This window comes from Meriones unguiculatus, chromosome 2 (assembly GCF_030254825.1).
Source record: "Meriones unguiculatus strain TT.TT164.6M chromosome 2, Bangor_MerUng_6.1, whole genome shotgun sequence".
Lineage (NCBI taxonomy): Eukaryota > Metazoa > Chordata > Mammalia > Rodentia > Muridae > Meriones > Meriones unguiculatus.
The window spans coordinates 28,334,495-28,456,390 of record NC_083350.1 but is presented as its reverse complement, the minus strand read 5'-3'; the positions used below and the strand labels follow the sequence as shown (position 1 = coordinate 28,456,390).

General features: G+C 49.0%; 2 protein-coding genes, 1 long non-coding RNA gene and 1 pseudogene across 11 annotated transcripts; 2 read left to right on the top strand and 2 right to left on the bottom strand.

Annotated features, from left to right (window-relative positions):
- Positions 1-13,355: 13,355 nt before the first annotated feature.
- Positions 13,356-103,467, bottom strand: Ndst1 (N-deacetylase and N-sulfotransferase 1). Of its 8 annotated transcripts, none has more exons than XM_060377218.1 (15): positions 103,310-103,467; positions 41,709-42,612; positions 36,646-37,140; positions 33,698-33,785; positions 32,368-32,522; positions 31,409-31,594; positions 29,120-29,248; positions 28,321-28,503; positions 27,190-27,286; positions 25,807-25,930; positions 23,798-23,972; positions 20,662-20,832; positions 20,081-20,190; positions 18,948-19,050; positions 13,356-18,303 (listed from the first exon to the last, which is right to left on the bottom strand). In XM_060377218.1, the coding sequence occupies exons 2-15, from the start codon at positions 42,219-42,221 to the stop codon at positions 18,184-18,186; spliced, it is 2,649 nt and encodes an 882-aa protein (XP_060233201.1). In that variant the 5' UTR covers positions 42,222-42,612; positions 103,310-103,467; the 3' UTR covers positions 13,356-18,183. The 8 variants fall into 8 exon arrangements, with proteins under 8 accessions (XP_060233201.1, XP_060233200.1, XP_021489345.1 ...); XM_060377217.1 differs by lacking the exon at positions 103,310-103,467 and adding an exon at positions 76,652-76,789; XM_021633670.2 differs by lacking the exon at positions 103,310-103,467 and adding an exon at positions 76,462-76,630.
- On the top strand, positions 76,724-81,060 carry LOC132652297 (uncharacterized). The gene is made up of 2 exons (XR_009589787.1): positions 76,724-76,862; positions 80,763-81,060. It is a non-coding gene; the product is annotated as an uncharacterized LOC132652297 (long non-coding RNA).
- A 154-nt stretch (positions 103,468-103,621) lies between the features above and the next one.
- Rps14 (ribosomal protein S14) lies at positions 103,622-108,173 on the top strand. Of its 2 annotated transcripts, none has more exons than XM_021633674.2 (5): positions 103,622-103,765; positions 105,554-105,704; positions 106,122-106,283; positions 107,416-107,492; positions 108,056-108,173. In XM_021633674.2, the coding sequence occupies exons 2-5, from the start codon at positions 105,556-105,558 to the stop codon at positions 108,121-108,123; spliced, it is 456 nt and encodes a 151-aa protein (XP_021489349.1). In that variant the 5' UTR covers positions 103,622-103,765; positions 105,554-105,555; the 3' UTR covers positions 108,124-108,173. The 2 variants fall into 2 exon arrangements, with proteins under 2 accessions (XP_021489349.1, XP_021489350.1); XM_021633675.2 differs by having other exon boundaries at positions 103,723-103,848.
- A 529-nt stretch (positions 108,174-108,702) lies between these two features.
- LOC110546685 (small nuclear ribonucleoprotein F-like) lies at positions 108,703-108,942 on the bottom strand (annotated as a pseudogene).
- Between the last annotated feature and the right edge of the window lie 12,954 nt (positions 108,943-121,896).

The window sequence follows — 121,896 nt, the reverse complement described above, 5'->3', positions numbered from 1 at the left end:
GCCGCTTTGAACAGGCCCCAGGCATTGTGCGGTGAGTGAGGAGAGAGGGCCCTGAGAAGATGAGCAGCTTGACTCTTGTCAAACAGCCTGGGAGCAACCCAAGCACAAACAAGGCCAGATCCCTGAGCACCTAGAGCCCATGCATTAACCACTGCACCAAAGTGCCTTTTAAAAAGTCCTGAAGGCGTCATGAGGTCAAGGGCTCCGGGGTGGGGGTGGACCATATGGAGACCTCAGTATACACATACACACCTATTCCTGGGAACCAAAGGCTGCCTACAGTCTGCCTTTTTCAGACAGTTTTTTGGGAGGCCCCTGCAAGGTGCTGGCATTCTAAGCCCAGCAGGAAGTCTCCACCTTCACCTGGAGAGGGCCCCTGTCTCCCACAGCCCAGCCTGAGCCCAGCTTTGGTATGTGTTTGGGGGTAGGGGTTCCTTCCAGTCCCAGCATGCTCTCAGCCTGATAGGCCTGTGGGTCACTGGCCCCTTCCCCCAGCCCTTATAGCCACAGGCCCCAGGCCAGGCCTGGTTTCCGGAGCTGCCGCCAGCAGGGCCAGCCACACCACACATGGTTTTAATCAGTAGCCTGCCTGAATGAATAGTGCCTTGTGCAAGCGCCACAGGGCTCACCTCCATGGCAAGGCAGGCCAGGTAGGCAGCCTCAGAGAGGGTGGAGTTTGGCAAGGAAATCTCAGCTGGGGGGGGGGGAGTGCCTGGGGCAAAGCTACAGGGCAGCACAACAGTTACGGGCCAGGGCCTGTGTTCAGACAGAGGTGAAGTCCCGGCCCTGCCACCCACAGTCTGTGTCTAGGCAGCTCAGGGAACCGCTAAGCCTTAGCCCCACCCTGGCACACAGGACTGGCAGGGCTGTGAGGACATGGCAAGCACTTTGCATGTCCAGCCTAACCTGTTGGGGAAGAGGGGCAGGGAACCCACAAACTTGACTTATTAAGGGCATAGTGTGCCAGGAGCAAGGTCAGAAAGGAGAGTGGTGTTTGTAAGCAGAGGGGGCTCCAGGAACCCCATCCCCGAAGGCTGCCTGCTCACTTCCAAAGGAATTCACTTGAGCCTGGTCAGAAGAGACCTCAGTCAGTGCTAGGACAGCTACCCTCTTCTGCTGCAAGCCAGAGCTTAAATGACAGGAACACTGTGAACACTCCTGAGTGTGGTACTCGTCACCCACGCTGTCCTGATTAGTCTTTTGTCAACTTGACACAAGCTAGTGTGACCTAGGAAGAGGAACTTCAACTAAGAAAACGCCTCCATCAGACTGACCTGTCGGCAAGCCTGTGGGGCATTTTCTTGATTAATGATTGATGTGGGAGGGCCCAGCCCACTGTGGGTGATGCCACCCCTAGGCAGGTGGTCCTGGGTTGTATAAGAAAGCAAACAAAGCAAACCATGGGGATCCAGCCAGTGTGTAATATTCCTCCCGTGTTGCTTCTGCCTGTGTTCCTGCCCCCAGGTTTATGTCTTGAGTTCCTGCCTTGGCATCTCTCTAATGGACTGTGACCTGGGATATGGAAGTGAAGTAAACTGGGATATGAAAGTGAAATTTCCTCCTGGTGTTGCATTTGGTCGTGACATTTATCACTTCAACAGAAAGTAAACTAAGACCCATGTTATGCCTTTGCCTTGGGTTATCATACGTCCTTGACCATTGGCTCTTCTTGCATATGACAAAGCAGAAAAAGGTAAGCAACCTGGTCATAGACTGCAAGATAGCTCCAGACCACCCCTAACCTGTCAGGGAGCATCAAGTCCCCCTCCCACCTCAGGTAGTTTCTTCAGAGAGCTGAGGATGCCTTTTCTGTGGGCCCCCAACGACAGGCTGTTTTCCTTACTGACACCCCCACACAGCCTCATTTCTGTGCACAGGATTCCTTTGGCAAGGCCAAGGGCCAAGATTTGCACCTTTCTTTACCACCTCCTAGCACCCCATAGCCTGGAAGAAAGGAATCCTCGGTCCTTGAGAGGGGAGTGAGGAGATGAGAGGGAAAGGTTCTGGAAGGCTCAAACCTCACTGCCTCACTCCTTCCTTAGTGGGCCAGAGTCAGGAAAGAAAGTACAGGCTCCATGCCCCTCACACCCACAGGCTCGGCAAAGTCCCCAGCTCTTCATTTCCTTCTCTGTATAGCACTATGCTGACTAAGCTGGAGGCCTAGTTCACACCTCCAGCTTGGCTCAGTGGGCCCTACTAGCTCCTCCTCCACCCCTGCTAAATATCCTTTGAGGCCCATCCAAGTACCCCATGTATCATCACCTCTGATGGTCTGACTGGGTGAGGCCCCTCTGTGCTCCACAGGTTTCTCTTTCTGGCAGCAGAGATCAGGGCTCCTGGGAGTTACCCCAAATTCAGAGCCCATCTCTGTAGAAGCAGGAACTGCAGTTCTACCCAGCAGAGAGGAGGTGCCGCCTTCACTGGCCTCTCTGGAAGCTATTCTGACCCAGCAGCAGCCAAGCTGTGGGTGACATGCTTCAGTGTCAGCTTGCTCTTAGGCTCTCAGGGTCTCCAAGCTCAGTGAGAAACCATTTAAAGAATAAAGTGTGTCACTCTCTTCTACGTGGCTTCGGACTTCTCTCTAGTCAGGGTGGCCCTGTAAGAATGGGGTACAAACAGCTCTTCGGGGGCCCCAGAGTTACCCCCAACTTTCCTGGCTCTTGTGATCGGTCAACGAGAGCTATGGAAAAAAAAAAAAGCATCTCTGGAAATAACTGTGGACACGTTCAAGGGCTTGGCCACAAGAATGTTCAGCTTGCCTTTGTTTACAATCCAGAACAATCTAAAGTAACCCCCACAGTCAATGGTTAAAGTGCGGTGCCTCAACAAAACCTAATCCCACAAAGAGGATGTTACATGACACCAAGAGATGGCCGAAATGTAGCTCAGTGAGGGGGGCAGAACATAAAGTTCATGGGAAGAGCTGACTCCAGGCAAGTCTGTAAAAGAGGCAGAGGATAAAGAGCAGGGTGAGAGAGGGCTGCAGACGGACTGGGGGCCACAGGCAGATCTGCCACCTCATGGACCATGGGGGATCTAGCAGACACAAAAGTTGAGGGACCACAAAATGGAGAGAGTGCTGCTACCGGTGTCTGTTGGTGCGTGTACACCAGCCACACTGAAGTGTGGGAAGCACAGACTCACCCAGTTTGCACACCTATGTGAACAGTGCTTGAGTCCCACGTGCTGAGTCCTTTGTATCTCCTTAAGTTTGTGTCCTTGAACTTCGAGAGTTTTCTGCAATGAATGTGTGTCACTTGCATAAAGGGCATGAGTGTCTGTGGGCACGCTGTGTGACTGCCTGTGAACGTGTGCACAGGCTACAGGTTGACAACAGCTGGCTTCCTGTATCATTCTCCACCTTTTGTTTTGTCCTGAGAGTGTCGACTCTTTGGAGACACAGTCTCTCACTGATTTCTACGACTCCCCAGTTCTGCTAGGCTGGTTACGCTAGCAAGCCCCAGGGATACCTCTGTTTTCCCTGGGATCCCAGGTACACACAGCCATGCCCAGCTTTTACGCGGGTGCTGGGCATCCAAACAGGCCTTCACGGTGATAGCGAGCACTTACCCACTGAGCTGTCTCTCCAGCCTCCTTATGCTTTGGACTGAGAATTGATGTAGTTCCTGCACAAGCTCGTCTTACAATGAAATAGGAATAACATAATTTGATGTAGTTGAAAAATGTTTAATACCATGTTGAGATCTTAATGTTCTGATTAAAAGGAAGCTTGCAGAACACAGTAGATGGGGCCAGTGAGAAGGCTCAGCAGGTGAAGAAACTTTACCTGCTGTGCCTGACAGCGTGAGTTTTATCTCTGGGACCTACATGATGGAAGGCAGGAAGCAACTGCTACAAGCTGTCAGCTTTAACTTCCACTTGCACATCACAGCACAATCACTCTCTCATGCAACATAAATAAATGAATAAATGTGTTCTCTTTAAAAGCTTTATTTAGGGGGCTGGAAAGATGGCTCAGTGGTTCAGAGCAGAGGAGCCAAGTTTGGTTCCTAGCACACTTCAGGTAGCTTACAACCACCTGGAACTCCAGCTCCAGGGGATCCAATGTCCTTTTCTGGCCCCGGGCACCAGCACAAATGTGTGCATACATACACTCACAGAAATAAATAGTAACAAATCTTTTTTAAAGATTTATTTTAAAAACACAGTATATGTTCTCCTACAAAAACAACTCTCTGCCGAGGACTGAAAGGTGGGGAGCAGTGGTCATTTCAGGATAGTAGGATCTGGACAGTAACGCTGGCCTAATCATCTGTATGTTCTACATTTTCCACAATGGCTATGTATAACATTGAGGACTGACATGCACATTCTTAAAGAGAAGGATTCGGCTCAAGGTTTTGCTCTGTTCAGAGCACCTCACTTACGTTCAGACTTTTCCTTGCCTCCACTCTCTCCCATCCCCAAGCATATGTTCACACCTGTTTCCAATTTGCGCCATCTTTCTGTCCTTCCCAAATCCTTATAAAAGATCTGAAGTCCCTGTTGGAATCAGACAAGGCAGAAGCCAGGGCTTGCGCCCAATCCACTATTCCTATCCAGGGGGCGCCTACCACCCCCCCCATCACCTCCTGGGGTACTGTTCCAATTACTGGAGACTCAAAGCAGATCCAAAGACAGAACTATAAACACCACAGGCAGAGACCCATAAACATCTGGGTAAGTGACTCCAGCTGTGCAAATGGGCCCTGGCCCTCATTCACACTGGGACAGAAGGAGACTGGCTGGCCATGAGGAATGCCCTCTGCCTCCTCCTTAGACCATGAACTACCTACCTGGAGTCATAGACTTGCAGGGAGAGCTAAACTGGGTGAAATCACACTCAAGAGAGAAGAAGCATGAAGGCTAAAGATTCTCCGCCATCTGAGGTGCAATACCTATGTCCTGGGGTCTCAATTTACCTGTTTATAAAATGAGGAAGAGAAGAAGTAATAGTCCAGCTGGCCATGCGCTCTAGTACATTGTGAATAATTCGTAAGTCAATGCCTTAGGCGTAAATGCTCACAATTTGTCTATGCTCTACTAGTTATATATGAGACCTCAGTAACAAACACATGCTATAATAAATATTTTTTGAGACAGCATCTCACGTAGGTTGATCTTCCTGCCTCCACCTTCCAAGTACTGCAACTGCAAGCACGCAGCGTCACACCCTGGCTTACTCTTATTATTTTTCTATGTTGCTCTAAGAAGCATCTCTGGGTATCTGCAATGGGAGGATATACAGAGACAAGCCATGGGGTCTGAGGTGAGGCGTCTGGCACAGTGGGCATTTGGAAACCTCTGTTCTATGGATGGCTTGTCGGGTAGAAGGGTACCTATGATTCCTACCCAAGTCCAATCATCTGACCACAGTCAATGCCAGGCAACAGTCAATGCCAGGTAGTTAGATACCACCCCATGTCTGGGGCCTGAAGGAGCTGGAAGCCCTTGGGAAGTTCATTGGGTAGCCAGGGTTTCAGGACGCCCCCCACACACACACATCTCAACCTTCTGAGTTCAGTGAGGAGAATCTGGAAGCTTCTCTGTGCAGCCCAAGAGTGGGTACAAGGGCACTCTGAGCATGGCCAGCTAGGGACCCAGGCAGTGTTCAAAGACGCAGTGTTCGCCCAGAAGCACAAGGCCCTGCATTCCATCCTTGGCAGTGAAATCGAACAGGATCAACAACAGCAAAAACCCACACAGAAGCCTTCCCAGAAAAGGTGCCCTGAAGGATAGAAAGGATTCATTCAGTAACAGGCCAGAAACTGAACTGTCCAAGCAGGACGGTTCTCTGGCCCTGTATATGTCAGGAGCCCTCCCTACTGCCCACATCAAAGACCTGAGCTCCAGCAGCGGCACCCATCCTAAGCCCTCCGCTGGCATGCCTGTAGACACCTCCCCGCCTTGCTGTCTGGCCATGTGACCTCCCCAATTCATCTGAATCCTACAGGGCAGGTGTAGGCAGGACCAAGAGGAACATTCCAATCTTGCCTCCAAGATCAAAACCTCCTTTTCCAGATGGGCCTGAGGCCAGGCCATTCTTGACCCAGGTCACACCTCGACAGCTCACTTCCAACTGCTATTTCTACCCATGCTCTTCGTTATGCTCTATGAGAATATCAGAACAGCAGAGCCAGGCGCTCGCTGGGCAGCCAAAGTGAACGATCTGAGTTCAATCCCAGAGGGCCAAATGATGGAAGAACTGATATCTCCTGTAAGTTTTCACTGACCTCACAAGGTCTGTGGCATTCATGCATGAGCACACATGCACACAAGTCAGTGTAAAAATTATTTTTGTATTATTTTGGCTTTTCAAAACAAGGTTCCTCTGTATAGCCCTGGCTGTCCTGGAATTCGAATGTGCCGCTGCCGCCACCACCCACCTAAAAAAAGTTATTTTCAAGAATGAAATTTTGAGCTGGGTAGTGGGGGCACACACCTTTAATCCCAGCACTTGGGGAGGCAGGAAGATCTCTGAGTTTGAGCCTGGTCTACAGAGCAAGTTCTAGGACAGCCAGGGCTACACAGAGAAGCCTTGAAAAAAAAAAAAGAAAAAAAAAAACAAAGACCAAAAAACGAAACAAATAACCAAAAAAAGAATTAATGTTTGAGCATTAATAACTGGGGAAATGCAAATCAAAACTACAATAAGAGCCCATTTCATGTCCATTGGGATATCTGTAGTTCACAAAAAGGGAAAATATTTTTGTTTGTTTGTTTTTGAGACAGGGTCTGTGTAGCCTTGGCTGTCCTGGACTCACTTTGTAGACCTGGCTAGCCTTGAACTCACAGAAATCCACCTGCCTCTGTCTCCCAGAGTACTGGGATTACAGACGTTCGCCACTGCGCCCAACAGGAAAGTAATTTTTAACGGCTCTTTTTTATGTCTTATGCACATTGGTATTTTGCTCGCATGTATGTCTGTGTGAGGGTGTTGGACCCCCTGGAACTGGAGTTACAGACAGTTTGCATGTGATTGCTGGGTATTGAACCAGGGTCTTCCGGAAGAGCTGCCAGTGCTCTGAATCTCTGAGCCATCCCTCCAGCCCTGGAAACTAATTTCTGATAAGGATGCAGAGGAGTTAGAATCCTTTTGCCGACACATGGCACAAGTGGTGGAGTGCTGTGGGGAGAGTGTGCCGCTCCTTGAAGAGTAAGCGTGGAATTATCTTTTCCCAGCCATCCCCTCCAATGCTAACACGTAAAGGGGTTTCAGACACAGGCTTGTACTCAAATCTGCACAGCACTGTATTCAGTAACCAATTATAAAAACCACACAAATGCCCACTGGCTGGTGAGTGGATCTGCAACGTGCCGCACAACTGAGTATCTTTCAACCAGTAAGAAACGAAGCTTTAAACATGATGGTGCAATCCCAGCCGTTGGGAGGCAGAGGCAGGTGGATCTCTGTGAATTGGAGGCCAGCCTGGTACACAGCAAGCTCCAAGCCAGCCATGGTACACCAGTGAGACCCTACAAAAACAGAAAGAAACCATGCGACAATGGAGGAGGTGGCAGGGTACCGCTTTAGGCCTGGTGAGATGGTTCTGTTCGTGAAGGTGCTTGCTGACAAGCCTGAAAATCTGAGATTGACCCCGGGGTCCGACATGGTGGAATGAGAGAACTGATTCCCTCAAACTGTCCTCTTGTCGCCACACATGCTCCAGGCTTTTCATGTGTGCGCATATATTATGCAAATGAATGTAATATAACATTTTTAGATGAAGTTTTAGCTATGCATGGTAATCCAGGCCTGTGATCCCTGCACTCAATAAGGTTCAGGCTGAAGCCAGCATGAATTATGTAGCATGACCCTGTCTTTAAAAATAAACAAAATAAAACTTTTTTTTTTAAATGCATTAAAAGAGGCCAGCAAGATGGCTGAGCTGATAAAGGTGCTTGCTGACAAGCCAGATGAGCCATGTTTGATCTCTGGAACCTACGGATGGAAAGAGAGAACCAACTCCAGAAAGTTCTTCTTTGACCTCCATGATAGTCATCTATGTGTGCATGCCACACACACCACACACTAAAATAAATAAAAATATTAAAGTTTTATTTTAAAGATAAGGCCTCATTCTGTAGCCTCCTCTAGCTGAGAACTCTCTGCGTAGACCACAAACTCATAGAGATCTCCTGCCTCTGCCTTACAAGTGCTGGGATTCATGTGTGCCATCACGCCTGGTAAAACAAAACAAAACAAAACACTTTATTTTAAAAGCTATATGAAAATAAGGTTTTGATAGATGCTACAAAAAGAAAATGAACTTTACATCATGCTGGGTGCCTGCAAGACACCCTGCAAGCTCATTGGATAAACGTTCTCACTATGCAAGCCTGATGACCTGAGTTTGATCCCTGGAACCTAAGGAGGAAGAGAGGCAATCTCACAAAGTTGTACTTTGATCCCCACATACATTCTGTGGCATGTGTGTGCTGCCCTTACATACATCATGCACACACAAAGCAGTAAGTCTTAAAAAAAAAAAAAAAAAAGCTAAGTGAAAGAAACCAGGCACAAAGGCCACATCAAAGGGAAGTGCGAGTGCCAGCAATTCACAGACACAGAAAGTGCTAGTCATGGTGCGGTACACTCCTTTCTCAGTTCTCCGGAGGCTCAAGCAGAAGAATCCCGAGTTCAAAGCCTACCTGGGCTATACGGACAGACCCTGTCTCCAGAAGAAAGGAAGAAAAGAAGGGGGAGTGAAGGAATAGTTTTAGTGTTGGGAGGAGGAGTGACATGAGTTGGGTGCTGGGCAAGCCCTCTAATTACTGAGCCGCATTCCCAGCCTCACTAGTCTGTTTGGCCTTACCCTTAAAGTGATTCTGACCCGACAATGCCAATAGTGTTCCCTCATCTTCCAGCCTCTTGCTGGAAGGGTTTGAGGGGGGGAGAGGATTGGTGTTGATGCTCCCTCGGATGTTGGGGAGAATTCCCAGTGATGTCACCTTAGCACTCAGCTTTTTTTTTTTTTTTTTTTTGCTGGGAGGTTTTAAGAGGTTTTGATCAGCTGGGTTTGTGTGTGGCCTGGGCATGCAGCTCAGTTGGTAAGATTCTCATGCAGCATGAAGCCCTGGGTTCGACCCTCGGCACCGAAAAATCCAAATGTGATAGGGCACACACCTGTAATCCCTGAACTTTGAAAGGTGGAGGCAGGGAGACCCGAGGGACAAGGCCATTGTCAGCTGGACGGCTCAAGGACAGTCTGGAACCATGAGACTGGTTAAAAGGAAAAACAAAACAGTCACTTCTCTGCCTTTTGGCTAAGACCAAGTTTTGTCTGAGTGGCTGGTCAGCTGGCCAGCTGGTTGGCTGATCTGGGGAGAGAGGAAGGTCCTGCTATCTTGCCTCTGTTTCCGAGGTGTGTACCAGCATGCCAGGCTCTTGCTGGGAGGGTTTGATCTCAGATTCTTTTTCCCAGAATCTGTGACCCACTGCTTCTGAGCATCTCAAGGAATCGGTCCCTTTCACCTAAGCTCTCCAGGGTGTTGGTGTGAGGCTGTCCCTGCCATCTCCCAAGCTCCTTTTCTGTTTCTGTGCTGGTCAGCAGCTGTATCTGTATTTTAAGAATCATTCTCACTGTCCCAGATCACCAAACCCTTCAATATCAAGGGTCCTGGGAAAAGCAGTCAAATGTGGTGTTTCCATGCAGGATGGACCCTCAGGACCAAAGCAGCAGTGAGCGCTTCAGGCTCACAAGCCTCACACCTTCCAGAAGGCCTTTTCGGCTTCGGTTACCCAAGTCACATTTTATAATGGGGAACAAAGTCATCTGCCCCAACCCACATGGCCAATATCTGCCTAGACCTGAGATCAGATCTACCCTGTGCTGACGGCTGTGCAAGCACCTTACCTGTCACAGGATGGGTAAGCATCCCCTAAATGAAGCAAAGACTGGGGAAGGCAGGCTCCATCTTCTCCATGCACCCACACCACAAGGGCCCTTCCACCTACCCCCGTGAAAGGCAGTAGCCTGCCCTGCCCTGGTGCCCAGGGGCCTCGTGGGAAGAGAATGGAAAATAACATGAAGAGACCAAACCAGTAGGGGATGTCTGTTTACATAACTGTTCACAAATGTAATATAAATCTGGAAAGATCAACAAAGCCAGTAGTGGTGGCTTCCTCTGAAGCAATGGTCTGGGATGAACATTAGGACACCCTGTTATACTTTTCTTGGTTTTATTTTGGGCTCCTGAATGTATGTACCTCTAAGGACCCAAGGTGGCCCATCCCAGCACTGCCTGGACTCCTTCCCTAGGAGGAACCGAGCCAAGTACAGACAGCTTTCCCTTGCTGTCTCAAATTACATTGCACATTTCTTTTCTGAAAGCCAGGGCTGTTTCCCAGCCTCAGCCTCAGGAGGCTGGGCCACAGAGGGGACTCTGGACTCCAGTTAGCCACCCTGGCAGTTATCTGGACCTCAGATTTTGGACATGCAATACAATGGTGAGAAACATCCACCTCAGGGCCTTGTTCCAAATACTGAGAGGGCAGCTCCCAGGAGCAGAGTTCCTGACCAACACGCGGGAGGCACCTTGGATTATTGTCCTCCGTGTTTAGCGTCCTGCTGGCCTTAGTGTAAGGTTGCCCATCACAGTATTAACTACAAGCCCAGTCTGGCGAGGAGCACGCAACAGCCTTCAAGAAACTGGGCTAAGAGTGCCCCCTGGTGGGCACATCCCAGACTGTACTTTATACATGGCAAAATTCAGCTTGCTTTCTTCCCTGTTATACCAAAACACTAAGTATTTCAGTGTGTGCTTACTGTGTAGGCCAGGCTGGCCTCAAACTCACGGCAATCCTCTTGCCTCAGCTCCAGGTGCATGTGTGACAGGCGTGAGTCACCACTCCCTGTTTCAGTGTGCACTTTTAACAATGACCAACTCCTAAATACCAGTATAGTAGCCAAACCCAGAGAGCTTAACTTTTGAGTTAACTATTCGCTAAACTGCATAGTCCAGATTCACAAATTGTCCTTCATAGATAATTTATTTAGTGGCCCAGGTTTGTTTCCGGGGTTATCTGTGGCATTTGAGTGCCAGGTCAGTATCTTTCAGCCCCTAGCCATTACTTAGCCTTGCCATTGTTGGGGTGTCAGATAGTCTTGGCAAAATGCCTCACTGAGGACACATCTCTCAGTTCCAAAATGCCTCACTGAGGACACATCTCTCAGTTCCTTTCAGATGGTGATTTCACAGGTGGGAAGCTAAGTCCTCAGGGGCCACAGGATGCCAGTCTTTCCAATGTTGGAGATTACAACTCTAATGCTCCTTTGAGAGGGGAACTTGCTGCGGTCTGTCAGGCTCTTAGCCTAGGGGTCTTGGCTGGTTAGTGTTCAGGACGAATGACAGAGTCCCTCCACCAGCACCAGGGGCTTCTCAGAACCCTTCCTAGGAGGAGCCTGAGGGCTAGGTGGAGGGCAGCACTGGGCCCCAGTGCACAATCCCAAATCAAGCTGTCTTGGGTCCCCTTTTTTGCTTCTTCTATGGTTTTAATTCTCCAAGGGATCTCTCAGCAGAGGCTAAAGCTCCCTTACAAAACATTCCTCTTCAACGTTTCCCAGTGAAAACATATTCTAACACCCCGGTTGCCCAAATGGCCACACTGTACGAATAAGTTACAAAGAAACTGTCCAATACTCGGTGTCTGAGGCAATGAGTGTGCTTGTGTATGGAGACCAGACACAATATCCGGTGTTGTTCTTCAGCTGCTAGCCACCCTCTCTTTGGGGGAGGGGTGAATCTCTCATTAGCCTGGTGGTCAAGTAGGCTAGAATGGCTGGTCAGCAAGCCCGAGGGATCCACCTGTCTGCTCCCATCAGCGGAACTGCAAGCACGTGCCATCCTGACCAGATCTTCTTTTAAGCCATAGGTTCTGAGGATCCAACTCAGGTCCCAGGACTTGACTGTCTTCATGCGGTTCTTCTAGCAAGGACTGTTCCAGGAACAGCACTTGGCTCTTATGAAACATGCTACCTGTGCTTAGCTTCTTGTCAGCTTGACACAAGCTAGAGTCATCTGAGGAGAGGAAACCTCTTTTTCTGAGAGAGACTGGATATTTTAAAGAGATTGAACTTTTAAAGTCTCTGGGACTTTTAAGTGTTAGAAAATCTGATGCTGAGATATTATTAACATGACATCTTAGGGATAAGAAAGGAACAGTTATGGTTTAATAGTGATGTATTTGTGTTCAATGGGTATTTGAGTTTTCAATGGGTCATTTGTGCTAGTTAGTTCCCTTGTCAATTTGACATGAGTGAAGATGAGTCAACTGAGAAAGTGGAACCTCAAATGAGAAAATGTCCCGATCACACTGGCCTGCAGGCAAGCCTGTGGGACACTTTCTTGATGCTTAAATGTGGAAGGGCCTAGCCTGCTCTAGGTCCTGTCACTAGCCCAGTGGTCCTGGGGGATATAAGCAGACTGAGCAAGACAGGAAGGCGCACTTCTCTGTCATCTCTGCTTCATTCCTGCCTCCAGATTCCTGCTTTAAGCTCCCAAGCTGCTTCCTTCAGTGAGGAACCATAAGGTGTGCGCTGGCACAGATCATTTCCTCGCAGGTTGCTTTTGGTCACGGTGTTTACTGAAGCAAAAGAAACCACACTAGAAAACTACCCTAAGGCTTTTCCAAGGAACTGTGTCCTCCAGGGACACTTGGTTAATGGGTGGGTGCTCCACAATCAGGGACAGAGGGTCTGAGCTGTTGGCACTGTTGCAACTCTTGAGAACTCGGCAAACAGTTGGGCTAGGTTTTTCTATTTCAAGGAATCTTAGAAATCCAGAAATGAGAATAAATAGGTAGACAGACAGACAGATATACATACATGGATGGATGGATGGATGGATGGATGGAAGGATGGACGAACGAACGGGATATGAGCCAAGCTGCTCAGCATCACCTTCATGCCAAGCAGAGCACACCTGCCCATAGCTGCCTTCCTGTTCATGACTCAGGAAGCCTCAGTGTCTTCACAGACCCAAGCATCGCACCTGCACCATTCCTCCTGCGCCTGCTCCTGGCAGCACTACCTCCAGCTGTTCTGCTCAGTGATGTCTCATGATCTGCTACATCTGATGCTGGCCAACCCGAGAGGCTTCAACAGGTGGGGAGCTTGGTGTGCCACCTGGAACCTGGGCTCCCTTCTCCCCACAGGTGTGAATGAACACCTGTCCTCCTCTTTTCAAGGTAAGGAGGGGGGGGAGTGCTCTGGCATTCATGTAGAGCCCAGGGGAAATGGTCTGTCAAGACCAGATCAGGATGCAAGTTGGGCAAATTTGGGCCATGATGCAAAATTCCCAATCTCCATCTTCCCTTGCAGGCAAAGGTCAGACACACAAACAGGACCAATATGTACAAACAGAATCCCATTTTATTAGCAGTTAGTTCAAGATTGTACATTAATGGAGGAAAGTTCCCACGTTTAACACAACCCAAAACGGCTGGTTCAAGAGCCCTCTTCAGGTGAGCTGGGTAGCATGCCCTCTGCGACCCCTCCCCACCCCTGCACAGAGGGAGACCTCTGCCTGCTTCCCACACGTGCCCCCCCACCCACTCAGTTGGCCCTCTTCTCTCCCCAGGAAATAACATGAATTTCATGCACAAATTACAAAAAGAGCCCTCTTGTCCATAAGAAAAGCTAGCTCAGTCATAGAAAACCCTTTCCTCTTGTAGCTTCCTCCAGGCCAGGGAGAGAAGAGGGAGAGGTGAACTTCTTAAATGAAACACTGCAGACATCTCCCCTGGCCTTCACGCTGGTCCTCAGCAGAGCCGACACACAGTCATTGCCCAGCCTGCTCAGAGCCAGCAAGGACATCAAACCCACGGCCAGACAACCTCGACCCGAGCACTGCGTGGAAGGCATGGGGGTGAGGAGTGGGGGGCCAGACTCCTAACCTCAGAGCACAGCTGCTTCTTGCATGGACATGTGAAAACCCCTGGTACAGCCTCTGTCTCCTCATTTTATGCAGGGGGAAGCTGAGGCCTTGGGAGGAAGACTGTCACATGGCCACCCAGGGTACCCAGTGCCCTTCTCACACTATGGCCTAGAGGGGGCATTATTCCATCTAGGTTTTTTCTGTCATAGCTTGAGGTCTTACCTCTGCTCCAGTGCACGCTGACCACCTAGTAAGTGAAGACCCCAGAACCACAGAACAGAAACAGGGAAACCAAAACAAAGATGGAGAAGGAGAGAGGTGGAGAAAGATGGATGCTGCTGGGCATGGGGCAGCCCAGGTCCTCCAAGCTGTATAAACTCATTCTGACAATTCAGTGCCCAGCCTGACCTCCCTGGGGCAGCCCAGCAGGCCACCCCACCCCAGAGTGCCCTTGGCCCCTACCCAGTGTGATAATCTTCTTCAGGGAGCCCCTTCCCTTCCTCCAAGCTGGTCTGGCCCTTGGTGCAGGTGGTAGTGGAAGGAGACACACCTTAGGCAGGAGGGAAATGCCACATCAGCACACAAAAAAAAAAACAAAAAACAAAAAACAAAATTACCCTTGAAAGCACATGGACTAGAGGACTAGGAAGAAACAGCCAGATCTGGAATGTGGGGCTTCTATATGACAACACACCCTCAAGCCCTAAAAATAACATAACTTGGGGGATGGGAGTGGTGGCACAAAACCTTTTATCCCAGAACTTGGGAGGCAGAGGCAGGTAGATCTCTGAGTTCAAAGCCAGCCTGGTTCACATAGTAATTTCCAGGACAGCCAGAACTACAAGGTGAGACCATGTCTCAGAAAACAAACAAAATGCCATTTTTGGACTGGGCCTGGTAAGTGCACACATTTAGTCTCAGCTCTTGAGAGTCAAGTGGATCTCTATGAGTTCCAGGGCTAGCCTAGTCTACATAGCAAATTCCAGGCTAGCCAGGGCTATATAATGAGACCTTGTCTCAAACAAACAAAAAGAAAACCTTTTTTTAAAAAAATCAGATGGGCAGAGGGAAAACATTTTAGCGTTCAAAAAAATTTTTTAATAAAATACAATGTTCTTGCCTTGACTGGATCCAATACTAAAACCAGGTATAATGGGAAGGAGGACTTTGGGTACAGAGTAGACAGCAGCTATTAATGGGAACAGACTACTGTTTCGGCCTTGGCACTGGCTGGTCTGGCAGAAGGCCCTACCTCTTAGGGCAACACTAGGGATAAACAGTCTCATGATACCTGCAACTTACTTTTAAGACACACATATAAACATGTAGAGAGAGAGAGAAAACAGACCAGCAAATGCCAACCCTCTTCAGTCTGGATGAAGGCTGGCAGGCAGTCACAACCCAAAGGTGAGATGGTTCTGAACTTGCTCTTCCCACTACATACCTGTGGGGCTCTAGGGTGAGACAAGGCCAGCAGCTTCCCTCCGCTGGAAATGAGCAGACTCAGAAGCACCCACTGCTCATATGTCAGGATTTGAAATGGACAATTTTAACTTCATGTTCACTCTCCATGCTCTCGGAGGCCTGCCCCATAGAAAGCTCTGGAACCTGGAATGACTGGGGCAGCTGCAGGTGATCTGCACCCATAAGGCAAAGGCTGTTGGTAGAGACTGCAGAAGGAACAGGGGAGTGGCCTGAACAACTGTCGTGATTTCCCTCAAACTTGTTTGTGTTTTCTAAATGCTTCCTTCCAGTCAATCAATGGACATCCTAGTTGAGAGATCCTAAGACGAACTTATTCTATTTCCTAAGACCCAGTATCTGCATGCTGTGACACTCTCTGGGTCCAGAAGTGAGAGGGACATGGCACGAACCTCTTCCAGGCTTGGAACAGATGGCAGGTGCAGTCCCCAGGCTCTTAGAAGGAAACAGACCAGAGAGTATCTCCCCTGCTCTTCCAGGGGCTCAGACTTGCCTGCTTCCACTTGAGGCCAGAGGCAGAGACCATCGGAGCGGCATGTTGTACAAGGGCCACCCCAACTGCCCTAACTCAGCTCTCACATGGTCTCATGCAGAATACAGGAGCTATCCTCACAGACAGGTAGGAAGTGAGGCTGAGGGTACACACTCTGACCCAACTCTCAGTCTGGTTCCAGCTTCTGCCAGGGCATTTGAGCGTACCACACAGATACCATGTAATGACCAGGGTCCACAGGCTCCAAGCCCAATGAGAAACATGATGTGACGTGGCTCTCTGCACACCAAAACCATGTATGCAGGTGCCCTGAGCATCTTACACTCTCCACCACAGTGGAGAACTCCAGGAGAGACTAGGTCAGAGTGAAGACGGCCCCGGCTGCCAGGATGAATGGACTCTGGAAGCAAGAAAACACGGCAGGAAGGGGAAGGCTCAAAGGCACCTGGCTGGGAAAGAGTGGTTTGTCCCCATGTCCTGGAATGACCACAGCTGTGTGACTGAGGGAAAGACAGGAACCTGGAACACAGTAGGGTTGCAGGGGTGGGCTCAGAGGCAGTGTGGTCCTGGAAGAGCAGTGGGCTCAGAATCAGGGACCTGAATTTAGCTCTTGGCACTGCTTTCCAACAGCTCTGTGACACTGACCAAGGCCACCTCCCATTCCCGGACCTACTTTGTGCCCATCTTGGGACCCTTCCAAGCCTGGGATGCCAGAATGTCCTGAATGATTGGTGGACACTGAATTGGCAGTTGGGGGAAAGTGGGGGCAGGGCTTAGGAAAGGAAACCCAACCTCAGTCACTTCACATTGTTAAAAGGGGGACAGGAACAGAACCCAAACAGAAAACAGCCAGAGACCCTGTGTCTGCAGGGACTGGAGACAATTCTGTGGGTCCCTGTGGGCATCCAAGGCAGCCCCCAACCTAGCACCATGTGACGGGGAGGCCAGCTCAGGGCTCCAGGCCTCCTCCCCAGGCCAGCTTTTTCCTGGGGCCCAAACACCGCAGTCTTTGTAAAGCCAGACTTCTTGGGGAGAGCTGGTCTTCCTTTTCATCTTACCATCCCTGCTCCCTCTGTAGGAGAAGGAGGATGAACTCTTCAAGCCATCTCCCTGAGGCCTAGACTCTTACAGACACACTCACTTTCCCTTCCACCTAATTCTCTAGCATTAAGATATGACATCCTTTGAGGCTAGGGCTTGCCATCATTGTGTATGACTGAATTAAAAACAAACCCAACCAAAAAAAATATAATATATATATATACACATTATATATATATATATGTATATATAAAACACAGTGCGACCCCAGCACCCAGGGTATAAACTCTGGCACCAAGAAAAAAAAAACACATAATATTAAAATACTTTAGCTTCTTAGTATTTGGGAGGTTAAGGGGGTCTCTGGGGACCCTCGGCCACAGGTTGCTGGGCAAAGCAGTGGACAGCACTGCTCGCTGACTCTGTCTTGTCCACTGGGCCGAGGCAGTGGCTGTGAAACAATATATGTACATGGGAGCATGGACACTGGCAGACTCCTGACTCGCCTCAGCCTTTACCACAGGAAACACCACATGTCACAGCCAGGTGAACAGGACAGGGCCGAGGCCCATGTCTCCGGGCCCAGTGGCATGGCAGTGACCCAGGTCCTACAAGAGACCATGAGCTCTAGGTGGATAGGGACCAGAGAGTCTTTCCCCTAAAGGGGAGATGAGATGTGATGATAAGAACCCAAATACGGAGGTCACATGTCCTCTCAAGACGGCCACCCTCACATCCAATCCAATGAGTGCATCTGGGTGCCCAGATAAACCCTGGCAGTGCCTGGCTCAAAACCCTCAAGGACATGCCCAGTCTTTCTACCTAGTTGGGCGAAAGGCCCAGCTGCGCTCTTCTCCCTTACTGTCTGGAGGACAAGGAAATATGACAGCTAATACTGAGGGGGCACCCTGCTGGAGCAGGGGACTGTGTGACAAAGGAAAGGGCAGGAGTGGTAGAACACAGTGAGGGACAGGAGAGAGTCTCCAGGACTCCTCCTACCAGGAAATGACCTTCCACCAACAGGAAGTGGTCTCCCAGGCAGGGAGGCTGCGAACGAACGGAATGGACCTCCAGTACCAGAGAGGTCCCACAGGCCACACATCCAGTGGTAGATGCTGAGGCGCTTGCAGACCTGCCTGGGCTTCTGGCCCCAATGGGCCTTAGCAGAGTATTGCTCATTGCTTTTGGCTGGCCGGGCCCAGCACCCTTCTCGGCAGGTCAGTCTGGCTCAGTGTGAGGCAGGACATCCCTGCTAACACAAGCGTTCTGTCTGGCTGTGGTGGCCGAGGCTACCTGGTGTTCTGGAGGTCCTCCCGCAGCCAGGTGGGCAGTGTCTGGCCCATCTTATACAGCAGCTTAGAGAGCTCGATGTTGTGGTCCCGATAATAATCCTTTAGGAAGGCTCGGGACTGCAATGGCAAGAAAGCTCAGATCAGGGTTGACACGCCAACATATGACCCCCTCCAGAACACCGCACTCTGTCTTATCCCAATTCTCTCCTAAAAAGAAGCCTCCAGAGAAAATGCTCATGTAGGAGGAGCATCATAACACAACACCCAGGGTCAAACCCATGAGAAAGAAGAGAGCATTCATCAAAACTAAAGGCCAAAAGGAAAAAGATGCAATCTATGACCTTATGACCTTCCCTGAATGAACTTTCTTACGATGTTCTCCGCTACAAGGGTAGCCTATCTCTCCCTTCCACAGGATTAAGTCCTGGGGCATGGTCCCTAACTCTACCCCTTTAGTCTATACCCACACCCCGTGCTCAGAATGCCCAGGGCATGTGTGAGCACCCCTGCCTTGGACTCTGCTTTCTCGAGCGTGGGGGCCAGGCACACACAGCGCCACCCTTGCTAGAAGGTAAAGAACATTTGCTTGACTAAAGCAATGAAGACCACCAGGACCCAACCCCTATTTCCTTCTCTAGAGAGTGACTACTGTGCAAGAGGTCCCAACACCACTGCCATACTCGAGGGTGAAGAGAAAAGGCTTCCCCGAGAGGGACCCCACCTACTTAGCCCACTGGCATGGGACCACAGTCCCCACTTACATCCAGGTCCATCTCTGGATATTTCCGTCCTTTGCTTTTGCCCAGACACTTGGTTTTTCCTCCTTCAAGCAGTTGGCACCAAAATCCTTTCTTTGGGTCAAACCTGAAGAGGTTGGAAGCCTGTAGGTGAATGGTCTGGCCTTCCTCCTCAGGGCCATGTCCTTGTCCTAGTAGCAGGGGCTCAAGTGTTGCCTTGGGCACACTGCCTTTCTCCCAGAAAAGGCACCTTGATGTTCTAAGTTGCTCTGCTCCACGCTGAGCAGCTCTAGTTCTTCCTCTAATCCCTGTGGATCCTCTCCAGTCCCACATAATCCTGGGAGACTTCTTCTGAGGAATCCCTAACTTTATGTAGAATAGGGTTTTTTGTTTTGTTTTGTGTTGAACCCAAGCTTTCTTTAACCGCCAGATTTCAAGACGGTAGCAGACACACAGAAAACATGTGCTACATGGCCAAACATGGAGCCCAGAGTACCACACATACTTTCTCATTCACTAAAGCAATCTCAGGAAGCAGGACTTATCCTCCTTACCCCCACCTCCGGAAAGACAAGTACAGGCTCTAAAACCCAGAGGACTTGTCAAAAGTCACAGAACTCAGTGATGAAGAAAACAAAACAAGATGGTCCTATCTGGTCCTAAACAAATATCAGTGCCAAAGCAGCCTACACTTAGGGGTGCTGTAGTTTCCTTCTGTTCTGTCTCCAATATCCTTGATAGTGATAAGGAAATACTCCCATGACGGTAACTTTATTCCCTTCTCTTGGGACCCCCAGGATGGAACACGCCACCTGTATGTGACACAGCACCAGAAGGCAGCCTCCCCAGACCCAGGCCAACACTGTGGGAGCTACCCCACTTAGATAAGTCCAGCCTGCACTTGAAGAGAATGCTCTGAGGTGGGCTGAGCAGAGATTTATCACTCCAATTTCCTAAGGCCAAAGCTTTCCTGATATAACTTAAGCCGTCTTTACACTTACTTTTCTGCTAAAGAGTCATCATCAGGGAAGAAGTGCATGTTTTCTTACTAACTTAGATCAAAGCTAGGTCTCTCCCAGCCATTCAAGCCTTTGTTTCCTTGACCCAGATTCTGGGCCAGGGAAATTGCCTCATGCAAAGGCCAAGGCAACACTTACGCCAAGGTTTTGTGGTAATCAACAGTGCTGGTCACCCCAAGAAATTTCTGCACCGTGTCCATCACTTTGGCAGGTTCTGTACGAAGCAATTTGCCATCTAAGACCAGGATCTGGAAAAAAGGAAAGGGAAAAGGCTATCTGGATTTGCTTTCATCCGAGGGGCAAACCATCCATGTCCACTGCAGCAATAATAGCCTGGCTGCACACACAGGGCCCTGAGCATCCAAAGTTCATCCCTACTCATCATCCTCTACCAAGGATACCCCCAGTTCAACTCCTTGCTCACTGGCAGCTCTCCATCTTACTCTGTCCCATCTATCAGCAAAGCTGTCCCTGCTCCTCACACCCTGACAGTGCCCTATTGCAGCCTCCCGCAGAGCCTGCAGCCCACACTGTTCTCTGCTCCAGTCTTCAAGGCTTCTCTAAAAGATGTCTGTAATGTAACCCTGCCAACCCTCCATTCAGGCTTCCCCTCCACCACCTCACCCTGGCTCCTCCTCCTTCCTAGTCCACCACGGAGCTTTCCAGGTCCCTTTAAACTAAAGCCACTCCTTTCTACAAGAAGCAGGGCAGGTAACTACCTGGTTGGCGTGAAAGGCGCTGAGCCAGCGATCAATATGAGTGGCATACCAGCCAGGGACGAGGCAACGGTTCTGGAGGGCACGCAGCTTTGAGGATGCATCGGGGCCAGCTGTGATCACCTCATGGAAGGTGTACTTTAGGGCCACCGGGTCATCATGGGCTCGCTGGTGCTGCAAGCAAGAAAAGAGGATGGAGACATCACAGGTTAGCAGAAGCTAGCACGAGGCCTAGGCTGATATCCTGGTTCTGCCTCTCATTGCTTGAGCCTCAGAAAGTCATCAACCCCAGAGCCCCAAGTTCCACATCTTTGCATGGTAGATGTCCTACATCAGCTTCCCAAATGCTCTTCATTGACATAGTCTCTGAGACTCTTGCCACTCCAGGGACCAGCTAACCAGCAAATACCAACATCAAAGTTCCTTTCTTTACAGTGACTCATTTCTTTTTTGAGACAGTCTCATATAGTCCAGGCTGGCCTAAAATTCATTGTGTATAGCTGAGGATGGCCCTGTGAACTTCTGACTCTCCTCTCTTCATTCTACATGCTAAGATTCCAGGCATGTGTCACCACGTCTAGTTTTGTGCAGTGCAGAGATCAAACCCAGAGCCTAGTACATGCTGGGCAAGCATTCTACCAACTAAGCTGTACCCCCAGCCCTCATTTTTCCTTCTTACAATTTACTAAAACCCAAATAACAAGAAAATCTCTATAAATCTGAAAACTAGAATCAGTTGCTACATATAAAAAACATCTCTCGATAAATAAAATAAGCTGGGTGTGGTGGCACAATCCCAGCACTCTGAGAGGCAGAGGCAGGCAGATTGCTTTGAGTTTGAGGCCAGCCTGGTTTAACAAAACAAGTACAGGAAAGCCAAGGCTACACAGAGAAAACCCTATCTCAAAAACAAAACAAAACAAAACAAAAAAGATAAATAAAAATGCAACCGTAATCTCAAATGCTAGCTGGATGGAAATACCTATTCCAAGCCCAGCATTCAAAGCCCCCATCCTTGCCGAAACAGAGTGCTACCTATTAGAAAGGACATGAAAGTCTCTTCCACCTAAAGCAGCACTGTCCTTGACAGACACTGGATGGACTGACAGAATTCATAGAAGGAGAAAAGCCAGACTGACCTGCCTGTAATGCCATAAGCCATCAATCAATCAGCAGATCTCAGAGGTCAGAGGCCAGGGACTTGCCCATGCTAACTGACCCTGCGCATCACTGAAGATCATACACACCCGAGGACAGGGAGGCTGGATGGTAATGTACATAAATGTCTACAACAACCTCTGCTCCTCCTGACTCTGTGAAGACAGACCTTTCCTTTCCTCTCTTCCCAGCACCTTCACATATCCTCCTAGAATGGAGCAGCCTCTTTATCCTTATGGCACTCATTCCCCTAATCATGGACAGGAAAGAGAATAGGCCTTAGGTTTAGAAGACCTGCATTCAAAACACCACCTGTGATGGTGAATCTTAGGTGTCAACTTGACATAATCTATAATCAACTTAACAGCTAAGCCACAAGGAATACCCAGGGGCTCTTCTTGATCTGGTTACCTGACCTGGGAAGACCCACCCTAAATGTGAGCCTGATCCCCCAGTAGCAGCCTAAATAAAAAGAGGTGAAAGGACAAAGCTTGGCTCTGGCATATCTGTCTTCTCTCTCACTGCTAAGGTCATCTACTGCTAATATTGCTGCATTCCTTCCCATATATCAGAACTCAACTTCTTCCAGCTTCAGAGGTGCAGGCCTGCAGTGACTGACTCGGGATTGCTGTTCTCAGCCACCGCAGCGTGAGACAGTCGCCACTAGACTATTCAGACTCTATCATGTAAGCCAATCCAATAAGCCCACTTCATATTTATTTCACTCTATAGGTTCAGTTTCTTTAGAAACTCTACACACTACCACATGAAACCTATGTAGAGAAGATTACACACACACACACACACACACACACACACACACACACACACCACCCTTGTTTACTTTCCAGAAGCCTGCTGTGGAGTTTGAGGGAGGCAGCAGGGTACAAGATAGGACTGACTGGACCCATGAGAGCACCCTCCATCCCTGCTTTGCTGGAACAGGTGTATATACAGAGGAAAGAGAAGCTGCCTGCTGCATTCTGGCTTTCCCATAAAGACAAAGCCCACAGGAAAAGCAAGACAAGGTATAAACCAGCACCCTAGAGAACAAGAAAAAGAGGGCTCCCCACCATCACTGGCTCAGAGTGAGAGTTCTGAGGGACCAGGAGAAAAGAGGAACCCTGTAAACAACACAGGATTCAGCCAGGCCCCAGGAAGCTGCCACTACAGCATTAGAGGAGGTTCAGAAGGTGGCAGAGCCACTGCAAGGGGCTAGAAGGGAAGAAGCTTCCCAAGCCAGGACAGTGTGTACCTCCCTGGTAGCCACAGGCTGAAGCCCAAGTATCACAGTATGAAGGTCAGACCCAGCCTGACGGCTTGATGCGGGTGGCCAGGAAAGTAGCCACGGGCACCAAGGCCACTCAATCACAGTGCTTGGCAGTGTGGAATACTCCCAAGAAAGAGCAAGAAGACAGGGGAGGAAAACCCCCTCTTAGCCTCCTGCCAGGGTGAGAAACATTCCCATGAGCCCAGTGGAGTACACACAGAAGTCAAGCCAGGCACAGAGACTCGGGAAGCTCTGGAGCACATATGCAATGACAACGAGGAGGCCTCGGCCTGAAGCTCAGATTGCAGCCAGGTAAGAGCTGTCTTCTTAGACCCCCAAGAGAGGGCTTCATCCTGACCTTCGCCCCCCCCCCCCCAGCTACCCATCATGGTAAGAAACCATAGCAAGCATAAACCAGATGGCTGTTTTTAGAATCTAGGCTGCCTCTCAGTCTACTCAGCCTCTGCTCTTATAGCTCTCAGGGTTCACAGCATGATCCACGTGAAGCCTGAAGTGGACAGGTAGGTGGTGGCTGACACTCAACCTCCATGCTGCCTGTCACCATCACCAGGCCAGAAGCACCACAGAAGCAAGACTATGCTCACCCATCACACACCAGGCCATGTGCCCAGAGCCAAACAGTGGAGCTATTCAGTGTTGCTTGGATAAGAACCCACACCCTACTTGGGGACTCAGCCCCAGCCCACTTACCTGGTACCAGGAGTAAGCTCGGTCTGCTGGATTGATGAGGATGGTGAGGATCTTGGCCTTGGGCAACAGGGCAGCTGCCCGCCGTGGTGCCACTTCCGAATCAAAGTAGTTGGCACTTTTCTCAAAGTAGAAGTCAGAGGTGGTGTTGGAGGGAATAGGGAAGAACTCCATGTACCTGCAGGAAGCCCAGAGGCAGGGTTCAAGGCCAAATCTCATAGCCAGGGGCCCAGGAAGGCAGTGTGACAGGTTGAGGGTTGCTGGAAGTGGAACTTCCTCAAGACTCAAGCAAGGCACACTGCCCCAGCGAGAAAGGACTTGCCTCTCATGGGGACTTGGGGAGGAACTCTAATTGGCAGTCTCCTATTCCAAATTCATTTATTTTCAGTAGGTGTCATGGAGTCAAAAATCTGGAGATTCTTAATAGTGTGATGTGGGTTGTGGGACCTGGAGAGGGGACTCTGCAGCTCCACAGATGACCTGTTGGCCCTGACTTCTCTGTTGCTCAGAGTGACTCCCACCCAGGAAGAACAAGTCCAGAAAGGGGGATGTCCTCTGCCACTTCGGGGCTTAGGACAGTCACCTCTGCCACTCATACCCCTCTCTCTAGACTACTGTGGATGAGCACAACTTTCCATCTAATGTCTTCCCTCCCACCCAAACAGTACAGAACCTCTAGGACATACCAAAAAGGAAACAAACTACACCCTAATTAAAAAGTACATATTTCAGGCTAGAGAAATGGCTCAGAGGTTAAGAGCACTGGCTGCCCCTCCAGAGGTCCTGAGTTCAATTCCCAGCAACCACATGGTGGCTCATAACCATCTACAATGAGATATGGTGCCCTCTTCTTGTGGGCAGACATATATGCAGACAGAACATTATAAATAATAAATAAATAATAAATCTTCTTTTAAAAGTACATTTCTTCAGTGATCCCAAGGACCTTTAAGCAGAATACCCTAGGACCTGTCAGACTTTCATGCCCCACTCCAGAACCACCTATAAAACCAAGGTCTTGAGAATGGAGCCAAGAAGTCAGCCTCCTTCATTTCAGACAAACTTTCTCCATCTATAATATCCTGACCCAAGAAAGCTCAGAAAACAGAAGACTTGCTTCTTAAGCTTACAGTATCCGGCAACAACACCCAGCTCCTTAACCTTCCTGGCAGAAGTATCCCCATGGCTGCCCACTATCCACATGTGCGTGTGCGGCTGGACACCCTGCAGCCCAGGCAGATTGGGGGTGTATTGCTACAAGGACAGCTTACCCACATTTCCTTTCTAAAATCCTAAACACCCTGGCTTGCGCTAATAAATCTGGCCACAAGGGGCTTTAGGTAAAAACTATAGACTGAAAGATGGATTAACATGGACATATGATATATGGCAAATGAAAAAAAAAACACAATGTGAGAAAAATAGCAAAAGGCAAGCACAGAGGCTCATAAGCTCTGCACCTAGGAAACCCATTAATCAGCAATGCATAATGACAGAACATGTGCACCTAAGGCTTATAAAAGCAAGGACAGGGAAAAACACAACCAGAAAAATTGGGAGTAACACCGGCCCATGCTAACCTCCTATATGGCGCCCTCTTGGGAAAGTTCTGTTGGGAAATGGGATTCTACTGACCCCAGAGAATCCTAGCAGCCCACCTAGCAGCACCCTGCAGGTGGCAGCCAGAACACCTGGGTGTTTACCCTGCTGTCACCAGCTGACTTGTCACATGGGTGTAACCCTCACTCCTTGAGGACTCTATGGTAGTCAGGGAGGGGTGGACCCTGGCCCAGCTAGCTCTGACCCTGGGCAAAGGGCTTCCTTATCCAGTGTCCTGTTTGCCAAAACACTGTTGCACCATGACTCAACGGTCACTGCGCCTTGTCCCTGTTTACAGAAATTTCAGCTGCGTGTGAGCAAGCCCCAGCTGCTTCCTGCTGTGGCCACACTGGCGGCTCCAGCTGGCTCCATGATGGCCTTTCCTGCCCTGCTGGAGACAAAAGGCCACTTACCAGTCGATGCCTTTGTGATAGTTGTGGCCATTAAAAAACTGGATCTCCTCAAAGGTCTCGGAGCTGGGGTAGTTGCTGCTGAGGTCCGGGTGCATGCCCAGGAACAGGTAGAGGGCCGTAGTGCCTATGAGAGGTGGGGAGGCAGCTGAGACCTCAGCCCAGGATCCCAGCAACGAAACAAGAGTACATTTGGGGCCTGTCTTCTCTATTCACTGGAAGAGCCTGGGGAAATCCCTTCCCTTCTGGAGTCTGATTTCCCTCACAAGTATAATAAAGGGTGCACCAAGTGTAGCCTGTAAGGTCTACACACACTTATGTCCTATTACCCTCCCAGACACCATTACTCTCTCACAGTATTCTTCACTACTAAACAAGGACTTGACCTCAGAGTCTTTCTTGACACTGCACTCCAAGCCCAGTTAACTGCTGTCTCCTCAGAGTCTCAGAACTAGGTGCTTCCTGATGGTTGTTTCTAGCCCTGGGCCTCTATACACATGAGAACTTGAACATCCCAGGGCTGAGGAAGCGCCAGCCTCCACAGGTCCGTTCATGGGAAGCTCTTGTTCTCTTTACTTTAGTGCTGTTTTGTTTGTTTGCATTGCTTTTCAACAGCGTCCCGTTACATTAACTCGGCCTACTTGAAACTCAGGATCTTCCTCAGCTTTCAAAGTGCTGGGATTTACAAGCATGCAGCACCATGCCTGGCCAACATAAAACTCTCCAGAAGCCAGGAAGCCCAGGTCCACTATTTCTTCCTGCCAGTGCCTCCTATCTCATCCCCTTCCTTCTCTTTGAGAGATGTTTTGCTCATTTTCTGAGTGCTCTGGGTAACCAGTATGTCCAGAGAGAAACTGTGAATCTGGTGACGGTCAGGGTACACTTCAGGGCCACAGAGGTCAGATCTCAAGACCTGAAACTACTGCTTCCCAACTATGTTGCAGACAGCCCCTAGCTTCTCTGAACCTCTGCTCTTGTCCTAGAAAGAGGAATAGCTATCTGTCCTTACAGAACTGAGTGGATGGCAAATGTTTAGCCTTCTCTCTGACAGACATGACTAACTGATCACAGTCCTCTTTGCACTGACCCAGTTTTGCCTGGCACCGCTCATATTTGCAGAGTAGGTGAGCTATGCATCCTTCCTGGCTCCTAAGAGGGCACAAAGGGTGTTCTCTGAGGTTGCAATTCAAAATAAAAAAAGCACGTCCCCCTCTGCTTGACACTCCCACAATGACAGGCAATTCATATTTGTCCCCATGGAGCTCCTATTTCTGGTAAGAGGAGACAGAATATTTAAGACTGAAACCTGAGCAAGATGGTACCCAGAATTATGTGGCTGAGATAATAGGCAGTGGGGGGAGTTGGGTCAAGGGTCAAGAGACCTGCCTGTTTTCTGGGGCCCAATGATGAGAAGCTTTGGAAAGCGGTCACATGTCTTCTCTTTGGACCAGATGTCTTTGTGGCGTTTATCCTCACAGGGATCCTAAAACAGCAACAGAAAGGATGTGAGGGAGGCCTAAGGTCCATGAATGAACTCCCTGCATATGTGGGTATGTCTTGTTATTTGTTTGTTGTTTTTAAACCTGGATCTCATTATATAACCCTGGCTGGCCTAGAAGTCACTATGTAAACCAGACTAGACTCAAACTCACAGGGATGCACCTGACTCTACCTCCCAGGTACTGGGATTAGAGGTGTGCGTGACCACGCCCATATGTTATATGGCTCTCACCTACCCTGAGCTCTTGCCACGTCCTTACCTCCAGACACCCCTCTGTGACAGGAACCATTTCTGGTTAATGTTATAACTCTATCGAGCCTGGCAAATGACCAGCTATGTGCTCGTCACTAACAGGAACTTGTTGACTTGAACTGAACAAGCCATGCCTGAACCCAGGGTTCAGGAAATTTTCCCTCTGGAGTGAGATAAACCTCTTGGGAAATGTTTAGCAAACATGGCAGGCTTACAGCACTCTCTGGTCTCTGCTGCACTGACAGAAAAGTGCCACAAACAGACACACAAGAAGCATGACTGCGAGCCAACAAAGCTTTCCTTACAAAGAGAGACCACAAGCCAGACTTGGCCCAGGCGTAAGTGTGTAGGTCCCTGGCCTGAGTCTAGCTTCTGCTTGCAGTTTTCAGTAGTCCTGGTATGATCTGTCCAAGGACTGCTCCAAACTTGCCCTCAGCCCCTTTACCAGTAGCTCAGAGCCTGCTACAGCTGAAGGAAACGGCATGGGGGGCCACTAGGCAGGGCAGACATTCTCTACACTCAGCCTACACTAGTCTCACCCAGAGTTCTTTGAGGTTCTTTGGCAAGGCTGTGAATGAGTGTTCATGCACACAGAGGTTTGAGGGTACAGGTTGGGGCATATACAGTATGTATATACATTGCACCTATGCATGCCCACACTGCTGAGGGAACAGGAAGCGTGATGGCTGGGCCTTGAGCCCATGCCTGGAGCATATGCCGGAGAACAGAAGGCAAGTGGCAAGGTGCCTTGCTGCTCTGCCTACCTGCCAAAGCGGGTCCTTCTCCTCAGAGAAGATCTGGAAGTACTTCTGGGCCAGCTGCACAGGGGGCAGAGTCTGCAGCCTCAGGTTGGTCCAAGAGTGAAGGAAGCGCACCAGGTGCTTGAAGGTGTACAGCCCCAGGCGGTCGTTTCCATAGTTGGATAAGTGCGTCATGAAGATGCTTATCTGCTCCAGGGAAGTGAGAGGGAGGTGGGGCTGGGTCAGCTTCCAAGCCACCCTTACCCCCACCTGTTACTGGCCACTGATACCCAGGGCAAGGTACACTGGGGCTATCAACAAACTGTGTGAGCTTGGGCTGGGTTCAGCCAAGGAAAACCCAGGTCTAACTGACTGCTAACATTATAAGCCTAGGGTAGGAAGCTGGCCTGAGGCAGGAGTTGTTTGCATTGTTTTATAAATCAGGACAGGGGTGTACACAGAATCTGAGGAGAACGCGAGTCACAAGGCTGAGGACAGCACACATGTTGCTTATGTCATATTGTCAGAGTAAGAATAGTTGGTGCCACCTTACGAATCAGAAAAGAGAGTCCCAGAAAGGTTCAAGTGAAATAAATGTGTATGGTATACAAGTGTGTGTGTGTGTTTGTGTGTGTTTGTGTGTGCACTTTTGTCTGGGTCCTATAGCAGAGGAAGTCAGTGCCACAGCTGGACAGTGGATCTCCTGGTTTCCAGGCCCCCCTGTGTCAGCCTGTCTACTCTTCCCTGGCTGGGAAGCCTGCTAGCTTATAGACAGGCTGTCAGTACCCCTTCTCAAACCAGCCCTGGGCTGCAGAGCACTCACAGGATTGAGGAGCACAGTGAGGAAGAGCTCGCCCCCATTGATGATCTTGTCCAGTTCACTGGAGCCTCCGGGGTACTCATTGTAGAAGATGGTATGTGTGAAGAGGCCACAGGTCTGCCGAGGGAGGACCTGAGAGGGAGCAAGAGAGGGGCCATGTTATCTCCGTGGTCAAGAAAGTTAGGCTGCTTCCTCAGGAGAAAGGCTGGGGCCTCCTTGGAAGATGCTCTCCTATGAGGCCACATAGCCTCCACTCCCAGAAGTCCTTCTTCCCAAGGGCTCCCCAGCCTACAGTGCTCCCCAGGGGAACCACTGCCCTTGCCTTATACTTGTTGCCATCCTCTACACAAACTAAACAGGCCCAAAAGTAGCATGGGGGTTTCTAGAAACTTGAACCATTTGCAGTGAGGGTCTTTGACCCTCTAACACAGCACTGCAGGCGATGTCAGTACTAGTAGGGCCTCAGCTGCTCACACTAGTAGTCATGAACTGATGCTAACTGCATGTTGTCTGTCTTCCTTCTGGAAACTTAAGAACAGGAAATGAACATGTCCCAAAACTACCTCATGCCCAGAGTTAACATGAATGTCATTGCCATCTTAAAATAAAAATAAAAAAAACAATAGAGGGGGTGGAGGCAGCAAGAAGCCTCATCAAGTAAGGGCGCTGGTCGCCAAGTGACTGACAATGGCCTCAGTTCAATCACCCTGGTGGAGGGAGAGGTTAACTCCTATAAACTGTCCTCTGACCTACACACACACACACACACACATACACACACACTGAGGCATATGTGGATAGACACACATACACATGAACAGAATAAAAAATAAATGTAAAATTTTTTATTTTATTTTTTAAGGTTTATTTATTTATTATTTATACAGTGTTCTGCCTGCATGTGTGCCTGCAGGCCAGAAGAGGACACCAGATCTCACAATAGATGGTTGTGAGCCACCATGCGGTTGCTGAACTCAGGACCTTTGAAAGATCAGCCAGTGTTCTTAACTTCTAAGCCATCTCTCCAGCCCGTGAAAAAAATTTTAATAAAACAACAACAACCAAAGAGTCCCAGGTACTAAAGAGGCAGATAGGTAAGGAAATGGGTAGGTGAATGGGTGGGAAGATGGAAAAATGCAAACCCTGCCTTCCTACACCTCAGCTGACAACAATGCATCCTTCTAGCACATCAAGCCACGAAGTCAAGTCACCCTTGACCTATCTCTCCTTTTCTCCTATACACTACATCCAACTCACCTCTACCTTCAAAGTCCAACATGAGATCATGTTGCAACCTTGCACTGTGACCAAGGTGCCACCACTTCTTGTGTGGAGACCTGATGTTGACTCCCTGCTGGTCTGCCTGCTTCCACTTCTGCACCCTACACACTGCCCCACACGACAGGCAGAATGAATCTAATATGATCTAATATGGATTAGATCATATTAGATTCAAAACCTTTCCATTTGTGCTCAAAGCTGAAGCCCATCACTGGCCAGCCTTCCATCACCTCTCTGACATCCACTACCATCTGCCCTACTTGGTCCTCAGACAAACCCTGCCCTGGGGCCTTTGCACTCACTGCTTTCTCAGCCTCAAATGCTTTCCCTCTTGCATACAGCTGCATAGCTCATCCTAGGAACATTATTACTGACACATTCCTTCCCTGCTTGGCTCTCTCCAGGGTAATCTCACCATCTTTCAACCGTATGCTTTACATACTCTGCCTGTCTCTGCCCACAGAATTGTCAGGTTCACAAGGTCAGAGAGTTGTCTGGGTTTTTCACTTCTCCTATCCCCTAGAGAAGGGACAGACACATAGAGCTTCAGGAAGAGTGTTCAAACATGCAAATGAGTGTGATAGAGCCCTGTCTCATATCCTCATCAAACCCCCCTTTCAGTTACACTCTCCATGGGCTGGAAGGATGGCTCAGTGCTGAAGAGCATTTACTGCTCTTCCAGAGGACCTGCACTTGATCCCCAGCCCCACACCGACCTCACAACCACCTGTAACTCCAGTGCTGGGGAATCTGATACCTCTGACTGATGCAGGTACCTACACTCTTACACTTAAGACACACACACAAAACAATTTTTTAAAAAGCACGCAAGCTTTCCCGATCCTGTCACAGAAGCTAAGGGCTGGCAATCTGCCCTCCCTATGATGGTGCCTCGGAGGCGCAACAGCAGCAGACACCGGCCCCCAACCCCTAAGCCGGCCAACTGCAGCCATGCTGCTAGTGCGCAGCCCCATGACGGCAATGCCCACCGTGCCCCTCCCAGCCACTTGCCATGATGCCATTGTGGATGAAGCCGCGGCGGTAGCGGGCGGGCTTCAGATGGGGGTACTCCTCTGTGCTGGTCACACGGATGCTCCACACCTGCTTCCATGCCTCGTACAGCTGCACATGCACGGGATACACACCAGAGTGGTGGGGCGCCACTGCATACCCCATGTCTGTGGGAATGCCGTGCTCCTGGGGAGAGGATGACCCAGGCAGGATGAGAATGGGAGTCTTTCCCTTTGGACCTTGTTTCTTTTTTTTCAGAACACAAGAAAAAAAACATAGGCTAGGATGACAGGGCACGTGGTCTAAGACCCTAGTTTCGGATGGAAAAACCGGGGCTGGACACAGAAATGGGGAGGGAGGCCCTTAGAATCTCAAAGTGAGTGACTAGCAGAAATGAGCCTAGAACTCCTGACTCAAATGCCTGACACGGAGCTCAGAGGACTCATGCTCCTGCTATCTCCTGCCTCTGCTTGGCTAGTATATCCAAGCTAATCTTCTGAGTATCTATTTCCTTAAGTACCTCTGCTAGCTCTCCAGAGGTTCTACCATGCCTGAAGGTGGGAGTTTAGGCCCAGGAAATTAACTGCCCTCAGCATGAATCCTAAGATGACCTCCTGAGCCTCATTTTCTTTTTTTTTGGGGGGGGGGGTTGTTTTGTTTTGAGACAGAGTCTCATGTAGACCAGGTTGGCTGACCACAACTTATCCTCCTGCCTCTGCCTCCCAAATGCTGGGAGTCCAGGCATGTACCACCAGGCCCCGTGAACTTCAGTTTCTTGTCTATAAGGGGGGACTGCCCTCTTGAGGTGTCCAGGAGACCATGCCTATCAAGGCAGCTCACTCCAGGCCCTGGCACAGAAACAGACCTATCAAACTGAACCACAGTAGCACTGCAAGGCCACTGAATCCCAGCCCAGCCCCTGGTCCCCCCGGTTCTGTCCCATGGGGAATCTTACTCACGACAGCGAACTTCTTGTTCAGGGCCATCTGCTCAGCCAGCACTGACTGGTTGTGGAAGAGGTGGGGCTGCATGTGGCTCCACATGTGGGGGAACCACCAGAACTCCTTCACATAGGAAAGCAGCAGGTCGTCCCCAGCATCCTCGGCGTCGGTACCTATGGTGGTGGCACAGAGTGGTCAGCGCAGCCACCTGGCCACGCAGCCCCCAACCTGGCCCCTGACTGCAGAAACATTCACGGGCCACCTAGGAGCTGCGTGGAAGAGTCAACTAAGCTTTGGCACAGGGAGACACAAGTCTGGTCTAGACTGCCCTTGCCTCAGTAAGTGGCCACATCAACTCCTCTGTGGGCTCTTGTGTTTGAGGTCAACAACCCCAAGCATTTCTTCTACCTCCATATGCCTACTCTCATCCTACTCCGATGATCCAAACTGTGCCATGAACCCTTTTACCCGCTAACCTGAACACGTTCTGGTTGGGTACAGGATGCTTAAACCTCTGCTCCAGAGATACAACCACAATCACCTCTGATCTGCTAGGGTCTAAGAACTCACAACACAGAGATCACCAGTAGCGCTCTCAGGTACCTGGGGCCATCTGGCACATTTTCAACCTCAACCTATTGCTGACCATAGTGGTCCTGCCTAGATGGGCAGAGGCTATCCTCACAGAGGACTGTAGACCATCAGTTCAGGTTCCCTTTCATTTGCCCTGCATGTTAGGAACTTGGAAGAACCCCCAACCTCGGTCCTGCTACTACAAACAAAACAAAGAATATGGTGGCCATGCTGGGGTGGGATGGTCATTTGTGCTTTCAATTACTATGCTATGTGCTTCTATAACATTCTTAAAACTTAACTCATTTCTGGCCACCAAAATAGCTCACCAGTGCCTTTCCAGCAATAAAATGGCCAAGCCTGACAACCCGAGTTGTCAGTGGAAGAAGAAAACCAACCCCAAGTTGTCCTCTGACCTCCATACATGTTGTGACATATGAACACAAACATTTGTATACACACAGTAAATAAGAATGTAATAAAAGCATCTTAATTCAACTATATATTTTATAAGTGGAAATCATTTTGAAAGGAAACGGTGAGGAGATAGAAGGAAGAAGATACTTAACTTAGGACTGCACAGGCTGCTAGGCCATATGGTAACCTTGTTGCTGTTGTTATTGCCCCCAAATGGCCTCTCCTGGGATGTCCCTGTGAACCATGAACTCTGAAATAATGCACTCCCCACCCAATGATCTGGTGCTCTTGTCACAACAATCAGAAGGAGCAGTTTGAGAGAAGCCCAAGGGTTGAGTAGGGGCAGTCCACCACGTACCTGTGTGGAAGAATTTCCCTGAGTAGCCCAGGTTGAAGGTGAAGTTTGGGATGTGTGTGCGAAGTTCATTCTGGGTATCAAACAGGGCCTAGGACCGGCAGAGGAGAGGCAACAGTGAGTGGAGGTCAAGAGGTCAGATGCTCCCACTGAGCATCTGAGGGGTAGCCTACTATAACAGGACCAGCTACAGGACTCATAGGACCCAACGCCAGGCTGGCAGTAGCTCTGTGGTGGGACATCTGCCTCCCACCTGAGGCCTGGGTTCCATCTTCGCATGGTCCCCCGAGATGCAAATGTTGGGTCCGTGCTCCAATGCTATAAACATCAGGCAGATGTCACCAGGGCTTGGCCACATAGGGACCGTCTCAGCATACGTTCTCTGGGGCGGCCCAGGACACACACCTAAGAAGCCAGCCCCATGCTACCTCCTACAACAGACTCTACCTGGCTTGAAGGGACCTAAGCTCCAGCCTGGCTCAGCAACATATGCCTGAGATGCTTTTGAATTTCTCTAGGCCTTAATTGCAACAGGAGACCAGAAGATCTCTGTCCTTACAGGGCTCTTCGGAGAAGTGAGATTTGGCCTGTAAAATGACCTGACTTGTGGTAGGAAAGTGATGAGAAATGAGAGCTGTGGTGATGTCACTGACACCACAAGCACCAGTATTTTCACATGAGGATTTTTCCTCCTCCGGGGAATGTAAGATTAGATCAAAGGATCCTGACCCCTCCAGGGATATGCTCTGTGGCAGTGCACCCATATGAACACATCTAGTGCCCTGCTAGTCTATGGAAGGGGACAAGCTCTGGGTTAGGACTGCAATGCCCACAGGCTTCAAGGAAATTTGTGAGAGCCCGCTTTCAGGCAGCATGGTTACCTCAGGCATCTGACCAAGGTTAATCACTGCCTGACAGACACACGATCCAGCCACACAGCCTTGGGCAAGCTGCTCCGTCTCTCTGAGTCACAGTGGCCTCCTCTGTAAAATGGGACTCATACCCCTTCTCTCTCTGCTGTTATAATCCAATGAGGTAATGTACATAGATGGCTGAGCACAGAGCCCAGCAGCCACCAAACCCCAGCTATACAAGTTCTGTCAGGACTACGGAGACTGTACTGTTTGGCCAGAACTACACAAGCTAATGAGGTGACAGTCATGCTTCTGAAGCAAAGTCACAGTTGACAACCATGCTTGGTACTAATGCAGAAAATGCTCTGCCTTTCAGACACGAAAGGATGTTAAAAGGGAAGGAGGCCTGCTGAAGAAGCATTTGGGGTGAGGCCTGAGCTCCGTGGAAGATAGAGATCTTGATTTGTTTTCCACAGGCATTGCCTCCTCCTCAGAAATGGGGAAAAGTAGTGACACACGCCTATAAGCCTAGCACTCAAAAAGAAAAGGCAAGAAGATCAGGAGTTCAAGGTCCGCCTGAGCTACATGAGATTATACTCAAAAGGGAAAAGAGGGGGATAATAAAAGCTAGGAGCATTCAGGAAGCTGAGGATAATGAATTCCAGACTAGCCAGGGCTATAGTATGCAACCCTGGATCAATGGCTCCCAGAGGATACGGTGAGCCCAGTAGCTGGAGGTCTCACCCGGACCACAGTCGCTCAGGCATTCCCTTGCTCATGCAGTGAGGACCTAGACTACAATGGAAGAGCGCCAAGCAGGCAACAGGGTCATCTGCTTTGCGCTGGTCAGGGCACTGCATGAAGATGTTGGCAGGAAGGCTCAACTGGCCTAAATGTAAAGGCTTCAACAGGAGAGCACTTGAGAAGTGTCAGGAGCAGCATTGTGTGTAAAAGCAGATCAACTCTGCCCAAGCCTACTGTGGAGTAGGGGAGGGAGGAGCCTGACCATGTAAACTTGCCCCTTCCCAACCTCAGCCAGGCACCACTGTGTAAGTCTAGTGCAGAAAACAGCCTGAGGCCTTCCCTGGCACCCACCCCATTACTTTAGGCTCAGTGATAGGATAGGACTCCTCCAAGTCACCTAGTCAGAGTCACACTGGGACTTGATTAAAATTGGGTCTTCACTCCCTAAGCCCATCCACCATGTTCCTCTTTTGCAGAGTTCATTTCTGAGCAAGACAGGGCCACAACCTCAGTGGAGCCTTCCTTCCAGACCTTGGTGAGCCTGCCAGAGGTTTCAAGTTCAGGAGGAGGACAGCACCAATGGGTCTGCACTGCTCAGGGAAAGTGACGGCCACGCTGTCTAAAGCCTCTTGCAGCATCAAAGAGGTCTGTGTCTGGTGCTAATACATCTCTAGCCCTGTTAATCTCCCGAGAGAGGACACCCAGTCAGCAGGCAGCAGCTCTGAGGACTTAATCCCTGTTTTGTCTCCATCTGCTGTATTGTTGTGTTTGCCCTCTGTGGTGGCAACCCACACTGCTGCCCTTATACTAGCATGCTGTCTCCTCTGCAGAGAGTCTCCAGTAAGACAGATGACTGCGGAACTGCACCTTAAAGTCTGTCTCTAGATACTTCTTTCTTGGTGATAGCACACATGTGTGTGCAACCCTGTATTTGCAAAGAGCTTCCACAAACAATTTGGTAAACTGTTTCGGAATTCGACATAAGTATCCCACTATCTGTACACAGCTGTTAAAACCTGCTGTGCATGTGACGTGGGATCTTATTCTGAAGAATCTTGTGGGAGCTCAAATAATGACAAACATTTTTTAAGAATTAAAAAACCACATCTGGGCTAAAAGGCAGAGTACAACCCTGGCCAGATTATTTTTGTTTCTGCCTGGATCTCTTCCTCCTGAATTCCAGAATGCACATGCAAAATCTTTTCATATTTTACACTTCAACAAAATTTAAGATGCCTCTTGCACATAGTAAGATAGCAAATGGCTGAAGTGGGATCAATAGTTCTGCAATTAACAGCACAAGGAGGTGCAAATGGGATGTGGCCCCATGAGGTACTCCAAGACTCTCCTTACCTTCACATCTTCCACCTTCATACGTGTGCCCTCCTTGCCCACAAAAATGTCATCAATATCCACCAGGATGTACCGATCCAAAGGCAGTGAGAGGCGCTTCCCTGTGAGGAAGGCTACCGCATCCACGAAGACAAGCTTATGCAGCCAAAAGTTGAGGTTGTTGCCAAACAGCACACGTTGGATGCCATCATGGAGGCCCAGGTCCTGGACCACAGTAGCATGCAGTGCGGCATGCAAGCCAGCGTCTGCACCCAGGTGTGGGATGGACTCGGAGGAGCGTGTCTTGGCCAACAGCACTGGTTCATAGGTAGAGTGGTTGGACTGGAACACAGTCCAGTCCTCACCAGGCAGCACACCTTTCTCTACCTCACTGGGCCGTGTCACATAGAGCAGTGGGGACTTGGGGTTGATGCTGCAGTCCTTCAGGCCCAGGTTCGAATGCAGGAAAAGAGGAAAGCCTTTGAGCTGTGCACTCAGCAGGCTGTTCTCATTGGCCTACAGCAGTGTGGGGTGGGAGAACAACTGTCAGACATAGTTGATAAAAGTAATGTCAACAGCATTTACAACTTCACGAGAGCTACCACATCCCTCACTGAATACACACACACACACAGAGACAAAGACAGACAGACACGCACACACAATGCCTTGCATGCACACAGACACAGATACAGACAGGCACACTCACACAGACACACAGAGAGACACAGGCACATGTGTATGCATACACAGAGAGATACATAAATACCTGACAAAAAAGCCACCCTCCCACACAGAAAGGCAGCTCTCTTGCCCACTGTCATCACTGTTATGATCTGATCTTCACCACCGCCCTTTTCCTCCTGGGACCTGCTAATACCCCTATTCCTTGTAGGCCATCTCCTCTTCCCTGCTCTCACCGCTCCTTCATGCCCTCCTTTATCCTTCCAGACATCTGACTCTGGATATATTACATCTGTCCTTGTTCCTATACTGGTTCTATTAACTCCTCTGGGACTGGTAAACTCCTGTTCATCCTTCAAAAGCCAATACATATGCCTGATTCTTGCAATGGCCTCTCTGGCGAAGCCTCAGCTGTTGCCTGGGGTTCAGAGCCTCCCTCCTACCAGCCTGCACCTACTTGAGAACAAGGCTATACTTCTTACTTTGGGTCCCTGACACCCCGCAGGAACACACATTCATTTGCTGAGTAACTATTTTTAAGAATGAAAAAGGAACAGATAGTTGCCAATACCTAGCACCTGACAGCTGTGGGTTTCGGGGATAATTTATTAGTCTGCAGCTACGTACTGTACCAGACATGATAATAAGTATTTAATGAGATATAGTGAGGGAAAAAAAAAGACAGATAGAAAACAGGGTGTAATGTGAGAAAAGCAGATGTGACCTTCCCCTTCAAGTCAAGCAGGAAGGAGAGATAACCATCAAAACCATGTAATAAGAATAAAACATGGTATGCCCACATGGAAAAGGTCAGAGCTGCAAACTAGCACTTGCTGGGCAGTCAGCTGACTCTGGAGGCTCCTGGAGAGAGGGCCTCTGGAGCATGCTACAGAATGAGTGATCAACTAGGAGGAGATAGAGGTCAAGTCCCAAGAACAACCTGTAAAAAGGCCCTGAGACAGGAGAACACAGCATGATCAAGAAACAGCAAGGAGCTATAGAGAGATCAAAAGAGGAAGAGGCAGGAAGGCCATGGGGGCCAGAACCAGGTCCTGAGAGCTGTTGAAGCCTCTACCCAAGGATTATAAATGAGTTCACAGGTTCCAGTTTGCATCCGGAGAAGAAGGAAGGGCCACCCACAGGACACCTGTGTGGCCGCTCCAGTGAGCACCCTGTCTGGGTACATGGTGAGCAGGGTGAATGGCAGGTTTCAATCTGAGCCTTGTGTCAGCGCAGAGCCTGCCCAGAGGAAGCTGTTGACTAACCTTAACAGTCAGGCTTTTTCTAGTCCCACAAAGCCTCAGCAGGCGCTGGTTCTGTAAACTGTGATAAGGAACCATGCTGGATCTCCAAATGCACAGTGCCTGCCAAGTCCCCATCCTGAGGCAGCTTCCATGCTGAGATGCAAGAGATTGAGACCCATCTGCAGAAATGACCTTCCCAGGCTCCCAGCACCCCAACACCCTAAGTCAGCACTGGCCCAGTGCTTGATCTATGAGGAGGCCTGAGACACATCAGACCCTGTCTACTGCCTGGGGAGCTGCTGCAGACACCACAGCTCAGGGATCCCATTTCAAAGTCCTGGTCCTGAGCTTGCTGAGGTGCCACTGAGGAGGAAAAAGCTATGCCATGATAGCTACCACAGGCAGCCATGAAAGGATCTAGTCAGGGAAGGGAACAGAGGGCCTAGGCACTGGAAATGCTGGCCCTGTCACAGGGACCATCTAGACTGGACCTTCTTCCTATTCCTAAGTACTAAGGAGACAGCCACTCTCCAGAAGGAGTCATCCTGACATAAGGAAGAGCCTGAGTGAGTAGGGGGATATGGAGGCCTAGCACAGACTTCCTTATGAACAGGCAAGCTGCCCTAAGAAACCCTATGGGCCTTCTGTAGGTCTCTGGTTAGCTTGTTCCTACGCAGTCTTCTGCAGTCATCCAGTTAGAAGCAGTAGCTGGGCTGTCAAATCTTAGCTGGGTAGCATACTATGTCACCCCGGTAAAGGCACTTAATTTTTTGAGTCCTGTTATCTGAAAACAAAGTGCCTACTCTATGTGACAGAGCGTGCAAAGCAACATGCTGGGCACTGAAAGGTCAGGTGACGTTCGCCAGCCCTCAGGGTGCATTCAGGCGCTGGGTGGCTACTCTTCGAGGCTGGTGCATGACAGTGTTAGGAATAGGCTCCGGTGAGGGCACAGAAGGAGACACAGCACCACAGCTGCCACTGACAGAGTGACTCCAGCTGCTGGGCCTCCTCCTCAGCTTCCCTCAAGTAAGCTTCCTCTTAACTCTAGCCTGGTCTAGAGGCAGGAGCTGTAACTAGTCCCACTAGTTGAGCATCCTGGCCAAGGTCACATTGCTTCTAAGTTTCAGAAAGGTTTGGCCCAGAGTCTGGACTTTTAAGCTTGTGATCTCACCCTGCCTTGAGAACCTGGCCTCTGAAAGAGATGGGCCTTGAGCCCTGGCACAGGCACCCGAGTCTGACAAGTCGAAGGTGCAGCACAGAAACCAGCCTCCGCAGAGAGAGCCTCAGCCACCAGGCGGCGTGCATTCTTACTGAACAGTCACAAGCCTCAGCTCAAAATCCTGGAGAAGCCTTGACTTATGCAACAGGGCAGGGAGAGCTGCATTCGCACTGACTCCCAGTGAAACTCTGAGCCTGTCCCAGCTCTTCAGTGGGCCTCATGTTCACCTTAAACGAGGAGCTGGTATTACATAGGGTCCGAGGTCTGTTGTTTTAACCTTGTTCAGTGTCCACAACCCAGGCCTGGAGTCCAGTACACAACATGGAGCTTCTAACACAGACTTCCACTAAATAAAGCATATTCAGCCCCTGGACTCATCAAACCTTAGAAAGACCAGGCCTGTATGGTTTGGGGCTTCCCGAACTTGAATCCTGGTTAATATCTGACAGGGTGTGAGCTCGAATACATTTCCTGATCTCTCTCTGCCTCAGTTTCTTCCTCTCTTAAATAAGCATACCCTCTGCCTGCCTTGAAGAATGGCTTATTAGTGTGAAGTAAGTTAATTTGTGTGAAGAAGGCAGGCAGCGCACGGCACTGAAGGAGCTCTCAATAAACGTCTGCCTTTCTGATGATTCTCAGGCCTGCAGGCTCTGAATCAACCTTAATGAAGTTCATGGCAGCAAAGGGTATAGAGTACAGGAGAAAAGAAAAAAGCACGGAGACAATGGAGCCAGCCTAACTTTCTGCTTCTGTGAAGCCGTAAACCAGGCCAGCGTTCCCCAGAGGGTGCTCTGTGAAAGAGATCAAGCTGGCTGAGAAACAAATCACACTGGGCCGCCCCACGGCAGGATTTCTAAGGGCCTTTGGTTTTTCGACTCGCCCTCCCTTTTCGGCGGCAGAGCCTCCTGCGGTATTAGTGCATGAAAGAGCATGCTGTGGGGAGCCAGGGCTGAAACAGCCTCTCCCGGCACTGAACAAAGGAACAATGTGCAGGGAGGCTTGGGACATGGGCACCTTCTGCCTCACGCCGTGCATGAGCTGCCCTTAGCCTGCACCCTTCCCAGCCCTATTAGGCCACTTCATGGGGGACAGCTTTCCTGGCTGACCACAGAATCCAGCATTGTCCCCTACACCCTCTCTCGAATTTTACATGCATCGCACCTGCCATCGCCTCTGTGCTGCCAGCTGCCCACCCTACTATGCTAAAATCTCAGCTGTGTGAGAGCAGGGACTTGTCTGTTTCCGTTACTCTATGCACTGGCACCTAGCACAGGAGCCCAGGACACCAGAAGCATTCAGTAAATAAGCATCCCTTCAAGCCCCCAAGCCATGTGCCCAGCCGGGTGTCTGCATTCATCTTGCATCCATTGTGCCTGCCCTCTCCTCAAGGGCAGATCCTCCGTGACAAGCTTTCAGCAATGACCCCCCCCCATCCCCAGGGGGAACTCCACACAGCCCAGAACAGCTCTCCCAGCCTGCTCACTGGGTTTTCTCTCTCCTCGTGCAAAATGGCTCTGGTTTAGGAAAAACACAAACTTCACCACCCCCATCTCCAAAAGGAAGACCATAGGTAGAGAACCAAACTGCCTCATTTGCATAACCTAACCCTCTTGTGCCTTCACTTGCTCATCCTCTGAGATGACCACCATTGCAGGCTTCAGAGTACCTAGCAGAGTATGCCTCTTCCTGTCTTGCACCCAGCCCCGTGTCTCCTTCAGGCAAGCGCCTACTGTGCACTGAGCCTGTGTGCAGTGGTCAGTGCCTCCAAATACTTATTAAGCATTCGCCAGCAGCAGGCAGGCAACCATTTAGCCTTCACACAAGCCCAGGAACTAAAGGGTACTCCTGCACTCATTTTACAATGCAAACCAAGTAGGTGCTTGGCTAGCCAGTGTAGACAGTGCTGTGAACTGCTCAGGAACCTGCTCCCTGAATACCTTGAAGAAGCCAATGATGCCCACGCCGTAGGCCACACAGTACTTGTCCAGCAGCTCCCGGTTCCAGGCATCCAGGTTGACATACTTGAGGATGTTCTCATAGATGATGAGGGCGAAGCGGCCACGGCCCTTGTCAGTGAGTGTGGGCATGTCCCCCTTCCCTGGTGCAATCTCTGTTCGGTACTTGAAGCGGCTGGACTCCAGGATTGCCACCACCTCCTGGCCCAGCTGTGAATAGAGGCTCTCCACAAACACCAGCACCAGCGGGTCTGTTCGGGAAGGGACGACCACCTGCACAGGCTTGATTGGCAGCAGGCGGCTAGGCGCGACAGGTGGTGGGTCCCCACAGTCGGACTCAGAAGCATCAGCTGAGGGCTCGAGGCCCCGGTTCCAACCATATAGGTAGTAGGCCGAGACAAAGACGCTGAACAGGCAGAAGACAAACAGCAGGAAAAGGACAGCCTGTGGGGACATGTGCCGACACAGCCTCCGGAGGCACGCCAGGGCAGGCATCCTGGCCCCCAAGATCTCAACCAGCAGAGGCCCAGCCTGGCCTGGCCCCTTCAAGACCTCACACAGGAGGCCCAAGAGTTATCCTGACTGAGAAATTCAGAGACTTAGGAAGTGAGTCGTTCAAAGAGCAGCGGAGAAAAGGATCTGGGCCCCTGGCCCTTTCTCCCAGCCAGGGGCACAGTCTACAGGCTGGTCTTGCTCCTTCCTTCCTCTGCACCCCTTTATGTCACCATGGCAAACCCCAGCGTGGTCCTGTGCAGAGCAAAAGTGCCCCAGGGCGTCAGGGCCTCCTGGGGGCAGTCAGCAGCAGGTCAGAAGACACTGGGCCAGCCAGGGGGTGCCGCATGCCGCTCTCTCAAATTGGGCCCACAGGATGAAGAAGGCTGGGGAGCTGGGGAGAAAAGCAGAGGGTCAGAGTAGGGCTTTCAGAGTCAGCCGGACACAGATACACAGGTCCTGACAAGGGGGGCTCACGCTGAGGAACTGCTACCCAACCTGGTACTCCTTTCTCTCTCTGAGCCTCAGTTGCCCCATGTGTGAGCAATAAAGGTAGCCATATCATAAGGAGTTGGAAAAAAAGGGCAACAATGTATACAAATCACTAAAAACACACTGCTGTTAGTTTTCATTATTCTTAGGGCCAAGACTAGGCCAAGAAAAACGCAAAAGCAGGGCTGGAAAGATGGCTCAGAGGTTAAGAGTACTGGCTGTTCTTGCAGAGGACCCAAACTCAGTTGCCACCTCCCACATGGAAGCAAACAGCTAAGTTCCAGGGAATTCGATGACCTCTTCTGACTTCCGTAGACACCAGGCATATACACAGCACACATACATACTTGCAGGCAAAACACTCATTTGCAAAAAATAAAAACAAATACAGTATCTTTTTTTAAAAATACAGAAGCAAAATATGACACTGAACATTTTCAAGACCAGGGAGGAAAAGGTAGAATTCTGCGCCAGGACCAGACCAGCATCCTCCTGTCTGCTCTCCTTCCTACCTTCTCCTTTTCCTTCCTTTGCCAGCCTGTCCTCTGGGTGACCCCAGCAATCCCAGTCACTACCAGAAGCAGCCAGAGCAGGAATCCAACCCAGAGCTGTGTACAAAAGCCTGTAGATGTCACTACCTCTGAAACATCTGTGAACTCACCCTGTGAGGGTCCTTCCATGCTACACTGGCTGAGGATTGATGGAGCAAATGTATCTATGGGCCTGACACAAGGACACTCGGAAACAGAGGTGGTTAGCATTTGCCCAGATGCAACCATAAATCTCTCTTCCTCAGCTACTTGCCTGGCAACCTTGGACACCAGGTGACCAAATGCCTGCCTGAGGACCAATGGGACAGGCAAGGACTTCCTCTATGCTGGGCCTTATCCACTTAGACAGCCAGCTAGTTTCTAGCTCTTTCTCTAGCCTGAGCCTCACCAGGGTGTCCAAGCAAGAACACACATCTCTCTCTGGAAAGAGTAAACAGAGACCACACATACTGTGCAAAGGCTCCAATTCCCATGTTCCCACAGCAGCCCTGGACACCACCCTCCAGGCCCAGTTACATGAGTGAAAACCACAGTGACTTCCCACCAAACCAAGAAGCACCTTCCCATGGGGCACCCCTGCAGAGCCAGCCAGAAGCTCCCCACGCCAGCAATCACGGAAGTGAGACAGACGGGGCTGAACACCAGATGGGGAATTGGGAATCTGGGGGTTGGCCTTTTGGGCAAAAATCTCTAATCTCCTCCTAGGTCGAGCATGGGGACCACATGATAGACAGCCAAGAGCTGTACTTCTAGGAATTCATCCTGGACGTAACCACTGTAGAAGCATATGAAGATTTCCCCATGAGAGGAGCAAGATGGGGGAGGGGAGGAATGGGAAAAGGAAAGGGAGGGACAAATAAAAATAAAGTACAAGGGCTGGAAAAATGGCTCAGCAGCTAAGAGCACTGGCTGTTCTACCAGAGGATCAGTGTTCTATTTTCAACACTCACATGGCAGCTTACAACCATCTATAACCTCAGTTCCAGGGGATCCAATGCCCTCTTCTGGCCTCTCTGTGGGCACCAGGTACACATGTAGTACAAAGACACACATACAGGCAAAACACCCATATGCATAATAAATACAATAAAATGAATTTTAAAATTAAAAATTCATATACAACATACATGATACATGTATATGACAATGTCATAAAGAAACCCATCGTTTTGTATTCAAACTTAAAAAATCATGTAAAGGGACTGGGAGATGGCTCAATGGATCAAAGTGCTTGATCTATGAGCCAGAGTTGAATCCCTATGACCCACATAAAAAGGCAGCTGCAGTAGCATTCAGTAATCCCGGCACCCCTACATAGGGATAGGAGGATGAGGCAGAAGCTCCAGGAAGCTTGCATGCAAGCAAAGCAGCCAGAGAAGGAAAGAAAGATGGAAGATTAGAACCAACTCCAATCCTCCAGACCTTCTCCTCTGACCTCCACATGGATGCTTTGGCATGTACAGGCCTATGTTCACACACATTGTCATCCACACACACCATTATACAAACAAAATGGTCTTTTTTTTTTTAAATAAGAATTATTTAAAAAAAAAAAAAAGATTTCTCTACAAAAATCCAAACCCCAGTGCAGCTTATAATATAGCAAGTATCCAACATGGGGTTGGTCTCTAGAAATCATGATGCCAGCCAGGCATGGTGGCACACATGAAATCTTAGCACCCAAGAAGATGAGGCAAGATGACCCACTACAAGTTTAAGGCCAGCCTTCTGTATGCAGGGAGCTGAAGACTGCCAGGGCTACATAGCTAGGTCCTGTCTCAAAGATAAACAAATTGTAAAAACAAACAAGAAATCCTAATGGGATGACAGGATCCTAGGCAAACACAGCACACAGAAGGACACTGACTAACATCTACCAGGGCAGGGTTGGGGATTTAGCTCAGTGGTAGAGCACTTGCCTAGCAAGCCCAAGGCCCTGAGTTCGGCCCTCAGCTCTGGAAGAACAAAACAAAACAAACAAACAAAAAAACACACACACTCAAAAAACATCTACCAGGGCGGGTGCAAGTATGTATGTACCTGTAGAAGCCAGGGGCCCTCAGGGGTCATTCTTCAGATAACGTCTACCTTTTTCCTGAGATAAGGTCTCTTACTGGCCTGGAACTCACCAAATAATCTAGGCTGCCTGGCCAGTGAGCCCCAAGGATCTGCCTGTTTCCACCTCTCCAGTGCTGGGATTACAAGCACACCCTACTTTTTCCCAATGTATTGTTGGGAGGGAACTCAGATACCCAATGCTTACAAGACATATGCTTCACTGACTGAGCTATCTCCCCAGCCCCTTGCCACATATACTGCTGAAACAATCTGTATGAATGTCCTTATTTTTGTTAAATATTTTTATGTACAGGATAGAAACTGGTACCAAATATATACACACAAAAACCATGTTAACAATGGTATCTCTGATGATTTTCAGGTTCTGCTTTTTGTCATGAGATGAGGAGTTGGTTCCACCTGTGCAATGATGCACTCTGACCCTGAGCATGTACCTATCCCTTCCTGCCTGTCAGAGGAGGCTTGGGGTCTCTTCTGTCTCTGATGTCCTGCACTATGTGCAGCCTCCGGGAAAGAAGCTGCCTATCCAGAAAGCAGAGATGTCTGCAATGCCAGAGAGCAAGCAAGTGTGGCTGGTGGGAAAGAAATGTGGAATCAGGAAGAAGTGAGTGGCATTTAGCCTCTATAGAGAGATGGGGAGGAGAGGGAAAGGCTTCCTGGGATTAGTAGGACTTAAGCAGGCCAGAAGAAGAAGAGTAGCCAAGAATGGAAAAAAGAATGGAATGAGAAACAACATGGAGATAAGGAAGTGTGTAAAGCTTTCCAGGGCTCCCTGCAGTGCCAGAGAGCAGAGCAAGAAAGGGGGGGGTGTCCTGGCAGAGTCAGGAAGGCTTGAGTGACTAGCATCTCACTTTCCAGTGATAAAGGCTATCTACAGCCACAGCCACTGCCAGGGCTGACCCCGCACCATGCCAACACAGGAACACAAAGAAGAGATGGGGGGAGGGGGGCCCTGATGGCCCTGCCCACAGCATCCATCTGGCCCTACCGAAGGGGAGGTGGTGACCTCAAGTATGTGTCACTGGCCTCTGTCCCATTAACAGCCTTTCTTCTTGTTAATAATGCAGTTCGTGGTCTCAGGCATCTGAGGGTCAAGGGCCCTGATGGGAAACTGACAACATCTTTCAGATATTAAAAAAAATTTTTTAAATGCACATTTTAAAAATGTACATGGTTGCCAGAGGCTGAAGGCTTGGAAGGCTGACTGGGCAGAACACATGATTCATTCAACGGCAAGATGGTTCTGTGCAGTGCCTTAATACTGTCCTTACACACTCCCCACGTCCCAACCCACGGAATGTGTAACATCAGGAGTGAGGCCTGCTGTGAATGAAACCAGGGTCTTGCACAGGCTTGTCAGCTGAGACACTGCGTCACTCTAGTGAGGGTCACTGATAATGGGGAAGACTGATACACAGCAAAATAACACTACTTTCCTATCAGTTTTACTGTGAAAACAAAAATGTTCTTTAAATAAACGAGAGACAGTTCAACAGTTAAAAGCTCTTCCAGAAGACCTGAATTCGGTTCTCTCCACCCATGGCAGATAGCTCACAACATCCTGTAAATCCAGCTCCTGGAGATCCACTACTCTCTTCTAGCTGCCATTGGCACTCTCATACACAAAACCAAAAGAAATTAACTTTGGAAACTACATATAGATACATATACTGTGCATGCCTATAAATGCAGTAATTCCCAAAGAACCCAGACCAGGCACCCCGCAGTCCCACATTAGGAAACTTTTAGAGTTACCAGGCAATGGTGGTGCACACCTTTAATCCCAGCACTCGGGAGGCAGGGGCAGGCAGATCTCTGAGTTTCAGGTCAGCCTGGTCAGGCTGTAGCCAGGTGGCTTCAGGTCAAATCAGGCCCCATCACCCAGGAGCTATGCAATCTTGCACAATTTACTTAACTACTCGGTGCCTCAGTTTCCTTATCTATAAGCCAAAAAGTTAATTGCATACTATTTCTCAGGCTTATGAACACGAAGTGAGCTCAGAAGCACATTTGGCATGATACACTGAGCTTTCCACTGCTGTTAGTACTCACTCTTGTTGCCTCCTTAGCATGTTCACAATGATCCTCACAACATGGACAACAGCTTAGTTCACACGGCACTGCAGAGCTCATCTCTCTGGCAGCCCTGGAATCTAGCCGGGGCAAGCCCTGAGTTCACAGAGGGAGAATAAGTACAGAAGTGGGGTGCCTGTTCCACGTACCAGAGAGCCTTGCCTAGCCCAATACAGTCCTTGTTGTCTCCTCCTCCCCCTCCTCTTCCTTCTCCTCCAAGAATTCCCATCTTTGGAGGATGTGGCTTTCCCAGGAGGCGAGAGATAAAGCCTTGGCAAAGTCCAAGCCAGAGAAAGGGCAAAATAACCCTCTCCCTTGTAAACAAAGTACTGACCTCCCACCTTTCTGGTAAGGGGCCTCCCCATAGACAATCCGTCACCCACCAGTAGCTACTGAAAGCCCTTCTCACTTCCACATTATAGAGTACCAGGGCCCAGGGGGGCAAAGAATGGGGGAACATCTACTATCTCCAGAATCACCAAGGCTTCAGGCCAGCTGAGGCCAGTGGGCTCTTTCCTGTAAACCACAGCCTTGCCTAGCCAGTCACCATATTTGTCAGGTAGTTCATGATGCTCCCATCCCCAGAAACACCTCCCTCAACCTTTGGAGACACATAATCATCCTTAACATCCCACTTCCAATGTCATGCCCTCTCTGAAGTCATTCCCAGCCACGCCGTTCCCACCCCAGGCCTATCCTTTAGAGCCTCCCATCCCTTGCTGGAGGATGGGAATACAGTCCTAAAACCAGAAGGGAGACTGTGTGTTCCCTGGTGTACATGGTTTTCTTTCATTTAGGAGATTTCCCCTAGTGGTCAGAACCTTTATTACATCTCTTTCAAAAGGGCACACCCACAACTGCCTCGCAAGCATGATGACCGGAGTTTAGATCACCTACACAGCCCACCTACAACCTCCCAGTGCTCAGGAGGCAGCCCCTGGGGCTCCTCCCGCAGTCTGTCTAGTTTAACTACCCAAATTAGAGAGCTCTGGGTTCAAGCGGCAGACCCTGTTTGCTACAGGATGCAAGGAAGAAAGTACTTAGGAAAGACAGCTGACACCAACCTCCGGCCTCCACACCCAACATGTGCACTCAACTCACACGTGCCCACACACATGCCTGCACGCCTGTGCTCACACCACGCATGCACCAACACACAGCATGTTCCAGTAACAATCAGGTGCACATCTCTCTATCTGCCATCCACTGAGACCCTGCCTACCTAGCTGGCTTTTAGGGCCTTAGAAAATAAGCTTTGCTTCCTTGCTTCTCCCCAAGCCCTGGGTATCACACACAGGTGAGGAGCAGGTCTCAGTTATCAATGAAGCTTCCACTTTCTCTCAGATCCTGAGGTCTCCAGATATGACATACCTCCCAGGCAAGGTTCCTTAACAGTCACATGGAAAGCACTAAGTCTTCACTCAAAACTGATTCTTGCCAACTTTGACTTAGTCTTTCATTCCTCCAAGAATCCCAGAGGTCCCTCTAATAAAATCATAACAAGTTACAATTAGAATCATCACCATGACTGGTACTGACACCACGTGTGAAACATTTACCATGAGCCTCACACTTTGCTTACCACCTTTTATACTTTATCTCATGTAATCCTTACACTGATAGGTCAATATCCTCATTTACAGCTGAGAAAAATGAGGCCTAAACACTCAGTTTCCCAAAATCACAAAACTAGTCCATTGCATGGCTGAAATTTGAACCCAGACCCCATGAAAAGGAGTGTTCCAGAGCCACAGCGGACCCTCAGCTGTGAAGTTTGAGAGGGACCACAGCACAGAGGCCTCCAGCCTTTAGCCCAACTTCCATTGCACTCTCCCAATCCCAGCCTTAGCTTTCCTGCCAAGGTGCTAGAGATAATGAATGAGATGCTCTGGTCGTCATGGAGACACCATGGCAACCCAGCACTTTCGGGAAATACCACAGTAACTGTGGCCACCGCTCTAGAGTTGAAAGTCACTCCCTTTCCTACATCCCTGCCTCAAAGTGCTGCTTCTCCACAACCCTCCCTGGGACCCGTAGGAAATGGAAGACTTCTTATAAAGCAAGCTGTTCAGAGCATGGCAGCAGGAGAGGGGGCAAGCTACTTGGCTCAGATGAAAAGGTAGACTCCAGGACTGAGATAGAGAGCCCCAGGAACTGACAGGACTGAGGGAGCTGTACATTTGAGGGTGAAGTGTATCACCACGTGCCAGGAGGTCCTGAGAAGCACTATATGCTCATCTTCCCGAACACCATCAGACAAAGAAGCTAAGTGGCTGCTAACCGAAGTCAGGGCTCAGGCTGACGGCAGCCTGCCAGGCTGGAATCCTGCCTTCAATATTTACCAGCCTGTGACCTTTAGACAAATCTCTTAACTTCTCTGAACTTCAGTTTCCCTTCCACTCCTGGAAAAAAAAATGTTGTAGTTGTGTCATATTCCTTTCTATTCTGTGGATGGCTGGGTATAGTGGCTTATACCTGTAATCTCAGCACACAAGAAGCTGAGGCAGGAGGACTGCTGAGAGTTTGAGGCTAGCTTGGGCTAGAGACTTTTTAAAGGTGTGTATGTGTGTTTGTGTGCGGTATGTGTCTCTGTCTCTGGGTGTGCTGTCTGTATGTGTGGTATGGTGTGTGCAGATGTCAATGCTCATAATCAAGATGTGAAGAGGCCAGAGGAAGACACTGTTATCCTCCTCTACACTCTGCACCTTATTCCTTTGAGACAGTCTCTCACTGAACCTGAAATCTGCCATTTTTCAGCTAGGCTGACAGCCAGCAGGCTCCAGTAATCCTCCTGTTTCTATCCTACTCTCCAACACATGTAGCTACGCCTGGCTATTGGCCGAACCTACCTTCAGGCACTGGTGCTGGGGCTCCAAATTCAGTACCCTTATGCTCGGAGCCATCTCTCCAGCCCCAGACCCTATCTTAAAAATAAAGAACAAGAAAAGAAGGGTTGGAGAGATGGCTCGGAGGTTAAGAACACTGTTTGCTCTTCCAGAGGTCCTGAGTCTAATTCCCAGCAACCACATGGTGGCTCACGACCATCTATAAAGAGATCTGGTGCCTTCTGGAGTACAGGTGTACATGCAGGCAGAATACTGTATACACAATAAATAAATCTTTAAAAAAAAAAGAAGAAAACGTTCACAAGCAAGATTAGGAACCATATTCACAGTCATCAAAACATATGCCTTAACTTTCTCGTGAACTCTGCAAAGGATTGTTTTGATCTTCTTACCTGTGTTTTGAATCTTAGCATTTCAAAAAGCATCTAATGGGCTGGAGAGATGGCTCAATAACTAAGAGCCCTAGCTGTTCTTCCAGAGGACCCAGGTTCGGTTCCCAGCACCCACATGGCAGCTCATAACTGTCCATAACCTTAGTTCCAGAGCCTCTGACACCCTCTTTTGGACTCCACAGAAACCAGGCACACTTGTGGTGCACAAATATTCATGCAAGCAGAACACTGTTCACATAACTTTTAAAAATTAACAATAAAAACATCAAAAAATAATTAATTTAATTTTTAAAAAATCACTCCAAACCAGGCATGGTAGCACATGCCTATAATCCCAGCACTCTGAGAGGCAGAGGCAGGTGGATCACTGTGAGTTTGAGGTCAGCTTGGTCTACAAAGTGAGTCCAGAACAGCCAAGGCTACACAGAAAAACCCTGTCTCGAGAAAAAAACAAAAAACAAACAAACAAAAAAACCCACTCCAAATTAGCTTTTAAAAAATAAACAAAGCCAGGCACAGTGGTACATGCATTTAATCCTAGCATTCAGGAGACAGAGGCAGCTGAATATCTGTCAATTCCAGGCCAGACTGGTCTACAATAAGTTTCAAGCCAATCATACCTTGTTTCAAAATGAAACAAAACAGGATCTGGTCTAGAAGATAGGGGATAAGAGGATAAAAACAGAAAGGAAATCAGAAGGAGAAGCTTCTGGAAAGATAACAGTTTGACATCACCCTAGGAGCTGGAAGCACCAGATGACCTGCCAGTTCCCTCAGTCTGTCTGCCACACACCAGGAGGTGCCAGGGACAGCACCAGGCACTGATGAGGCAGTGGTGACCCGGGGCCTCAGGGATGTTTTCCGGTAGCTTTGGGAGTCTTAGTTCTCTGGTGAGTGAAGGAAGGTCCTCACAGCCCGGTACGTATCTTATTTCCAATCCAAGCCATTCCTGAGAATTCTGGGACCCACCTTCCAATACACATACAACAGGCACACTGTCACACACAGCAATGCTTAAAGGCATCACTGTGGGCATCCAGGCCACACAGACACTGAGAGCTGAGGAGGAACCCTGCAGGCAGTTCCAAAGAGTTTTCGTGGTACAAGTTGGCCAAGGACTTCGGAGGACTGGGTGGTGGCAGCTGTAGGCCCAGACACTGGTCTCACATGCACCTAGAGCCATGCCCCACAGCTGGCCCAGCTCCTCCCAGGGTTACACCCCTCAAGTCACACCACCACCCACCACCCAGACACACCCTGCAGCTGAGCCACACCCCACATCCACCCGGTCTGGTCTGCTCCACCCTCCAGAGCCATCGAAGTGAAGAAAATCCTCCACATTTGCTTCCCAGCTGTGGGAGAGCTGTTTCTTTCTAAGTTCTCCCCAGGAGGCCGAGACAAGGAGCAATCCCTTCCTGGTGGAGTTGGCAGCACTCCAATCCCCCATGATCCCACAGTGCTGACTGACCTGTGGCCAAGCTGCGGAATGCCTATCGGTCACCCCACCACTACCACAGCCACCAATAGCCAAAGACTGTACTTGGTTTGGCTTGGACTCAGAGGGCCACAAGGCCATAGTCCACCCTGAAGTGAGTACACAGGGCACTGAGGACAGAGAGAGAAAAAGGAAGAGACTCTTTGAATTGTACCAACCAGGAATGCCCTGCTCCCACCTACATGGACCCCTTTTCTTATCCACTAAAGCTCTACCTACTGCCTACAAAACCAGGTCCTACTGGGAGTCAGACTCTGCCTGCTGTGGGTTTCACAAGCCCTTGGATGAGTGCTCCTCTGCCCTGCCACAAGTTTCCCAAGATAGAGAGGCCCCTGTCGCCAGTGGGTGCTCACAGCAAGGAGCCCTTACTTTCCTCGTCAGCCTGTGGTAGGAGTCTCAAGCCAGCTACACCAGTTACAGCCACTTCCCTTTCCTGGACACCACATGGTGACGTTACCCCCACTCTGCAGCAGCACTGGTGACTTCTATTGCCCTGACTGTCCAGAACAGGAACTGAGATTCACAAGGCTCTTGGCCATGGAGCTGGCTGGGAATCTCAGCTCCAAGCCTAGGCTCTTCCTCAGTGGCCTGATTCACCAGAGACAGCTGCTGCTTGTCTGCACGGTGCATCTCCACTCTCTCTGCGCTGTCCATTGTGCTTCACATGCAGAGACGCCTTCTAAGGGCCCCCACAAAGCCTCCCTCCATCAGCAAGCACACCAACCAGAGCAGTGCTCACCCAGCTTCTTAGCTTGGAAACTTGGTCTGGGTCCCCTCCTGGCAGGCAAAGGCAGGCCCAAGACTGTGGGTGGCTAATGTCTTACTTCCAGCAGAGCCTGCGTTGAAAATTTATCTCTGTACCAGCTCTGAGAAAAGGTTTACCAAGCAAACAAACAGCAGGTGGGGGATGGGCTCTGTGGATAACAAGCCAAGGCAGGACCAGCTAGGTTCCAGGGACACTTTCCAAAAAACAGTACTCTCTGCTCACCCCAATATGCCTAAGACTAGCATCAAATCCATTCCAATTATTTTCCTTAGGTTCTGATCTGATCACAGACACTTAAGAGAATATTCCCTAACAAGTATAACACCCTCCCATATCCCCAAGCTCCCAAACTCCATCCCCATTGACAGCCATAGAAAGCTCCTGGAAGCTTATTGGAGCTGGGCTGAGTATCCTGCTGTGCCCACTACGCTGGGTGGGGTCAGTGGGTGTGCACTTTCTAGAAAGAAAGTGCAGACTCAAAAGAGAGCAAGTGACTGACTTACAGATCACACAGCTGAATAGACATGGAGCTAGAATATGGAATCTACTCCTAAACTCCTTGGACTCCCTTTCCTCAGCCAGGTCCACAGCCAGGAGCTTTGTCTTCCCCCTTTCCTACTGAGCGGTATGGAACACATGCACACTCTATAGTCAGAGGCCTCGTGCTAAAGAACAGAAGGAAAAAGAGTACAAGTCAAAACAGGGCATCTTGTCGTTTGTGCCCAGTGGAGATCAATGTGTGCCTTGAACTCCCCTGGTCTACCTTCCTTTCAGGGAAGAAGGAAATGCCCCCCCTGCCCCCATCTTTCCACTCCAGGCTGCTGAACAGTCCCCTACAGTTTTGAGAAACGGCACATAAACTGACGTGTGAGCCACAGCAGTACCAGCCCTCCCCGGTGTTAGACGCGGAGGATAAGAGGGCAGGGTCCCTGCACCAGCTAGAAGGTCAGAGCTAAGAACAGCAAAGCGGAAGACATCTGGGAAGACATCTGTTGAGCCTGTTTCCCCAGCTGCACACTGAGACACGGTGTGTGCACCACAGCAGGAGCATAGGACCTTTTATGAGAAGCTAATGACAGTTGCCAACAGACTCTCCCCAGATCCACAAAATCTGGGAGGTCACGACCAGTCCCCACTTAATGCCAAGTTAAGAACCATGTCTTTGGCATGCCCCAGTGTGGTGAGTCAAATAAGAATGTCCCCCATAGGCTCATAATGTAATGCCCAAAATTAACCTGTAAGCCCCCCCTGCCCAAGGACCAGGTAACTTCCTGGAATGCTAAGAGTTGTGGTTCTTAGAATATAACAAAAGCCTCATGGGAAAGTATGGTGGCCTTTATAAGGGTTATAAAGTACATGTCTGTAACACGTGTGTCTTAGGGTTTCATTGCTGTGAAAAGACATCGCGTGGCTACAGCAACTCTTATAAAGGAAAACATTTAATTGGGCCTGGCTTACAGTTTAGAGGTTGAGTTCATTATCATCATGGCGGGGAAACATGGCAGCATGCAGGCAGACATGGTGCTAGAGATGGAGCTGAGGATTCAATATCTGGATTCACAGGCAGCAAGGAGAGACCGTGCGTCACATTGAGAGTAGCATGAGTATATAAGACCTCAAAGCCTGCCTTCATGGTGACATACTTCTTCCAACAAGGCCACACCCACTCCAAAAAGATCACACATTAACAGTGCCACGCCCTACAGCCGAACATTCAAATACATGAATCTGTGGGGTCTTTTTTTCTATTCAACTCACCACAACGTGTCTCAGGACCACTTCAGCAGGGAAAATCTAGGGAGTGGTCTTAACCAAAGTCCATCTGCTGGTCGATATTTTAATATTTAATGAACCTTGCTTCTGATTTGTCCCAAAATGGTGGAGTTGTTTTTTCTCTGACAAATCTCAGGACTAACAATATATACGAATGCTTAGTTAGCAGGGCGTAGAACTAACTGAGAAGATTAGAAGGATTAGGAGGTGTGTCCTTGATAGAGAAGGTGTGGCCTTATTGGAGGAAGTTTGTCACTGCGGACTTTGAGGTTTCAAAAGCCCATGCCAGATCCAGCATCTGTCTCTCTCTGTCTCTCAGTCTCTCTCTGCCTGCTTTCCATGGATCAGAATATAAAGCGCTCACCTACTTCTCCAGCACCACGTGTGTTGCCATGCTCTCTGCCGCAGTGATGAGAGACAAAGCTCTGAAACTGTAAGCAAAGCCCCAATTAAGTGCTTTCCTTTCTAAGAGCTGCCTTTAGCTAGTGCTGGCACACACCTTTAAACCCAGCACTCTGGAGGCAGAGGCAGGTAGATCACTGAGTTTGAGGCAAGCCTGGTCTACATACTGAGTTCCAGGACAGCCAGAGCTACACAGAGAAACCCTGACTCCAAAAAATAAATAGATGAGAAAAAAAAAGAGAGAGAGAGAGAGAGAGAAAGAGTTGCCTTGGTCATAGTCTCTTTATAGCAATAGAACAATGACTAAGATGCTCAGTTCCTGTGGTCTGATGGAACAAAAGCCATATATGTGCCCAGAGCTCGTCTTTCCAGGGTCCCCACTGCCCTGAAGGAAATCTTCAGTTCCTGAGTCTGCCTGCCTCCGGTGTTGCTACTGACTCTCCTAGCTATCCCAAGCAGCTGTCAGAGGATGAAACCCTTTTCCTTCAACACCCATTTCTTCTTTCTCCACCCCAACAACCCAGCAGGCCAGCCCTGCCACCCTCCCTATGGTGGCCCATGTTGCCAGGACACTCATTGAACCTGTTTCTCCTCCTGACTGTTGACAGACAGAACCCCAAGCCAGGTTCAGGAACCTGCTGTACACAGGCCCCAGCTGTGTAGGTCTACACACACACACACACACACACACACAAACACACACTGTATAGTAAAGTAACACACATTCAGACAAAACAAGGCAGGGGACTGAGAACAGTAGTCTAGAGGGCCAAGAAGGACAGCACAGACAGGGTACTAGCGCAGGAGTGACAGGACCCACCAGAGCTTCAGGAGTTCAGGCAGTGGCTGCTCAGAAGTTCTGCATCTGGCTGCACCTTTCAAGGGCTCCACACTCACTTCACACAGCTGCACCTAATCCCAGGGCCAGGACAAATGACATTACTGTCTGCCCAGTTCCCTTCTGGAAAGGAGGGAGGGAAGGAGGAAGAGAGAAAGATGGCCCTAGGGCACCCACAGCCAACAACTCTGTTCCAGGAAGCCTCCTGTTCTCTCACTACCTCCCTTGCAGGGCAGCCAGCCTCCTGGACTTCCCAGATCTGCCAAGGCCCAGGGCTCCCCAGAGCAAGCAGAAGCTACCTGCAGGTATCCTTCAGACAAAGGGAAAAGCATGGCCCCAACCCTAGAAGCGTCTGGCTTCTCTGGTCCCTCTCAGCAAAGGCAGCAGAGAGGAGCCGAAGGAGCCCCTGCAACCAACAAGTGGAACTCGGTTCCAGCTGCACTTGACTTCCCATGTGACCTCCACACCCAGCCTTAGCTGTCCTACCTGTCCTGAGAAAAGGACGAAAGACTGGCATTCCCTTTTGGTACCAGCTGGAAGTCAAAAAATCCAGGCCACTGGCTTTTGGCTTCCGACCCAGCCCCAGCTGAGCTGACAGGCCCTTCCCATTGTCCCGCCCCACAGAGGAGGAAAAAAGGTGACTGGCAGAAGTATGGACGGTATCAAAGTCCCTGTGAGTGTCCACACGCTAGAACTGCAAAGCTCTCACACAGCCGTGGCCCAGAGAGAAGCGGCAACTCAGCTCTGCTCACACAGTAAGCTGAGAAAGGTCAGGACAGCCAGGGAATGGCTTCATGGCAACCAACACTCAGAAGTGTCCACCAGACACTTGGCTTCCTAAAGGACACCAAAAAAAGCACAAAGCACTTCATTAACGGCAGAAGCTCAGACCCAAGAGCAGCAGGGGGAGCAGAAAAGGAGGTGAGATAGTGTGGGGTCCCAGGAAGGACACTGCTATCCCTCCCGTCTCCCAGGTTGCAGCACAAGCATGACAGGGGCCCTTGCCAGCTACAGATAATAAATCCTGGAAACCCCTACAGGAAAGGAACAGCCTTCGAAACCTCTTGAGAAGTCACCTGTGGCCCCAGTGTTTGGGAGGATGAGGGAAGAGGTTTGAGAGCTGGGTATCATCTTAGGTTACAAAAACAAAAACAAACAAACAATAAAACACCTGGGCAGCAATGAGGGCATCGCCAGAAGAATTGCCCTAAAACCAGACAGTCCAAAAGATAACAAAGCTCCGGGGGACACTAAAAGCCTGCAGGCCCTAAGGCCAGTACAGAGGAATGCCAGAGGCTAGAATGACTCTGGCCGAGAAAAGCTGGGAGGTGTGGAGCTACAGAAGCCCCTAATCTCCTAAAGGCCTGGTGGGCACAACACAGGCCTGCTGAGACAGAGGACGCTTCCTGAAGGCCCACATGAAAGCAGTCTGTCCCTTCAGACCTGCTGGAGCTTGTCACCATGACAAAAGCCTGCTGCCAATACACCTGGGACATGAGGGGGCTCGGTGCAGTCACTAGGAGGCACAGCTAGCAGAGGGTGGAGGGAGGGGCTAGTGAAGGAGGAGATGGCTTCTCCAGAGAGCAGAGTCCAGAACAAAGGGCACACCTGACCTACTTCAGACAGGATCCATTAAAGTGGACTCAGGGCACTCCCAGTGTCACAGGTATCCCAAAAGGCTCCTGAACAGCTGAGGCTGAGTCCTACCCCACACACTGCTTGCTCCCAGGGCTCTGCCCAGTGAAGCAAGCAAGGTGTGGGGGACAGCTGAAACATGGCACAGGCTCCAAGAGTGAGGGCGGCTCTGTGCCTGCACATTTCCCTTGGCTCACTGGAGGCCCAGCTTTGAAATCAAAGCAGCCTGGGACCTCAGGCAAGCACAGTCTCTGGGCTTTCTTTGTTCGTATGTAAAAAAAACAAACAAACAACAACAAAAAGAAAGGTGGCTGGATTGTAGACTGGTCAGCCACCCTCTACTCTTGACCCTCTACTGTGCGCTTCAGCAGAGGCACAGCCAACCTACACCTCACAATGGCCCGGCTCACCACAGCCCAGAATGCCCCTGCTTCCCCTACACCAACTGCTTATTCTCTATGTCTGCAGGACCTGACTTCACAAATGAGGAGACTGTGGCTCTTGGAGGTTAAGCCAACTGTTCAAACCCCCAGTGGGGGAAATACTTAGCTGACATTCAAACCAGTGCCTGTCTTGGCCCTTAATTCCTGACTCTGTGGCACTGGCCACAGTTACCGAAACTCTATCTGGTCCTGAAAAATGCCGTGGATCCTTGTACCTCCCACATTTCCTGGTGCATAATAATCAAACTAAAGTGCAAGGTGGCTAGGAACAGGCAGGTAGAAAGGGGAGCCTACATGGGCACTGAGAACTCTGCAGACTGACCAGTCTACAATCCAGCCACCTGTTCACCATGGTTAATGTCCTCATTGCCACCAGCCGCCTCCTGCCATCTTTGAACCATATGCACTTCCTCACACCATTGCTTTAGAATCACCTGACAGCTTTGAAAAAGAAAAAAAAAAAAAGTAATAGGGATTTCTTTCACATTCCCAGAAGAAGGAAGTTGGGCTCCCACAGGCACATGACTTCCCCTAAAGGCACACAGGAAATGGTCAACTCAAGGCCCACTCCTCTGCCTCCCTCTGCAGAGTTGAGTTCACCACACACTCAACTTGTGAAGCCAACCGGCCTTGGTGACAACCATGAGCACATGTGAGGCCGTATGTCTTGCCAGCATACCACCTGTCATCTCGGCTGACCATCCCCCAACAACCTTGCAAGCTAATGCCTCCACTGATCTCACCGTGCAGAGGGGAGGGATGCTGAGGCTTCCAGTGGGCCACTACTCCCAGGATGGCTATGCTATGTACAAAGAAAAGAGCTGGATGGCTCAAACCCAGGCCAGAGCCTGAGGCCTAGACCTCTAGAAAGGGACAAGAGGTCAGCCATACCAAGCAGTGTAAGTGCCTGGCAGGGAATGGCAAAATTACGACAACAGAAGGACAAACAAAGCTCGTGGGGAGCCACAAGAGGGAGACTGATATAAACGTCTGTCTGGGCACTAGGCCAGGAGTCTGAGCAAGGGACACAAGAACAGAAGGAGGTGACAGACAAGAGGGGAAGGCCACGTGCAATCTTGGTCAAGAGTCTTGCTTTTCTCTGGATCTCAGTCTACGCAGGTGCTAAGGAAGTTGGTGAAGGGTCTCCAGAACCTTTCCCACATACCTAATGACCCCTGGACCCTGAGAAAACAAGCACTGCCCAGTGTTGCCCCAGGGACTATGAAACGTCCTTGGCTGTCCTGGCAGAGCTTAACTGCTGGAAAAGGCTTACAGAAGCACAGGGTTCAACTGGCATGCCTGGGCCAGTGAAGTGTGTGTGGGTCCTTAGGGGGCCACATTCCATTCATTGTCAACCTCTCCATGGCTCTACTGAAGCAGCCACCACCCGGCCTGGATCCAGGCCACATCCAAGTGCACAGAGGAATGCCACTCGAGCCCAGCCTGCCCCACAGCCAGCACTGTTTACAGCCCCAACTGGTTGTGGGTTTTTTTTTTTTTTTTTTTTTTTTTAGTCAAGGTCTTACTCTGTAGTCTAGGTGGACCTCAAATGCTGTGGTACCCATACTTGAACTCCTAGGATCAAGTGATCCCCTGCCTCAGCCCCTAGAGTACTTAGCACTAGAAGTATGCACAGACACACCTAACTCAATGTCTGGAATGCCCCTTAAGTCCCCTCAATGTTACCTACTCCTCCAAGCCTATCTGACATATTTCCCTAAGGCTAACCACTGGATGGCAGGGACAAGGAGTCTCTAGGGGGAAAAAAAAAAAAAACAAACAAAACACCTGCGCTGCCATGCCAACTCAACAAAGACTCTCAGCTAGGGAAGATACAAGGCTGAGGACACTTAACCCTGGCCAGCCCCGTTCTCACTCTGAGGGACTTGGCTAAGATTCTGAGCAAGATACGTGGGAAACAAAAGGAGGTAGCAACGTAAGGAGACCTTCTGGGACTTTGCTTAAGCCTCATACCATTTACTTGGCTCAGTTTACTTGGCTTTGAGGGAAATCCCTGGAAACCCAGATCTCCACACCTACAGCTGCCCCATCAAACCACAAATAAATGTGTTCTTGCTTGAAAAACTGCCATGGCTTCCATAACCTAGTAGGCAAAACCTCTTATCTTGATGGACCACACGCACAGGTCATTGCAGCTAACAGCTTCTTCCAGTTGAGTGTGGTGTCAGATCTTTGTGAAGTGTTTTCTGCATATCTCTCAGTGACTTTCAAAGTAACCCTGTGAAGCAGATGTATGAGGATGGGCTCATTTATACAGAAAACAGAGATTCAGAAGTGCTTTCATTTTCCCAGAGTCTCACAGCCTAGCAGCAGAGAAAGGCCTCGCCGTCCACTTGCCTGAGTCTAAACCCAAATTCTTAATCACTGTAATATGCTGTCTCTTCAAATGTTCCCTGCTACCCTTGGAACTCCAGGCCAGGGCAATACTGCTGTGCAGAAGAGGGTAAAGCAAAGCAGAGAGCCAGAGCCTGAGGGCCCCACCCTCCTTCAAGCTCCCCTAGGCCCATCAAAAACAAACTTCCCTTCCATGAGGCATGCCAGACAGGGTCCAAGAACTTCAACAGGACCTCGAGCCCTCTCTGTCAGGAGGAAGGGAAAGGCAGGCAGTAGAGAGAACTGAGGCAGCTAACCACCTGTCTCAGAGCTGGGGAGGACAAGGGACACCTTACAACCCAACAGCTCTTGGGGCCACCAGGTACTTTCCACAAGTGTGTGCCACACCCCAACAAAACTGACCAGAAATCACCATCTCTCTCTCCAAGCCTGCCTGTCCTCAGCCTTCCCTGTCTTCAGCTAGTGTCAACAATGTCCTTCCAGTACCTCCAGCCAGCAACACTCCCCTCTCACACCCACATCTAATCCCTCAGCAAATCTGTCAGCTCATCCTGCAAGATAAATCCAGAGGCCACTCCTAGTGACCCCCACCCTCCCTGCCATTGAGCCACCACGTTTTTCATCTGGGGGCTATGGTCATCTCCTGGCAGTTCATCCTGCGTAGCACCTGCCCCTCCCAGTTTCTCTTCAGGAGGTAGGTAGCTACATGATCCCTCTGCATGAAGGGCTAAGCAGCTCAGTCCTCCACCCCAAGCCCTCTAGCAGCTTCTCCTTTCCTCAGACCTGAACAGCAAAGTCCTCCCTCCTAAGGAGCCCTTTCCCACCCACCCTCCCACCTTCTGCCTGTCCAGTACCTTGCTGCTCCTCACATTGCCCATGCCTAGCTCCCCTGCCAACCCCTCGTTGCCCTGGTGCTCCCTCTGCCTAGCATGCTCTTCCCCAGACATCTCTGGGGAAGAAATGATGCCTCCATCCTGAGACACCACCTGTGGTGGCACCGCCATCGGTCATACCTGCTATCCCCAGGCCAGCATTACTTCCCTCCTAGATCCTTTTTACCACTCAGCACATACAATGTGTTTGTTGATTTGCTGGCTCTGCCCCACTGGTGGTGTAACATAATGAAAACACAGACTTGATCTACTCTGTGCACTGTTGTGCCCATTCCTAGAAAGGGGCCTAAATGAAGCAGATGCTTCATTTTAAAAAAATGTGTTGAGTGTTGAGTATCGCCTCCCTCAGTCAGACACACCTGGGCCTTATCAAATCTCTAGGGTTTATGGGACCAGTTCTGGCCAAATTCTCAACAGTGGCCACTGGATACAGCATTCCATTACTCTCTGCCTACAACCTTGGGACCCTGGGGAGAAGCTCTAGGTCCTGACATTTGGGCTACCAGAGTTGCCTTCTTCACAGGCCTCCCCCATGGCCCACAAATGCTCTCAGCAGGTGGAGGGAGAAGCCAGGGCCTTGTCTGCCCTTCTCCTCTGTCAGCAGGAAAACTATCAGAAATTACCTTTGTTCTCAGAAGAGCACAAAGCCAGCACCAGGCAGAAATGGGCACAGAGACAGCTGGCCCGTCGGAGGCAGTGCAGAGAAAACCAAGAAACAGGATGCAGGGGTCACTCCCATACCCAGCCTATTTCATGCCTCCAGGGTACTATGCAGTACCCTGCTCAATCTCCAAGCCCCAACCCTCTTCTCCTCAGACAATCAGTTGATTGTCTCCACTGAAGCAAACCCTAGCTTGGAGTGAGAAGATCTGAAGTTCCAGTCCAAATTTTCATATACTCGTGGCTAACACTTCCAGAGTCTCCTCCCTTTAGAACCTCCTCCCTTTAGCTGTAAATGGCTTGTTCAGACTTGTACTTAATGTCTCAGCCTGTGTGCCACAGGACCTCAGCAGACCAGTCATTTCTTCCAAGGTCTGAGAGCAGAGGCCTAGCACCTACCTGCTAAGAGAGCCAGGCTTTCAGCTTCTTCCCCTTCTGGATCAAACAGAGCACACCTCTCTTGGTCTACCCTTCTCCCCAGCCGTCAGCCCATGTGAAGAGAAATTCTCTGGGCCTGGCCAAGATAGGGGCAGGACTCTTTACTCCACCCCACAAACCTGCCTGATGTGCTGTCCTTGAGGAGTTGCTCAAGAAGCATGCAGAGCCACAGCGACAGGGAGGAGCCCTGCATGCTGGCCCAGAGTGTGAAAGAGAAGCCAGTGATGGGGGCAGGGGTGGTGTTCCTGTTAAAGTCACTCTGGGGTCCTCTACCAGGCCTGGGCTCTGTGCACTAAGACACAGTTAGCGTTCAAAGTGCAGTCTGAACTCAAAGGGTTCTCCATGGCTAGAGACAGGCAAAGACTATATCCTAGAACAGAGGCAGGGGACAGAAATCTATACTGTTTTGTAAGTTTCCAGAGTTGTTTTTTTTTTTTTTTATTTTTTTTACCCCAGAGTTTTCTTGTCCACAGAATAATTATTAGCAGCAGGGTGCAACCCTGTAATCTCAGCACTCAGGGAGGGCAGAGGAAGGCAGATCTCTGTGAGTTCAAGGCAGGCCTCTTCTACAAAGCAAATCCAGGACAGCCAAAGCTACACAGAGAAACCCTGTCTCAAAAGAAGAGAAAAAATAATAATAATTATCAGCAAAAACTTCTTCATGGGTATGGAAGCCCACACCTTTAGTCCCAGTTCTTGGGAGCAGAGGCAAGTGGATCTCTGTGAATTCAAGTCCAGCCTGATCTACATAGCAAGTTTCAGGCTATCCAGGGCTATACACTAAGAACTTGTCTCAAAAACAACAAAAATGAGTCCAATAAACCTTGATTGGACAGACAGCTAGACAAGAAGCTGAAGGCTAAATAAAGCACGATACTCAGGAGGACCATGAAGCAACCAGGATAGCCCAGTGCAGTAAATACCAGAACTGTGCACACTGGTTTCCACCCTCCCCTTTGCCCCTAGGATGCACAGAGACAGACCTACACATGGTACAGCTGAGAACTGCTGAGCCCCACAAGCTTCTGTGAGCATGTGATGGACCATCGCAAGGAAGAGGCTCCCACTATGTGCTGTGGCAGTGTGAAGTAGCACTCTCAGGAGCTGCTCCCTACATCAGAAGGCCAGATGTGGTTCATGCTAATAACTCAGATTGGGAAGGCCCGTCAAAAAGATCACTATGAGTTCTAGAGCAGCCTGGGCTCCAGAGTAAGAGCCTATCTCAAAACACACACACACACACACACACACACACACACACACACACACACACACACAAGCTGTAGCCTGTCTGGAGGGAGAAAGAACCCAGGGCCCAGGGCAGGCTGATTCACAGCTGGCAAAAAGAGAGCCTCTACCATGCCTTCATTCCCACAGGATATATCTATTATGCACCTGCTGTATGCACAGAGCCTAAGCACGTTTCAGGTCCACACACTTACTGCCCACAAGGAGTCCCAGGAGACTGGCAGGCAACACATTACCAACCAGAAGAGAAAGGAGCCCTGCCTTCAGGTCAGGGTGGCAAAGTCAGATGTTGCTGGGGTCCACTATCACGAAGCACATGAAATGACAGGCAGGGGTCAGTGAAGAGCCTCATCCCTCACCTAGAGCCACTGGAGAATGCAGGCTTGAGGTTTTCATCTAACGGGGAGCAGGGGAAGCTGTGAGACAAGGTCTCATAACCAAAGCTGGCTCAGCTGCTCATCCTCCTACCTGTACCACCCAAATTCTAGGATTAATAGTGCATATATATATGCATGCATATATATATGCATATATATGCACTATTAATACGCATGCACGCACACACACAGATGTCCAGGTTGATGTTCCAATTTTTCCAGTAAAGCCAGAGCTATGATTTTTATAATGTAAAATCACCTACTGACTAATAGGTCAATATCTGGCATGGACCAAACAAAACGTGACCACAGGGCAGATGTGGACTGCCAGTTTGTAACCTCTGTTCTCTTAAAAAGGACAGAAGCACAATGTTGAGTTCACTGCAGAGCTCGGCACAGGAGTTGTGACTGCACTGTGGAAGCCAGTCAGAAAGATGGCTTCTCTGTATCAGGAAGGCTACCTGGGAGAGGTGTTGGGCTGAAAAGGGGGGGAGGGGGACCATGGTTAGAAAAGGATACAGAACTAGGACCCCAGGAAACGTGAGCCTCTTGACCCTGCAGGCCGGCAGGTCACAACAAGAGCCCATGACACCTAGTAGCCAACATTTCCTCAAAAATCCAAGGTGCCTGGCAGCCTCCAAAGCAAGCACAGGCTCTGGCTGGTGGGAGGAGGAGCTGCCCGCCTCACAGACTAAATCAATCAGACTAAATCAATTGGTGGAAGAATAGCAGGGGTCCGATTTCAGACCTCGAGGAAGCCAGATAGCAACAGCTCCATGGGGGAAGGGAAAGGAAGACACAATGGAGGAGGGACCAAATGAGGTTGAGAATTATGTCCAACCTGGTCTGGCCAGGTTGTTACATAAGCCTGCCTCAGGACAAAGCGTGGGAGGGCCTGGTCTGGGAGTCCCAGAATGTAGAGAGGGCTACCCTCACTGCCTACCCCACTGCCGCTCCACAACCTTGCCCTGTAGCTCACGAGAGCCAGGTGAGCCAGGGAGAGGGACAAGACCCAAATCTGGGGCAGCCACTTAGAAAGCCGAACCACAGACCAGCAGCCATGTACCAAGCTCTTCTCAAGTGACAGTCTTGTGCCTCCACATGCATGTTCTGATTGAATAAACATCCTTGCGATTGCCATTTTATACAAGAGGAACCTCAAACACAAAGTCACCAAGGTCATACAAATCCTAACAGGAGGAGCTGGCTTCAAACCCGACAGCGGCCTCTGTGACCACGCTTAAAACAGCAATGTGACATGGTACCTTCTCTCCAGCCTACAGTGCATATGGCCCTTGCTCATCACAGGAACACATTACCAATCTGTCAATCTGCCAAAAATGACAGGACTCATTCTTAAACACAGTGCGGAGGGCCAAAGAGATGGCTAAGAGGTTAAGAACACTAGCTGCTCTTTCAGAAGTCCTAAATTCAATCCCTAGCATCCACATGGTAGCTCACAACCATCTCTAACTGTCTCATGGTGGATTAGATGACCTCTTCTGGTATACAGATAGATGTACATGCAGATAAAACATATAGACACATAAAACATACTTTTTTAAAAAAGAAACACAATACAAGGGCTAGAGAATGGTTTAGAGGTTAAAAGCATCTGCTCTTGTAGAGGACCCAGATTTGGTTCTCAGCACCCACATGGGTGAAATCACATGGTGGCTTCACAACTATCCCTAGCTTCAGCTCCAGGGGATATGACACCCTCTTCTGCATTTCACAGATACCAGGCATGCATATGGTGCACAGACATGCATGTACGCAAAACACCCATACTCATAAAATAGATTAATTTTTTTTTTAATTTAAAAAAGAGAGAGGGAAAATAGCAGTATACAGAAATGCCCTCAAAATGCCACATCTGATTTCAGGGCTCACAAACCCCTGTACTGGAGGGGACAGATGAGTCGTGAACACACACTGGAGACAAGGAGCAGAGGAAAAGGATACTCACAAGCCCTTCTAGGTCCCTCACGTCTGTCAGCACTGAGCCCTTCACCCACAGTTATGTGGACAGTCAGGGCCAGGGCCTAGTCATCCCTGCAGGACTGGGAGAACAGAATGAATCAGGACATACAATGGCCTGTGACTCTGAACCCACACTGAGTGTGACTCACAGTTCCTGGCTGGTGGGTAGGTGATGTACAGCTAGGCCCAGCATCTGGATGGGGTGGTCTCCCCCAGTACTCCACACAGCCTTTTGCCCACCACTTCACAGCAAAGCAACCTGGCCTTGCCCAACCCCAGGAACAACAAGCTTCCAAGACCCCCCACCCACCCACCCACCCAGGCCCTTTGCCATCTCCAATAAATCAGAGATCTGAAGGTGACAAGACCAAGAAGAGCCCATTCTAGCCCAAGTTCTCTGCTGCCTCTCACTGGGTGACCTCTGGCCATCCCTCCCACCTCTCAGGTTCCTAGTCAGATGGGGAGGCTCCCTAATGGAAGCCTTGCCCAGCTCCACAGCCCTGAATCTATAAACAACAGGCCTGACAACTTCACAGAGTCTGGATTGTGCCTTCGGGAAATTACATAAACATCCTTCAGAGAAACAAAAGTCAAACTTACAGACTCAACTTTTTTTTTATGGATATCAAGAAACCCTTTTTCCAGTCCAGCCTCCCGAATTCTATCGCCATTGTTCCAAATATCCTCTCAGGACCTAGAAAATACATTTGATTTCCGTCTGGGGTTTGGGCTTCTTGGTGATCTTCCTCACGGAAACTGCCCCACCCCTTCTTGGCAGCTGTCTCCCAGGGCACCCCCATCCTCTTCCCAGAACTGCCCTAGGCCACCTTGAGGATATGACTACATAGTCTTCCAAAGGCTAGAGGGATGGGACAGTTTAAAGGAGAAAACCTTTCCCTGGTTAGGAAGGACAGTGACAGTTCTGAGCTCTGGTCCTAACAATGACTGACACCCTATGCAGCCCGAGGGAGTCCCTGATCCTGTTTGAACCTTAGTACTTTAACTGTGGGATGAAAGGTTCCTATACCATGAGGGAAATCCTGGAGCTCCTGGAAAGTACATTGGGGACACAGGCAAAAAAGAGTAGGGTAGGTAGTAGGCAGACTTTTAAAATTTCTGTTTGTATTTATTGGTGTGTGTGTGCCTTTGCATATGTCTGTATCCTCGAACAAAGACCAGGAACAGACTTCAGGGCCCTTAGCGTTACAGGTGTCTGTGATGTGAGGGCATTGAGATCTAAGGTCTGGTCCTCTAACAGAACAGTAAGGGCTCATTAGTGTCTTACCCATCTCTCCAGACCCTTGTAGACTAATTTCAACCCTCCCATCTCTCCAAAAAAAAAAAAAAACAAAACAAAACAAAACAAAATTATCTGTCAAATTTAACCTCTGTTTCAAAAACAAATAAGCTGAGCTTGGTGGAGTATGCCTTTGATCCCAAGCAGAGGCCAGCCTGGTCTACATAGAGAGTCCCAGGCCAGCCACGGCTACACAGTGAGACTGTGTCTCAATAAATTTACAAACAAACATTCCTAAATCCAGTCCCTCCCAGCTATGCACGGCCTAGCTACTTTCATCTACAAAGAGAAATGACTATAGTACCTCTCTAATTGAGAGGAATATTCTGGAAATTGCTTCTGAGAACATGACATAGAAATGTCTAGCAAGCATTGATAAACTGTCAATAGATATGAGTAGCAATTATGATCATCATTAGAATTACTGAGATGCTTAAAACCACTGACTGGTGACAACTGAGGCTTCTCAGACCTCCATCAGGCCACTGAATCTTGCATGTGTACAACCACACAACTGTTGGCTAAACCAAGACCCACACTCTCTGACCCCAGCCCTGGCCCATGCCCAGAACACAGCTGGCTTGTTCCTAGAATCTATTTGTTTGTTTGTTTGTTGAGATAATGTTTCTTCGTGTTCTAGTAGTCCTGCAACTTGTTATGTAGACCCAGGCTAGCCTTGAACTCAATGATTCTCCTGTCTCTGCCTCCCAAGTACTAGGATTAAAGGCATGCCATCCTGCCCAGCCTCCTGGCATTCATTCTTGTCAACACAACCTCTCCCTCACTCTTCCTACTGCTACCTGTCTTCCTCAATTTGTCCTAATATTCTTTCTTTTACTCGCAGGGTTCAGCAGTACCCCAATACTATTATAAAATTGCTTCTTAGGGTACAAGCACTAGTCCAAAATGGTAGCTCTTTTATAACAGTAGAGAGTGGGCATGGTAGTGTATGCCATTAATCACAGTAGTCAGGAGACAAAAGGGGTGGATCTCTGTAAAGTCAAGGTCAGCCTGGTCTACACAATATCAGACTAGCCAGGGCTACATAAGGGAGCATAGTTAGACCCTCCTCCCTCAAAAAAGAGAGAGAGAGAAAGAGAGAGAGAAAGAGAGAAAGAAAGATAGATAGAAAGAGAGAAAAAAGAAAGAAAAAGAGAAAGAAGGAAAAAAAGAAAGAAAGAGAGAAAGAGAGAGATAAAGAGAAAGAAAGAGAGGAAGGAAGGAAGGAAGGAAGGAAGGAAGGAAGGAAGGAAGGAAGGAAGGAAGGAAGAAAAGAAAGAAAACAGCTGGATGATGGTGATGGTGCACACCTTTAATACCAGCACTTGAAAAGGAAAGGCAGGTGGATCTCTGAGTTTAAGGCCAACCTGATCTACAGAGTGAGTTCCAGGACAGCCAAGACTACACAGAGAAACCCTGTCTCAAAAAACAAAAACAAAAACAAGAAAAAAAGAAGGAAAAGAAACAGTACAGACAAACTAGGCTTTCCATGAGTGCCTCCACAGCTGTTCCACGTCTGAATATGCAGCAACAGGAGGGCAAAGGAAAGAGGCTTTGTTTATTAAGTGACCTGGGATAGAAAGGAACTGGCTTTCCTGGGTCCCTCCGGGGACTGGCAGTCTGAGTAGACTGAAAACAGGAAAGAGGCATTGACTTTTCAGTGCCCTGATCCCGTGGTTCTCATACATCAGAAGCACTTGGACAGCAACTGCACACACAGACCGCTGTGCCCAACACTCAGCATCTGAGCTAGGAGGGCCAGATTGGGAAGCATCATCTGTACCCTTCACAGAGGCCAGTGGTCCACAGCCCAACTCTGAGAATCTCTGGCTAAACCTTCTGGGGAAACAGGGAGAATACCTAGTGCTTCCACTCCCATAAAGGCATGAGCCAGGGTGTCACAACTGTCAGGAGGAAGGGCATGCCGACAGAGGGACACAGCCTGACGTGACAACATTCACTTCTCACCTGGCATAGGCCTAGGCAGGTAACTATGCACAAGCAAAGCAGAGGGTACAAAGCAGAGGTGTCTGCCACTGAACAAAGACTACATCAAACCTCCAAACCTCCACCTTCCACCACCTGGAGACCTGTCCAGACAAGCCAGTCCTTGGCCAGCCTGAGGGTGCTTAGAATCCAGGTCTTCCCTCATGGAGGCAGATTTCAGATCTGAAAGAGCAGAATCACAAGTGCTCTAGGACACTTAGACCAGGCTGGCCTGGAACTCACAGTGATCTGCCTGCCTCTGTCTCCCTGAGTGCTGGGATTAAAGGCGTGCACCACCACCCTGGCTCAAATTTTTCTTGTATGTGTGCATGAGTACCTGAACGTATGTCTGCGCACTACTTGTGTGTAGTGCCCATGAAGGCCGGAAGATGGAGTCAGATTCCCTGGGACTGGAGTTATAGTTGTGAGCCATCCACTATGTGGGTGCTGAAGCTTGAACCTGGGTCCCCTAAAGAGCAGCCAGTGCTCTTACCTGCTGAGTCATCTCTCCAGCCCTGAGCTCCACCCAGAAATATGGAGCTTGCTTCCTCCAGAAACAAATACTGCCATCTTGGCCTGCTGTGATGTTTTCCCATTACACAGTTGAAATCAGTTCCCTCTAGTATATCTACCCTTCAATCTGTCTACCAAGGCTTCCCAAAACAAAGAGGTACCAGAGGAGTCCTCAGAAATCAGCAATGATCCTCTAAGTCTAAGCTCCATGTGGAGCCATTGGTCCCTCTAAGCCTTGGTGGCCATATCTGCTTAAAGAAGGTGCTGCCAATTCCATTTCCTACTTCTGTTATAAGAATGAAGTGAGACCTCAGACAAAAATAACTATCAAGCTGGGCTTGGAGGTACACATCTTTAATCCAGCATGTGCAAGGCAGAGTTGGAGGCCAGCCTGGTCTATATAGTGAGTTATAAGCCAACCAGCAAAACACAGTAAGATTCTGTCTCCAAAATAAATAATGATCAAAGTTAGGCACTGAGCTGAGCATGGTGATGTATGCCAGTAATGACAGTTGGAAGTTGGAGAAAGGATGATCTGGAGTTCAAAGCCAGCTTCTACTACCCAGTGAATTCAAGGCCATCCTAGACTACATCTGACCCAATACCCACCCCCAAAATAAGGGAGAAGTAATATAGTAAATATGATAAAGTGCTTCCCCATCATACACAAAGCCCAGATTTGGTTTAATTCCCAGCACTTTATAAATCAGGTATGGTGACATAAGCCTCTAATCCCAGAAGAAGGTAGGGCAGGACAACCAGAAATTCAAAATCATCCTTGGCTACATAGCAAGTTTGAAGGTGCTATTTGAATACCTGCCTTTCAACCCCACCAAAAAAAAGGAGGTGGGGGGAGTGTGGACTCGGTATGGTGGCTATACCAGTAATCTGAGCACTCAGAAAGCTGGGGCAGGAAGATCACTAAAGGTTATAAGCCAACCAGCAGTTATGGAGAGACCCTGTCTCAAAAAACCATAGATAGATAGATAGATAGATAGATAGATAGATAGATAGATAGATAGATGGATTGATGGATGGATAGACGGACGGATGGACGGACGGACAGATGGACAGACAGACAGATAGATTGGAAGCACCAGTCTCAATAACCCTAAGTAACCACTGTTTGTAGTTAAAATGATCCAATGCAAGGTCAGTGGCTGTCCCTTTGCACACATGAAGAACTAAACCTCTGGTCCAAAGTTCCATAAGCAGAACTGACAACAGGAACCTGGCCCCAGCCTGTCTGGCACCCAGTCTTGCTTTCAGCCTTGACTTGGTTTGGACATCAGTACTGCCTTAAATTTAAGTCCCCTCCTTCCCTGTTCCCACCACCTCTCTTTGCTACCGTTCATTCATCCTTCCCTTTGGGAAGCTCCAAGCCCACAGCCCAGGCAGTAAGAGATGGGTCTCTCGTTATGAGAACAACCACAAGGCCTCATGCCCAACTCAACTGGCACAAGCTTTAGACAGTACTCAATATGGCCACCAGGAAGAAGACTGGACTTGAGGCCCTTAACTTGGATGACAAGAAGGAAGAGAGAAGTAGAGTAGAGGCATTAACAATGGGAGAAAATCCTGTCTGGCTTCCACACAACTGCCCTAACGCTCTAGAACTCAGTTTCCTCACTTGCACTCCCAGCCTTCTACAGTAAAAGCCGGTGCTTCATTGAACAGCTTCTGCCTGCTGGCGGAGTTTGGGGATGTTGTTGCTGTTGTTTTACACTTAGACTGTGTGAAAGAGTGTATGTGTATGTTTGGGGCATGTGTGGAGGTCAGCTGACAACTGCAGGAGTTGGTTCTCTCCTTTTTCTGTGTGGGACCCCAGACATCTAACTCAGAGCATCAGGAATGGTGCCAAGTCCCTTTATCTCAAAGGCCCCAAACAGGAATATCCAGATCACTGCTCTGCAGTTGGGGAACCAGTGCTCAGAGAGACTAAGGAATTAGCTGGTAGTGGAAAAAAAAACTGGATTTGAACCCACAGCTTTGAATTCTGCTCACCCTTCTGGGAAAAGGTCCCAGACTACTTCTGCTTCTGGTACACAGAGTTAAGAGATGACTACTTATTAAGAGATAATTCTGGCTTATTTCTGTAAGCCAGAGATCAAAGCAAGGAATAGAAGGGCACCAGGAGCGTCCTGGAACAGGTTCCATGAATGTGGCAGCTGTAAGAGCTAGGGATGTCTACATGGAAGGGAGACTCCAGGGCTGTTCACCAGGGAGAGTTTGGGGACTGGGAACAGGAAAGACCTGAGATGCAATCTCCTCAACATGAGCAGAGGGGAAGAAGGGAGCGACAAGGAAAAAGAAAAGGAACAAGGGTGAGAGAGCCAAAAAGCTCTCCCTGATGGCTGAAGGGACGGGACACAGGGCACCACCATTACACAGTGGAGTCACCTCCACATCCTATTCTCAAATAAACAGATGCTTATTCACCATGCATTTTCTACCTTGATTAACCCAACCCACATCAAAGTAATAAGCCATCCCCCCCAAAAAAAAAAGGGGGGGAGAGCTTTGGTAGCACACTGGCTCTTGCCGTGAGGCCACATGGTCCAAGGCACATGCATTCTTTTACTGAGACCCAAACTCCAAAACCCAGGGTGATGGACAGAGCTTTAGAACAGGCCACAGGGTAGGAGAAAGCATCCTCTAGACTCCTGTGGGGATCAGGAGACCATCCTTTAACCTCTGCTATAGGAAGGAGGGGAACAACCCTGCCACACAGCCTTACCCACCTTCATCCCATGCCCACTTCTCACTTTTAAACCCACAGACCCAGGAGCGCCTTTCCCAATTCATGACCCAGATGGGGCCGGAGAGTCTGACCCCACTGCACAGGTAGGAAGTGGAAACAGAAGGGTAAGACCTCAGCAGGCCGGGCTCTATTTTGCTCCAGAGGTACCTGTCTATAACTCCCATCCCAGAAGATCACAGAGGGTGTACAGGCACACATGCAGGCAGAACACCCATACACATCAAATAAAAACAAAAATTAGAAAACATCAGAAAGGGAAGCAAGGAAGGAAAAAAGAAAACTGAATGGATGAGCGTTGGGCTGGGCGTCCTCAGAGCACAGGGTCTCTATGAGGAGCTGTGCCGGCCAGTGGGTATTGGAACTTCCAGAGACACACAGGAAGGGCCACTTCAAGAGCGATGAGAACAGTGGGGCTGGAAATGGGCTGAGAACTACCCAGCTACTGTGTTCTCAGGCAAAAAGGGAACTGAGAGCAGCCACCCAAACCTGACCCTGAGCCGTACATTCTCCCACCTCCCATAGGCTCACTCTCTTCACAAACATTTAGCAATGAAGTCCTGCCCTTACCCTTAGGCAGTGTCTTCCAGACACTAGTTAGATGCCTTGGGCTCGACCTCAAAAACATCCTACAGGACCACCCTAGGGCATCTGCCCCTAGGGAAATTTCCAAGGACTCACAAGTAGTGATTTTGCTGAGATCCTTCCCCAACCCTTGGCCAACCCCAAGGCAGCTACAAGATCTTCCAGCCCCTCTCCTGCCATCAGCCTCAGCCTGAGTCTGCCTGAGCTGCCAAGGTTGGCTCTGCCGGGTCACAGCCATGAGTTTTCTGGTCTCAACCCATCACTCTTGCCATCGCTTTTGGCCAAACACGACCCTGAGAAAGGCGACTTAGTGGAACAAAACCAGAAAAGCGTGGGTTCAAATTCTGGTACTATTAAGTGACTCTACTCCTCTGAGCCTCCATTTCCCCCACCTAGAAATAGGGCAGGGTGGGGTGACCAGCAGCGGCTACTCTGCAGGGTATTGTGAGGAGTCAATGGGGTGTCTGTAAGGAGCCTGGCAGCACGCCTGACACAGAGCACAGTAACAGGCACCATGTCAACAAGCTGCTTGCAACCTTCTGTCTTCTCGGCTACAGCATAAAACCCAAACTCGGGAGCAGGGTGCCCTCAGCCCCCAAAATCAGCCTGGTGCCCACTGCCCTGTCTGACAGCCTCAATCCTCAGATACCTCCTTCTCTGGGAACTCTTGCTGACATCACCAACCAGGAAGTTCTTCCTTCCACTGTCCTTCGGGCATCATCTACTGATGACCACCCTATCACACCCTGCTACCCACCCATCCCTCCCCTGATCCCTGTCTATCCTCTCTAGTCAAAATATAGCACGCACTTTGCCCCTTTTCATGTCCCCTACCACTCCTGGCCATGGAAATTTACCATTGAATTACCCAATTCCCCATCTTAAGTAAAGAATGTTCAAGTCCTCCAAATAGTCCTGTTATTTCAAGCCATACCCAAAACAAATTCCAACCTAGTAGAAGTCTGTGCAAGCCCTAGAGATTTCCAAGTCTGGCTCTGGTTCTAAGATACAGACCCAAGGGTCCGAGCGCAGGCAAAGCGCATCCCTAAAGCCAGGGCAGAGAGAACTTTGGGCTGCTGGGACTGTCTTTCACGTTCTCTGTTGGTACCTCTGTTTTTTTTCTTCCTGGCCACACCTCTCAATCTGAAGACTCTTCCTTGCACACCCCCTGTGACAGAGGCTCTCTCTTGCTGACTTCTTTCCTTTACCTTTACTTCTTTTCTTTCCCAGAGGCCTCTCTGCTCTGATCACAATGACAAACAAGTGAGTCTGACCAGATAACAAGGGATAGACCCAGCCCCCAAGACCTTTTCCAGGCCTTCCAGCCCTCTACTTAATCCCTTGCTTTTCAGAGCTAAGTGGTGGAATTTCCACTCTTGTTCCTACAAGCTGACAGTGATGTCAGCCCGGGAGAGCTCTCTATTCCCAGGGCCCAAGGAAAACCTACAAACCATGCAAATCCCACACTCTGGGCTGGAGGGCCTTGGAGCACTTAGAGCTGTATGCACAAACTTCCCTCCCCCAAGAACCCACCACACCCACCACACTAGCCCTCAGTCCAAGGTTTTAAGATGTCATTAATTAGCAATTTGTATTCCATCTTTTTAAGTAATTACTCAAAACCCCCAATCAGAGCTTGATTGGTAATCATATGATATCATTCTTCCCCTCCCTTTACCACACACCCCAAAAGACTGGGCTTGCCCTAGCACAGGAAAACCAGTGGGAATCTGAGCCTCTCTTCACAGTCACCAGTGGGGTCTTTCCTGAGGGATTACAAGGTACCTACTGGGCTAGCTGGACTCCAGAACATACAAAGACAGGTATCTCCATGAGGATTCTGCAATCTTGATGTTGGCTCAAAGTTCATCCCTCATACTAGCTCCAAGGACCTTTAAGGCTAGGGTGTCAAGGCCTGTCTCTCAGTTTGGCAACAAGGACCCTGTAGCTAAGACATTTAGGACATAAATCCTTGGCCTTAGGTCTCTATCTGCCCAACCTCTTACCCCCTGTTGATCTGAAAGTGACAGGTCTAAAGGGAGATAAAAAGGCTCTGCAGGTCTCCTGGGTGCTAGGGAAAAAGTCTGTTGACAAAGCCACCAGCTGTCCCCAGTTGAAGCCAGGGCGACAGACTCCTCCTCCCTGAACCACCACCCACACTGGGAGAGCATTCCTATCAGGACCCAGCCAGCAACGGAACTTGGACCATCGTGAAGCTCTGATCACAGGCTCCAACTGACCTCCCCTCCAGCTCCAGCTGCCCAGACTAACTGGAACAAGGGCACAAGACCTCACCCAGGCAAGTGCCAGGTAGAAGGGTGCCTCACCTGGGGGAAGGGTGATGGGGCAGGGAGGCAGCTATTATGATTCACCTGAAAATGAAACTATAAACCCAGTCACATCAAAAGGCCTAGTAAGGATATATAGTTGATATATAAGGACTGGGAGAGAGGGCAAATCCCAGCTCCCACTCCCTACTTTCGTGACCTTCTCCATTCAGTGCCTCAGTTTCCCCTCTGTAAAATGCCTCATGTAAAGCAGTGAGTTAGCCCAGTGCCTGGCACACAGCAACATGCACTTAACACTTGTTGAATACAAGCATGTCAACATTTTCCGAGGTCCCACACCCTGGCTTCAACCCCACTCTGACGGATACACCCATTTTACAGGTGAGGAAATAGAGGTGAGGAAAGGAAAGGAACCTGCTCAAGGTCACACAGCTGGGAAGAGACAAACACCCAGATCTGTCTAACCCTCAGTCTAGAGGGTAATGTTGCCCCAGAATGTCCCTCAAGCTCTCCTAGGGCAAGGAGAGGACCAACAGTGGGATGTAGGGTCTGTAGGGGATCCTGGCACGCAAGAGCCAAGTGATGGATGAGTCCTCAGATTCCTGGCAGCAACCAGACCCCCGCGTCCTACAGGCGTCCCCTCCTCATGCTGGTCAAATGCTAGAGTCCCGGCTCGGAGAACCGGAGGGAGGAGGGGAGTTAGGGACCAGGCCGCTCAGGGCCGGGAGAAAACCGGTCTGGCCGCCTTCCCCCTTCCAGAAGCTGGGACCCGGCCTCTATCCCCCTCCCATGCTATACAAAAGTTTCCCCTGTTCCGGAGCTGCGGAGGGGGAGGGGGCATTCCTCGTGGGTGACATTATCCGTGACCTACAGCTGCCGCGCTGCCCGGCCCGCACCCCGGCCCGCCCGGCCCCGCGAGGCCCCCACCCCTTTGTCCTCCCGCCACCCGCCCGGCGCCCGCGCGCACCAAACTTGCACCGGGGCGACTCGGGGGCCCCCGCGCGGCCTGCACGCCGTGCCCGGGGTTCCAAGCGCTCGGCCCCGGGACGCCGGCCGCACGGTCCTCCGGCCTCTTACCTGCCTGGGCCGGGGCGCCAGGGGGAAGCGGCGCGGGTGGCCGCGCGACCGCCGGTCCCGGGCGTGCGCGAGGCGGGCTGCGGGCCGGCTTAACCCCTTGCTGGCCGCGCTGCGCCCGCGCCCGCGCCCCCGCCCGTGGGGAGCGCGCACAAGGCTGCTGAGCCGCCCGCCTCCCTCGGCCCGCGCCTACCTCCCCCGCCGTGACCGTGCGCGGGGCTCGATCCGGCGGCGCGGGGCGCGCACGCTGCGGGGGCCCGGCGGGGGCCGGGGCGGGACCGGGCGCCGCGAGCCGGGCTGGATCTCTCGCCTCTACCCGGATTCTCCCTCGGCTCTCCCGGCCGATTCGGTGCTGCTCGGCGACCACGTGACGCGGGCTGCCTTTGACCCCGGTCTCAGAGCGGGTAGGGGGCGGGGGCCCGGGCCCGAGGGGTGTCAGTCTCGGGATTCGCGAGGGTCCCGGAGGCGGTGACCCCGAGCAAACAAAGCCCTGGGGAAACCAACAAGTTATTTGGGGTCAGAGAGGGACCGGCGCTGGGGGTCGGAGAGGCGGCAGCGGGAAGGGGGGGGACAAAGACTCGCCCTCGCCGCGACTTACAGGGCCTGGAATCGCTGGCTGGGCCCCGAGGCTGTGGGTTCTGCCCCGCTGGCCTGTGACAACCCTCCAGGGCTTCCTAAGACAAGCTCTTGACAACAGGTACCTGTCCGGTGTGACCCCCAGGGCAGGACTTCACACCCACACCTACATGCCCTCTGACTGGAACACTCTTGTATTCCCTTTCTGTGTGGATCTGATTCACGTGCTGATTTCATTGTTTACTGGCATGTCATCTCCCTCAACAAGTTGTTCCCAGCTTAATCGGTCCTCCCTGTGGCATAGAGCATGCGGGCAAAGAGCTATATGGCCTTGTGCGAAACTTTCTCCCACCTGGCCTGCTCTTCACCCTCAGCAGGTCCATCCATGTCAAAGACCCTGCAAGTTGAAAGAGGTTCTTCCCAGTGAGCAGAGGGCAACACTGAGTCTCCTGTACTGTGCCAACAGCCCTTATCCGCTGTTGTTAAGATTTATTCTCAGTCCAGAGAGGTCTGACATCCCTCAGCCAGCCAGTAAACTGCAGGGGAGAGAAAGGTGAGGTCAGGTGCAAGGGTATATACTGAGAGCCCTTAAAAGGTCTCTGAAGATTATCAGGCAAACTGAGGCTGCGGGAGACAACAGCCTGAACTCTTTAAACACCATCAGAGGCTCAGGACTGTTAACTGTAGAAACAAAACTGAAAAAACAAAAACAAAAACAAAACTGAGAGCAATCCAAACAGAGGATAGTTCAGGGAAGGCAGCTGGCACTGGGAGGCAGGACAGGCCCATCTCATTTCCCCAAGGGGTCCTTATTAGTCAGCCTGCTTGTGTCTCCCAGGGGTTGGAGATACTGAGGCCTAAACACAAGAGAGGTGCTGGTCTAGGAGCTAGGAAGTGCCAGGCTTCAGCCTCCTATATGTGCCCATGTTACACCTCTGGAAGGAGTGTCCAATGGGACTGAACCTGAAGATATGGCCACAGTCCACTGCTGCTGGCCATGTATGGACAGGATGTGACCCAATACTGCAGCCACCACCAGTTTGGCCAGGAAAAACAGCATAGACCAGCAAATTCTTGGCAGTCTGAGTTTCCACATCAGACAGTGTAAAGTCCTTGAAATCATGAGCTGAGGCTTGGGCAGGTCAAGAAAGTCTATTCCATCAGCATGCAGCCCTGTGAACATGATCTGTATTCTAGACACTTCGTGGGAGAGGCAGAGTTGAAAAGGGCAGAAGTTTATGCTCAAGCTAGGATCTGAGGATTTAGCCCAATTGGTAGGCTAGTTGCCTAGCATGCAGGATGCCCTGGGTTCAATCCCCAGCCAGCTCTGCACATATTGGTACAAGCCTATAATTCCACAACACCCAGGAGCTAGAGACAGTAGGATCAAGGTGTTCAAAAAGGTCAAGTGGACATGAGCAACCCCCCAGACACACCCCCATTTTGGCCTCAGACTGGCGGAAGTGAGTCAGCAGAGAAGTAAAGGGCAAGTAGTGTGGCCTCACAAGACTAAAGGTGGTGGCCCACACCTCTAATCCCCGCACTCCGGAGGCAGAAGCAGAATCTGAGTTCAAAACCAGCCTAGTCCTACAGAGTGAGTTCCAGAACAGCCAGGGCTCGACAGAGAAACCCTGTCTCAGGGAGAGAGGGCCTCCAGGAAGTCAGCCTTTAAGCTAGATCAGAAGAACAAACAGCTAGGGTGGGAAAGGAGACTTTCTAGCACAAGGAGCAATTCACCAGGACCATGTGGAAGTGGTTCTGGAAAAGCTGTGTGGAGCATGGCAGAGGAAGCAGGAGGGAAAGGCTGACTAGGGAGAAAGCCTGAACGGTGTCAGAAGCAGCTGAGTCCAGCACGGACTGAAACTAATCCCGAGGACTGTAGAGAGAAGTCTTCTCATCGGAAAAGGCGTGGGAGGCAGCCAGTCAGGTCACCGGTATGTCCGAAGCAGGCTTGGAGGGCTAGTCTGTGAGTTGGGTAACCCCATGTCTCTGACAGCATTTCCCACCTCTGAATCTTCAAAACTTCTGCTTCGAAACTGAGCCAGAAGCCTTCCAGTTTGCTGGATGTCCTGTGAGCATCTTTGTAGAAGCCGAAGGACTGTGTAGCTCAGTAGACCAGAGCTGGCCTTGAACTCAGAGATCAACCTGTTTCTGCCTCCATCCTGAGTGCTGGGATTAAAGGCATTTGACATTACTGCCCCATTTGAGAACCTACAGTCTTTTTTTTTTTTTTCAGTTTATTTACTTTACATCCCAAGGGTGCCCCCTCCCTCCTGTCCTCTTTTTTCTTTTTTTTTTTTTTTTTTTTAATGTTCATTGTTTTGCCTCCATGTGTGTCTATGTCAGGGTGTCAGATAGTCTGGAATTGGAATTACAGATAGCTATGAGCTGCCATGTGAGTGTAGGGATCTGAACGCAGGTCCTCTGGAAGAGCAGCCAGTTCTCTTAAACCTCTGAGCCATCTCTCTAGCCCTAGGACCTTCATTCTGTTGGTGCTCAAGATTCTACTCCCAACCAATCCTCATGATTACTCCCCAGGCCCCTTCCTCAGGGCCAACTCTCCCCCGCCCCATTGCAGGCTTGAGACCTCTTTGCTGTCTGGTCATCTTATCTGCTCCATCTTAGCAAGGCAGAGGCTGGACTCATGGCTCCTTTTGAGCGCTATGCCACATCTCATCTGAGAACCTTCCCCATTCCTCCTGCCTTTTTTCTTTCCCAGCCCCCCTTCTCCTCCATCAACTCTACCTGAGCTGTGTGTATAGCCTCCTTAGCCTGACCCTTCCCTCTTCATCATGCCCAGTTCCTCCCGGAAGCAACCAGCAGCTTAGTTTCTCACTTTGCTAGGATAGGTGTCTTGCTTGGTATCTTATCTACCTTCCACTTTGCCTGTCCATTTATTTATTTTGAGACCCAGTCTCCCTGTGTAGCCCTAGCTGGCCTGGAACGTGTTACTGTGTTACGTAGACCAGGCTGGTCTCTGCCTCTCAGTGCTGGGATCAAAGGCATTGGACATGAAGCCTAGCCCCAGGCTGCTGATTTTTGTTAAAAGAATGTCCCAAGGCCAGTCTTTCTGGGCCCTGCCACATCTAAACTATGTGGCCAAGGTCATTTTCTCAACCTGTCCGTGCTATTTTCTCATCTCTACAATGATTGTGTGTGCTTCTGAGAGCTTAGTGGGAATTAAATATCTGAAGGCCTTCGTGTGCTATCTGCCATACGATAAGAACTATATAAATGTTAGCTAAATGATGGCGATCCTTCAGGCCTCAGGTTAAACTTTAATTTCTCTTGGGCTTTTCCTAAACCCCTGACACACCCCGTGTCTTCTGGTGTATACTTCCCATCCCCTTTCTCATACCCTCCTGGTGCCAGCAAGATGCCGAGCTCTCCCCTCTAGTCCAAGGTCACTGGAGGGATCCTGCCAAGGCTTCAGGGCCCTGCATAGTACTAGGCATGTGGCCCGTACTATGTCCGCCTGCAAAATGCCCACCGATGCCACTCCATTTCTTCATTCATTTAGACTTCTATCCTCACAATGAGCAAGAAAGGTTAAGACCTCTTACAGGCCAATGTATAGCTACCACAGGGAGAGGCATGTAAATAAACACATAGGAAGATACAATATGATGTCAGTCTGCTTTAGTAGTCTGTGGGAAGGGTCCTTGGAATTATATAAGTGAAACAAAACTCACTTCCAAGCAAACAAATGAACGACCTTGCCTTTTCAGCTAGCTTCCCAGATCCTAAGCTGGGTTTCTCTAAAGCAGCAAGAGCAGGCCCTGTCCAGAATAGACTCCGGCCACCTTCTTTTTCTCTCTGCAAACCTGCTGTTCAGCCTACAGACTCGGATGGATCCACAGCACCTCATCCAGGAAACTTTGTTATGCCCAGAGGCCTGCACAGGCCCTGGTCACGGTTTTAATGATTTTCTGTGGATAGTGGGATTTGTCAAGGATAATCCAAATTTCATGTCATTTGCTTTTTAAAAAGAAATTAAAGGTGATTTGATGAATGTATAACTACATATGATTTCATGTTTGGACTGCCGTGGAAGCAGAAAATAGCCTGTGTCAGATCATGTGACCTGATCTGTGGTTTGGAGAGTATGGTCACCATAATTACAGCAATGACCACATGGTGTAACAGTGCCCCTCCCCCCTCCCGAGAGAGAGAGAGAGAGAGAGAGAGAGAGAGAGAGAGAGAGAGAGAGAGAGACTATTCAGTGAACTGGAAAATTTTGATATCTGTTAAGCAAATGAAGACAACCTGTAAAATGGGCAAGTAATCCAATCGAGAATGGCTATACAATGGAAATGTTTTGGAAACCAAAGTTTGTTTTGAGATGGAAGATGAGGGGAGGGAGAGAAAGAAAACAGGAGAGGCATCAAGCTAGCAGGAACACCAAGCTTCTGCAAATCCGTTAATTCCCCCTTTAACAGTGCCATTGTTATGCTCCAATTACAAAACACTCTCAGGGGCGAGAGGTTTCTAAGTGACTGTTATCGGCAAGTGGCTCAAGGTTCCCTGACGACGAGGCAAGGAGCCCGGCCACTAAGCTGCAGACCCTGGAGCAAGCAGCTAGAGCGATGACTTTTTCTTTCCTTTCCTTTCCTTTTCTTTCCTTTCTTTCTCTTTCTTTCTTTCTTTCTTTCTTTCTTTCTTTCTTTCTTTCTTTCTTTCTTTCTTTCGGCAGGGCTTCATGTAGTCAAGGCTGAACTAGCTGTGTGGTCTAGAATAACTGTGAACTTTTGATTCTCCTTCCTCCACCTCTTAGGTGCTAATACAGGTCTATGGCACCACATCTGTTTTTATGCCCTGCTGGGGAATCAAATCCCCAGGCTTTATGCGTGCTAGTCAAGCACCCTACCAAAGGAGTTAGCATTCCAGCCCTCTGCTCATTTCTCATTTTGCTGGACAGTGGCTGCTAGCGATGGAATACCAGGCCTCACACATACTAGAGAAGCTCTCTGTCACTAAGCCATGCCCCTGTCCCAGCATATATCATTCATTTGCATATTCCCCTTGACTCTAGTGGCAGATGAGTCTCTGACTTCTGAACTACTCCAAATCTCCTTAAAGAAACAGAGGGCTGGCGAGACAGCTCTGCTATTAAAAAGCACTTGCTGCTCTTGCAGAGGTCTGGAGTTCAGTTCCCAATACCCATGAATCCTACACCCACCCCTTCGGGTTTCCATGGGCACTAGGCAAGCCAGTGATCCACACAGATATATGCAAAACACTCATAATATAACCTAAAATTTTTGTTTGCTTTTTGTTGTTGTTTTGTTTGACTTTTTTTTTTTTGCTTTGTTTTTTTTTCTTGTTTTTTTTTTTTTTTTTTTTTTTTTTTGAGACATGGTTCACCAGCCTAGGGATGGCACCACCCACCATGGGCTGGGCCCTCTCCCACTGCTCACTAATTGAGAAAATGCCTTACAGCTGGATCTCATGGAAGCATTTTTTTTTTTCAGCCAAAGCTCCTTCCTCCCTGATGACTCTGAATTGTGTCAAGTTGACACAGAACCATCCAGTGCACCAGGGAGGACCTTGAGGGCCAGATTTCTGATTCCCTGGTCTGTGTGAATGGGACACTGAGCAGGAGGGGCATCTGCCCGACACAGAGTCCCCCAGGGTCAAGCCTAGACTCTATTCCTGTGTCCTTGGAAAGGTACCTAAGAGAAAGACAGAAATTCAAAATTTGGATCCTAATGGGAAGTTGGCCCTGGGACTGGCAATATGGTTGGCCCTTTGTTTCAGCCTACCTGCTTCAATGTGAGTGAGCACTCCTACCATTCTAAGACCCTCTATGTGTCCACCTGTCAGGGTTGGATGTGAGGTGGAGTAAGAGTTGGGGACCAGGTTGGGGAAAGTGAGGGACAGGTCAGGGATGTTCACACAGAGCTTTCAGGCATATGCAGCCACACTCAAGGTACACATTCCCCATAGCTCTCAACTCTTTCCCTGCAAACTGCCCTCCAGCCAGTGCTTAGCTTTGGGGCCAAATGATTCTCTTTTAGAATCCAGGGTCAGCCCTCACACGTAGTCATTTGCTTTGGTTCCAATTGTTTCTTGGTAGAACAGAGAAGATGGCTTCCTTCATAGTGTCACAGAAAAAATTAAATGAGATATTGGGGAACTGCATAGCACCTTGTGTAGCATAGCTATCCTTGTCACTGTTATTTTTACTCAATTTCACCTGTCTTCACAAGCTTTCCTGGGGAGCCAGTAGGTTCTAGAGATCCCAAAGGGCCAGCTGGTTACCAAGGTGAAAAACAAACAAACAAACAAACAAAAAAAAAAAAAAAACGAGACAATCAATGAATGACGGTACCCAAATCCCTTCCTAGCCTCCCAGGACCAGTTCTGCTGAGGAAAGAAAAGCAGAAAAGGTCATCAAAAGCAGAAGGTCCAAGTGGGGGCAGGGGGCTCCCTGAATCCCACCACTGGGGACGTGTTGAGGGATGCCCTGCAGCATGGAGACCAATAGCTTCCCCTGGAACAGGTGGGACTCTCCATCCTTCCTGTAGAGGAGGAAGCCTATGCGGCTGATGAGATGATGAGAGGCACAGAGTATCTAAGAGTCAGTCTAAGATTTGGAAACCTAGCATAAGGTCTGATGTTCACGGTGACCCGTCTGAGACAGCGGTGGAAGGTGAGTAGGCAGATAAGCCATCTGGAAAACGTATCACTCGCAGATGGATTTATGGACCCAGGGTTTCAAACATTTTGAAAGGACATTTGGGGGAGATATTTTGTCTCAAAAAGACACATCAAAACAAAACAAAACAAAAAAACTTCAGATGAGATACCATGAGCAAAAAAATCTTTCCTGGATTCTGGATTTGAGAAGCATTAGGGGAAAAAGAGAAATAACGCATGCACGCACACACACACACAGGAGACTCAATGAGCTGTTTTTAAAGTCTTTCCTTTATATAAACTCTTCAGAATCCTGTGTATTCTACACTTATAACACATGGGCTAGTCACATTCCAAAGGCTCTGAAGCCACATGTGCCGAATGGCTACAGTGTTGGAGAGCATGATTTCTAAACCTAAAATCCTGTGACTCACTTTTCTAACATTCCAGGATGCTGGGCCTCTGAGAGCCTACAGACCTGCAGCCTGCTAAAGGCTCCATAATGCTGCAACTGTGATTCTGCTGGATTAAAACGTTTCCTGAGCCCCAGGACTGCTTGTGAAGAAGGCTTTTCTCCACATGTCTCTCGTGTGGAAATAAATCCAGTTCCCTACAGAGCCAATGGGGGAAGGTGGGAGCAAAGAGCCTCCCCTCAGCTGCCTGCACCATCTGGCCCAGCCTGTGGGAGATGGGGTGGGTGTGCCTCTCCACATGGGGGACCCTGCTTCTCTGCCATCCCTGGAGTTCTTCATCTCTCCATTCATGTGCATAAGTCTGCAAGTGAGCCTCTTGCCCTGAGTCTTTGTGGGAAACAGGCATGCCCCAGTCTCCCTCCCTTGGTTTTTCCTGTCTAAGGACAGCATCTGGGGTCGGTTAAGCCCTGATAGAATTCCCCAACAGTGAGATAGGCTTCCATTTGCTCAAGGCTGGAGTCTGGGGACCTGAGAGGACAGAAGTCAAGGACCCATTCCTTGGAACTTAGAGAGTCAGAAGTCTCAGAGAGTCACAGGGCCTGTGCCTTTCACAATGGGGATCGGGAAACAGACATAAGAACAGAAGGCTTTCCTAGGTTAGGCACAAGGTGAACGCTGCACTGTGCCCAAAGGAACATCTGCTTAGCAACAAGTCTCTTCTGCCCCCAAGCTCCTCATCCCATTCACCACTTTCCTGTAGGGGAGAACAAGGAGCAAGCTGGGTAAGGCTGGATGTCTAGCAGGCTGCAGGAGGCCACACACGTTGCTGTCTCTTAGGGCCGTCTTGGCTTTGGGGTGTTTGTCTGGGCTGCCAGAACAAATCTCATGGACGGAGGGGCTTGTAAACTACATAAATCTGTCTTTCAATTTTAGAGGCTGAGGAATCTAAGAGCAAGGCTCTGGCAGATTCTGAGTCTGAGGCAAGCCACTTCCTGGTTCATAGATGACTCTCTGTTGTGCCCTCGAATGGTGGAAAAGACAAATGAGTTCCTTGGGTCTATTTTATTATTAACTCCAGTTGTGAGGGTTCAGTTTTCAAGACCTGCCCATCTGCCACGGGTGCCCACACCTCATAAGGTCATTAACTTGGGGTTAGGAGTTCACTATATGGATTTGGGGGCCACACAGGATTCGATCACAGCGGGATGCTCAGATCAGGCCCAGAAATGTCCTGATGAGAACTGGTTCCGCAGGAAGAGAGGAAGTCCAAGGCCAGCCTTAGCTGCAGAACCACATCATGGCTAAGATGAGCAAGTTAGGGAAGGCTGCCTCCAAGCAAAGTTGTTGTTTTTGTTTCTTTTAAGGCTGTTTTAAGTGGGGGAAATGGTGGCACACGCCATTAATCCTAGCTCTTAGGAGGCAGAGGCAGGCTGGCCTCTGGATTTGAGGCCAGCTTGGTCTACAGAGCAAGTTCCAGGACAGCCAGGGCTACACAGAGAAATTCTATCTTGAAAACAAAACAAAACCAACCAAACAAAAAGATTATCTTACTTTTCTGTGTATGAGTTTTTTGTTTTGTTTTGTTTTATGTGTATGTCTGTGTATGACTGGGGTTTAATAAAAATTTTTATACAATTTATTTAATTTTATTTTATGTGCATTGGTGTCAGATTCCTTGGGATTGGCATTACAAACAGTTGTGAGCTGCCATGTGGGTATTGGGAATTGAAACTGGGTCCTTTGGAAGAGCAGACAGTGCTCTTAACCACTGAGCCATCTCTCCAGCCCCTGTGTAGGACTTGTGTGCCTAGTACCTGTGGAGGCCGGAAGAGAGCTTTTAATACCCTTGGAATTAGCATTATTGATGTTGTGAGTAGCCATCTGGGTGCTGGGAATCAAACCTATGCCTGCTGGAAGAACAGTTCTTAACCACTGAGCCATCTCTTCAGCGCCTCAAAGTTTATAAAAAGTTGGGGATGTAGCTCCTTTGGCAGAGTATAGGCCAACCATGCATGATACCCTGCGTTTGATAGGAAACATGCATTGGGGGTGATGGCACACACCTGTAAACCTGGCTCTGGGGAAGTCAAGACAGGAAGGTCATGAATTAAAGGTGTGGCTACACAGCAAATTTAAGGCCAGCCTGGGATACTCTTGTATCCCAGGCTGCTAAAAATGAGGAGGAGAAGGAGGAGGAAGAGGCGGAACATAAGGAAGAGCAGGAGGAGGAGGAGAAGAAAGAAAGCCCTTACCTATTGCTGTGAGGCTCTAGACCTAAAAAAGGAAGGGTGCGGCGTGATAGTTTAATACATAAAGGCCCTAGCTTCCAAGCCCAACAACCTGAGTTAAATTCCCAACACCCATATTGTAAGAGAGAAAGTACTCCAAGAGTTGTCTGTCCTCCGATCCACAGGCACATATACAAGCATTCAAATACACACACACACACACACACACACACACACAAACACACACACACACATGAGTAAATGTTTGTTTTTAAAGTCTTGATCTAGGCTCCTGTTGAGCCCAGAGACCAGTTTCAACAGGGCTTGGGCACCAGTCTGGAAGAGGCATGGAGCTAGAGCTGACTGCTTGAACCGGAGGATTCTGCCAGCAGTAACCAGCTTCTTTTTGTTTTTGTTTTACAAGACAGAGGTTCTCTGTATAGTCCTGGATGTACTGAAACTTGCTCTGTAGAACAGATTGGCCTTGAACTCAGAAATCTGCCTGCCTTTCCTTCCCGAGTGCTGGGATTAAAGATGTGCGCCACCCCACCCAGATGTAACCAGCTTCTTCATCTGCCCCTTATCCAGTTCTGTGGTCCCAAGTCCTTTCCTAGCCATAGTCTCTTTATGTCCACCTATGAGTGCAAGAGGAGAGGCAGGCAGGGCAACTCGTCATCTGCAGATCAACCCCCAGCTTGAGGGCCAGCTCCAGAGCTTTATTACTCCCTGTCTTCTGACAGGCCGGGAAACTGAGCCCCTGAGACAAAGGGCTTGTCTCTGCCCACAGAGCCAGAGAGAGACTGAGCCCAGGCACCTAGAAGACCTTGTCTCAGCACCCATCCCAAGAAGTTCACCACTCTTCATGCCTACTAATGAGAGAGACAAATGTCCAGAGGGGCCCACAGCTGCATTTCCCATGGGCTGCCTCCAGGTTGGGCTTCCCCATGCAAGGAAACCTTGGGGAGGTGGGGGGGAGGGTGGTTCTCTGTGGTCAGGAGGTATCAGGGAGGAAATGACAAAGATCCTGAGGAAGGCAACAGCAAACAGCTTAGCTCGGCAGCAGGGGTGAGGGGTGGGGGGTGTCAGTGGATCTGGCTCTGGCCAAGCTGAGGTGAGAGAGAGCTGGGGGTGGGGGGATCCAGCAGGAAGGAGGTGTCTAAATTTAGATTTCGAGCGAACCCTGCATCGAGGTGGGCCTGGCATCCAGTACTCAGAACTTCCACGCAGAGCTGTTCCTTCTGGGATGCTCACTCACCTGGCTCCCTCCTCCAACTGCGGTGTTTGTGCCCAAGGTTGCAAGAATCTAAGCACTCAGAGCAAGGCCCACAGACAGTGAGGAAACGTGAGTGACTTGTTCATATGTAGACAATTAGAGGCAGAAGCTGTTGTTTACGAAGGGCTCCAGAAAGTGGAGGCTGACAGTAGCTATTGTTTTGTTGTTGTTCTTTTGAGACAAGGTCTTATATAGCCCACGCTGGCTTTGAAACTCAGTCTGCAGTGAAGGGCACCTGAACCTCTGGTGCCCTTCCAGGAACCTATCAGAGAGCATCTGCCACACTATACTACCATATACCCCTATGTGTGCGGTAAATAAGCAAACAAATGCATACATGTATTCATGAATGCTTCAAGACAGAACTGTAGGGAAATAAAAAGAAAAAGGGGTCGGGAGGACTTTGACCTAGTCCATAAGATGGATCAGACTGTCCCAGCTTGCTGGACAGCATCCGTTCTGCATGATACTAAGTCGCCTTCCCTCAGTACTTATTCTGCATTTGGCTTTCATGATCACTAACAACACCCAGTTCTTCCTACAGCACTGTGAGAAGGCAAGACTAATTTTCATTTGTTTCGTTGTTGAAACAGGATGTCTCTGTGTAGCCCTAGCTTTCCTGAAACTTGCTCTGTAGACCAGGCTGGCCTTGAACTCACAGAGCTCTTCCTGCCTCTGCCTCCTGAGTGCTGGGATTGAAGGTGTGCGCTACCACCACCTGCCTCAGGATGCGTGACTATTATCCCCCTGAGGCACAGAGCGTAACCCTGAGGCCTAATCACAGCCTAAACCACACTTGGACCAGCCTGATCCCAACGTTAATGTTTCCCTCCCTGGGCCGGCTCTGACAGCCTGTGAGCCCTCACAATAAGGCCCATGGTGGGCGCTGCTCTGGATTCAAGAGTCTTGGAGGCTGCTGCAAATCCACCTTTGGGGAGCAGATGTGAGAGACAAAGTAGGCCCTTTGTCAGACTAATTTTCTGCAGCTTTCCACTGCTTCCTGCCCCAAAGCAAGGCAGGAGGAAAGCCACTAGGGACTTTAGCTTCAGCCCCTTTGCCCTCCCCATTTTGCACGCCCACTGCCCCAACTTCTGGACCCTCCTCTCTCTTACTCGGCTAAGGACTTGGAGCTCAAGGCTCACTTTCAGGCACATTTTTCGGAGTGAGGGAGTGAGTTCTAGATGCTGACAGGAAAAGCAAGGCGCTTTTCTTTCTGAGTGGGCAGACCTGGAAAAAAGCCTGTCTCAAAAGGGAGAGGTGGGGGTTGGCATATGTAAAACTCGTGTGTGTTCACAAGTTGTAGACTTTTCATAGTGAGGATGTTGGATCATAAAGGCGTCCAGATTAGAGATGGGTTAGATTGTGATAACCCTGACTTAAGAGAAGAGGAAAGGCCAGGTGGATTGAGTGGCCTCTTCATAACCACACAGATATTTAAGGGTAATGTTTGCCCAGGTCTCCAGAAAATGGAGGCTAACAATAACTGGCATTTGTTTCTTTGTTTGGGGAGGGGGGCGGTAATTTTGTTGGTGTTGTTTTCTTTTGACCCTGAACATCCTGCTTCCTCCTCCCAAGTGCTGCAATCACAGAGATGTGCCACCGAACTCGGCTGTTGTTTGGTTTTTTTTTTTGGGGGGGGGCTCTAATCCAGGCCTTCATGCATACTAGAGAATGAGCCACATTCCAGCAAAAACCTTTTAGTGGTTCTTTGTAAGTTTCACATCATACACTCCAGTCCCCATCTCCCCATCTCCTTAAAAAAAAAAATCTCCTCATATCTGCCCTTCACTCTTACAACCTCCCCCCAAATAACACACACACACACACACACACAACACTGGAAAACACCTCATCATGGAAGCTGTAGTATGTCATATGTGTCCCACAGTATGTTGCTCTGTTCACACATCTTCACTTGCAAATGTTCGTTGCAATGAGTCATTGGTCTGGTTCCTCTATGACACCATCGGTAGTGTATCCTCACCAGGACTCCTCCCAGTTACCCTGTTGTTGCCCTGTGTCATGGAGATCCTGCAGCTTTGAATCAGCCCAACTGGCCTTTTCACACATCCCAACCATTTGCAGGTGATATACATTTTGGGGTGGGCCAACTCAGAGGCCTGGATCTGGGCCTGGGTGGTAGTTGAGCTAGCCAGCGCACTAGCCAGGGTGCGCTCTCCAGCACTGCTCCAGCTAGGCCACCCAATGCCACCAGCCCACTTGGAGGCGCTGGACCAGCCCTCACACTCTCACACCCGTGGGGCCGGCTCAACTGTGCCTTTGCCATCAGGGCAGCTCCACTGTGTCCACTCCAACAGACACACTCGCGAGTGATCACTACAGCCAGTGAGGGGTCAGGGCTAGAATCTCGTGCTCTCAGGGTCAGCTCGCCAGACTCCACAGGTAGGGAAGGGGGAAGGAGAGAAGACACCATCCTCACTCCCATGCCTCCTCACCTGACCACCTCACACCAGACAGCATTCCTGAGCTCTTGCCCTCAGGGCTGCCTCACCTGCACTCCCTCCTCCAGGGCCGGCTCTTCTGTGCTGCCCAGGGGAAGTGCGGGATCTGCTCTCCCGAGTGCTGCAGCCACCTGAGAGGTACAGGGCCAGCTCACCAGGGGCCACCTCCTCTATGCTCACACCCTCACAGCTGGCTCACCATCGGCCCCACCACCAAGGCCAGCTACAACCTTGTTACTATCAAAGATCTTTGCCAGTCTTGAACTGCAAGCACTTTCATTACTTTATTTAATCCTCTCGACAACTGTAAATGGTGATCCCCATTTCACAGATGAGAAACCAAGGTTTAGAGAAGTAATTCACCTCTACAGTGTCTGCCTAGGCATCTAGCCATCCACTCAGTGTCAAAGTCAGATCTAAACTCAAGGTTGTTTAGCCCCAAACTCTCAGATTCACCCATAGTGAGTGGTTACCCCATTTCTCATACAAGAACTAGGGCAAGCCTACCTGCACTGCTTCAGCTGGGGCCACACAGCCCTGGGAACCCCAGCAGTCCCTGGAAAAAAAGTAACATTGCAGAGTTTGGGAGGCACTGAACAGGGGCAGTATCTGTCAGTGAAGGTCTTGGGATAGCTTCATCCCCTCTGTGTGGCCCTCTGACAGCCTCACAGAGAAGCTTCCCATGTATACTCCGGGATTCGTACACCCACCCATTCAGGCATTCATTCATCGAACACCAGCCAACTGGCCCACACACTTCTCTGCACGGACACCCACTTCTTTTGCCAGCTTTTCCTACTATGGCCAACTACGTATGTGCAGAGCCCAGTTCAAGCCAGGAACTATGATCAGACTTATAACTTCAAGTGCGAAAAGGCAGGAAGCCCACCTCAAGCTCAAGGCCAACCTGCACTACCTGGAGAGACCATAACTCAAAATCATCACTCCTGAGGAATAAAGAAAAAAGGCCTTTTCTTATTCAAAATTTAAGACGTTCAGAACCAACTCAACCACCTACAATGCCTAGAAGATTCAATGTGGATAGCCTCTACCAACACATACTTTAAAAAAATATCTTATGCATGGAGAAGGGAGAGGGAAGGAGGGATTGGGAGGGGAGGAGGAAGGGGGCCATGGGGGATACAAAGTGAATAAAGTGTAATTAATACAAATTAAAATAAAAAATGGAAAAAATCTTTTACAACAACAACAAAAAGTGTTTATTTTATTTATGTGTGTGTGTGTGTGTGTGCGTGTATTAAGAAACTTAATGAGCCAAAAGAGGGTATTACATCCCTGGAGCCAAAGTTACTGGTGGTTGTGAACGCCCAGTGTGGGTTCTTGGGAACCAAACTTCGGTCCTCTATAAGAGCAGTGCTTTCATTTAACTGCTAAGCCATCTCTCCTGCCCTCGGCCTTCTTTTACAACAGTGGTTCTCAACCTGTGGGTTGAGATCCCTTTGGCAAACATCTATCTCCAAAAATATTTACATTATGATGCATAACAGTAGCAAATTGCAGTTAGGAAAGCAGCAATGAAAATAATTTTATGGTTGGGGGTCACCTTATGACATGAAGCATTAGGAAGGTTGAGAACCGCTGTTTTACACCCTCATGCTGAGTGTTTGCCTACCTCAGGACTTTTGCAAGGACTGTTCTTCCTGCCTGGGATGTTTTCCCCAAAATTTTCTGCCATAACTGATCTTTCTTATTATTCCAGACTCTGTCTAAATGTCACCGACATGGCTCCCTAATTTAAAGTAGCCACCCACATAGCTCTCCTCAGGATTTCTATTTAGAGCCTGGAGTTTGGCTCAGGATTAGTGCACTTACCTAACACTCACTTAAGACCTTGAGTTCAAGTCCCAGCACTAGGAAAAAAAAAAAAATCAAGCTGGATGGTGATGGCATATCCCTTTAATCCCAGTACTCGGAGGCAGAGGTGGGTGAATCTCTGAGTTTAAGGCCAGCCTGGTCTACAGGGGAGCTCCAGAACAGCCAGAGCTACACAGAGAAACCTGTTTCAAAACCCCAACAAAACAAAACAAGTCAAACCAAACCACAAAAGCCGGCTCTTTATTCCCTTCACAGAGCGCACCATGATCTATGATATCACTTGTGTCTGCCGATTACTGTTTATTGTCCCTACTAGAAGGTTGGCTTGTGTCTGTCCTGCTCAGGCTTAGTCTCCTGGTGCCCAACCCAGGACTTGGCAGACTGTGTTCGGTGACCTTGCTGCTGAGCCTGTTGGCACACACCTCCCAGCACTGAGGAGGTAGAGGCAGGAGGATTGGACAAGTTAAAAGCCGACCTAGTTTGCACAGGGAGTATCAGTCCGTGCCACATAGCAAGACTCTGTCTCACATAAGCTCTAAATAACAGTGGGTGAAAGAAGACAGATACTCAAAAGCATGCACCCTTCTGCCCCACATCTCCTTCTACTCTTTCTGTTCTCTCTACCACCCAGGCTAGCCTAGGGATGCTCTCCATATGTCCTAGCACACCCCAATACTGAGGAGACCAAGAGCAGGAACCCCAGGCCTTGAAACAGAACAAAGTAAAGTGTAGAGAGAAACAAAAGAGGAGGGAGAGGAGGAGGGGCAACAGGAAGGAGAGAAAAGGCAAAGAGAGGAGGAGGAGGAATTGAGCTTGGTGATAATCTCACTTCTTCACTTTATTAGTGAAACTAATAATTATTATTAATACCTGGCCTCTGCTTGGCCCTTTCATCCAGCCTGGTGGGGAGGTTTTGAAGATGAAAGACACTGTGTGGGGACTTTCAGATGCAGGTTCCAACACCCCGCACAACCACTAATTAAACTTGGCAGCCCCCTTCAATTATCCCCTTGTCCCCAGGGATGCTGTGCCATCCCACTCAATGCCTTTCCAGGTGGGAGTCAGCGGGTGGCACCCCCTGGGCCTGGCCCTCCTTGGAGAGAGAGGCAAAGAAGCTTCTGGGGCAGGGCGGAGGAAGTCTCACAGCCCAGATAGTCACATGAGAAATGCTGGAAAGAACATGAACCAGAAGGCTGAAATGTAGGAGCCTTGTCTCCAGCTGAAATTACAGCCCCATCCGGGAGGCTGCCCCTATCTCTATCCCTCCCCAGAATCTGTGAGCAGCTGGGCCCTGCCATATGGCCATGGGAGAAGGGTACCACGTTGGGGGGGGGGAGAAGAGGCTCTCACCAGACAAAGAGATAAAGTATGGCCAACTCCTCCACATTGCACAAGAGTCTCGGGGTTTCTGACGTCCTTTGGGGTGGCTTCCTTCTACTTCCCGTCCAAGAAGCCTACTCTCTCTGGCAGCCTTGACCAACATCAGCCAGCCCCTAGCACTAAAGCAATGGCCCTCACTGACCCCCTTGGCTATCTAGACTATAGTGTTTAAAGAGGTCTCCAACCCCTGGTACTGAGTTTAATCTAGAGGCTGCTGATACACTTCAGCAGCTGCCTTAGTCTTTCCGATAACCTCCAAGTGCTTGGCCATTGTTGTTTTACTAGTGTGTCACACTGATGACTCCAAGCATCGCAGGGCCTAGCTTAATGCATATCTTCACCCAAGGAGGAACTCCCCAGGCCTCCTTGTCTTGGCACATGGTCTGAGCTTCATCCTTCAAGCCTGACTCATTCTCAGCCCTGGGTCCAACAAATCTTAAAAGGTTAGAATCTGATTCTAAAATTACTCTCAAATATGGATATTGCCCTGGGAGTGTAGCTTCATGGCAGAACACTTGTCTCTGAAGTTCTAGGTTTGCCAAGCACTCCATCACCACTCCCTCCCCCGAGATCTGTGTGTCATCTCCCTCTCTTCGCTCTGAGTGACTGTGATCTCCCACTTACACAGCCATCTTCCTCTCTTCTTCATTTTTTAGTTTTATTTTTTTCGAGAGAGGGTCTCTCTGTGTAGCCTTGTCTGTCCTGGACTAGCTTTGTAGACCAAGCTAGATGCACACTCACAGAGATCTGCCTGCCTCTGCCTCCCTGAGTGCTGGGATTACAGGTGTGTGCCACCTGTAATTATTTATTATGCCTGCACGTACACCTGCACGACAGAAGAGGGCGCTAGGTCTTATTATAGATGGTTATGAGCTACCATGTGGTTGCTCAAAATAGAACTCAGGACCTCTGGAAGAAGAGCAGTGCTCTTAACCTCTGAGCCATTCCTCCCTCTCTTCTTGACCCTACTCCTATCCTCTTCCGCTGACACTAATTCAAACAAAGCAGGATCTATCTATCTATGTATCTATTTATATATCTATTTATGTATCTATCTATCATCTTCTATCTGTCTGTCTGCTTTTGAGAGAGGATTTCAAGTAATCCATGCTGCCCTCAAACTTACTGGCTAAGGATGACCTTGAAGCTTAGACCTTCTTGTCTCTACCTCCCAAGTGTTGAGATTACAGCCCTGCCCCATCATGAATGGATGCCATGCCACTTGAAATTGATCCCAGGTTTCATATATGCTAGACAGACACTCTACCAATGGAACCGTATCTCCAGCGTCCAGAGCAGACCTATAAAGACACCATTTAGGGGGCTGGAGAGATGGCTCGAAGGTTAAGAGCACTTGTTTCTCTTGCAGAGTACCTGGGTTTGATTCCCCACATTCTCACTATCATCCATCACAGCTCTCCTCCTCCCCTGACTCTTCCTCCTTGTGGTCTTTTCTAGGGCTTTCCTAGACTTGGCAGTCCTTGTCCACTTCTAAGCCTAGTGGTCCACTACTGTTGGGTCATCTTTCCTCCCAGTACTCACCACCATCTGTAGTGACACGATTATGGCTTGGCTACTTAACACAGCACCCTATATCACTCACATTAGATAGCTCTTTCCACGGGGAGAGAGAGAGACTTGCAACTTCCTTATCCATCAATTTGTCACTCATCGTATAACGCGGGTTCCCTGAATGTGTGGGTTGAATACATGGCCCAGGCTATATACTCTGGTACAGACAACCGAAGATGTCGTTCTTCCCTTTGAGAGAGCGTGGCAGGGTGGGTCCTCTGCAAGTTAGCCTGTGACATGGCAGCACAAAGGCGTGGATGCAGTAGGCAAGTCACAGTGGTACTGCCCAGACTTTCTCCTGATTCGGCTTCACCTCAGCTCTGGTCACATCACAGCTATGTCTGAAGTGGAATGTCCTGGATGAAATATGTACAATTTCCTGACGGATAAACAAATTCCAGAGCTAAGACCAGAAAGGGGCCCTCTGGCAGCACCGTGGGGCTGGGCGCCATCTAGCGGGTGCTTGAGTAAGAACAGGAATTTCCTATCGTTCTGTCCATAACCACACAGCAGCAAAAGAGTCACTGCTCTTGAGTTTGCCAGCTCGCAGATCGCTCGGCAGCACTCAGAGACGCAACTAAGAGCTCTCTCTGCAAGAAGTCCTCTCCTGCATCTTCCACGCCCAGCCCCAGCCACCAGTCTTTGGTTTCACATCCTCAAACAACACTGAAAGGCCTGACCCCAGTGCCCAGCTTACATTTATTTGTATTTTGTTTTGCTTTATTTTTATGATGGTTAATTTTAATTTTAATCATCAACTTGACACAACCTAGAGTCACTGGAGAGAAGGGCCTCTGAGAGTGTCCGTGAGAGAATATCTTAGTTAAACCAAATGGCATGGGGAGACTCTACTACGGTGGGTGGCACAGTCCCTGGGCTTGGGGATTCTGGGCTGAGCACTAGCAAGCACACACTCATTGTTCTCTACTTCCTGCTTCAGGCTCCTTGCTTTCCTGACTTTCCCACCCTGAGGGACCAAACCTTGAACTGTGAGAAGAGATAAGTCACTTTTGTCAGGGTATTTTAATTATAGCAACAGGAAAAGAAACTAAGACAGAAATTGGTACTAGGAGTGGGTGTTGTGATAAACCAAAGGCTTTCAGGCCTTTGGAACTGTTTTGGGAAGGGATGAGGATCAGTTTGGAACCTTAGGCTAAAAGCAATTAATGGTAGAAGCTTAGCTTAATGAGCCATTCTGGTAGAAGCCTGCAAGTTAAGATGCTGACGGAGTGGGTAGAGAGGATGGCTCAAAGGTTAATTCAACTACCTGGTGGTTCACAACCATCTATAATGAGATCTGGTGCCCTCTTCTGGCATGCAGGTGTACATGCAGGCATAATAAATTTTTGGAGAAAAAAAAAAAAGAATGCTCACATGCTCACAGAGGGCTGGTTAAGAGCACTGGCTACTCTTTCGAAGGACCCGGATTCAAATCCCTGCATTCACATGGCAGCTCATAACTGTAACTCCAGGTCCAGAGGATCTGACACTCTCATACAGACTGACAGACATTCAGGCAAAACACCAATGCACATTAAGGAAGAAGAAAGGAAGGAAGGAAGGAAAGAAGGAAGAAAGGAAGGAAGGAAGGAAGGAAGGAAGGAAGGAAGGAAGGAAGGAAGGAAGGAAGGAAAGACTTTGAATTCGAATAGTGGGTTCCAGGATCATGAAGTTTCAGAGGAGAATAGGGATGGTATCAGGAACCAAGTGAGAGGCAATTTGTGCAATGTTTTGGGAAAGACTCTCACTTCATTTTGCCTATGTCCTGAGAACTGAGCGAAATTAAATGTTAAGATAATGAATTAATTTGTTCAATAAAAGAATGGTGTAGGCAAGTTCAAAGTTTCAAACAGGGAAGGTGTAGGAACGAAACAGTCATAACTATTAAATAAGAAATAAGCAGGACATGGTGTCTCACGCCTTTAGTCCCAGCACTCAGGGAGGCAGAGGCAGGCAGATCTCTGTGAGTTCAAGGCCAGTCTGGTCTACAGATTGAGTCCAGACACCCAAGGCTACACAGAGAAACCCTGTCTCGAAAACAAAACAAAAAGAAAAAAACAAAAGAAAGGAAAGAAAGAAAAAAAATTTAGCCAGATGTGGTGGTGCAAACCTTTAATCCCAGCACTTGAGAAGCTAGCTCTCAATCTACACAGCAAGTTCCAGGCCAGCCAGGGCTGCATAGTAAGTGTCTGTCAGAGAGATGAGGAGCGAGAGAGAGGTAGATGAGCACCATTAAAGAGAAACCTAGGGCTGGCAGGACAGCTCAGTGGGTAAGACCAAAGCCAGACTACCTTAATTCACCTCCTGGAACCCTGGAACCTGGTGAGAGAAGAGAACTAAACTAACCCCCAAAATGTCCTCTGATCACCACATCTGCACAACAGTACACACACACACACACAAAGTGTATCAATGTAAGTTTTTTTAAAAGGAGAAACCTGATACTCTGTACTGGGACAAGAAAGTGTTTTCTTGGGGCAAAGCACACATAAGATGATACAGCTGTGGTCCAAGGGTGAACAAATAGACTAGGCTGGCCTTGAACTCTCAAAGGTCTGCCTGCCTCTGCCTTGAAAGTGCTGGAAATAAAAGCCTGCACCATCAGACCTGGCTGTGAGATTTCTTAATTATATTAATTAAGAGAAGAGAAGACCTTCTCACTGTTCTCTGATCTTGGGGACCTTGGGCTGGATTAAGGGCAGAGAGCAGCTGAGCAGTAGCATGCATTCATTTATCGCTTTCTGCTTCCTGAAATAGATGCTACGTGACCAGAGGCTTCAAGTTTCTGCTGCTGTGACTTCCACACTATGGACTGGGCTGAACCACACCTCTATGCACTGTGGACTGAAAGAAACCCTTCCTCCTTAACTTGTTTCTGTCGGAATTTTGTTTTTGTTTTGATTTTTCTTGGGTTTTGTTGTTGTTGTTTCAGTTTTTTTTTTTGTTTGTTTGTTTGTTTGTTTTGAGACAAGATTTCTCTGTGTAGCCCTGGCTGTCCTGAAACTCCTGAAACTCAGGCTGGCCTAAAACTCCGAGATGCCCCTGCCCCTGCCCCTGCCCCCGCCTCTCTGCCTCCTGAGTGCTGGGATGAAAGTCAAAGGTGTCCCCACCACTAGCTGGCCTGCTAGGATACTTAACCACAGCAACAACACAGAGAGAAGCTAAGACACTTGCCTTTATTGTCCTGCCAGTGTCTTGCTGTGTAGTTCCGGCTAGCCTGGAGCTCACTGTGCAGAGTAGGCTGGCCTCAGACTTGCAGCAAATTTCTTCCCTCCATCTTTCCAGTACTCAGACCACAGGCATGTGCCACAACACCCCTGCGGCATTTTACTGTATATTTTACTTTATCTATTATTATTATTTTATTTTTATATTGTAAAATGAGGGGAATGAAACCTCCTGCCTCTTCTGGTCATTGGGCAGTTCTGTTAGATGAGGGTGCAAGTCACTGATTGTGATGAGTACCCCCACTGCTACCCACTGAACACACTCATCTCATGGTACCTTTGTCTGCTCACATTCTAGTCCCTGGCAGCCCCTCTGTAGTCTATCCCTCAGACCTCTCCTCAGCTGCATAGGTTTTAGAGACCATGATTTCTCTCAAGAGGAGACAGGGGAACAGAATCCTGGGAGCCATGGATTCAGTGGTTAGACGGGATACTCACAGGGGATGGTTGGAGCCGACACTCTGCCCGTTGCTTTTGATCAGGGTCTAGGGACGGAGACTGAGATGGTGGCTTGGGGAAGACTAACGCGTCGGTAGTGGTAACAGCATGTGAGAAGCGGTCTCCGTAGGGAAGATGGTGAGACAGGTGAGAAGAGATTGAGGACCAAGCACAGTGGTGCATGCATGTAATCCCAGCCCTCAGGGCGCTGAGGCAGGAGAAGGAGGAGTTAGAGGCCAGCTTGGGTGACTATGTAGGCTGCCTTTGGCCCTGCTCCCTCCATGAATGAAGCCTTCTCTCCCTGAGGGCTACAGCATGGTTTTATACAGTTTAGACTCAAAGCAGGAGCTCACACCACTGCTCTCATCTCTGCTAATATTCTCCCTCTATGGGGCAGCACTCGGGAGGCAGAGGCAGCTGGATCTCTGAGTTCGTAGGCCAGCCTGGTATACAGAGTGAGTATCCAGAACATCCATGGCTATACAGACAGCAAACAAAAAACAAAAAGACCTTGTGTCAAACAAATCTACAAAAACAAAACAAGAAAAACCAAAAACCAAATGTCTGACTCCCAAGCCATCACACACATATACTTGCTTTTCCCTTTTCTGAGCTGCTTGCTTTCTATTACCTCCATTTAAATCTATGTTAAAATCCTCAGGCTGGAAGGCTAGAGAGATGCTCAGTCGTTAAGAGCACTTACTGCAATTGCTTTTGTTCTAGCTCTCACAGAGGGCTCAGTTCCACTCCCACTGCCCAGATGGTGGCTCACAACCACCGTAACTCCATCCCATGGGCTCTGACACCCTCCTCTGACTCTCACAGGCGCTAGGCACACATGTGATGCACACACCTGCAGGCAAAATATTAATAAATATTAATAAATGTAAAATAAAGTAATAATCTAAACTTGTTTTGCTCTTCCAGACAGGATCTCTCTGTGTGTCCATGGGTGTCTTGAAACTCAGTCTATAGACCAGGCTGGCCTTGAACTCAGATCTGCTTGCCTCTGCCTCCTGGTAAATAATAATAATAAAAAAAAATGTGGGCTAGAAAGATGACTTAGTAGGAAAGACATTCTCCGCCAAGCCTGAGAACATGAGTTTGTTTCTCAGAGCCCATATGATGGGAGGAGAGAGAGCTAATTCATGTGGATGGTCCTCTGACCTCCACACAGCACCAAGGCACAAGCACACAGATACACATTACACAAATGAAAAAAAAAAATGAAGACAGGGTTTCTCTGTGTAGCCTTGGCTCTCCTGGACTCGCTTTGTAGCCCAGGCTGTCCTGAAATTCACAAAGATTCACCTGCCTCTGCCTCCTTGAATGCTGGGTTACAGGCATTCACCACCATTCCTGGCTCACAAATGAAATTTTAAAAAGTTTCTTTTTTTCTCTTTGTTTTTATTTATTTGTTTTGTTCTCTAAGAACAAAAGTTTCTCTGTGTAGCCCTGGCTGTCCTAGAACTAACTCTGTAGCCTGCCTCTGTCTCCCAAGTGTTGGGATTAAAGGCATGTGTCACCACTGTTCTGCTTAAATTCTTCTTTAAAATTCTAATTATGCGTCAAAAAGAATCTAAAATGTTGACAATCTCCATTGTTATGAAAATGTCCATAACAATGTTGAGTAACAATAGTTTAAGAACAGAATTCTGTAAGTGTAGATTACATAATTAAAACACAGAACATTGTTTTGTGAATAACACTGTGATCTGACAATGGTGGCATCTATAGAAGGGGAACTTAAGGGATAATAGCTGACATTTATTTATTTTTGTTTTTGGAAGCAATAGGGATCAAATCCAAGGCTGTAAACACCACTTGTAAACAAGGCAAGTGCTCCACCACTCAGCCTTCAGTAGTGTTCTTCACACACACACACACACACACACACACACACACATACACACATATGTAATCCTTTTTTTAGATTTTATTTTTAGGTGTATGGGTATTTGCTTGCCAGTGTATCTGAGCACCACCTGACTGTAATACTCACGGAGGCATAAATAGGGTGTCAGGTCTCTAGGAATGGAGTTACAGGCAGTTGTGAGCTGCTATGTGGGTGCTGGGAATCAAACCTGGGTCATCTGGAAGAGAAGCCAGTACCTTTAACCACCGAGCCATCTTTCCAGTTCCCTGCCCCCATCCCCCCTTTTTTTTTTTTGTAAGGCAGGAGCTTACCACATTGCCCTGGCTGGCCAGGGTTTCTGGAGGGCTGATCTGAATTCACAAATTTCCAAATGTTGGGATTAAAGGTGTACACCACTACCTCCCGTTTCTCTACCTATTCTTGTTGTATGTGAATTGTCTGCAATAAACATGGCTTTTTAAAACCACCTTACTGGGTGTGGTGACATAGATCTGTAATTGCAGAACCTGAAAGTAGAAACAGGAAGATCAGGAGTTCAAGGGCAGTCTGGGCTACACACTAGTTCTATACCAGTCTAGACTACATAACATCCTGTCTCGAAAACAAGCAAAAAACAAAAAGGAAAAGAAAATAAAACCATAAATGATGGTGTGTATCTATAATCCCAGCACTCGGCCGGTAGAGGCCAAGAGTCAGGAGTTAATGCTTATCTTCAGCTATGTAGCCAATCCAAGGCTAGCCTGGGAGAAGGAAGACTTTGTCTCCTTCCCCCAAGTCCTTTCCCATATGTATATCCCTAAGTGATATTTGGAAGATCAGCATGAGTCAGTAATAACAAAAACAGTAAGACTGGCCTGGAGAGATGGCTCAGAGTTTAAGAGCACTGGCTGCTCTCGCAAAAGTCCTGAGTTCAATCCCAGCAATCACATGGGTGGCTCACAACCATCTATAATGAGATCTGGTGCCCTCTTCTGGCGTGCAGGTGTATATGCAGGCAGAACATTGCATACACAATAAATAAATAAATAAATAAGCAAATAAATATTTTTAAAAATACTAAGACTATTTTTCTTTCTTTTCTTTTTCTTTTTTGGAGACAGGGTACCTCTGTCTATCCTAGAACTCACTATGTAGACCAGACTAGCCTTGAACTTATAGAGAACTGCTTGCCTCTACCTCCCAAGTGCTGGAATTAGGGGGCTGGAGAAACTGCTTAGCAGTTAAGAGCACTGACTGCTCTTCCATAGGACCCAGGTTTGAGTCCCACCACCCACATGATGGCTCACAACTTACTGTAACTACAAGGGATCTGACACCCCCTTCTGGGCCTCTGTGGGGCACCAGGCACACAAGTGATACACAGACATACATGAAGGAAAACCATCCAAGTGCTGGAATTAAAGGCATTTGCCACCACACCTGACTTCTCCCCCTCCACCTTTTTTTCTTGTTCCATTATCTTAGGGTATCTGTTTTATATGTTTTCTGTAGCTTTTGTTTTTGTTTTTCCATGACAGGGTTTCTGTACATAGCCTTGGTTGTCCCAGAACTCACGATGTAGACCAGGCTGGCCTTGAACTCAGAGAACTGCCTGCCTCTGCCTCCCAAGTGATGGGATTGAACGTGTGCACCACCACCACCTGGCTGTAGCTTTTTTATTTTTTTTTTAAGTGAAATAAAACAATACTTTTTTTTTTTTTTTTTTAAGAAAAATTTCCTCCTGGCATGGTGACACACACCTTTGATCATATTGGTCTGGGGTCAGAGGCAGGTGGGATCTCTGTGAGTTTCTGGGCAGCCTGGTCTACATAGCAAGTTCCAGGCTAGTCATGGTGACCCTGTCTCAAAAGAATAAAACATTCAGCCAGGTGTGGTGGCACATGCTTCTATCCCAGCACTTAGGAAGGCAGAGGCAGGTGGCTCTCTGTGAGTTTGAGGCCAGCCTGGTTTACAAAGCGAGTCCAGGACAGCCAAGGCTACACAGATAAACCCTGTTAAAAAAAAAAAAATCCTAAATTTAGCTAAAGTTTTTCATGATGGTATCAATTCCAATACACAAAGAGCTATATGCAATATATAAATTTTATCATTGTCATCATCACTTTTTTCTTTGTCCTGGCTGTCCTGGAACTCACTTTGTAGACCAGGCTGGTCTGGAACTCACAGAGATCTGCCTACTTCTGCCTTCCGAGTGCTGGGACTAAAGGTGTGCCACCATGCCCAAGTTATTATATAGCTAGATGTACATATGTTTGTGTACATGTAACTCTGTTTGCCATGCCCTGCATTATGAATCTATGGCTGTATATACATGCCAATGAATATGTGTGTATATTGTACTTTTTTTTTTCCGAGACAGGATTTCCCTGTGTAGCCTTGGCTGTCCAGTTCTTACTTTGTATACCATCCTGGCCTAGAACTCACAGAGATCTGCCTGCCTCTTCATCCCTGAGTGCTGGGATTAAAGACGTGTGTATCATGCCAGGCTTTAAGATTTATTTATTTATTATTTATACAGTATTCTGCCTGTGTATGTGCCTACAGGCCAGAAGAGGGCAACAGTTCTCATTATAGATGGTTATGAGCCACCATGTGATTGCTGGGAATTGAACTCAGGACCTTCATAGAGAAGAACAGCAAGTGCTCTTAACCTCTGAGCCATCTCTCCAGCCCCCATGCCAGGCTTTGTACCCATGTTTTTCAAATTCTAGAAGGTATACTTCTCCCCCTTTCTCTGCATTTCCATCTGCAAAGTCTCCCTATTTTTCAAGGCCGTGCAATATTTTTATTAGATGGATATGTGAAAATGAGACTACTAAATATAGGGATTTTATGTCAGAACCCCAAAGCGGCAACACACACGTGGTCTCATTTCATACACCTATGTATCCAACGGAAATTAAAACTAATCTAGTTAGTTGTGAGAATTACCTGAAGCACTGAATATAAGATGCTTAGTGCGGAGTAGCAGGAAAGTGTTGAAACTGGGCTGCAGCTGCAGGACAAGATCGTTTGTTGTTGTTATTCTCCTCCACACCACGAGGGGCGCTGTCGCTTCCAGGCTGCCTGGCCTGAGGTCCCGACTCGGAAGTCCGTCTAGCTGCGGCAACCGAGACCTGGAGGACAGACTCCTCTCCCGCGCGTGTCCGCTCCCTGCAGGCTCACAGGCAGATCCGGTCAGAGCAAGACACAGCACCCGGGTCCCTTAAGAAGCCTGCTTCTTCACCGGCGGTTATAGCCTCCTTGGAAACCGCGATAGAGGCTTCTTCCGGGAGTCGGCCTCTCTCCGTGACCTCAGAGGTGCACTTCCGGGACACGGAAGTTACCCGTCTGCCCGCCTCTTCCTCCTCTCTCTTTCCGGTGGAGGAGTCTGACGGCGACGTTCAAGTAAGGAGGCCCGGGCGCCGAAAATCTTGCGGCATCCTCCGGCTAGGGGCGTCAGCGGGGTGTTTGCGCGGTAGCCGAGCCAAGTGCGTGGTAGGGTCGGTCGCGAGCCCGAGCCGTCGGGGCCCAGGGCTGCGCCTTGTCCCTGAGGCGACCATCTGGCCTGACGTGGGGATGTCTGAAGTAGGATTGGGTTGGGCGTCCTGCCCTGGGCCTTGCCCTCTCACCGCAGCCGTCGCGCGGAGTGTTCCAAGGAGCGGGTGGGTCGTAGCCTGCACCCCATCAGACTGCTAATGTGCAGTCGTAGCCCGGCACCCAACCTCGCTTCTCCCACGTGAAAAACACGAGTAGGATTCGTACCAGCCAGCTCTGTAAATCGAAAATTAAAAGGTTGTCAGAAAGCCCCGTCCTTGTGTGGAGTGCTTCTGGTCCATGATGGTCTCTCCCTTGAGTCGGACGTGTTGCCTGTCGGGGTGCTCCGTAGTAGAGTAGGACTGCTGCAATATGTTTATGTTCTGGGTAATCATTTCCTCATCCCGAACGCGGACGGCAAAGCTGCATTGAGTAGACATCATGCCCAAACGATTTGTACCCTACTAAACTGTTTCTTATCCTAATTTGAGGGTAAGGAGAGGTGTCTATACATCCTTGACCTGCCTTTGTGCTTCTGGCAATTGGGCCCCAGATAGTGTATGGGTAAGTCACTAGACAGGTCTCAGGTACACTTGAAACCTACTTTTAAGGCCTGTGGTGGTTTTTGAAGAGAATACAAGACAGGCTTTGACACAGTATCATCCTGGACTGACCGTCCTGTTTTCTTAGCTGCTAGGAGATAGCCTGATTCCACTTGAGGTGCTGCTCAATACTAGTTTCTTCTGAAAAAGGTGGTGGTTTTTATCTGGCACTTAGCTTCAGGTTGGTCAGAGACCTGCTTGGGGGGAAAAAAACCAGCCTCCTTGCTTGTCTTTTCCCTAGGTCCTGTGACTGCTAAAGTAAGTTGATCTGAATACTGGATTGTAGACATGGATATTTTTCCATTAGACTTCCTGGAAGGGCCTGGCTATCCTGGGACTTGCTATGTAGACCAGGCTGTCCAACATAGCAACTCAGATCCTCCTACCTCTGATTCCCAAGTGCTGGGGTTAAAGTTGCACACCACCACATCTTGCCGTGATAGTGCTTTTAATGTTTGCTACTGAAGATTTGGTAGGCTGTCGGGTCTTTTGGGTCTTTGGATATTGAGTGTAGGAGATGAGGCTTTGAAGGCTGTGCTGGCAAGGATAAGCTGAGAATTGTTTGACATTTCTTGCTTTGTGCCTAAACTGAAAGGAGTCTGGGGCCCAGAAAATGTAGGTTTTAAGTATTGTATGTGGACAGAGAATCATCTACCCGAGTTGTGGTCTCTGCTATCCAACTGCCTATGGTGTCATCTTGGACGAATGAACTTCCAAGCTTAAGTAAAAGGGAGAAGAGAGTTGTAAGTAAAACTTGGGCCAGAGTCCTGCATTGTCTGTTTTGGATAGCTACTTATGAACTTTAGAGATGTGTGTAGTCTATTGCTGCAATGACTGCTTGTCCAAAAGGTGCTTTGAGCTTTTGAGAAATGGTCTCTTATGGCACCTTCCTTTCTAGTTAAGATCTGGTAAACACCAAGTTCAAAAGACAGGATACTAGGGAGCCAAAAGAACAAAACTTGGGTTTCCCTTTAGTAGATAAGGAAAAACTGATGCACTTGAAGTACTGCTCAATACTACTTTTGCCTGTTAACATTGAGGTTCTTCTTCCACTTAGAAATGGCACCTCGAAAGGGGAAGGAAAAGAAGGAAGAACAAGTCATCAGCCTCGGACCCCAAGTGGCTGAAGGAGAGAATGTATTTGGGGTCTGCCACATCTTTGCATCCTTCAATGATACCTTTGTCCATGTTACTGATCTTTCTGGCAAGTAAGTACTTGGGCAGAAAGGCATAAAACCAACCCTAAAGGGACTAGGCAGGGAGGAATGGGTATAGCAGTTTATAGGGTCACTCTAAAGAATTGTTTTGTTTTTTACTTTGCCTTGAATTATGAGAGAAAGCACACATTGTTTCATGGAGCTGAAGATAAATTTGAACTTCTGGTATTCTTCCCTCCTCTGTCCCTTTGCTGTGATTTTATGTAGCGTTGCAAAGTGAACCCAGGGCTTTGTGTTTGCTGGGCACAAAGGAATTTGCCTTTGAATCCCTGAAAACACAACTTATAACTGTTGAGAAGCAGGATACATGCTCAAGTTAACCAGCCATACTGTGCTTATTGGGGATTCAATAAGTGTTCCGTTCATCCTTGTTGGAAAATGAAGGCATGGTTCTGCTTTTGCCCCTAGGGAAACCATCTGCCGAGTGACTGGTGGAATGAAGGTAAAGGCCGACCGAGATGAGTCCTCTCCATATGCAGCCATGTTGGCTGCCCAGGACGTGGCCCAGAGGTGCAAGGAGCTGGGCATCACTGCCCTGCACATCAAACTCCGGGCCACAGGGGGAAACAGGTACAGAAGATTGTGGGTGGATTTGAGATTTGATTTAATGTTGTGGAGTGAGATTATCTTAGGCATGTGTGTAATCTAGACCTTGGAACTAGCCTGGGCTACACAGTGATTCCCCTGCCTCAAAAAATAATTTGTCCTCGTGTTTATTGACTAATCACTGGATGGCCCCCTTGTGTGGCCCCTCACCTTTCAGGGAAAGCCAGACTTTATAACATGCAGAAGGTTATATGGCTTCATTTTGTGGCAGATACTAGGAAGCAAAGTGTGGAGTTGGTGGTAGGGGTGATTTAAACTAAGGCCTGGGATGGAGATGTAGACACATTAGTGAGACCCTTCTTATCCCAGGTCCACCTAGTCTGGATATGGTGGTATGTGTTTGTTGCCCCAGGAAATAGAGGCAGGAGGATCAAGAGTTTCAACTTAGTTATTGGCTGCAAAATGAGTTTGAGGCCAACCTAACCCAAACACTGATGGTTAAATGGTGAGCTGGGGTGCACAGTTCAGATAGAGATGTGATGGGAGAAACTTTTGAGGTTGGCAGAAAGGTGGGCGTTGAAGGAGTGAATGGCATGAGGTGTGATAAAAGAAGCAGGGATGGGTGGAGCCTCACTGGATCTCATGTCTTAATGGAACAAAGCAAGGACTTACTTAGTAGTCCATGAAGAAGTGACATTGAATGCAGCAGCTACAAATGAGGAATCACAGCATGGAGAGACAATAGAGAGCTTAGCCAGGCTGGGTGCAGAGCTAGATGGCCACAGGCCAGGAGGGGGGTGTTTTGCACATCCCCTTTTTATTAAGGATTTGCAGGTGTAGCGCACCTTTAATCCCAACATTTATGTGCCCCCCCAAAAAAAAGGTAGAAAAATTTAGATGAATATATTGCCTGTGTGTAGCACGTGCATAACTATTGAGCCATCTCTCTAGCATTTAACAGATTTGAAAAGGATTTTGTGTGGTGTGATTGTGTAGTATAAGAAAACCATAGTGGCCCACAAAGACTAAAAATTGTATTATATGGCCACATCACAGAGATGTGGTGTTTGTAGCCTTCCCCCATTTAGAAGTGAGTTAAAACCATATGAGTTCTAGAAAAATTTCCAACTGACTTGGTCAACAATTCATTTTCCAGAACCAAGACCCCTGGACCTGGAGCCCAGTCAGCCCTCAGAGCTCTTGCTCGCTCAGGGATGAAGATTGGACGGATTGGTAAGTGCCCCCTCTAGCTAACACTTGGATTTGTTTGGTTACTTTTATAGGAACCTGTAAAGCATTGTGAGAGTTCATCTCCATAACTGTGGTATCTTTTTTCCCCCTGTCTGTGTTGGGAAAGCTTAAAAGCACTTCTGAGTGGTTTCAGCAGCCTTTTGTCTCTGCTTAAATGTTAGTAGAGCGTTCCCCTTGGGGCCATCTAGATGAAGAAGAATGGCTCCCCTTGATTGCCCTCACATCTGTCACCTTCTGGCCCTTTATAGCAGTTTTGCTCTTGGCCCCACAGCCTAAAATAGAGCAAACAGCCACTGTTGCTCAGTGTAGGAACACTTTCTACTAGGCTGAGTTAGGAACTTGGTGTCCCTTGCCTCTGGTGTTTGTGAACCTTCTCAGAGCCTGTTGACCCTTCTGAAAGTGATTTGGGATGGCAGGTGGGGTATCCCCTTGCTTGTTGACCACTGGGGTTATACGTTTGGGGAAGAATGAAATATGCTAGTTGCCTGGGGAGGCCTGTATCTTCATGTTACATCGCTACAATGACATTTTTTTTCTTCTCACAGAGGATGTCACCCCCATTCCCTCTGACAGTACTCGAAGGAAGGGAGGTCGTCGTGGTCGCCGTCTGTGAACAGGGCTTCTCGAGTTATTTTCTGTTAATAAATTGCTTTGTGTAAGCTATTTTGTTTCTGGTGTTTGAGACAGGATCTGTATACAGCCCTGTCTGCCCTTTAACTCACGTTGTAGATGGGACTGCCTCCCAGGTGCTGGGATTAAAGGCTGTCCCACCATGCCCAGCAGTTCTGGTGTTTGTCACTTAGGGGCCACCTGGGGACACAGTAAGGCAAACAGTATATTGATTGAGAGGATGTGAAGGCTATCTAGGGGCGTGGTCCGGTTCTGGTGTAGGCTGGGCAAGCCTGGGTTCTGCAAACTAGGTGTTTGGGAAAGGGAATCTGAGATGAGACACTGAGGCTGCAGCACTGTGGCATTAATAGGCCGGCCAGTCTCATCAGACCGTTGCCTTGGAGACTGTTTTGAAAATGTTCATAGCCCGGGCATCATGGGACAACCCCTAAGCCCAGCAGGCAGGGGCCAGCAGATCAGCCAGTGTGGTCTACATTGGGAGTTCCAGGGCAGTCAGGGTTACATAGCAAGTCTGTGTCAAGATACCAAAGAGGTGGAGCTGTTTGGATTATCTAAACAGACGCTATTCTCTCATTTTCCTATCTTCCTCTTCCACGCCTCTGACCTAAAGAACACTATTACACCTTACTAGAACTTCACCCAGGTGTCCAGACAATCCCCATCTGTGTATTCTGTATTTGTAAACTAGCCATCTACAGAGGCCGGGTAGCCCTTGTATTCCATTCCCTACTTAAGTTTTAACCATCACTGGCTTTTCTGTCAGCCCATTGAGAAGAGCTTTAGGATTGAGGGGTAAACTCATTGGGAGCGCTATGCCCCACTAGCTGCTGCCACTGTGCCCAAGCCAACCAAACACTAAAAGCCAGACCAGTGGTTCTTTTGAGACTGGTTTCACTGTAGCCAGCCCTCAAATTTAAGCAATTCTCTTGACTGGCTGGGATTACAGCCTTTTTTTTTTTTCCCCAAAGCTATGTACTGTGTAGCTCTGGCTGTCCTGAAACTAGTTCTGTAGACCAGGCTCGTCTCAAAATTTGATAGAGATCTTCCTGCCTCTGTCTCCCAAGTAGCTGGCATGAAGGCTTATACCAGTACAACACAGCTGCCAGTTTTCTTAAAGGGCCAGAGCAGGGGCAACTGTTAAAGTGTAGCCTGAGCAGAAGAGCCTTCCAGACTGGAGCCATATTTAAACCTGTGTGGGTGTGTTTCTCCCCATACCCCCCACACCGGCTGTGCAAGATGAGTAGCTTGCACTTATGTTCCTTGCCTTGCTTTCCTTAGCTGTTCTTGGAGTTTGTTCCACATTGGTACATAAAGTACCTAAGAATCAGTCACACCACAAATACACACCAAGTCCTATTTTAATCAGCAATAAGAAGATAATGGTTCTCGCTTTCTGGAAGCTTGCATCTAGCTCCAAGGACACTTATCAGAGGGTACTGAATGTCTTAGGAGGGTTTGCTTTTGTAAATTTCTTTGGGATAGGTCTCATTTTGTATTCCTGGCTGTCCTGGAACCCAACATAGATCCTACTGTGTCTGCCTTCTTGGAGTTCAGGGCTTAAGGGCATGTGCCACCATGCATGCCCATGAACTGAACTGAGGTTTTGTTTTGATGTGCATTGGTGTTTTATTTACCGTATGAGTGTGTTGGATGCCCTGGAACTGGAGTGACAGTTAATGAGCTGCCGTGTGGGTGGTGGAATTTGAACCCAGGTCCTTTGGAAGAGCAGCCAGTGCTCTTAGCCATTGAGCCATCTCCAGCGCTTTGCTCCCCCATTCCAATGTCCTGAGTTCTTTTTGGCTGTCCTGAACTTGCTTTTGTAGACCAGGCTGACCTCGAACTCAAAGCGATCCGCCTGCCTCTGCCTCCCTGAGTGCTAGAATTAAAGGCATGCACCACGAGTAATTTGGCAGAACTGCTGTTGGTGACACCCCTGTAGGTTGCCATGCAGTTGGGGCTATCCTGGGTTACAGTATGAAACCTGCCTCAAAAACAGCCAGGTGTGGGAGCACGCCTATAACCAGCACCCTGGGAGGCAGAGCAGAGCTCTGCATTCAGGTTCACAGTGAGATCCTGTTTCAGATAAAATCCCTCTACAACACTGGCAAGGATATTTTGGTTTTCTTTTTGTTTTAAATTCATGTATGCATTCTAGGACCATCTGTGTGCAGTGGGGAGGAAGTTGCTGGGCTATAGCTGGAGCTACAAGTGGTTGTGAGCTACTTGACCTGGGTGCTGGGGACCGAACTCTGGTCCTCTGGAAGAGCAATAAGCACGCTTAAGTGCTGAGTTCTCTCAAGCCCATTGTCAAATGGTTGATTCCTGAGTTTTACTTTGTTTCATTTTGATTTGGGGGACAGGACTCTCTATGTAGCCCAGGCTGGCCTGGATTCTCCTGCTTGGCCCCCTCAGAAGAGGTGGGATCACTGGAGTGCCCTGCCGTATCCCGGTAGCATGGTATTCTGAGATTCATCCACATTGTGGTATGTAGCCATTCCACATTCCTTTGTTGGATGATACTGCCTGGTCTGGATAAATAAACTACTACACATTTTACCTAAAAGGCTGGAGAGATGGCTCAGTGGTTAAGAGCACTGGCTACTCTTTCAAAGGACCAGTTTTCAATTCCAGCACTGATATGGCTCATGACCGTCTGCAGCCTCAGTTCCAGGGGATCTGATCCCTCTCTGGCCTCCGAGGGCACTACAAACATGGTGTGTAGACATAAATTTTTATGTGCATGGGTGTTTTTCAGGCAAAACATCCATGTACATAAAATTTTAAAAATAAAGGTTGAGAAAAATAATCAAATGGGATAGAGAGATGGCTCAGGTTAAGAACATGCACTGCAGGGCTGGAGAGAGGGCTCAGCAGATAAGAGCACTGTCCAGAGGTCCTGGGTTCAATTCTGGAATTATAACTGGAATCTGGTGTCCTCTGCTGGCATGCAGGCATACATGCAGATGGTTCACTCATATATAAAATAAATAAAGATATTTATTCAAAACAAAACCATGCACTGTTCCTGTCAGGGACCGGCATACAGTGTACGCAGACACACAAAATCTGCAAAATTGAGAGGTTGGGGGTGGAGGTGGAGGTGGAGGTGGGGGCTGGAGAAATGACTCAACAGTTAAGAGCACTTGCTCTTGCAAAAGACCCAGGTTCAATTCCCAGTACCCACACAGCAGTTTACAGTATCTATAACTCCAGTTTCGGGGACTCTTGACACCCTCTTCTGGTCTCCATGCACAGTGTATTCATGTGGTGCATGCACCTATAAGTAGGCACATACACAAAAATAAATATGAATGAATCATTAAATGTGTAAGAACGTTAAGTTAGGTGTGGGTTGGCAAGATGGCTCGGCAAGTAAAGGCACCTGCCTCCAAGCCTGCACACTTGATTTCAGTCCCATGGTGGAAAGAGAGCCCAACCCCACAAGTTGTCTTCTGACCTCCAGAAGAGGGGGGGGGGGGGCATGTGCATATCCCCTTGTTCACACCTGAATAAATAAACGTAACAGCAGTGAAGAAAATCAGCGTGTGGCTAAACCCAGGCCATAAAACAAATCCAGGAACTTAGCTTTCAAGAGTGGGGGTGGGCGGCAATGTTCTTCTTTAATTAAAGAATTGTAAGTAATTTAAGATCAGCTCACTGAGTAGAACACCCTGCCTCTTAATAGTAGGCTGTGCGGGGTGACTCACTTCCTGGTGGATAGAATATGGCAGAGGGAAAACAGGAGTAACTGAGAAAGCCCGTAGCACATGGAAATCATGTTGTCATGGTCCTCTGGTTGGACATGACAAGAGCACCTCACCACATAATTCTTCCAGAGGACTCAGCCTCAACCTAGACAAGAGAAACCTGTGACTGAATTAGATCTACAAAAATGCTCCTTGAATTGTCATATTCATGAACATCAAAGACAAGACCGGAGGAGACTGAGGACATGTACCAGTGTCATTTCCTTTGATAAATATATCCCAGCAGCGGCAGATGGAAGTGGCAGGGGACACTGAGTATATGAGGATGCTTACGTTATCTTTAACTCACTCTCAAATGAACTCACTGAAGGGATGTGTTTTCCTCCTGTCGGTCTGGCTTCTAGGTGTCTGTGGCACACAGCCAAGAGGTGGCCATTCCACAGCTTCAGTCTGCAATGCTGGGACTAAGGACTGGAGCTCAGCCTTTTAGTGAAAACTGCTGTGATGCTGTGCCTTGGAGGGGATCACAGGATGAAGTGTTTAGCACCAGACAAGCTGCTGCTATTCTTAAGCCTGTTCAGTTCTCGTGCCAAGCATATAAAGGACAGCTGGCTGGAATCCTGCTGGAAACATGCTGGCGGTTGCTGGAGCATTCTCCTCTCTTCCTGTGATGGAACACTGTGACTTGTCCTGTTCCCTGGTAACCGGGGATGCAGTCAGCTGGGTCACTGAAAGTTCTTTCAGGGTTGATTGGTTTTTGCATTGGTATTTTCTTTTCTTCTTTTCTTTTTCAAGGACAGCTACATTGTGGTCAGCTTGGACTTTAGCAGTCTATGGGCTTCTGAGGCAGATAATACAAGATGGCTGCCACCCAGCACCACTGCTCCTGGCTGCCTGCTCACCAGACTTCATGAATGAGCTCTTTCCTAATTAGTCGCCCCATTTTTCCTGTAGCCTGTGGAAACTAAAAAGAGGGGTTGGTGTTGCTCAGTGGAGGGTTTAATAATATGACAGGCCCAGTGTTCATCTCCCAGAGCTGCTTTGTAACATTTAGTCACACCCTTTGCTTTTTTTTCTGGAAAGAATCTAGTCTCTTCAGGGAATCTCCTCAGCTTTTGGTCTAGCATGGCTACACCCCATGCTCTCATACTCTTCCTCTGCCCAAGCCAACCCTAGCTTCTTTTAGTTTCTAACTTTCCATTCCTGCTTTCAGCCTTTTCTTCCCTCCCGCCCCCCCCACCCCTTCCCGATTTCAGCCTTTCACCCACTCCTCCCCTCTGGGCTTCAACCACCTTCTGCTAGAACATGTTTTTCAAAGCTGGGCTTGGTGGTGCAGGCCTGTAATCCCAGCATTCTGGGAAGAAGAGCCAGGCAGATCTCTGAGAGTTCCAGGCCAGGCTGGTATACAGAGTGAGTTCCAGGACAGCCAAGGCTACACAGAGAAACCCTGTCTTGAAAAACAAACAAACAAGAAAGTAAATGACCAATAGAAATGTGCTGAACTAGAGTTAACCTCCATGTCTATAGCCATGGATTGTACCAGCTCATCTCTTGCAGGCTTGGCTCAGTGAAGACAGCCTTCCATGGTATTCATGGAGTGGAAGAGGAAGGCTTTGGGTGACCAGCATCTGCAGGGAATTGAGAAGTGTATGGGACCTCAAGATCCAGCTATACCACTCCTAGGCATATATCCAAAAGATTCTCAAGTACACAACAAGGAAATTTGCTCAACCATGTTTATAGCAGCTTTATCCGTAATAGCCAGAACCTGGGTACAACCCAAGATGCCCCTCAGTTGAGGAATGGATACAGAAATTGTGGTACTTTTACACAATGGAATACTACTCAGCAATTAAAAACGAGGAAATCATGAAATCTGCAGGCAAATGGTGGGACCTAGAAACGATCATCCTGAAATTCTGTTGTCTGAAAGAACCCCAATTGCTGAGCGCGTATCCGTCTTCTATGGATGACCACCGGGTGGCAGCATTGTTATGCCAGGAAGCAGCCTGTGTAGCGCACAGCCATTTCCCTGGGCCTCAGTTTCTCATCTTTTCAGAAATGAGGTTAGAGCTGTGTAATAGCCAAAGAGTTCTTTCCGTTTAGCTGTAAAAGTAGCAAGAAGGGTTTGGAGAGATGCTGCAGTAAGTAGTTAAGAGCGTTTACTGTTCCTAGCACCCACACGGCAAATCCCACCTGTCGGTTTTAGGGAATTCAACGTCCTCTGACCTCAGCAGGTACCAGGGACGCATGTGCAGACAAGCAGGCAAGCCGCTCACACATGATTACATAAAATAAAGTCTTTAAATAAAAGTGGGAGGTGAAGAGATGGCTCAGTGGTCGAGAGCACTTGTTTCTTGCAGAGGACTGGGCTTGATTCCCAGTGTCCAAGTGGTATTCAGAAACATTCTGACCTCTTGAGGGCACCAGGCTCTCAAGTGGTGCAGACATATATGCAGGCAAGACATTCATACACACGAAATGAAGTGAATCTTAAAAAAAAATTTTTTTTATAGAGCGACAAGAAACAGATGAAACCAGTGAAATTTAAATCTTTCTTCTTTCCTACTGAAAATCAGCAAAATCCACTAGAATTAGCACCAAAAGAAATATAACTCAGGGGTGGTGTGGTGGACCAAAGCTCCCTCCTCACACTGAATGGCCTGAGTTTGATCCCCAGAACACACAGCAGAAGAGAAGAACTGACTCCCAAAAGTTACCATCTGACCTCTCTCTCCACACCCATCACAGCACACTGCACCTTGAATTCACACATAGTAACATAAAAAATTAAAAATCACTCAATACTGCAAGTACAAAAGCAAAAAAGTGTGTGCCTGCAATCCTAGCTCAATAAGCAAAGGCAGGAGGAGAGAAGTCGAGGCCAGTCTCAGCTACACAGCGCACTCAAGGCCAGACTGTATCTTACAAAGGCCTAATCAGGGCTTCGGGTAGAGTTCAGTGGCTGAGGGTGTTTCCTGCCATGTCCACAATGTGAGTGCAATTCCTGGGAACCACATGGTAGGAAGAAAGACCCAGCTCCTACAAGTTGTCCTGTGACCTCCACAGTGTACTCTGGCATCTGTACACCCACATGCATGCACACATACACACACAGTCATACCTGCATGCATACATAGATGTAATAAAACAATTTTAGACCCTATATAAAGTGCAAAAGTGACATTAACTTAAAAAATATATTTTAGTGAGGTGGTAGTGGTACATGCCTTTAATCCCAGCACTTGGGAGGTAGAGACAGGCAGATTTCTGTGAATTCGAGGCCAAGCTGGTTTAGAGTGAATTCCAGGACAGCCAGCTCTACACACAGAAACCCTGTTTCAAACAAACAAATAAATAAACAAAATATATGCCATATCAATCTATAACCAATATATTTGTTATTATGAGTTTAAATTGCATATGTGTGTGTTTTTGAGATGAGGGTCTCTTTAATAGTCCTGGCTGTCCTGGAATTCTATGTAGACCAGGCTGGCTTCAAACCCAGCAGCTATCCTCCTGCCTCTGCTTCCCAAGGGCTAGGACTAAAGGCGTGCACTACCATGTGAGGCTGGGTTTTAAACTTTTTACTTAATTTTATTTATTATCATTCTAGCAGTGTCTCACCCTGACAGGAGGTGCTTGGGCTATGCAGTCAGTGGAGGCTGCTGGCAGGGATTCCAAGCAGGGACTGCAGGTGCTGGGAACAGACAGGCAGGCTTGTGGGGGCAGCAAGGAGGCCCTGAAGCTGCCCATCTCCCCCTCATGTATCTGGCAAAGTGGAGCTTGCCTGGCAGACAACCAGAGACTCTGTAAGGAAGCAATCATAATCTTAGGGAAATCATGCCTGTGCGATAAATAACAGCTTCGGGGCTGAGGAGAAAGCTCAGGGTGGAAACTTGCCTTGCAAGCATGGAGATGGCTTTAATCATAACCCACAGAGATAAGCTGTGCATTTCCTCTGGGCAGCCTCTGTCCCCACTGTCTTCTTCAGGAGCTGGGTATCCACTACCTTGGGAGTCTCTGTCTCCGTCTCCGTCCCCAGCAGTGGCTGGGGAGCTTGGAGCTGAGACTGAGAGGAAAAGGGATGGACAAATGCTGAGAGCCATTTCAGAGATGTGTGGGCCTATTTGCCTCTTTCTCCCTCTCCAGCATCTCCCCAACTCATCGTGAGCCCCAGAGAGGGCTGCCTGGAGAGATGGGCAGTAGTTAGGAGCTGGCTGATTTTCCAGAGGACCCAGGTTCAATTCCCAGAACCCACATGGTGGCTCACATCCATCCGAAGCCCTCTTCTAGCCTCCCCAGGCACCAGGCACATATGTGGTGCATAGGCATATATGCAAGCAAAGCATCCAAACACACAAAAACATACCGGTGAAAAAAGGTTTAAGAAAGATTGCTCAGAGAGAATACGGGGCCTGCTCATGGCAGTGTGCATGGTGGGCCCCACAGTCAGCTCCGCAGACAGACCCAGCCTCACACGCCTGCTCTGCGCTTCTCTGCTTCCTGTACTTAGTGCTTCTCTCCTCACTCAGTACCACCAAGAGCCACACGGCTCCAGTGACAGGAAAGTGAGAAAGCACATGCGAGTAGTTTACGTGGCTTTCCAGAAGGGAATGCCAGCCAGAGCTGGCCTGTGTGAGTCCACAGTTCTGCCCGACCCTCTGATCCTCTGGGCAGCATTGGGGAATGAGGCATGGAGATATTTTGAGTCCTAGGAGCAGGAATGAGGAGGGTGGGATACATCTCGGTTGGCTGCTGGGAAAGACACTCCAGGCCCAACTAGAGCTGTTCCTGTGCCCTCCTAGCAGGGTCTATGCTCTATCTGTGAGGTCCCCTCTTTCAGCCCCCATTCCCTCCCTCATTGTTTTCCTAAGAGACAAGCATATCCCACACCTGAGTTACTTAACATCACCCCTGCTGCTCTCATCCCTCACCCCTCACCCCTTGTCAATGTCACCAATGATTGTGTGGCCAAGGCCAATGGGCATTTGCTGTGCTTGTCTGGCTTGTCCTCAGACAGTATTTGATGTGGCTGACTGTTCCCTCTTCTGGGTTTTTGTGAGGGTTCCTGAGTGGACCCTGTCCTCTCTCTCATCCCTACTCAGGTCTACTTTTCTATCCAGTCTCCAGGCAGAGGCTCACTTCTCCCTGGTTTCAGAGGTCACCTGCGCGGTGACAGCTCACAGATGGCCTGCTCACTCTTCTCAAGTTTCATCCTGGTGTCTGCCCTCCATCGTCTATTCCATATCCCAAGTGTGCACACAGCTGTCACAGCGGAACCCAGATGGAGCAAAACTTTGGGGCCCGCCTATTTCTATAGTCCCCGTCCTCCCTATCCCAGGGAATGTCATCACCATGGACCCCCATCCTCACCACCCTCTCCCTTCCTTTTCTCCTGCAGGTCTCTCTATCTCCATGAATCCAGCACCATCTCTCGAGTCCCTGGCTCCCTCGGTAGCCCCCTTGGACCTATATGTCATCATAGATCTACTTCCAGCACTCAGCAGACCCAGAACCTTTGTGCCCAGGACCTCCTATAGCTACTATTGTTTTTTAGTGTTTTATTTATTTATTTATTTTTGTTTTAAATAATTCAGCAGAGACTCAAGGCTCAAGATTTGGATTGGTAATATCCAAAACATCTCCCCGCTTCCCCTGGGTGGCTTCCTACACTCAGACACACAGCACTTCTTTCTGTTCCTCAAATATGGCAAGGACTTTCTGCCTTTATAAATAACATCACCTTCTCCGTCACCCAAGCAAAAAGACTCAGTGAAGTGTAGATCCCAGTTTCTATCTCTGTTGTCAGGCCGAGATGGCACCCATGTGACCTTGGACTCTCCCCTCTATTCCTCCTTCCAAATGGTAGCCTCTCACCAGCAAGGCCTCCTGAAGGCTTCCTGGCCTCGACTAGCCACAGACTTCTGATTTCCAGGCCCATTTCTGGAACCTGAGCCACAACTAGTCCCTGATTTCTGCACAGATTTATCTGTTATCCCACCAGGACTCCAGTGCCTCCAAGGGCCTCTGGAGCCTCTTGGCCCTGTTGCTTGTCCTGCTGGCATAGAATTGCTGCCTCACCAGTACTGTTGAATGAATGAGTCCCAGAGGAGAGATTCAGGAGTTGTCCAGAGGATCGAGCCCTCTTCTTGCCTGCCAGATGGTACCTCCCTCTGGGGAAAAGTTGGGGAGCCCCAGGTTGTAAATTGCTTATAGAGTATACAGCTATAAGAAGACTGGACTTCTGTCTAACAGTGACCTGGACTCAGCAGCCCCTTCATCTGGGTAGGAATGAATAACTCTCACTCCCAGAAACAGCATGGCTACCTAGAGGCCTTTTGCTACAGAGGCTCTCTACCTTGTCTCCCCTTTGACCATTACAGCTGTCCCATGAGGCCCTGTGGCCATCTCAGACTCTCAATGCAACAAATGTGGCCTTCCAGAGTTCTGCTCAAGGCCTCTCCCAGCTGCTTGCAGAGTAGAGCCAAAGTCATGTGGATCCTGGTGGAGCCATGCTACTGGCTACATGGCTATTCTCCCAGCCACACCAGCCACAGAATCACCATGTAGCCTTTGCTCTCTGCAGACAAGCTGTGTATACTGCCTTAACCTCCTTCAAGCCTGAACTGGCCTTGTCAATCAGGGCCCATTCATTTCCTGTGAACACAGCCACCTGTCCCCATCCTGCTTCTTCAGAATTTTTTTTCTTTTTTCTTTTTTTTCCGCGTTAACGCTTTACCTCTATGTAACACATAATTTGTTTGTTTTCCTGCCTCTGAAATATACGTCTGTATGGCCAGGGACCTCATGTCCCTGTGTATCCCAGGCACAAAGTAGATACTCAATTAAGAGTTACTGAACAAAGGAGTGAGTAGCTAGAGTCATCAGACAGGGGGAAAGTCTTCCAGGAGGTCCAGCTGTAGGGCATTTTCTCAATTAATGATCAATGGAGGAGAGCCCAGCCCATGGAGGGTGGTGCCATCCCTGGCCTGGTGGTCCTAGGTTCTATGAAAGAGCAGGCTGAGCAAGCCAGGCAAAGCAAACCAGTAAGCAGCGTGCCTCCCTGGCCTCTGTATTAGCTCCTGCCTCCAGGATCCTGCCCTGACTCCCTTCAATGATGAACAGCAATATGGAAGTGTAACCCAAAAAATATCCTTTCCTCCCAAACTTCCATTTTTGGTCATGGTGTTTTGTCCCTGCACTAGAAACCCTAAGCTGGGCAGTGGTAGCATACACCTTTAATCCCAGCACTTGGGAGGCAGAGGCAAGCAGATGTCTGTATGACTGAGGCCAGCCTGGTCTACAGAGTAAATTCCAGGACAGCCAGGGCTACAGAGAAAAACCCTGTCTTGAAAAATAAAATGAAGAAGAAGAGAAGGAGGAGAAGAAAAGATAGAAAGAGAGAGCAAGAATGAAAGAGAGATAGAGACAAAGAGAGAAAGGAAAAGCTCCTAAGACACAGGGCTAGATACTAGCTCTGTTCCCTCTCCCAAAAGAACATGTTTCTAAGGCTGGAGAGATGGCTCAGGTAAGAGAGCTTTCTGCTTTTTCAGAGAACCCAAGTTTGGTTCTCAACACACGGGAATGGCTCATAGTCACCATCAGTTTTTCTTTTGGCAAGAAACAGCCTCCATTTTACCAACTATAAATGCGGGATTTGGAACAGGTTAGTCAGGCCCTCCATGCCTTGGTTTCCCTACTTATCAAATGGGCGTGCTAAGACCTCCAGCTTCTAGGATTGACACTCTCTTCAGATCTCCTTGGCCGACATACTTGTGGTACACACAAAGAGAAATAAAATTAGTTCTTTTTTTAAAATTGTATTTTTACAGATCCCTTGTCAGGGCCAAAGGTGTCCTGGGCTCTGGTAAGGTCTTTGTACAGTCACCAACTTGGGAGATGGAACATAAGATCTGCCTGAGATAAGACCTGCTGAGGTGGCTCATCAGAGACTTAGACCAAGGAGGAGAATGCAGAGAGAAAGGTCCTAGGACACTCTCACTGCTTAATCCACCCAAAGTAAACTGGAAGGAAGCCACACTTCCAGGAGCCTAAGTGACCAAGCTAGGGAAAGGCAGGCATCTCGGGAAGTCACTCAAACTATCTCATGGGGGACAGCACGGGACTAAACTCCAGCAAGAAGAAGAAGAAGAAGAAGAAGAAGAAGAAGAAGAAGAAGAAGAAGAAGAAGAAGAAGAAGAAGAAAAAGAAGAGAAGAAGAAGAAGAAGAAGAAGAAGAAGAAGAAGAAGAAGAAGAAGAAAAAGGTGGTCCCCTCTTTCTCTGCTGAGCAGTACCAAATATTATGTCAGTTCCCATAGTTAGACTGAACAGATCTGTAGGAAGAAAACCATATCACTGAGCAGACTGAGACTCAGGCATGCTTTCTCCATATCAGGCACGTGTGCACTCAATCTGTGCAGCAGCCCAATTAGATAGGTCTTAGTGAGCCCATTTTATAGGTAGGGAAACTAAGGCATGGAGGTTGACTAACCTGTTTCAAATCCCACATCTATAATTGGTGGAATGGAGGCTATTTCTTGCCAAAAGAAAAACTGATGGTGAGAATTTCTCTGAGAATTAAAACATGCCTCTTATGCCTATGCTGTAGAAGAGCCCACCTCACATATCAGTATAACTATGCTGTGGCGTGGTAACACACCTTTAATCCCAGCACCGAGGAGAGAGAGAGAGGCAGGCAGATTTCCCCAAGTCTAAGGCCAGTCCGGTTCACATAGGGTTCCAGGTCAGCCATGACTATATAGGAAGACCTTGCTAAAAACAACAAACAAACACATAATAAAGAAATTGCTATTTAGCCTAGGATGACCTTAAACTTTCCCTCCCCCCTTTGGTTTTTCAAGGCAGGGTTTCTCTGTGTAGACCTTGCTGACCTGGGACTGACTGTAGATCAGGCTAGCCTCAAACTCAGAGATCCCAAGTGCTGGGATTAAAGGTATGTGCCAGCATGCCCATGCCTTTGAACTTCCAACCACCCTGCCTCTACCTCCTAAATGCTGGCCCTACCGGCATATGCCAGCCCGGTGGTTATTTATGGGGTGCTGGGGTCAAATGCTGCCGTGCTTCAGGCACACCAGACAAGTACTGTGGAAGCTGGGATCTACCCTAGACCCTCACATTCCACCTTTTCCTTTTCTTCCTTGTCTCCATAGAAAACCTTCCCAGATCAACTGGGATGGAGCCATAGCTGTTCAGAGGCAGGCAAATTATTCTATTGGGCTATGGCATTCATTGTTCTGTACGTGGCTCCCAGGGGCCTCTTCAGGTTGGTCCTAGGGCCTTCTGATGAGGCCCAGGAACTTGAGCATTTGGGAGTTTGTGGGGAAAATAGACGCTGCGGAGCCGCCTGCATTTTCTCTTTTCCAGCAAATCCTGGCCGCGAGTCAGGCACTCTGCTGTAGCTCCTGCGTGCTTCCTGCCTGACACGCTGTGGGGGCCAGTTCCTGCTCTATGGGCCTTGCTGGGTGGCAAAGGTCAGTTCCTTTTCTCCTTTTGAGTCAGACTCTTCCCTACAACATTGGAGAACTGGATTCTACCTTACCTCCCCATGAGGGTGTCACATCTAAGTCTTCCTGCTTCTGCTGACTGGCTCCCTCCCAAGCAGGCAGGAGCCCCTGAAGCAGGGATTCCCCCACTAGGTAGAGCGTCTGTATGACGCCTGGGAGCGCTGTGACCTCTGCTCCTGCTAGAAGTCCTGGAGAGAACTACTGTCCTGCCCATCCTGGGTGCTGGGACCCAACCTCCTGACTGGAATCAAGGAAAAAATGACCTTGGGTCAAAGTTACTTCCCAGGAAGAAGGGTTTGTGTTCCTCAGACTCAATTGACTTTGATACATTTTTTCTTTATTTTAAATTTAGTTTTACTTTGTGTCAAAGTTAAAAGTTAGAGTTACTTTGTGTCAAAGTTAAAAGTTAAAGTTACTTTGTATCAAAGTTAAACTAAATTTACCTGGTTTAAAGAATCAAATTTTTCTATAAGGCTAAGGTTTTCTGTATAAATAAATAAATAAATAAATAAATAAACAAA

Coding starts and splice junctions, on each gene's coding strand:
- Ndst1 (XM_060377218.1), bottom strand. CDS start 42,221: ATGCCTGCCCTGGCGTGCCTCCGGAGGCTGTGTCGGCACATGTCCCCA. Junction 28,504..29,119: donor TCACTGTGCTCCTCAATCCT/GTGAGTGCTCTG, acceptor TCCCTGGAGCAG/ATAAGCATCTTCATGACGCA. Junction 20,191..20,661: donor GCGCCTTTCACGCCAACCAG/GTAGTTACCTGC, acceptor CCTTTTTTCCAG/ATCCTGGTCTTAGATGGCAA.
- Rps14 (XM_021633674.2), top strand. CDS start 105,556: ATGGCACCTCGAAAGGGGAAGGAAAAGAAGGAAGAACAAGTCATCAGC. Junction 105,705..106,121: donor GTTACTGATCTTTCTGGCAA/GTAAGTACTTGG, acceptor TTTTGCCCCTAG/GGAAACCATCTGCCGAGTGA. Junction 107,493..108,055: donor GATGAAGATTGGACGGATTG/GTAAGTGCCCCC, acceptor TTCTTCTCACAG/AGGATGTCACCCCCATTCCC.